The sequence below is a fragment of the Gymnoscopelus microlampas genome, assembly GCF_963454915.1.
Source record: "Gymnoscopelus microlampas genome assembly, chromosome: 18".
Taxonomy (NCBI): Eukaryota; Metazoa; Chordata; class Actinopteri; order Myctophiformes; family Myctophidae; genus Gymnoscopelus; species Gymnoscopelus microlampas.
The window spans coordinates 19,351,321-19,495,499 of record NC_139955.1 but is presented as its reverse complement, the minus strand read 5'-3'; the positions used below and the strand labels follow the sequence as shown (position 1 = coordinate 19,495,499).

The window sequence follows — 144,179 nt, the reverse complement described above, 5'->3', positions numbered from 1 at the left end:
TACGTTGAATGTCTTTATTATTATTTTATTTTGTGTAGCCTACAGTATGTCTCGGACAAATATAACGTCTCTAAAGTTTTGCAGAGAGATTTCAAAGATACTTCAAAAATGCATTGGAGTCCCATGGAAACGTGTGTTGATCGGCGCAATTCAGCATTGCCATGTTTAAAACATGTTTAATCCATATTTGAATTTTTAGTTTTCCTATCTTATAGGGCCCTATGTGTATGTTTTGAATTCCCCCTCCTGGGCAGTTATGCGCATATGTTTGAAGTCCAGGGCCAGCTCTAAGCCTTGGGATTGGCTCTTGTGAAAACACAGACAAAGCTGAGTCAAGGTTGAGGATTCGCTCCGTAGCAAGTGTGGCTTTAAAGGTTAGCTAGCGAGGTTATTCCACTCTAGAATCCAAGGATTAGGAGCTGTTTTAGAGTCAAATGATCTTCGTTTCTGTTGTGCAGTGAATGCTTTGGCACAGGCACCGTTAAGCTCACTCATTGCCTGTCATCAAAAACACTTCTGGGCTAATAAGCCTTTGCATTCGTTTTCTGGCCGACAGGCTTGTTTCCCCGTCTTAGTCTGTGCTCTGATAAAGCAGTGATAAAAGGCTGTAAGTGGTGCGGAGCACTCTACTGACCTTGATAAGGCAGCCAGCCTCCTGCCATGATGAGGGGCTAGTGCGGGAATTTAAACAGAATCTTATCTAAACAGCAGACTGACTGAGAGAGAGAGAGAGAGAGAGAGAGAGAGAGAGAGAGAGAGAGAGAGAGAGAGAGAGAGAGAGAGAGAGAGAGAGAGAGAGAGAGAGCACTTCAGCTGCTAAACCCATATCTTCAAAAGAGGTTTTTCCCTCCCTGGGATTATACAGTATTTATCTGAGGAGAGGGTTTTCACGGATCCATGTTGAGAGAGAATGCATAACAGGGTGGCTGCTACCGATGCACAGGGAGGAACAATGTTTTCCTCTGGATGACAATGCATTGCCTCTCAACCTATAGTCACTGGAAGAAATATATTCTTAGTTGGAGTGAAACAGACAGAAAGTAAAAATATCTGTGAATTCAAATGTAGAATAGACTGACTACCAATGAGGGAATTAATTAATCAGATTTTATCTATATGGTAAATTCCATAGATACAATACGGTGCAATGCACTTGCTGTGCTCATATTAAAGAAACAGATAGCTAAAAGATTAAATGAAATGATATTTATAGTCAAAGAAATGACTTTAAATAAATGATAAATAAAAGTTGCACATAGTTTCGGGTATCAGTGGACAAGATTCTCTGCGTCTGACATGACACTCTATCTTTGACTATTTTGTCTGAATGGGTGTGGCTTGCAGGAACTAACTGTGAATGAAGCTTTGGTGAGCTCCATGCCCGCGTGCCTGGCTGCTCGTGCACTGCGCAGTGCATGAGTTTTACACAGACGCACGTGGCTCATGTTCATACAAGATAGAAAGTGAGTTACATTTTTTGTTTGTTTAAAGGGCGGACATGGATTTTTTAAAGTGGGGGGGGAACAAACTCAGACCAACGACCACCCACAGTCCAGATGCCCATGCTATTGATCAGAACTATGTAGCATTGCAAGGGTATCTTGTGCATACTTTAGCAGCGGTCTGCTATCGAGAAATAACAGACCGCAGAATGCCGTGATTGACCTATAATAATAATAATAATATTAATAATTAGGTTTATTTATATAGCACCTTTCAAAACAATGTTAGAAAGTGCTTCACAGAAGAATCAATACACATAAAATAAGGCAATAAAACAACACAACAGGTGAAATAACTTCAAATAAGATCAATGAAATAATATGAATCATTATAGAACATTCAACCAAGCGGTGTAATAATAAAGATAGTAATGACTAATAAACAAATAAACAAATAAACTGAAAACATAACTAAAAAAAAAATGAAGGTGTGTTCAGTGTAAAAATCACTACAGGTGTGTTTACTCATGAGTGATCCAAAAATGTCAAAAAGTGCTAAGATATTGGACCTTTCGTAAAATAAGATTATCACCCTGGCTTTCGTCTTTGAACAAGGCAATAATGTGGTCTTGTGCCCAAACTCTGAAGTACAATAAGAATCATTTACTTTGCCAAGTATATTAACATGTGAGGAATTTGCGCTCACAAAAAAAAAATGTATCAGATAAGATTTTAAAAAATGATGTGACTGGTCTGTGGTATTACAGCACTAGCAGAAAATAGTGCGATCATTGCCATTAGGAATTACATTTTGTAATCCTGGTGTGTGTTGGGCTCATTGCTCTCTGTCATCTAACAAATGATTCAGCAGCGTATGCATAATTCATTGGATGATGGGGGGAGGGTGTCTCCAGCTAGAAGGGCTGTAGAGATTGGAAACAGATACAATCTGTGTGTTTGTTTACCCACAAATACCAAGGATCCTCTTCACCTCTGTGGAGACAGATGCCTTACTTTACTCTCCATATTCCTTTGATGTGGAAGTTGCCCCATTATTTCCTTCCAAATCAGGAGGAAGGGTGGATGGGTAAGAATTCAGTTCAGAGAATGAAGCAAATTGAAAATGTCGACATGGGGTCACCACATCTGGAATGTGGTGCTTCATTAGTGCCTCCACAGTCAAAGTTTAATTTCCCCCAACCTCCAACTGTTGTATTAGTGGAGCGGCTAAATGCTTTTTATTGGCAGAATCTTTCAGTTGATGATAAAAGCGTGAAAATTGGCATGAGCAGTCTCCATGGGTCACTTGACAAGAAAATTGTCCGAGGCAGTTGTAATTTCAAGATGGCGGCCATTTTTCAAGATGGCCGATACCTTAGTGGGCAGTTAAGTGATATGATGGTTTATTTGGTGATACAAGCATGAAAATTGGCATGAATAGTCTCTGTGGGTCACTTGACAATAGGCCACCCACAGCTACTTGACATTTCAACATGGCGGCCATTTTTCAAGATGGCCAACACTTTAGTGGAGCATTTAAATTATATAATGGTTAATTTGGTGATACAAGCATGAACATTGGCATAAGCAGTCTCTGTGGGTCACTTGACAATAAGCCACCCACAGCTACTTGGCGGCCATTTTTCAAGATGGCCACCACCTTAGTGGAGCAGTTAAGCTTAAGAAATCATTTAGTTGGTGATGCAAGCATGAAAATTGCCATGAGCCGTCTCAAAAGGTCATTTGACAAGAAACCCCACAACCACCACTTGAAATTTCAAGATGACTGCCGCCCGCCATGTGGATCTTTAAATGATACCTTTTCTCATAGAAATGTATTGGGTTCCTCAAAAAGCTCTGTCAAGAGAGGTTATTTGACTGTGTTTTGTCTGACTCCTCGCCCACGACCTGTCCAGTTTGGTAAAACCTGTCAGGAGTTGCCTCCCACCGGCATAGCTCTCAGGGTTCACTGAGGTACACAAGCTCCCTTACCACGACAAGGTAACAGTCACAAGGGCGGATTTATTTTTTATGTTTTAACTAACAGCCATTACATGTGTCAAATAAATACTAAGAAATGGGGAAACAAAAAATATGACTAATAAATGAGCACAGTTGTGGTGCTGATTAGCACAGTTGTGGTGCTGAACGGACAGTGCTCCAAAATTATAATTGAGCAATGGCTAATACTGAATGGCAGTAGCCACGGAACCATGACAAACTATACTAAGGAACTAAACTGAAAATGTGCTTCACTGTTACGTATGGCAGTGGAAGGCAGTGGAAGCAATGTTACAAAGTAACAACTGAAAATTACACACTAATAGACTGGTGACAAAGTAAAACATGATGCACTGATGTGGCGAGGGGAAGCCGGGCCATAGGCCTACACTTGAAAACACAGAGGACAACGGGGAATAACTCTGGCAAAATAAACATGCAAATAGGTTCTAGCCGGGGCAACTATATAGGCATGTGCAACTGAGTCCATATCTGAAGCACTTACTGTACACCTTCCAGTACATGCCTTGGTGCACCCACATTTGGTCAACTCCCAACAACTCTCCGCAATAGGTGGAAGTGGAGTCCAGAACACTTTCCACTTCTCGTCCTGTTCCACCCATCCCCAGTCAGATGGCTCGGCATTTGTGGATGTCGCTTCAATGCCTGTCCCCACACGTATCCAGCCTCATAAGAAGCACGTTTGGCATGCTCTTTGAGTGCTGCTTGAGTTGGTGGGATCAAGTCATAATGTCTTTGCTTTCTGGCAAAGAGATCAAGATGTAGATGCTCTCTTTTGGGCCCTTTCCAGCTCTGTGATGTTGAACCTAAGTTTACAGCTTAAATTATATTTTGCTCTGTTTCTTGTCAATGTGCTTTCTATGCCATCACCTTCATCTAGTCGGGTTAGACTAAGTAAGATAGGTAGAGCATTGATCTTATGAAATAATGGAACATTTCTTGCAATGGTATCATAACCAGTACGATCGTGCTCTCTGTTGAATAAACTCGTCTGAATGAGTTTTTCCTTGGTGACCTGCTGACAAATGAAACATCTGTCCCAGTTAGTTTTCTCAACCGTTATGATGGCTTCTGCCATGTCTGCAGCATAGGCAGAGGCCGAGGGTTTATCCTTTTACCACCTTTTACAAAGCACTTTGATGTATGGGATACAACTAAGTTCGTGCCTTAACCCTACACTTAGTCCGATCGTTCATCCAATGCCATTTAAATCCTGTGCGATCTGTACACCATCCGGTTAACTAAAACCCCATTAACCTTGGCTCGGCTCTCCCGCGCTGGCACAACCTGTCAATTCAGGTGCGGCTATCTAATTGTTTTGGGGTAAATTAGACAGCATTTGGGGTACTAACTTTCAATTAGCTGACATTGAACCCCACTCTGAGTTTAACAGCAGTGATATATCACCAGTGTGCCCTGGTAGTGCGGATATTCACTCTTATCTAATCTATCTATGATCAACAAATCAACACAACTGTATTGTGATGTGTTAAAAGTTGTTCTTTAGCATAATAACAATAATCGTATAATTGTCCTTAATGAAAAAAAACATACATTTCTATGAGAAAATGTATCTTTTGAGGATCCAGGGGGCGGCCATCTTGAAAATAGAAATTTCAAGTGGATGTGAGTGTTTTCTTGTCAAGCAACCCTTAGAGACTGCTCATGCCAATTGTAATGCCTGTATCAACAAATAAACCATTATATAACTTAATTGCTCCACTAAAGTGTTGGCCATCTTGACAAATGGCCGCCATCTTGAAATTTCAAGTAGCTGTGGGTGGCCTATTGTCAAGTGACCCACAGAGACTGCTCATGCCAATTTTCATGCTTGTATCACCAAATAAACCATTATATAACTTAATTGCTCCACTAAAGTGTTGGCCATCTTGAAAAATGGCCGCCATCTTGGAATTTCAAGTAGCTGTGGGTGGCCTATTGTCAAGTGACCCACAGAGACTGCTCATGCCAATTTTCATGCTTGTATCACCAAATAAACCATCATATCACTTAACTGCCCACTAAGGTGTCGGCCATCTTGAAAAATGGCCGCCATCTTGAAATTACAACTGCCTCGGACAATTTTCTTGTCAAGTGACCCGTGGAGACTGCTCATGCCAATTTTCACGCTTTTATCATAAATTGAAAGATCGTAGCACTTAGCTGCTCCGCTATATTCAATAAATGAAATATATGCTTTGTTTTTCTGTAGATTTTGTTCTCGATCTTCCCTGCAAATTGCCCCCCACCTATGGGAGCTTTGCACCCCACTAGGTGTAGGTGCATTAATTGGAAAATAATTACTTCAGGGCTTCGGAGGGGGTGGGGGTGGGGTATTATGATTAAACCCAGATTCCATCTACGTGAAAAACACAGCAAGGTTGCAAGCAAGGAAATGGGAGCCGATAACGAACATGAAACATTTGATGTTCACACAATAAAATGTGAAGAAACAAACACTGAAAAGCAATCTGAAGTGAAACATTCTATTCTTTGCTGCTCCCAAAAGGTTTGCAGTGTTCCACGCTCTGCATCCTCTCTGCACACCCAGTGAGTGAGCATGCATCTTTCACGTTTATTTTCACCTCCTTTCCTTCCTAAGGGCAGGAGGGGGATTTCCAGCACCAGAGGGGGCTTGATGGAGAGGAGACATTTTGGGCCATAACAATAAAAGCCTGTGGTAGCGGTAAGTGCATAAAAGAATGAGCTTGCGGTGAGGAGATAGCAGTGGGATCCATCCCAACCGCTACCAACCCTCTATTATGAACAGCTCCTTTCCGTTATCACAGGATGCACAGTGCTGCAGTGACTGCTTTGTGTTGCTGAATTAATTGTGTCAAGATAACGCCGCAGAAACATCACTCCATACCAGCAACCTGAATGAATATTATTATTCATTTATTTATTCAATAGTTTTCAATAGTTTTGCTATAACAACTGTTTGTGCGCATTTGCATGTACACACTTCCCTGTGTGAATGCGTTGCATTGACTGTAGTGATAGAGATATGCATTTATCTCTCTCTCTCTCTCTCTCTCTCTCTCTCTCTCTCTCTCTCTCTCTCTCTCTCTCTCTCTCTCTCTCTCTATCTCTCTCTCTCTCTCTCTCTCTCTCTCTCTCTCTCTCTCTCTCTCTCTCTCTCTCTCTCTCTGTGTATGCTGTATGTTGGCTGCTGGTGATGCCACCTCCTCAGGGGCCCAACCAGCTCATTCCACTGTAGTTAACAGTGTTCATGAGAGCCGCGGCGATGGCAGAGACCGACCCTCCCGTGGGGAAACAACGTGAAAACACCCCCAACCCCACCACCATCACCACCAATACTACCCTCCATAGCTTCAAAGAGAGCTGCAGTTTCCATAGGAACAGATATAAAAGCTATTAGGTATGACGTGCAAAATCACCCTGAATGGGCCTCGAAAAATTCCACCTTTTTGTCTGACTTGTCTCCCCCTTGTAGCAGGACTCCTCTCTCTCTCTCTCTCTCTCTCTCTCTCTCTCTCTCTCTCTCTCTCTCTCTCTCTCTCTCTCTCTCTCTCTCTCTGTGCGCACACACACACACATTTTCCCCCCTTTCTGTAGCCGACTCATCAGACATATTTTTTTAATGCACAATTCTGCATTACATTTCATATCTCACCGGAACACTATTCATCTTCCAATCATCTGACACTTTTGAGGTGTTGATGGATGACCCGAGCTGACTCTCTGAGAGGATGGAGCGGAGGGGATTAGAAAATAGGCAAAGACAAAACACAAGAGGATAAAGAGATTGGCGATAAGATAAAACACAGATTAAGACAAAAATAAGTAAAGACAGGGTGATAATGATAATAAACTGTATTTGTTTAGCACCTTCCATTCAAATTGAAATGAACAGGGGAGATTAAAGGGAAGACAAACAAGAAAAACAAAGTGCTTTGCATTAAAAGAAGAAAACAAGAACTTTGGGTAAGATGAGGACACAGGTGTTTTAGATGGAGGTGTGTGTGTGTGTGGGAAGGAGGGAAAGAGAGATGTAGTGATTGGTGACCGGTATAGAGGCAGCGGTCCATGGGCCATTAGCACTCATCTGCATAATGGTACTCCTAGCCTCATTAAAGACAAGCTGAGGTGCTGGTAACACTCCACCAGATAGCACTGTGGTATCCTCTCCTCTCCTCTCCTCTCCTGCCCCCTCTTGCTTATTCCTTCTTTGGACAATTTTTTCACACGTATAATGCTACAAAATAACCATATAAGCTCCAAAGGGGGGAGCTTAGCTTAGAGTGAAACCCAGAAGACCATAACCAAGCACAGTTATCTATCGATTTTTATCTCACTATAGTAGACCTTACAACAAGCACAGTTTCTGATAACATTTTGATTCTGATTTGTATTTACATCACTTGAAAACAAGGCACACACGCGGACAGAAGTGGCCTTGATCCCTGTGCACATGACCTGTTGGCGAGTGGTGCTATGGCCACGCTGTGTAGCCTACTCAGTGCCATCTAGATGTGTTCGATATAACAATATTGTTGTCAAGGGACGATAATGAGTTGCGGATGATATCTAATGATTATGTTACGCTATAATGTATATATTAGTTTTATCCCGGTGCGTTTGGATAACCACCTCCTGACTGTGGCTGTGAGGCACTGTGTTGCTGTGAACTAGCTTGTGTTGAGCCAGGCATTCAGGGCTCTGCTTACCAGTGTTACATCAACATTCATGACCTATCTTACATACTGTACATACTGTACTGTATGTACTCGAGAGGTTGCTTATAGTTTTTGCATAGACTGGTTTTCTAGGTGTTTCTCTTAAAACATCGATGGTACACTACAGCAGACATTTCAGAGTTGTGGAATGTCCTTTGCGAAAATGTATACAGTATATGAGAGAGAGAGAGAGAGAGAGAGAGAGAGAGAGAGAGAGAGAGAGAAAGAGAGTGTGAGAGATAGATGGATGGATGGATAGATAGAATGATGAACTGTTTTCAGACCTATATCTGCTTGTGCTCCAGGTCTGCAATTTCCCTCTTCTCGACTAGCCTGCAGCATAATACAGTAGGTCATGTGATCACAGCCTCCTGGCTCACGATTACGTGGGTTACACAAATTATAGTGCTTTCGTTTTTTTTGCAGGTACAAGAGGGAACACTGAGTGAGAACAGCTTCCCCAAGAGGTAAGGAAAGCATCCAACAGTTTTCATCTTTCGCCTCCTGTCATCCATCAAAGACGTGTGACTTCCCACATGTGTTCTCCTTTACGCCCCTATCTCTCCCCTGTTCTTGGAAGCAACACCAGGTTTGGTGATGGTGTCAAAAGGCTGCACTATGAATGGAAAAACTCTTGGAATCATTTATCAATCTCTGTCTCATCCATTAAATTTCCCATCAATGAGAAGCAGATGGCATCCTCCCAGAGGCAGAGATCTCACCTTCTCATCTCATCCACCTTCTTGATTTCCTCTCCTCTCCTCTCCTCTCCTCTCCTCTCCTCTCCTCTCCTCTCCTCTCCTCTCCTCTCCTCTCCTCTCCTTCTCTTCTCTTCTGCACAGCCACTTTTTCAGAGCAGTGTGGAGGACTGCTCATTTTCTTTCACGCTCTCACATTTGTTTCTCCATCTGCACGTCTTTCATGCATCCCGTTTTCTCTCTTTTCTCTCCTCCTACTCAGTTCCCATCTCTCTGTCTGCCCCCCCCCCCTCCCCCTCTGACAGCTACAGTTGCTTTCCTGCATGTTCTGCAGCCCACGTCTTATCTAGGCATGAATTAATTTTGCTGCCATTAGATATCTCTCCATAGACCTTGCCCAGAGCTCCTCAAAAACAGGGAATCCATTTAAAAACAGCATAATTTATGACGCGGCGTGCAACGATATATGGAGGAGTAATGTGTTGTAATGCTGTCGACTGTGACCAGACAAAAAGTGCCATCATTAACATTCATATTGATGTGTAGGGAAGATTGGAGTGTTGTAGAATTTACATAGAAAACATGATATGTGGAAAGTGGGCTTTTAGACATGAAAGGTTTCCCTGGTAAAATATTCAGTGGGATTTGCGTCTAAATGAAGTGTGGTGGGATGTGTCTGCTGCCCTTACATTATGCAAATTATATTTTTGTCAACTTTTATCTAGTTTTATCATTTCTTCCCTTCTTCCTTAGGTGTCACATCATTCCTGGCTCTCAGTACATTTCATGTACATGTGCTCAGTGTATTCAGGTATGGGCCTGTCCAGTCTTGTCTATCGTATGGGTTCCCAAACTTTTCAGCCCGCGACCCCAAAATAATGTGGAAATTGACTTGCGCGACCCCACCTAAACCTGGAGGTCATTTATGCACATAAACTTGCATGTTCGGTGCGCATTTGTAATGTATTAAAATGGTAAAATGTACTATTTGTAATCATTTTTAGATTGTATTTCATCCATACATTTAAAAAAAAAAAAACGTTTTATTTTTATTTTTTTTAATTACCCAAAATAAATTCGCGACCCCACCGTCAGTCTCGCGACCCCAACTTTGGGAACCCCTGGTCTATCGTATCAACCATTCCTTTCTTCCTCATGCCTTTCTTCCTCATGCCTTTCTGTCCATCCATCCATCCATCCATCCATCCATCCATCCATCCATCCATCCATCTGGTCTTATCACAGATTATTTTTAATTGTGTGTTTATTTTTGCTTTCTATTCAGACTTCTCAGATATATTTTTTTCAGAAGATAGTATAGTCTGTCAGTATCCCTGAAACTCGAGAAACAACATTTGACATGCGATTCAACATTGCCCCGTGATGTTGCATATTGACAAAACTCTGCCTAACCCTTAACTTAAACCTCACAAAAAAAATATGCCTAAACGGCTGCAGTAACCAAAAACATCCATTTGTCGTAACATGTTTTGGATAGAAAAAGAAAAGTTGGATTTTAATCCACTTGTTTCAATTGAGAACAAAGACCTATCATCTTAGCACAGTGAGCTACCAAGCTCACTGTTCCACCCATAATTTTAGATGTATAATTTGGGTCAATCCGATGATCACTTACTTGGCAACGCCCACTCCCAACGTGTCATTTATCATGTGTCACTATACTATTTGTGAGAATGTGTATAACATTTGTTTATATAATTGTATTATTTGAGTAATGCATTTAATCATGAAACAAGTGAAAGCTATCTGTAAGTAAGATAATTTTACTAGAATATCTTGCAAGAAATAATTACTTTTCACACTTTTCATTTTATGGAATTACCTTCCTTCCTGCTTGCCTTGCTCTCTATCTTAACTTCCCTTTCATTCATTCACCTCTCTCCTCCTCACATCAGCGCTGAGGCCATTTATAGTACAGTCACTTCAGGTGGAAGGCAGGTCATCAGGGAGAACTGTGATAATATGTCTGTTCATGCATATATGAATAGGGAATCAAACTGCGGAAGTGGATCTGTCTCTCTTTCATGTATAATGGAAAGCCGTTAACCTCTTAACCTAGGGCACATTCTGAGGGTCAGTTAGCTCTTATTACACGTGCATTTATTTCATTTGTTTGTTTTGCAAAGCTTAGAATGCGGATGAATTCTAGGGTTGTTGTTTTTTCATTCCCTTATAAACATTTAATTTCTCACTTGCTTTCACGTGTACGAATGCATTTGACAGCATTACCACACATTACTCCTTCATCTGTAATGGCCGGGTGGAGGTTGGGGTAGATCGTTTTCCAGGGAAATTGTTCCATAGTTGCTGTGTTGTCATAATTTCAGACCCATTACCGCACCACAAGCCTCTTGGCTTAATCTATTTTGACTTAACGCTAATGACTGACTCTGTGTCTTCCCCTGCAGGGAAGAGGGAAGGAGAGAGAGAGAGAGAGAGAGAGAGAGAGAGAGAGAGAGAGTCATGCTAACTCTTATTAGCGAAAGGCAACAATTTTGATTTCATCCAACATTTTTATGTTTTGACCAGGCGTTACATAGAAGTCCTGTTATGTAGTAAAGGAGAGCAGACGAGAGGAGAGGAGATAAGCAACACATTCTTACTCCAAACTTGTCACAAATGCTTTATCAGGACCTTGGCATTACCTTTTTTATGCACTGGGTACCCCTTCTGTATCATTTTTCAGTGTGCAGGATAGTCTAATGATAGAATGCAGACGTGATTAAGAACAAGGCAAAGAAAACAGGTGTGCCATCTCAGCACTGTCCAATTTGCATTCCGATAGGGTGGAAATAAGTTATGACCCGCCACCGTCAACATTATGTGAAAAAGGACATCCAACAGTAATGGGTGTGAAAGGTACCTGACCAAGCATCGAAAGATTAGTGGGAGTGAGAAAGTGTTGAAAGGAGACTTAAGTGCCCTCCACTCCTCTCTCTCTCTCTCTCTCTCTCACTCCCTCTCTTTCTCCCCTCCTTTCCTCTCCTCTCTCTCTCTTTTTCTCCCAGTCCCTGTACTGTGTTGGATGCTCCATGCATATTTAACACACCAGCATCTTCAAAGCTGTAAACTTGTTCATTAGCATTTGGAGTGCTAATGAAAGCACACAGAGCTATAGCACCATCCCTGCTCCCTATACACTCTGTTTCTGAGTTTGTATAGAAGTTGCTTATATATTTTTAGCCACGTTAGCGATGTCCGTCCGTCCGTCCGTCCGTCCCAAGACATCTCAAGTACTAAATAAGGGCAAAGATAGAGCAAAGAAAATGCCACTGTAAATCTCCTTGAAGGCCATTTTTGAGGGAGAAAAATACTTGACATATATATATTTTTTGACAGAGAGTGTTCTCTCTGTCCAGTATCTCCTCCTCCAAGTTATTTCAAAAATGTTGGCTTAGCTCCGCCCACCTATAAAACATTTTGCCGAGTGCACGCCCACAATTCAACGTCAGACATTCCACAGACAGAGAATCGGCATTTGAGTTGCAGCCAGGGACAGAAGCAGAGGTCTGTGAGCGAGAGCTCTCTCTCTCTCTCTGTGTGTGTGTGTGTGTGTGTGTGTGTGTGTGTGTGTGTGTGTGTGTGTGTGTGTGTGTGTGTGTCTTTGAGTGCAGCATGCGTGTGACAAACGCTGTGTCTGAACAGCGTTGCCAGATGTTGCGAGAGAAATAAGCAACCAGGTCTATGAAAACAAGCCCAAGAAAAGGCCACTTGAGCCACTTTAAACCTATTTACAAATACATTGGATATTTTAAAATAGCCGATCTACAAGCTCAATTGCAGCTATTTTCAAAGAAAAATCTTGAGAAAATGGTGGAATATTTGCCAAATCCACACAGATCTTGTATGGGGGTCTATGGCACAACATATTTTCAGAAGGGGGATGTCTGCGCCTCGGCGGACAATTAATTATTATTATTAATTTGGGGGTCCTTGCCAAATGTTTGAGAACAACTGGTTCAAACAACATTAGGAAACAAGGCCAAAAAAAGCAACTACACTTTCAAGCAACTTCACAGAAAAACAATCCCAAAGTCGCTTATAATAAGCGGACATGGCAACTCTGTCAAAGCGGAATGGGCGCACTTGCCGTGCGAGAGAGAGACAGAGAGGGGGCGAGAGGCATATCACAGGATACGTCGATTAAAATGAATTGGAATAAACACAAATGTATGTATTGGGTCTGACTCTGGAGCTAGCATCCTAGTGAACTATCCTACAGTGTGTCAGCCCTTGTCGGGGATCAATCGTGTTGTGAAGACCACAACAGCCGATTTCAAGAAATAAACTCCTGCAGTGTGTTATGCTTAACGATCAGATGACCCCCCGACCACTTTAAGGTCCTGCAGTGTGTACCTGCCCTTAGTTGGATTAAACCCAAACAAGTGGCTCAATATTAGCCACATATTCCTGCTAGTCAAAATGATCTCCAAACTACAAAGCATCCATCCATAGTGATCTATCATCAAGATCAGCTGTAGAATGCGGCTTCACGACCCGCTGAATGTAACCAGACACCCGAGTGTTGGCCTCATCTATACTAGTTGTTGTGTGTCGGTGTCGTGCACAATAAATAGCAGATCTACAAGCTCACAACGCGTCACGAATAGGACGCGTTGTGAGCGTGTAGATCTGCTATTTATGGCACGCAACACCACTGTCTGGTCTCGGGCAAATAGCTCGTCGCTTAGAAGTTGCAGAGATTTCTCAAATTACCCAGAAATGCAGTAGAAACGCGCAGAAAGCTGCATTGATCCGCGCGCATCGGCGTTGCCGTTTAACATGTTTAATAAATAAGTAAAACTTAAACTCCTCTCTCACACTCTTCTCCACTGCCCATGTCCAGCCTCACCGCGTTGTAACTGTCATGCAAGCATGTAGGAGCTCAGCTAATCAGAGGCAGTAACGTAGGACGCGCAGCTTGTCAGTCACAACCCCCCCAGTTCGCCCTGAAATGTCATCAGTAAAGCCCGTATTTCTCCAAACATGTACAAATGCAAAATATAAGGTGCTTACCCGCTTGCCTTAAATGTTAACTAGGTGTCCGGAGTATTTGTGCAATATATTAGTCCATATTTTTCAATTAATAAGTAGGGATGTCCGATATTATCGGCCTCCCGATATTATCGGCCGATATTAGCATAAAAATTGATATCGGGAAAATATCGGTATCGGTTTTTGAAAAAAAATTTTTTTTTTTTTTTTGTTTTTTTTGTTTTGCTTTATAAATAAGTTACAGGAGTTCTTACTGTATATGGTGTGTGTGATATGAAATTTGTGCTTACCCTAATCACAATAATCCCTGCATATATCGGTATCGGTTGATATCGGTATCGGTAATTAAGAGTTGGACAATATCGGTATATCGGTTATCGGTAAAAAAGCCAATATCGGACAACCCTATTAATAAGTGTTTAAGTCGAAAGTTCCCAATGGGCGGTAGTGACGGGGCGCATCCGGTGAAAGCCGGAATTACACTCAATGTAAACAGGAATTAAACGAGGGGGGGGGTGGCGTTCGTCCACAGACGGGATTAAAACACTTCTTCATTGAAAAATATGGACTAATACATTGCACAAATACTCCGGACACCTAGTTAACATTTGAGGCAAGCGGGTAAGCACCTTATATTGTGCATTTGTACATGTTTGGAGAAAAACAAATGTAAAAAACGGCCGATTACTCGATTTAAAAAAAAAAGTTTCAACCGTTGAGTTCTTGAAAGCAGAGATGTAGTTTGTTTAGGAATTTCTTCACTGCTTCTCTCAGTGGGAGATAGAAAATGCCCTGCCTAATGTCTGTGCACCACTCAAAGCCTACTGTAGGTGCAAATGATCTCACACACACACACACACACACACACACACACACACACACACACACACACACACACACACACACACACACACACACACAATAACGTTTCTGGGTGTAGGCTACTGCTTGCGTTTAAAACAAAGTCTGCCTCACAACTTTTCACTGTTGATGCAGCTTTGTCTGCTGCCGACAGAAGGGGTACAGCTTACTTTATTCCTAAAATAGCAGACCTACAAGCTGACAACGCGTCGTGTGGATGCGACGCATTGTGAGCTTGTAGGTCTGCTATGTTTTTAAAACATAATAAATAAAAAATAGCATACTGGATTAAATGTATATATAATATAATGACACAATCCAGGTCCAGGGTCTTCAACGTTTTTCAGGTCAAGGACCCTTTAGCTGAGAGAGAGATCAAGCAGGTACCCCCAGTACGCTACATACTGTATAGGCTTGTATAAAACTGTGTTGCAGACTTTCTTTCGTTTAGGCTGTTTCTGTAACCTCAAGAGGACACATATGGAACCAAATGGGCCCCGACGTGAAATAGGGCAAATTTGCCTATAATAAACGTCAGAAAAGATCAGCATTCATTTAATGTTCTACTCCTAGTGTTGGTGTCACTAAATAACAAACAGTCCCTAACAGCATACATTTCCATTACAAATGAGGGGCTAAATACATATAGTACCCCCCCCCCCCCCAATTACAGTACATGTAGGGCATACAGAATATTTGAATACATTTAGGAGTAAACGACAGATTTCTTTGATCTAGACCAGTGGTTTTCAACCTTTTTCATGCCAAGGACCCCTAAATTGATATACATTTGGCCGCGGACCCCCATTTGAAAATGTTTCGTACCAGGGACCCACCAGAAGCAAAGACATCAGTTAATTTTCGCTTTAAAAAACATAAATGATCAAAGATATGCACAGTTTTTCAAGGTTTTTCAAAAATAGCAGATCTACTAGCTCAGCTTGTATATCTGCTATTTTTGAATAGCCTAAGCTAAGTGGTTAAAAATGATTGTGATGCTATGAACTCATTTTGCTGGGGACCCCCTGGTACTCTCTCAAGGACCACTGGTGGTCCCCGGACCACTGGTTGAAAACCACTGATCTAGACCTCTCCCATGCTCAGTGTTGCCATGTCCTGTACTTATAAGCGACATGCCCTTGTTTTTCTGTGAAGGTACTTGTAAACACTGGTGGACGTGGTTGGGCTTTGCCCCTGTTTCTAAAACGTTGTTGATATTTGGCATATCATTTATGGCTCATTTTATATTTATGTTGATAGCTTGTAGATCTGCTATTTTCTACTACCACCACCACCACCACTAGTAATAATATTAATAACTAGAAAAAGTGCTCCTCGCAGCACAGGTCTCCACCAGGTCAGGTAGGTTATTATGGCCTCCTGTGGTGCTATAATAGGCCAATGTGAAAAGGGTGGCATTTCTTTTTAGGCCTTTTTACGGCAAACGGACACTTCATTCATGATTTGGGTTGGGTGATGTGTATTGCTAAGTTGTATGGATTTAAACTTGTAACAGAGTATTTCTATATTGCAATATTGGTACTTAACTTAAGTAACCACTTTGAGTACTTTTTCCACCACTGCCAAAATATATCGCCTATACATAGTAAACTATAATAGCTGTTCAAACGGCTTTTCAGGGAATAATGGTGCTTCAAGGTCATGCTTTCCTGTGCTATTGAAGTGGTGCTAATCACAGCATATGGAAGTTTTGAAGTACTTCACACGTCTGTTTACCAATAGATATGTTACACTTAATCAGTATTCACATTCCACGTACATCACCAGTAGAGATGGGATGTATGGCTCTTTTAAGGGATTCGTTCCTTTCACAGAGCCGTTCAAAAGACTTGCTCATTTATGGCTCATTTGTATATTTATATATTTAAAAAAACATATATAAATGTATATTTATATCTCATAACATTATTTTATTTATATTATATGAATATAATGTAATTGATGTTATATCACATATATATACAACAACATATAACATTATAATAATATATTATTATATTTAAAAATATATAATAATATAATAGATTACATCATTAATACAATATTTATTACATTATAATACATCATATACATTATAATACATATTATTATAATATATACAATTATAATCTAACATTTTATTACAATAATTAATTTAATATATCTCTGCTGTCCAGCAGGAACCAGCTACTTCCAAAACACTCATCTTTTTAGTTAGCTGGTTCCTGCTGGACAGCGACAATATAATAAATGTATATATCCTACTATAATTCTAGTAACCTCACGGGTGGTAGCTGTCTTGTTTCTTGGGTGGACTCTTGATCAAACTGTGCATGCGTCGTTGCCAAGTTTCGCGAGAGAAACAAGCAGCAAGGTCTATGAAAACAAGGCCAAACGAAACGAACCCTACCAGCAACGAGGTCTATGAAAAGAAGGCCAAACGAAGCGCCTTCACACATATACATTGCCTCTTGGAAAACAGCCGATCTACAAGCTCACAACGCGTCCCCACACCCACCTCCACTTTCACAACCAACGCCACAACACAATACCACCAATATTGCCCCTAAACCGCTTACAGTCGGCCGACATGGCAACACCACGCTGCACCATAGACCCCGCCCACTCTTTGAGTGCACTCTTACGGCCGATATATCTACACCAGTGTTTATCAACCGCGGTAGATGGTACACTTTTGTACCGCGGATACTTGCGAGGTGTACCGTGAGCTTTGAAGAAAGTGTGAAACCACCCCCTCGAGAACAGTAGCGCGTCCGTCAATCGATACGGCCATCATCCGTTTCACACACAGCCACGGCCGAGTCCATTCAGTGTAGGGACCATCACCCATAGGAATGCAAATATGTTGTCCTGTGCAGCCACTGCCAGGGCTCCCTGCAGCCTGCAGCCTGTGAGAGTGTGTGTGTGTGTGTGTGTGTGTGTGTGTGTGTGTGTGTGTGTGTGTGTGTGTGTGTGCGCGCACGCAAGCTCGTTGTCGTTGCTCGTTGCCTCGTTAAAAAAAAAGAATCCAGTAAACAGCCCAAATAAAGTAGTCCATTGAAGTAGATAGGGACAACACTTATTGTCGAGGTAAGCACAACATTTTAGATCCATTTTAGAGAGTTTAAAACTATCAATTCCAGCAGAGTTTGATGCTAGCAGTTAGCGCATAGCAATGACATATGGTACTTTTTTTGCCTTGAATATTCATGAAAGGCAGAGTGACATATTGTTTTTTTTCCTTGAAAGCAATGAAAGGCATACAATGTTGCGAGGAGGCGGCAGAGAGGAAGAAAACCAAATACCAACAACTTGTCCAAGACTGCCGGGACAAGGGGTGGACAGCATGGCTGATGACGGTGGAGGTTGGATGTCGAGGATTCCCAGCACAATCAGTGTGGAATCTGATGACAAAGGTCGGTCTGAGAGGCCACTTGAGGAAAACAGCCGTTCGTAGGTTGGGAGAAGCGGCAGAGAGAGCCTCCTGTTGGCTCTGGCATAAGAGAGAGGAACATAGCTGGAAGCCTGGGTGAGAGGGGTAGTGATTTGGCCAATCACTGCTGACCCGCCAACTGGAGAGTGTTGTGGTTAAGGGTCGAAACACTTTAAGAAGGTTGGGTACCACCTGATGACCTCTCATCCAGGCCAAGGCTTTATCCATTAAAAATGGATTATTATCGCATCTTTGATGTATTTATAAACTGAACTCCCTGGGTAACCAGTGACTTCCAGGAAAGTCTGGATGGCAACCGAAGAAGGTCGGTGACGCTGGAGAGACAGCTGACCTCCAGGAAAGACTGGCGGGGTAACAGGGGCCAGCAACCCTTGTTGCAGCACTCGCAAGAGGGCACCAAGCAAGCTACAGAAAGTACAAATGAGCAATACCCCCAGAGTCTCCCGAGAGGGGGGGAGGATGAGAGACTCGCTAGGACTGATTCAACGGCTACGACAAGTACAGTGACACAGACGCAGAGAAGGCTAAAACAAACCACCTTGACTGGGGAGGCATGGGAAGTGAAGTGCAATTGCGGAAAGATCTGCAAAGGTGCACGAGGGCTCAAAATACATCAGAGTAAGACCAAGGATAAAGCCAAGTGTGGACAAGGACGGACGCATGCACACCGCACAGATGAACAGTCTGGTGAGACGCAGGAGAACCCTAGGCAGGAAGCAAACCATAGCCCTAGAGATCTCTCAGTGCTTGCAATCCCCCAAGAACACACAAGGGCAACCCCAAATGCCATTCCAGAAAGCCCACCTCAGCCAACGAAGGAAAGAATCAAGTGGCCTAAGATGAGTGAGACCAAGGAGTGGTCAATGCTAGATGAAGATCTGGACATGGTGCTTGAAGCGGTTCAAGCAGGATCAGCAGAAAGGAAGGTGGATTCACTTACAGCCATCACCTATAACTTGGCAAAAGAGCGGTTTGGAACAGTGCGAAGGAGAGAGAACAAAGCCAGACCAGATAAGCAGGACAACAGAAGAGAAAGAAAGATCAAGCAACTTCGGAAGGAGATTAAGACCCTGAGAAAGCAGTTCAAAGTGGCAAGCACGGACGAAAAGGAGGGAATAAAAGAACTGACAGCCAGCCTCCGCGAACAGCTCATCAGGCTAAGAAGAGCTGAAGGGCTAAGACAAAGGCGGAAAAGGCAGGAAGCTGCACGAGCCCAGTTTATAAAAGACCCCTACCGCTTCACCAAATCACTTTTGGGAGAAGCGAGGTCTGGGACTCTAACAAGTTCCAAGGAGGAGGTGGAGGAGTTCGTTGAAGAGTCATTCAGTGACCCTTCAAGAGACAAGGCCCTACCAGAAAATCACGGGCTTGGCACCATCAATCCACCAACATCCTCCCTCAGCACAGAAGTTCCATCATGGAGAGAGGTTCAAGAGGTCGTCAAGCACGCTAGATCAGCTTCTGCCCCAGGTCCCAGCGGTATACCCTACAAAGTATACAAGAAATGCCCCAAGCTCCTACAAAGGCTGTGGAAGCTTATGCGGGTAATATGGTCCAAAGGTACCGTCCCAACAAGCTGGAGAAGGGCAGAAGGGTGCTTTGTGCCAAAGGAACAGGGATCAACGCAGATCAACCAATTCCGAACCATTTCCTTGCTCAGTGTGGAGGGAAAAATCTTCTTTTCCGTGCTCGCCAAAAGATTGAGCTCTTACATGACCCGGAATGGATATGTTGATACCTCTATTCAGAAGGGCGGTATCGAAGGGTTCTCCGGGTGTCTGGAACATACGGGGGTCATCAGCCAACACATTCAAGAAGCGAAGGAGAAAAAAGGCAACCTAACAGTAGTCTGGCTTGATTTTGCTAATGCATATGGGTCAATTCCCCATAACTTGATTCAAGTGGCAATGAACTATTACCACATCCCACATCACATCCAGGGCATGATCACCAATTACTTGGGAGACATCAAGCTGCGGTTCCAGTCAGCCATGTTTACAACAAAGTGGCAGCCAGTGGAGAAGGGTATAGTAACGGGGTGTACCATCTCTCCCATCTTGTTCGTCATGGGAATGAACCTGATTATCTCTGCAGCCATTATAAAGTCAAGAGGACCAAAGACTGCAGCAGGAAGCCAACAGCCAGCAATCAGGGCATTCATGGACGATCTAACCGTGATAACACCAACTCACGTGCAGGCAAGATGGGTCCTGGCGGAACTGGATCGTATGGCTACTTGGGCAAAAATGATCTTCAAGCCCAAGAAATCAAGGAGTTTGGTGATCCAAAAGGGCAAAACAACTGGAAAGTTCAAGCTGCTTGTTCAAGGGGAAGAAATCCCTAACATCAAGGGGAACCCAATAAAATGCCTTGGAAAGTGGTATGATGATTCCCTGACAGATAAAAACAGCATCTCCAGCACCGAAAAACAAGTTGAAGAATGGTTGAAGAAGATTGACAAGTCTGGCCTGCCTGGGAAATATAAGTGCTGGATCTACCAGCATGGCCTACTCCAAAGACTTATGTGGCTTCTCACCGTCTACGAAGTGCCCATAACAGCAGTTGAAGCGATGGAGAGGAAGTTCAACAAGCACCTTCGGAGATGGTTGGGAGTACCCCCAAGCTTTACATCTATGGGGCTCTACATAAGGTCGGGTCAACTCCAGCTCCCCCTGTCCTCAGTTGTGGAGGAGTTTAAAGTCGCCAAATGCAGACTTTCCCTGACATATAGGGACTCCCAAGATCAACTCATCAGGGAAGCAGGAATAAGAACAAGATCCGGCAGGAAGTGGGCCGCCAGCACTGCAGTTAACCAGGCAGAATCTTCTCTCAGGACCAAAGACACCATCGGAAGTCCCTGCACTGGAAGACAGGGTCTGGGAACATCACATGTCCAGCAGTGGTCGAAGTCCACTCCTAGGGAAAAGAGGACCATGATCCAGGACGAGGTTCGCAACCTTGAGGAAGAAGGAAGAAGAGCGAAATCCGTCGAGCTCGCAACCCAAGGTGCCTGGACAAGGTGGGAACTTCCCAAAAGGACCATCACATGGAGTGAACTGTGGAGGCTGGAGCCTTTTCGAATCTCGTTTCTGCTCCGAGCAGTGTACGACACCTTACCGACCCCAGTCAATTTGCATAGGTGGGGAATGAGGGAGGACCCGCTGTGCAGGTTGTGTGGCGGTAAAGGAACCATGGCGCACATTCTTTCAGGGTGCAAGACAGCGTTGACCCAGGGAAGATATAGGTGGCGCCATGACAAGGTGTTGGCACTGCTCGCAGAGATCTTGGAGCAAGAGCGGAGAAAGAAACATCCAGCCAAAACCAGACCACTGCCGAGCACAATCACCTTCGTGAAAGAGGGTCATAGACCAGTCGTCCAAGGCCAAGCCAAGCAAAACCTCTTGCAGTCGGCCCAGGGTTGGGAGATGGAGGTTGACCTGGGGAGGAAGCTCCATTTCCCAGAGGCGGTACTGTCCACCAAGCTGAGACCAGACATAATTATGTGGTCTCCAGAGGGAAAGAAAATCATGCTGGTGGAACTAACTGTCCCGTGGGAGGAGGGCTGCGAGGAGGCGGCAGAGAGGAAGAAAACCAAATACCAACAACTTGTCCAAGACTGCCGGGACAAGGGGTGGACAGCATGGCTGATGACGGTGGAGGTTGGATGTCGAGGATTCCCAGCACAATCAGTGTGGAATCTGATGACAAAGGTCGGTCTGAGAGGCCACTTGAGGAAAACAGCCGTTCGTAGGTTGGGAGAAGCGGCAGAGAGAGCCTCCTGTTGGCTCTGGCATAAGAGAGAGGAACATAGCTGGAAGCCTGGGTGAGAGGGGTAGTGATTTGGCCAATCACTGCTGACCCGCCAACTGGAGAGTGTTGTGGTTAAGGGTCGAAACACTTTAAGAAGGTTGGGTACCACCTGATGACCTCTCATCCAGGCCAAGGCTTTATCCATTAAAAATGGATTATTATCGCATCTTTGATGTATTTATAAACAAAACAAAACTTGCTATACTCAGTGTGCCAAAATATTATGGCTTTCATTCAGACAGTATATATTTGTAGGCCAAAGATGTATATATTTGTAATGGTCAAGGTTTCTTTATACCTGCCCAATAATCTGTGTGTATATATATATATATATATATATATATATATATATATATATATATATATATATATATATATATATATATATATATATATATATATATATATATATATATATATATATATATATATATATATATACACAGATGTGCCATTTCAAAACTTCACATGTCCTGCCATCGGCAAGACAGTAAACTTTCAGGGGATTCCCAGGGCAATAAGAGGGACAAAGAAGGGCATTTAAAATGCTTAATTATTTTGATGATCACTGCTTTTATGATGCTAATTAATTTGAGCAACTGGTCAAGGACCTCTTCAAATCACCTTTCGCCTCACAATGAGTCTGACACCTAATTCAACACACATTCTTTTGTTCTCATGTATATGGATGTCTGTTGAAGGGAAAAACGGGGGTGTGTAGTGACAACTTCTTTTCAGGGGCAAAACAGTGCGTTTTTAAGGGCAGAACAGGGAGGAAAACATGCCTTTTCAGGGCAAATTCAGGGAAAGAACAGTAACGTGTGAAGTTTTGAAGTGGCACATCTGTATACGCACCATATATATATATACGCACCATATATCTAGGTGTACCCTGGGATATTTTGGCTAAGCCAGGTGTACCTTGGCACCAAAAAGGTTGATAAACACTGATCTACACAGTACACACCAGACTTTTCAAAGCGAGCGTATGCGTTGTGCGTACCGTTTGTTTAGATCCAATTGATTATCAATGCTACCGGCTACACCAGGCGCGCGGATACGCGAGTCCCCCATACGCAGACTTTTAAAATAGGCCTGGATCTAAAAGTGAGCGTGTGTGCGTCGTGTGTGCGAAAAAAGTCTGCTGTGTTTCCACAGTCACGGATCTCTCTCTGTGTGTGTGTGTGTGTGTGTGTGTGTGTGTGTGTGCGTGTGTGTGTGTGTGTGTGTGTGTGTGTGTGTGTGTGTGTGTTTGCGACGGGACCCGGTGGGGGGGGGGGGGGGGACAAGTAGCATCGTGCCTCCGTGGTGTGTGTGTGTGGGTGGGGGGGAGATGATCGCCCGTGTGTGTTCGCGACGGGCCACGGGCCGCATGGATGTACCGTGGTGTGTGTGTGTGTGTGTGTGTGTGTGTGTGTGTGTGTGTGTGTGTGTGTGTTTGTGCACGTGTGTGTGTGTTGGCGACGGCCGACGGGGTGTCTGTGTGTGTTCTGTGCCTCCACGACGGGATGTGCGTGTGTGTATGTGTACACACTACTACACAGTACAAACTCACTTTCGATCCCTGATAAACTGTCTGTTCTCAGCGCATAAGCCAAACTGCACACTTTGGGTGCTCATATCCCCCTACGGTTATGGTCTAGTAATATATAACATATGCAAACTCTCTGTCACCATGACATTCTTGATGTCATTCTTTCTTGTTTTAACATAGATGATTTTTCTGAGGATTTAAACCACACAATGGGATGTGTGGAATGTGTCTTTAATGTAACTCAGAGAGTGTACAAATGAAACCACATGGAACCATGAGGGTCCATTTGTTCCATCTGTAAAGTCTCTGCGTTAAATGAATGCTAAGGATTTTACTGACGAGGTGTGGGGACGTCCCTGTGGTCATAAAAGGCATGGAGGTGCTGGTCTCTCCTTCACATCCTCTCATTGTTCTTTTGTCTCTCCCACTCTCAGCCTCTGCACAGAAAGCACACACACAAACACGCGCGCGCACACACATACACACAAACACACACAGGCAGGACTGAGACAGGAGGCAGCTGTATGCTGGGCTAATTGGACAGGAAACAATGCCTGCTTCCTCTCCTTCTCGGTTCAATTGTAATAACGCTGCTGCCCAGGAACTGACACAGAGAGACAAATTAAATGAGAGGTTCCTTACTCAGGGTGACAGGGTCAAACAACACACATGCATGCACGTCGTGCGTACAGGCACACATGCATGCACACGTACAGCAGTGCACACCGCTGTCTTTTTTGGGGGTGACCTGTCGCCTTTGACTGCTCCTGTCTATCTTTCGTCTCCCCATTTCTCCCACTTCCTCTCTCTCCATCTCTCTCCCTCTGCCTCAATGTGTATAATATATATATATATATATATATCATTTTTTTTACACACACACACACACACACACACACACACACACACACACACACACACACACACACACACACACACACACACACACACACACACACACACAGAGAGAGAGAAGAAGCAAGGATGCTGTATATGGAGGAGGGAGAAGGAGGACAGAGGAAGAGAGAGAGAGAGAGAGAGAGAGAGAGAGAGAGAGAGAGAGAGAGAGAGAGGAGATAGTGGGTGTTCCTGAGGAATGAGGTGGCTGGAATGAGAGAGTTAATCTGCAGAGAAACAGATTGACTTCCTGTCTGTACACCCCCCGATCCTTCAAAGTGCCTCAAATGCATCTACTATAGCACTTACACACACACGCATACACTCCCGTGCATGCACACACACACACGGTTGTCACACATGCACATACACACACGCACGCACGCACACTAAGATCCTCAAATACATCTGCTACAGCACTCACAGTCTTCACACACACACAGACACACACACACACACACACACACACACACACACACACACACACACACACACACGCATGCATGCATTCCCGCACAGGCACACACACAGGATTCACACGCACGCACACACACACACACACGTCCAGACAAGTGCACCTAATACAGTGCCGGCATGCATGCATAAACCATACCACACACAGTTAAAGAATACTATGTGAATCCAGGTCCTGGCAAAAATGGCAAGGTCTGTGCATTCATGTTCAGTCGCATGTATGCAGGCATGCACTCACACACAGATGCGCGCGCACACGTACAACCCAGACATCAATGGTGTCTCAATCAACAGCACCTTGCTGCTCTCCATTTAAAATCTCAGAGAAAGAGGTTGGTGACTTTTAGGTCAATACCCAATGTGTTGAGCTGAAAAGGAAATTGATTTCTCTGCAGGCACTGCACAGTGTGACCTTCACAAGCTCTATGACTCCTTTATGGTGACTTCATGAAGGGCAACGCGCCCTTTGCACCCTCACGTTTGTTCCAAACGAAACACAGAGGAAGCACTCGCCAACCTCGTCTCTCCATATTTTTGTGCAGTTCTCCGTATTGGGGAAAGAGCACATCATGGCATGAAAGAACGCCTACCGTTAATCTCACAGTTTAAAGATTTGATGTCTGAGTGGGCACAGTTTATTCTAGGCTCTATCTTGTCGTGAAAATCTGTTTTCGTAACCTCAGATACAACGACTCAGAAACAAGGACACGTGAAAACATATCTTAAAACATGAATAAATTGTATTATATTGTTGCCACAAGAGGCAGACTTACATGTATGATGCAATGCAATGGAGCGTCCTGTCAGACCCATGCACATCAGGTCTGACCACAGTTTATATACTGAGCCGTATGCTAGCACTGATCCGTATTGACAACAACACATGTTAGTAACTCTTGGTCCCTAGGTTACAGGTCAACGTTATAGATCATTTAAGAATACATTTACCAACCATTTACAAGGACTTCAGCATACATACTTTAGAGTTCTCTCAAATGAATAAAATAACTTATTTCAAAACTCCTCGACAATCTCCTCACATTTGCCTAGATTAGAATTCCATTTCACAGTTAGCTACTTTGTTTTTCTTTCTTTCCACCTGATTGGACTCGGTGCGACTGGACTGTTTATTCTGAGACCCTGATAACCTGATCTTCAGCGCTTAAGCTTAAAGCTGCAGTCCTGCAGATTTAAGCTTTTGGCACTTGCAGAGACAACCCAGCATAGCACGCAACAGGACATTAGAACACTGACATCAAATTTGACATGGTAAAGCAAACTTTCTGAGTGCAATACTCATGAATTAAATGTTGGTTCCCTATTTAATTAGAGAGTGACTGTTTTTCAAATGAAAACAAGTGCCACATAGGCACCATTTCAAGGTCATAGCAGGGTCTTTCCTCCGTATCCATGGTTCTGAAACGGGGTGCTCTTGTAATTTGCTGTCCATGGTGCTGTAACAGGAGGCTTTGTTGCTGTCCATGGTACGGAAAAGGGTGATATGTTGCTGTCCATGGTGCTGACACAGAGGATCCTTAGGTGTTGCTGTCCATGGTGGACAGCAACTAGCAAATAGCAGATCTACAAGCTCATAGCGCAGCACTTGGTAGAATTAAAAAGATTAGCATTTTACATTACTAATATGGAAGAGAAACAGTACAGTCCATCTGATGAATAACATAATGATTCATTTATTTCTTGAACTGAACTGGTGTTGCATGCACATTCTGCATTCACAGTGGTGTCATGTTGAGCAAAAATGATGTAGCTCCTGCTCTATTTCCAAAATAATTGTAATGATATTTTTTCCAATATTGTTCAGCCCTAAACTTGTATGAAATGAAGAGAGAGAGAGAGAGAGAGAGAGAGAGAGAGAGAGAGAGAGAGAGAGAGAGAGAGAGAGAGAGAGAAATTGCAACACTTGTGCTGTGTATTGAACGCGCTCACTGTCATCCCTCCTGCACTCTCTCTCACCTGCCCTTTCCACCTCTCCTGTCCTTCTCTCCTCTCCTCGTGCTATTCTCCTTGTATTGAGTTGGCCATCAGGCAGCGACTGAGATCATTAGAGCTTCCGTTCCAGCGAGTAGGAAGCACCCTGTGCAGCTGTGGCAGGCATGGTGTATGCAAGCAGACACACACACACACACACACACACACACACACACACACACACACACACACACACACACACACACACACACACACACACACACACACACACACACAGACACACACAGACACGCGCACACACACACACACACACACACACACACACACACACACACACACACACACACACACACACACACACACACACACACACACACAGTCAAATTGACTGGGCTGGCAATGATTTCCCTGGGTAAATGTGTGACGGGTGGAAGCAGTCAAAAACACTGTAAATTCTGCTGCAACACATGAGCCATGACATTGGATTGTGTGCGTGTGCTTGTGTGTGTGTGCGATGAGCATGCGGTGTGTATTCATAACGGTCTTAAAGGTTTTTGTGTATATTTTATGATTAATGACAGTGCATCTATACCAGTTTTTCTTTACTCTTAATTAACATTTGCAGGGTTAAAGTGGACATCCCCCCCTCCCTCTCTCTCTCGCTCTCTCTCTCTCTCTCTCTCTCTCTCTCTCTCTCTCTCTCTCTCTCTCTCTCTCTCTCTCTCTCTCTCTCTCTCTCTCTCTCTCTCACACACACACACACACCCTCTGGCTACTGAAACCCACAGTGAGTAATAAACTTCTGGTTCATAGTTAATAGTTCCCTCACACTGCGCGTGTTATCACACTGTAAACTTGTCCTCTTACTCCACAAGGCTGGTAATACCCAGTCACAAAACATGTATTATATTGCTATATTATTATGAATGTATTACATTTGATCATATATGATATGGTGTATATCTATCTATCTATCTATCTATCTATATACGTATACATATACGTAAACATTATACGTATATATACATATATACGTATATATACATTTATTATTTATTCTCCCCTGACTTGATCACACTGTGTCTGATCTCATTGGGCAGACCCTATTAGCACTGTGAAATACTAATTTGTCGTGATTGATTCTTAACGCTCGTTAACAGAGGCAGGGAACCACCAGGCAGGAAAGATATTCAAAATGACTGGGGGGAGATCAGTAACAATAATTCAACTCCAGCGCAAATAGGAGCCACATCCCTGATTTCCAAATCACATCTTGTAAACTGGAATGCAATTTCAAGATCAGTGAACTCTTTGTTTGCCTTTTGCTGGAAGTGTTCTACACAGCAACCTGCCTTATTCTTTCCTCAATGTCACCACGCATGTGTGAGACAGTGGATTGCAGAGCACACACAGTCTGTTGCATGTCTCCGTGTCCTCCACGAGTTCATAGGTATTCACAATATTTCCATTCCCCCAGAGGGGATTAATCATGGGGCCAGCTATTAGAATGTGTCCCCTGAAATTTGTCATGTCTTTGTGCGGCGATGCTCAATGTTCTGGAACCACACAAGCATCGACTCCATCAATCAGTATTACCACGGTAACGTTGAGAGAGCTCCACTTCCCCCCGCGGCCACTGGAGAGGAAAGGCAATTATGCAGCTAGTATATGAGAAAGAGGCAACGACAGATAAAGAAATGGCGAGAGAGAGAGATAGGCAAAGAGGGAGTATTATAATGCAATAAAAGGACAGAAGACGTGAAAGGAGTTGACCCCACACCAATTTCTTTGTCCTTTTGTATGTGTACTGTATTTATGATTGATAACTGCCTCTACTAGACTCTACTGTATGTGCTCTCTCTCTCTCTCTCTCTGTACATAAATGATCATATACTTCCAGTATATGATCCTAAATGATAAAAAAAAAAAGATGAAATAAGAGCATTCGTAATGCTTTTCCCAATAATTCACTTAGTATAAATTGCCTTAAGGAATAGAGTGCCCCTGTGCACAAACCAAACCTCATGTGAATCCCAACTCTAATTATATTACCATTATCTGTATTCTGAGAGTAAGTCAAGCTCTTCCTCTGAGGCACACATGGACTACGGACAGAGCCACACAATCAATTACAGAGGCAACTAATTAAACCTCACGTCAATAACTCATCCCAATTAAGACACACGGCCGACAGTAGGCATGCATTTCGGTGCACTCCAGTCAACCTCCCATTGATTCTGCACTTTTGCCAGGCTTTTGTCCAAGCCTAGTCTATTTCCTGACTGTATGGTAAGTCAGCAAGTGCTATAATCAAATCTACATACAAAGCAGAAACATCACAAACCATAAATGATTCATGTGCGTTACAGGAGTCAGTTTCATGAACTCCTTCACCGAGGGAACATAGACACACTCCCCACTAAAGCATTCTACATCGCTTTAACAGGTCTACCTACTGTATACTATACAGCACACTGGAGAGCATTTTACAGATCTACAGACACTACAGCACTACCAGTGATCATCCCTAATTTAGCTTTATCCTTAATTGTCACCATTTTATCTACAGTTCCTGTATTGTCACTATGTTGTCTGTAGTTCCTGTATTGTCACCATGTTGTCTGTAGTTCCTGCAACTCACAGTTTGTTCCTGTCACATCTTGTCTGTAGTTCTTGTATTGTCACCATGGTGTATGTAGTTCCTCTATTGTTAACATGTTGTATCAATCGCCAAAATCAAACCATTTATTTCTGTACACGACATGACTCGAGATAGTCATTCACGCCCTCATACCGTTTAGACCATCGCAACTCTCTCTGCACTGGGATTAGCCGGTCATCCCTGTCTCCAACCGGTCAAAAATGCTGCGGCCAGACTCTTGACTGGTACCAGGTAGAGAGACTGGCTACCAGTATGGTTCAATCAACTTCAAGATTCTCCTTTTTGTCTACAAAGCTTCAAATGGGCTGGCCCCTAACTACATCGCTGACCTCCAATCGTTTCCCCCCACCAATAGGACCTTCAGGTCAGCAGACAGGGAGACATTGTCACCATGTTGTCTGTATCTCCTTTATTGTCACCATGTTGTTTGTAGCTCCTTTATTGTCACCATGTTGTCTGTAGCTCCTTTATTGTCACCATGTTGTCTGTAGCTCCTTTATTGTCACCATGTTGTCTGTAGCTCCTTTATTGTCACCATGTTGTCTGTAGCTCCTTTATTGTCACCTTGTTGTCTGTAGTTCCTGAATTGTCACCATAGTGACTGCAGTTCTTGTATTGATGTCATCTTGTGTGTTGTCATTCGGATAGGATTTGGTTCAGTTTGTCTGTGCTCATTTGTGTAACAGAAATCGCAATACATTCTACTTGAGCTTAAGCTTGAACTGTGGTGAAACAGCTGTCAGATGTGGGTGCAGAGAATCAGGAAGATGTTTACTCCGTCACTTTTTTGGTTTGTTTCACTGTGTTTCAGCTCTGCTGTGTAACATAAATCAATTTGTCTTTAAATGCTTTGCTATGAAGGGAAATGGGAAACAACAGTGCGGTCAAATGATCTATTCCCTTTCCTTTTATATTCCATTCAGTATGGTAAATGAAGTGTAAACTAAGAGCTTGGTGATACGCTGTGCCTTAAAGATATGGTCTTGAATCTATTTGAGCATCTTATCTTTGGGTGTATTTATATAGTTTTGCAAGCTATTTTAGAAAGTACACTTTTACATTGTATAATAAGAGGTTCGGGCCGCTACGAGGCCCTCCCATCGAGTAGCACATCGGAGACAGAGACAGTAGAGCGTGTACTCATTCATTGCAACAGCAGTGCTTGTTTCTCGCACATGATTTGGATCCCATGATGGTCCGCTTGTTTTTCATGTGGCAACACCCGGAGGTGAAAACGAAACCGAAACTTAACTTTGTATTGACAGAGAGAGCATGGTCGAGTGACCATAAGTTTGTATTGAGAGAGAGAGCATGAGGACCCGTATGAGAGTAAACGGTAGACGGCCGACCGACCGTACACGACCGACCGTCGCGCATGCACGGGACTCTCAATTGTATATTAGGATAATTGTTTATAACGTGGCGATAGGACATGCTTTCTAATACATGATTTGTTTTTCTGTCAGTCTGTCTGTTTGTATACACGTGTCTGTCTATCCCCTCAAAAGTAGACCAATCACAACTCATGCTGCTACATGCATCAAGACAGAACCACAGAAAAGGAACCAACCAACCAATGTTTATAAACACAGCCTATGCAATGAGCCTGCAGTAGTTTTACGAAAGGGAAATGTATTTCAGGTAAAATCACGCATTTCATATATTTTTGCCAAAGCATCTACCATATCTGTATAGAGAATACACACACTTTCTCATTCTCTTTCTTTTATAGGCCATTCTATGAAAGGAAAACAATTTAAGATGTAAGTAATCTGTTGCAGCTGTGATGATGTGTAGACATATCATATGTCCTGCACTGGTGTGTACCTCTATTCTTAGGTCTGGAGAGGGAAACTCAGGGAGCTAACTCTGTAAGTTTTGGTTATAAAAATGAACAGTATACTTTGGGATTTTCTCCTTCTGTCAACATATCCAAATGGGAAATGTATTCTCGTACAATCTATTCCTGCGCAAAGTGGAGTTTACTGCACCTAAACAGGGGACTGTTATGGGGTGTATACACATACAATTTATGCTGTGCAAACATGTATGAAAGAAAAGTAAGTGGTATAAGACACACTGTGCCTCTCCACATATTCTGCAGGTGGTGTATGCATATTTTAGGGAGTGTTTTGGCAAGAGTAGAGAAAGGGTGTGTATACATAAAAATTATGCTGAGCAAAAATGCTGTCTTCATGGAAGGTGTGACGATGCCATTAACAGCTGTTTGTCCCAGGATATCAGCCACACATGGTCCTGTGGAGAGAGCACTACAGTCTCATCTCCTCCTCCAGTGGCTGACACTTGCCGTGTACAGGCACTGTTGCACTTTTTGGCCTCCCTTTAGAAGTCCCTCCGCTTTTTTAAATTTCATCCTCAAAGCATTGCTCTGAACCAAACCAACGCTATAGTGTAAATATATTTACTGCACAAGACACTTTTTCCCACTCCCTTTTTATTTGTGTTTGATATGCCACTAGAAAGGCTGCCAAATAATAACATTGTTTATAATTTGCTACCTCCACAACTAATGTTTTGATTTCAGTCACACTGTTTTCTTTTTACTGTTTTCACAGCCATGGTTGTTGATGTTTGGTCTACATTAATATGAAGTTAGACATAGAAAGGTTTTATTAACTGGTTAATTATGGGAGTACTGGTGCATTCATATGCAAACAATTTCACACTGATTACTCTGCCATGCCGTGATTTATTATGTAAAACCTCCATACAGAGAAAAGCAGAATAACGTGGAAGCCGCAAAAATTTTCATATATATTGTATGGCCCCTGGATGATTCCAAACAAAGGTTTTTACTAGCTTTTTATTGTATAATTCTTCCAATAAACATAATGCAGCTCTTTAGGTTTACAGCTATTTGCCAATTTTATAGATTTTCACAGAAGTACGCTCTGGAGAGTAAACTGAGTTTGAAAAATTAGCATGTGTGTGCGTCTGTAAGGTAGGACTGCACATGCATGCATGTGTGTATTGTGACTAGAAGTACCCCGACTGGGGTTTTATCAGAAACAATTTCTGCCAAATTGCAAGCACTGGAAATCAACTTGAGCATAAGCCTCTAATCTCCTAAATTTCATTGTCTGTCTGAAGAAAAATGCTAATGCCCTCTTGGAAATAATAAGTGGATGGACTTGATTTTACCATTAACTAGAGGAAGTAGGCTGCCTCAGTCCGATAAATGAGCTCATCCTTAATCCTAGTAATTGTTTGAAAGGGCGGATTTTCCACTTAGTTTTTCAAACAAGCGCAGAGGCATCACACTGTGACATGACTCTCAATCTATCCAGAGAGGATTATAAAAGGTGTCACTTCACTCTGTTCAGAATGCCATGATGAGTACATGCTCAACAGGAAGTGACGGGAGCTTGTTGGCCATAAATGCTTCCATAATAGTTCAAATAATAACCCTGTCTCATCCGTCAGGTGTGCCGTGTGTGCGTGCGTGCGTGCATGCGTGCGTGCATGCGTGCGTGCGATGGAGGGAGGGAGGGGAGGGCATAGGGTATGGTGTGTGTGTGTGAGGCAGTATAGGCTACTGGCATGCACTGTCTTGAGTGACGCACTCGGTTCATATCAAAAATACCACAAGTGTTATTAAATGAAGGTAAATTTAAGAGATAGAATAATGAGATCATTATAATGTCATTGTATTTCAGTGTTTGGAAGATTTCCAGTTTCGGTGCATTAACTTCTAGCGATATTTCAGTTATTTACACTCTAATGGCCCCGTTGGTCAGCTTCTTAAAAGAAAAGCATTAATCAGGAACCCAAAATTACAACATAAATTACACATTAATGCCTCTTTTTTTCATAGAGTCAGCAAAGCCTGAATTCTCATGTGAAATCCCTTCAAGCTGTAACGGTTCCTTAAAAAAAGGAAAAGACAAATTAATTGGTGTTAAAATACAGAATGCCAGCTTTAATTCAAGGGATTTACAGCTCTGGCTGATAAACACTTTATTACAATACATTTGATCACTCATTTCAGATAGTAGGTTTATCCTAATTATGTATGCAGCTATAAGCCTATAACCAAATACCTATAGCCTATAATAACTAGTATAGTCTAGTGGTTTTCAAAGTGGTGTCTAGAGAGCCCCAGCCCCCAGGGTGTCCTTGAGGGCTTTCAGGAGTCCCCAGCGAAATTAGGTGTACTTTTATATTTCACTTCAATTCAGTTCACTTGATAGTATTTCAATATAATTGTATGAGTGACTATTCTAACATAGGATTCAATGCTACTATGAATGTATTTATCTTGTAGGCATACAATACGAACCAAAACATTTGTTGTTGTTGTTGTTGTTGTTTCCATATCAGGGTGGCTTTGACAGAATAGTTTATAATGGGGTCCATGGCCTAATGGAAATCAATTTGAAAAAGTTTGAAAACTGTGTTTTGCAACTTTAAGATTGTGATGACCCCCAACCTCCCTCCCCCTCTCTCTCTCTCTCTCTCTCTCTCTCTCTCTCTCTCTCTCTCTCTCTCTCTCTCTCTCTCTCTCTCTCTCTCACACACACACACACACACACACACACACACACACACACACACACACACACACACACACACACACACACACACACACACACACACACACACACACACACACAAACTCTCTCTCTCTCTCTCTCTCTCTCTCTCTCTCTCTCTCTCTCTCTTGCTCTCTCTCTGTTAAAGAAACAACTGCATTGTATTTTATAAACAGGAGGATGGAGGAAACAAAAGGATGCCCGCTATAGGCCTAATCATACAATTATGAAAGCTCAATATACACAACATGTCAATCCCATTGTTGAACTGTCTGAAGGGGGAGTAACGCACGTTTTGTCCTTAATTGGTTAATTATCGGTTCTTCACATTAGCATATATATGCTCCACAAACTCAACACAATAAATAGGCAAAATAAAGTAGCCTCTTAATTTGTTCGTGAGTGCCCAGCCAAGAAATACTAATCAGTGGTATAAAGTGACGAAGTACATTTTACTCAAGTAGAATGTAGGCCTACTTAAGTACAATTTTGAGGTACTTTTACTTTATTGGAGTATTTCCAATTTTCAGTGCTTTTGCTTCCACTCATTCTGCATAATGAGTACTTTTCTACCTCTCTTTCTATGCGTTTTGATACCAATACTTTTTTACTTTTACTCAAGTAAATGTAGAATTCCGGACTTTTACTTGTTACAGAGTAGCCTAGGCTATTTCTACCACTGACTAGGGACGTTCAAATGAGACCGTCACTATGCGTCTCCAGCACAACTTGTTGTGGTGCGCTCTGTGCGCGTTCTACTGAAGTCACCACTCAGTGTCACAACACAATCCAAGGACACGCAGCATCGTTAGCATCATTAGCTCGAGACCCAAAAGAGAAATTAGATGTTTGCCCAGTACCCAAAACTAGTGAAAATAGCAGATCTACAAGCTCACAATGTGTTGCTTCGGGCCACATTGTGAGTTTGTAGATCGGCTATTTTCACTAATTCTTCAAAATGTGTTTAAAATGTTTTGGAATTTCTTATATCTTCTTTGATGTATTCATGAAATTCTTTTGACAAAAAAAAATCTTTGAGTTTGTTTTTAATTCACGAAAGATGTATTTTTGTTTTTTTATATTTTGAAATAAAAATAATAATTAAAAACAAAATGTAGGAAACAAAACGTTTTTAGGGATATTTACTGGTGGTGACCCACAACAACTTGTCCACATTGTAAAAAAAAAAAAAGAAATGTGTACGCGACCCACAAATGTGTCCCGACCCACTGTTTGGGAAACGGCGAATTAGACCGTCACTGTCCGTCTCCAGCAGTACAACTTGTGGGTGCTCTGTGCGCGTTCTACTGAAGTCACCGCTCACTGTCTAAACACAATCCAAGGACACGCAGCACAGCATCCACATCAGCAGCAGCAAAAGAGAAACAGAGAAGAGAATAGAAGAAGAGAAGACTGACTGTCGATCGGGTGTATTTATTAAACGAAATTTTGCTTCATTCTTACCGTGGAATCGATGGGGATGTGAATGCAGCTCTAAAGCTGTGGAGGCGAACGGAGCGGAGATCAGGGGAGAGGAATTAACTTAAAAAACCACCGCGGATAGACCTTATATATATGCTTGGATTTTGGCTCGTTCTCCTCAAGCCCAATGCAAAAGGAAACATGCAGGGAAGCTTCGCCATCCTCTGCATCGTCAGTTTACTGGGGATGTGCTTGGGTTCGAGCTCAAGTTTTCCAAGTAACATCAATATAGGTAAGAATGTGCGGTGCACGTTGTGTCACGATTTGTTTGCGCTGCCCGCTGTTTGGAGCACACGATTATAGACTAGTCGTCGCCTACAGAAACATAGACTCATCGTCGCCTACACAATTGTTCATAATAAGTTTGATCTCGCATGATCACATCTTGTTTCATCATTTGAGTGATTCTCAAGTATGCTAACCCGATTATCATCAAAGTGAGAGTCTATTGGGTTCAAATATCCCAATAATATTAACACCACTGATATTCCTTGTCCTCTTACAGGAGGGTTATTCCCAACCGGATCGCACGAATATGAGGTGTTTCGGTTCGCGCTCTCCCATCACCAGGACATCCCCAAACTGGTGCCGCAGGTGGATATGGTCAAGATGGGGAACAGCTTCTCCATGACATATGCCTGTGAGTACAATATAATATATAAACCATGACTTCACTGCATAAATACTGTGGAATGCATTTCACACTGCTGGAATGTTTCCTCAATCTGTTGCTTGACTCCGTTTTTTCTTTTTCTTTTTTCTTTTTTAAATATACTGAAATCAAGCTATACAGGCAGGCCATAAGTATTTCTGATAGTACGGAAAACAAATAGCTGTATGGGTTATAATCTCATTAATAACATTGTGCCTAGGAATTGTTTTGTGTTTTGAGTGAGGAGAGCCTTGGGTATAAGCTAGCCTACTATGGGGCTCAGACTCACAGCTGATTGGATAAAGCTCTCCATGGAAACCATAGAGTTACACATCATCGGCAGAGGCGGATTTTAGCTGTTTCATCCGTTTTAAATGCAGTGGGTCACAAACCACCAGGGGGCCCCCACGGGCAGTTTTTTTTGACCCCCCCCCTCTGTGCATCAATTATATCATGGTTTCATTATGTCATCATACAAACCCGGTAAGACTTTATTGTAAAGATAGGCTGATCCATGCAGAATTTTGTTTTACACACGTCATCGTTTTTTTAGCATGAATTTTTAAAAACGATCCCGTGCCTTTACCCTGAGGTAAATAACAGCATGCGCTGCACAGAGCGAGAAACATCTTTCAGTGCAATTCCTAATAAGCCACGGATTGCTACACATGCACACACGCATGCACGCACGCACACACGCATGCACGTATACATACGCACAAACACACACACGCACGCACGCACGCACACACACACACACACACACACACACACACACACACACACACACACACACACACACACACACACACACACACACACACACACACACACACGCACACACACACACACATACAAAATGCATGCAAAGTTTTAAGCCATTGTTTATTGGCTTATCACAACATCTGCAAATGAACCAGGTCTGGATTTTAAAGGCCTTATTTTATTCACTCTCCACCTGCTTGTCTGTGCACTTTGTCAAGGAAAGGGGGAGACAGATGAAGCTATGAAAAGAAAAGGATATTCTAATTCAGATGTAATACGGTTGCAGACAAATTCAATTATGAGCGCTGGAATTGGAAATAAAGTGGATTTCCAACAGCACGAAGCAGATTATTTTAGATTAGACAATCAATGTTCAGCTCTGCTAACAGGCTGCCGTTGAACACAGTTTGTTAAATGGGTGATTGCCTAACGCTCTAGCCTATGTAAGACTTGAGGCTTGATCTGTACCTTTAGTGTTGTGTCACATAATCCTATTACAGTACATGTGAAGTCGATAAAGCCACCTCCTTTTTATCTCTAAATGGTTTTCAGTTGTTCACATCAGACGTGATAGGGAGGGGTTGGGGGAGAGGAGGATCTAAACAAGGATCTGCCATCAGCTCCGCCCCACCCACTGAGGGGACTCGGGGAAGGGCTGTCTTACCGAATGTAAACAGTACCACGTCTGTCTCATTAATGTGACAGTGCTCTTTTCAGTGTGAATGTGATGTATATGAGGGTCAGGCTGGAGGATGAGCGTCCAGTATTTCCAGGGATGGAGCTAGTGGGCTCACACAGTCTGTAGCAGCAGGGGAGATGGACAGAAAGGCTTCATTACGGACTGAGTCACAGCATGCAGCCAGCTCCGAGACGGCTACACATGCAGGATGCGTAGGCGCGATATATGGCCATGTATAAACACTATCTCCATAGTGATGAAACCATAGAGGCGGAATGCGGTGTCTGAATTATACTGTGGCACTTGGAGGAGCCCCCATTTTTATTTTCAACTTAATTTATGAATTTATGGATTTTTGGGGGGGGAGGAATACTGTAAACATGCACACATATGAATGTGCCGCCACAGGGGGCCTGTGTTCTGCAGCAAATTCAATATACCCAGAATATATTTTCATTATCTGACTTCACTGAACCTGGCAGTCACAATCACACTAAGCAGTCACAACCACATGAAGGTTTTTATCAACTCGTTGGCAACCCAGGACTTTCTAATCTAGCTGTGTGTGCATAAAAGGGGCAGTGTTGGAAGCATATGGCCAATCGAAAACATGGACAAACTCACTGGCATCAGAAAAGCATATATTTCTGTGACACTGGGTCAATAGGTTCTACTAAACCTTGACCTCTGACCTCAGTCGTTCATTGTCACCATTGTCGTCCTATCTACATGTTGTCCTTTGTTTGTGTTTCTGTTATGAACTCACCTCTCTCACTCAACAAGATGGCGTCATAGGTTGACATGTTTGCCTTGTGGCGACAGCATGTCAGAGGAGGCCATGAATATCCTGGTTGGCAGTCCATGTGACCATTTCTCGAATATCGGCCAGAAAGGGAACAAATGTCTGACACATCTTCCTGCTGTTCATCACTTGTTCTGTAATAGCTTTGCTATGCTAGCTGTGATGCTAGCTGTGATGCTTGCTGTGGTGGATCTGCCTCTACATGTGTGAAAAGAGGCTCAAGGGCCTGTTAATAATGAGTTGAATAAGGTGTGTGTGTGTGTGTGTGTGTGTGTGTGTGTGTGTGTGTGTGTGTGTGTGTGTGTGTGTGTGTGTGTGTGTGTGTGTGTGTGTGTGTGTGTGTGTGTGTGTGTGTGTGTGTGTGTGTGCGCGCGCGCGCGCAAGTGTGACTGTGTGTGTGGGAATCTACCCATGGCTCCCAGGGGTCTGTGAATGTCGACTCGACGGGTTCACACTCGACGTGGGAGCTCTGTGATGTGCAGGGCGTGCCAGCCAGTTTCCTTTTGGGGACCATGCTAACCAATTGGACCATTCACACCTTCTGTGTGTTCAGCAGGAGTGTAGTGATAGTTTTGGCATCTGTTCTTTTTCTTCTTCTATTTTAGCACCGGGCAGCAAAAAGAAATACATAAGAATTTGATAAACAAAGATGTTAATAATGGTGTTGTAAGTCATATTTTTTGGGTTTAAACAAAACCTTTTTTGTTAAAAGGTTAAAGCTCTATTCTGATAGCAATCATTGCAGTGTTTGTTCGGTAACAGGGGTCTCCCTGCCTCTCCACTCCTGCACTAGAAAACACATTTTTAGGTGGGTCATCAATTTCACCCAATCAGAAGAGAGATCAGCTTCAATTGAATAGTGTTCCAGTTCCAATTCTGTCTGCAACCCCCCCCCCCCCCCCCCCCATCCCAACTTGAAATTGGATTTTCTGTTTACTATTGCAATGATTACTAGGGGAATATAGAGCTATCTCTCACGTACACCACCCTTAAGGTTTAAATATGTCAATTATTATCAATACTTTCCAGACAGAATGACGGCAAAGATAATCCTGGTATTGACCAAACAGAAACAAGAAAAAAGCTGTAGGCTGTATCATTACAATAATACTTTATAAATTTGTGTTAGTATTCCTCTGTTGTAAAGAGAGGAAAAGTGAGAGGAATACATTTTACTCGCATTTAAAGAGGAGGAATACAGGGAGATGTACTACAGTCAGAGCATGTTTCACTAATACAACACCCATAAAGATAAATGTTAGGATGCTGTTGCAACAGCTGTTGGAGCAACACGCTCCAACATAAGAAATGTGCTGAACAGCCAGGCTCCTGTTTGGGCCATAACATCACTTTGAAGCAATTCGCAGCGCTTCCGCGTCCAGTGTGAACCTGCCGTGTGAAAAGCCAAGAGGTGAATGGACCCTTGTCCCTGGGGATGAATGAGGCTCCGGATGAGGCTGATACCCATCAGCTGGCTCCTATGAACAGTCAGACACACACACACACACACACACACACACACACACACACACACACACACACACACACACACACACACACACACACACACACACACACAAAACGCACACACACAAAACGCACATCCACATACAAAATGCATGCACACACCAACACACAATTTAAATGCAGGGTCACATACAAACACATGCACAGTCATACACACACACACACACACACGCACGCACGCACGCACGCACGCACGCACGCACGCACGCACGCACGCACGCACGCACACACACACACACACACACACACACACACACACACACACACACACACACACACACACACACACACACACACACACACACACACACACACCACTGGCACCTGTCTAGGGAAGCAGAGAGGAGAATGTATGTGTGGTTAGATTAAGAGAGAGAGGGGGCAGAGAGGAAGAGAGGGATGATAGGAGAAAAGGGAGGGAGAGAGAGAGAGAGAGAGAGAGAGAGAGAGAGAGAGAAAGAGATGAGAAGGGGTGTATAGTGTGCAAGCAAATGGTAGATGACTGTCTTATTTGCTTGTTGGTTCATTAGAAGTAAATTAATGACAGTGACAGCATTGTACTGTAGGTGTGATGTGACAGCGCTATGGTTCAGTCTAACAGATCAGTGCACTTCTATTCTGTGTATCACGTGATACGTGATCTTTTATGCAACACCCCTGTTAGTAGTGGCTGTTGTTAATGTATGTATGTGCAGGTGTGTACCTCTGTGTGCTTGTACTGTACACACATAATGACAGGAAGAGCTTCCTGGATTTGCCCGTTTTACTTACTGCAGCTAAAAATACTGCATCCTACAGTATACAATGTTCACACAACATATTAGTCACTGTTCTCTCTTATATCACATTACCATAATCTGCTATTGACTTGGTTCATAATAAGGACGTCACTGAATCGCTAGAGCTTCATTCACAATCCCCTGAAGGCCTCCATCTGTGACTTGATATCAAACGTGTGTGGTGGCTAAGCTTTGGCTATCACATCCATAGAAGAAATGAAATTGTCCTCAAAACAGAGAAGGCTCCAATACGAAACACTGTAGTGACTAGTTTGGAAGTTAGAATTAGATTCATTTAGATTAATGAGCAACCAGCTTTGCATTTAATGTTATGCCCAAACCAACCAAGCATCCCAAAAGAAAGCCTTTTATTAAGCCTAATTAGGATCCATCGAAAAGGCAATTTGTGTTGTCACTCCAATCTGGGCGGTCAGTATTTCCCCAACTCTCAGAGGATCCTCCAAACAGGAGTGTGAGAGGATCTGATCTCTGTGCGAGCCCTGATCGATGAACTGAGCACCACGCAGACTTGCAGAGAGGCCCGTCGGCCCGATCAATACAGGATAGATGAGGACGGTGTAGAGAAAGAGAGAGTGTGTGTGTGTGATTCATCCTGGGCAGTCCTCGAGGACGGAAATGAATTATTAGCAGTTGATAGGATGTGTGTGTAGTTCCGCTCGGGCACATGGGACACCACATAGGTTATGCAGCGGTCAAGTCCAGGCACATTGAAAGACACATCTCATGTTCCTCCTTGCAGCAATAATGCACACACTGTACCGATACTGATATGACATTTTAATTGAGGGACTCCCTAAAACCCAGCAGTGTTTCACCTGGGGACTGCCCCTCACGTTCTTTACAGCTCACATGGGCTCATCTTGTCAAGCTATAATCAGTGGTGGTAAAAGTACTCCAATGTTTTACTTAAGTAAAAGTATCAATACTGCAATGTAGAAGACTACTCCGTTACAAGTAAAAGTCCGGAAATCAACATTTACTTGAGTAAAAGTACAAAAGTATTGGCATCAAAATATACCTAAAGTACAGCAAAATATACCTAAAGTACAGCTCACAACGCGTCGCGATGCGACGCGTTGTGAGCTTGTATATCGGCTATTCTCAAATAGCCTATGTATAAAATAGGGCTAAAGTGGTTAATGTATGTTTTATAATGTAATAATTTATAACTGCAAAGTAACTAGTAACTAGTAAAGTTTTCAAATAATTGTAGTGGAGTCAAAGTACTATATTTGCCTCTGTGATGTAGTGGAGTAGCAGTAAAAGTACTGACAATTGGAAATACTCCAGTAAAGTAAAAGTACCTCAAAAAGTACTTAAGTACAGTACTTGAGTAAATGAACTTAGTTACTTTCCACCACTGGCTATAATCAAAGCTAAGTTAGCTACATTGAAGATTAACAAGGTTGCTGAACCAAGTTTCATATCAATATTGATGAAGCCTACTAGAGTATGTGCAAATGCTATATAGATTTTAATAGATTATATTCCAACCCTATTGATATGCAAGTTGAGGCACGCTCACATGGCTCAAGACCTTGTTGTCGGCACACCTTGCCTTGTTGTCAAGTAATGTTGTACAGTAAATGCCATCTGAACTTAACTGTGAAGCCCGTTTTTCAATTTCATCAAATCTCAGCTTCTTATTAGCGCTTTTGTGTCAAAGAATGTCGCCATGGTTACGGGGCTGCCCAGCTATGGGACGAACTGCCTCCCGGGTTGCCAGATCATGTGCGCATATCCCCCCACGGATGCGTCGACCGGGTATGGTCTAGTTTGTTATAAAAAACATTAATTATTTCAATACATTCAAACATTATCCTAGCTAACATCACACTATCTAGCTACAGTACATAATGTAAACAGAAGAGAGTGTGCCTACCTTGTTGTTCAGAAGCGTGCACTGCTACATCCTGCTAAACCACACCCATCTTGGTGAAACACCGCTCTTTTAGTTATTCCCTTTTATTGGAGGCTCTAGGACCTTTCGAGTTGTTCATTATACATGATATCCTACTTTTATATAGTTCTATATTGTTGCTGTACCTGTTTTGGTTGCTACTGTACAACCAAATTCCCCCTCTGGGGTTACAGTAATAAAGTTTTATCCTTATGTTACTGAAATATGCTGATGTGAATTCCAAGTCATTGCATTGTTGAAAGCTTAATGTCAGTATGTGGCAATATTTACTGCAGATAGGGAGAAATGATGGGTTATATTTTATGCCTCTGAATGCCTCTGAACATTTTTGAAGCGGTTATCCATAATGTGATATACATTCCTTCATTCTGTCTATTTACTGTGTGTGTGTGTGTGTGTGTGTGTGTGTGTGTGTGTGTGTGTGTGTGTGTGTGTGTGTGTGTGTGTGTGTGTGTGTGTGTGTGTGTGTGTGTGTGTGTGTGTGTGTGTGCTTTGTTCCTAAGAGAGAGAGAGTTTTTGTCTGCGTGTGTGTTTGAGATTGCATTGGGAAATTATGTCTCACCTCATGCGGTACGTGCACAAGGACATGCACACACACACACACACACACACACACACACACACACACACACACACACACACACACACACACAGCGTGTGTGCATGCGCACACGCATATACAGTATAACAAGAGAAAGAGCTTCATCAGATGCATTTAATGTATTATTCATTGCAGCACATGCAAAGCTACAGTATCACTCCATGGGCATAAATAGGTACGTATTAATAATCCAATGAAATGAAAAACTGTGCTATTCTGTTGTGCTTACGGCCACGATGAGGATTTAGCCCTGGAGGATTAGCTTGCATGGGGAAACTGGACGAAGAAACGTTTGTTTCCTGGAGACTTTCTTTTCGGCCCTCTCCATCTATTTTTCACACATGCACACGTGCACACATCACACCACAACACATTGCCATGTCTGCCAGAAAGAACGCCCCAAAAACATAGTCTCATCTGGGATGTGAGAGTGAGGAGGCATGGGCTGGTTGGGGATTGGAGGTCAAACTGTCATTACAGACCTGGTGGCTCGTGTCAATCAGACTCATGGGAGTTGTGTTTTTATTGTGTAGCTGCCGTGTCAGCTGTCTGTTCACAGCTGTGCTGACCGGTTTTGTCCTCGGGGTTCACGGGACATAAAAATAGTCAGCTGAACAGCGTGTCAATTCTCCCTTTGGACGTTTGGGGACAGGACAGATATTTGTTAAGAAGAAAACAATGATAGCAGAGAAAACCCACTGAGCGGCAGTGGTGGAAGAAGTAGTTTTGTTTTTACTTAAGTAAAAGTAACAATACCACAATATAAAAAGTCCTGTATTAAGTAAAAGTCCTGTATTAAAAAAATGACTTGAGTAAAAGTACAAAAGTATTAGCATGAAGATGTATTTAAAGTACCAAAGTAAAAGTACTCAAATTTGTCACTTAGCTCACTTAGCTTGTAGCTTGTAGATCGGCTATGTTCGATTAGCCATAGTATGAAATGGGGCGTAAGTGGTTAATGCATGTTTCACTCAGCAGCATTCCTCCTGGATCGCTGCCTGCCAGCCACTGGTTTGATGAATTTGGAGGTCTGCCTTCTCAGCAGGAGTTCCGGGGAAGTAGAACTGCCCACAGCAATCTGGTCCCAGATCAGTGCTGCATATCGTTGCTGTCGGGCAGAAACCTCTTATCTCCATATTTAACTTTTTTTGTAAATGAATGCCCTAGTAAAAGTATTTTTGAATTTGAATCCTGAAAAGTAACAGTTTTGGACATATACACTGTATGAGGTTTCCAACCGGCAGCAACAATATGTACTTTTACCATTGTGCATTTTAGTTTAAATTTACTCTCACTCAATATCTCGTTTTTATTTGCGTGGAGCTGACCTGTAAAATTTGACTATGTTTTTGGAAGTACTTTTATGAACTGCATATTGACTGATTGATTAATTGATTGATAGAGACCAGAACAGTGGGATACGGAGTCGTACTGACTGTCAGTGAGTGTGTTTGTAACTGTCTGTTTGTGTTTGTGTACATGTGAGGCATGTGGTCTCTTCACCCTCGGATCTGAGGATTACAGTTAAATCTCTCAGTGTCTTTTAGACCTGAGTGTACAAATGGTCCATTTGGGTCCATATTTTAGTGTTTAGCATTCACACCTATAGCTCTTTTGACCGTGAGGTATACACCAAGGCCCACGCACACACAAGCGCACACACGCATACACGCCTGTGTTAGCCTCATTGTCTTTCAGCTGCTGTTCTGAGTCCTGCTTTGAATTCACAGACTTACTGCACATTTAAAATAATTCTTCATTCTCAGGAGGCTCTGGCAGCTGGGTCCAACTTAAGATGTGTGGGTTTGACAGTTATGACTTGTGTTAGAATATGACTTGCCTGGTGGGGACGAGGGACAAGCTTGGTGCGGTGGAGGAGGAGAGAGGGACAGTCCCTGGGTTGTGTGTCAGCTGTCATGTTTTTTGTTGCGGAAACAGATGTTTGGTCTTCACTTTGTCATGAATCTCAGCAGCTATACTGTGTGCTGTAATGAGGAACAAAGCTTGTTAAACTGCGTTGTGTTGTGTAACTCAGCCCTGCTAACCCTCACGTTGACGGCACAAGACAGCTCCTTGTCATCCACACAGCCGTGCATGTGGGCGTTGTGCGATGCTAAATGACTCTTCTGGTGTAACAGCAGAGCTGGTATCTCTAGCAGAATGAGGAAGAGAGACCTACTACCTGTGTACTGTCCTGTCAGCTCTCGTTGAGATGTGGAAAATAGTGTAATTGCTGCTGTACATCTCTGGCTATCCTGACAGTCTAGTTCAGTGGTTCTCAACCAGTGGTCCAGGGACCACCAGTGGTCCTTGAGGAGGTTCCAGGTGATGGAGAGTTGGTAAACAAAATTAATCCCTTACTCTTAAGTCTTGAGATGGTTTTCATTTGGTTTAAATCTATTGTTAAACATCTGCATTACAGGGGTGCCTGCTGGCCTAGCGGTCCAGGCGCTAACCACATAGATTGGTAAACCAGTCTTACAGTGAGTCGTGGTTTCGACTCCCGATCCCGGCGGCCTCTCCCCATTTCCTGTCAGCCTACTTTCCTCTCAAATAAAGACAGATAAAGCCCAAAAAATATCTTAAAAAAAAACATCTGCATTACTTAACCACTTAAACCCCAGCATCCGTATTGTGGGGAAAGCTTTCGCTGAAAATAGCATTGTGAGCTTGTCGATCGGCTATTTTCAGCGAAAGCTTTCCCCACCATAACAGTAAACAGAAAATACTCTAGTATTGAGCCCTGAGGGACTCCGGTTACCCATATGGGGTTCAAGTGGTTAATTAAATAATTGTTATTTTGATTTGACAACGTTTGCCTGTTATCTCTCCTATTGGTACCACATAATGGCATGGAATTGTGGACAAAATTGTATCGAACGATAACAAAATATTCAAAGTCTTGGGTCTGAGAGGCTAAATCTCATCAAATGGTGGTCCGTGGCTCAAATGCCGAATAAATAATGGACCTTCGTATGAAAAGCACTGGTCTAGTTTATAGAATGGCATCTATCAGTTCCTAATGTATGCCTGCATGTCTAGTCTCCCCTCTCCTCTTCCTCCCTCCTCTGTCAGAGTAGTGAGTGATGGAGGGATCGGGCCTTCCCTCTGCACCTGCTAGCGCTGATGCGCAGATGGAGGGATATTTGCAGAGAGGGATGATTGTAGAGGCTTATTGGAAATCCTCTACCCCCTGCCTGGACCGTTTTGGTCTGGGCCAGGCTCTGAACTGCTGCCCAGGTAAAGTGTTTATTCAGCAGGCTGTGGGGGCTCCGCTAGGAACCAGATTGGAGGTGTAGAGAGAAACGACCGGAGACAATAGCCTAGAGCAGTGGTTTTCAACCCTTTTCATATCAAGGTCCATTATTTATTCTGCATTTGAGCCACGGACCACTATTAAATGATGAGATTTAGCCTCTCAGACCCAAAACGTTTAATATTTTGTTATCGTTGGATAAGATTTTGTCCACAATTCCATGCTGTATTGATGTGGGTGCCATAGGAGAAAATAACAATTATTCTACATTCTCTAATTGTGTAGACTTATTGCAAATTAAGTAATGCAGATGTTTAACAATAATTTAACTCTCAAGAGCTATAGATCTACAGGGTCAATTTGGTAACTTTCCATCGTTTAGCTGGGGACCACCTGGAACCTCCTCAAGGACCACTGGTGGTCCCCGGACCACTGGTTGAGAACCACTGGCCCAGAGTGAGTATCAGGAGCAGTGGGCAGCTACAGGGGCAGCACCTCAGGGAGCAGTTAGGAGTTAAGTGTCTTGCTCAAGGATGCAAATCGAGGACCTTCTGCGACCCAGGCGGGAAACAGAAGTAGCTGTGATAGCTGTTCTCCGGGATGGAGGGAGAGCCCTTATGTGTGTGTCCTTGTTGTCTCCGCCAGGCCGAAGGCATGGCGAGAGAGTATGTTTTACCCTCCGTCCGTCCGTCCGTGTGTGTGTCCGTCCGTCCTTCTGTCTGTTACCAGCTAATCTCCGCCACCGTTGCCCCAGTCGCTGTGAAACTGCACACACACACTCCCTCGATGCCACAGCAGAACCTCTGCCCCAAATTTTTCACATGGGCCTGTTATAGCGCCACCAGGAGGCCGATTTGTGCAAAACACATTTTTGGATATTACTCCTACAGATTTTATCCAAATATCACGCAAACCGGTACACAGTATCTCTATAGTCATGTGATCAAGACGGATCTGTCCGATATTTCATATTACATCCTGATTGGCTAAGGTTGGCTTCCAAAGTTGGCAGGATTGGTCCGTTTTGAACAAAATGTCTCAAATCATGAACGCAGCGTGTGATTTCCGTGAAAATTTGCACACACATTCCCACTAGGCCAAGGACGCAATGACCCCCTTTTCACATTGCCCTGTTATAGCGCCACCAGCAGGTCTAATTTAGCAAAACACATTTTTGCAACAAAATGCCTCAAATCATGAATGCACGCTCATTCCCACTAGGCAGAGGAAGAAATGCCACCCTTTTCACATTGTCCTATTATAGCGCCACCAGGAGGCCACAATAACGACGTGACCTGGCGGAGACCTGTGCTCCGAGGAGCACTTTTTCTAGTTGATGATACTATTTTGATTGTTTTGTGCTGCTGTTGTTTTTGTGTTTGTTTAAAAGTTTGTTAACTCCACGAGGGCTCCCTTGACAATGAGATCTCTCAAGCATCTCAAGGGGTTTGTCCAACGTCAAATTTGAAACAAAATAAATTACCCACCTAATGAGGCAACAAAATGCCATTGTTTATTTATTTTTGTATTTAGTTTTTAACTGAGAGTTAAATGGATGGAATAGTTAACAATGTGGTCCCTTTCCCTCTCCCTCTAATGGAGCCTAATGCCTTAGCCGTTCTTCTCTAAGCAAATAGACAAGCATCTCCTCTAATGTGATGTCTTTTGAGGATCCTCAGCCAATAGTTGAACCCCAGACATTGAACTAAATTGTTTGTGATGGGTCTCTCTATTCCTTTTTTTCTTTTTCTTAACCTTGTTACCTTTTCCTACAGTATACTACTTTGTCTCTCTCTCTCTCTCTCTCTCTCTCTCTCTCTCTCTCTCTCTCTCTCTCTCTCTCTCTCTCTCTCTCTCTCTCCCTCTCTCCCTCTCCCTCTCTCCCTCTCTCTCTCTCTCTCTCTCTCTCTCTCTCTCTCTCTCTCTCTCTCTCTCTCTCTCTCTCTCTCTCTCTCTCTCTCTCTCTCATTCGCAGTAGCATAAATACTGCTCAATTTCACAGGCACTAAATCTCCCACGAGCTGTGTACATCCCTGGAGTGCATCAAGGGACATATGGGTGTGTGGGAGAAAGGCAGACAGAGAGACTGGCAGGCCAAGAAATAGAGATAGAATGACAGGCAGGCAGACAGACAGAAAGAAAGACAGACAGACAGGTAGAGAGATAGAGAGACAGGCAGGTTATGAGACAGAGAGACAGGCAGGCAGAGAGACAGAGAGACAAGCAAGCACTGAGACAGAGACACATGCAGACAGAGAGATGCTGTAGAGCTCCCGTCCTTCTCCCATACTGAGAAAAACACTCCTCCACACCCTGAGGAACCATTGTACATTTCTCAGTTGTTGTTGTTGAGGCCACGCTGACATATGATATTTTGTTTTAGCACAATGCTCATTAGTTTCCTCTGGAACAGATTTCAGATCCCAGTTTGGAGGGGAACTCCCACAGTAAAGTGTACACTCACACCCTCCTCCCACTCAGTGGTGTCTGGAGGTCCGTAGTGGTGCTGCTCTCAACCACCCAGGGCCCCCTGTATCTCTGTGCAGACGGAGATTGATTGCAGCGTGTGAGTCATGCATTGTTGGAGGGCTCGCTGAGCAGACCCCCCCCCACACACACACACACACACACACACACACACACACACACACACACACACACACGTTTGTATTACTATACTTGTGAGGACATCAACGCTTTAGGACAGGCATTTTATGAATGCCATTTAAAATATATATATTTTGCCAATAGCCGAAAAACAGCAGATCTACAAGCCCACAACGCGACGCGTTGTGAGCTTATAGATCAGCTATTTTTCGGTGCATGACACTGGAGCATAAATCAAGTATAAATCATGTTTAACTCTAATTCTAACCCCTTAACCTGACCTCTAAATGTCTAATCCTAACCTGAATGCTTTTCTAATTGTAAACGTAAAATATATATTTTTTTTAACTATAAAACAACCATTTGTCTTGTGAGGATCAGGAAAACGGTCCTCACAAGTCACAGTGTATATTTCTTCAAATTCTACTATACTTGGTCCTCGCAAGTATAGTAATACAAACACACACACACACACACACACACACACACACACACACACACACACACACACACACACACACACACACACACACACACACACACACACACACACACACACACACACACACACACACACACACACACACACCGCCCCCATCACCACCACCTTAGGGATTCTTCAAAAGCAAAATTCAAGCACACAGTACAGTGCAAAACGAGTGAGACAGACGAGCTGAGTTCTCTACGAGGAGACTGGATTTGTTGGGTGCATGCAGGGACATACATACTAATTGAAGAGAAGTGGTGAGTGTGTGCGTGTGTGTGCATGTATGTGTGTGTCTGTGTTTTTGCACGTGTGTGAGTGAAGATGCATGTCTACTGCTGCATTGACCTTTGCTGTCATTAACATAGCTGATTAGCTATGTGGAAGATGGATTGGACCGGAGGGACAAATAACATGCTCACCGTTTTTATTACACACATCCTCTGACAGTTATTAGCCATGCATGGCTGAGTGGAGGGGGATTTGTGTCAGACAAGTTTATATCCCCTCTAAGTGTTGTGAGTCTCTTTGAGTGACCTTCTAACCCACTGCTGATGAATGAATCCTGCAGACATGAATATAGCCTCCATCAATCCTGTCGTCTCTCGGGACAGACGCTCAGAAAGAAGTGGGAACACATAATCTAGCTAGCAATGATGATAGCGTGCTGTCACCCTTCAACAACTTAAAGGGATAGTTCATGGATATGTTTTTGTTTTTGTCGCATTCCTAAGCCAATAATTTGATGACCGGCAGCGGTCACAAAGAGTCTCCTTTCTTTCTCCTACTGGAACCACTGCCTCCCGGTCCGCTGGTCATCAAAGAATAATATAAAAACAAAAAATAATTCAACCTTGGGGTGACTAACATAATAAAATATGTTTTTGGGTGAACTATCCCTTTAAACCCCAGGATCCATATTCTGAGGGAAAACCTTCGCAGAAAATAACAGATCTACAAGCTTGTAGGTCTGCTATTTTCTGCGAAGATATTTAATGTAGAGCGAAAACAAAACAACACACTATTATAGAGCCCCGGGGGACTCCGGTCAACCATGGAGTTGCAAAATGCATGGTATTAACTGCATGTCAGTCTAATTGAAAGCTTGTCTTCACCCTCACATGTTCACCCTTAAAGATCACCAATGTATGGGTTACTTTGCATCAAAGGGTCTTTTTAAGGTGGAAATGGCTATTTTGCCCGACACTTTTTGACAGCTGTGACCTTGCCGTTGAAAAGGTGGCATTTGCTGGGTGTCATAAACCCAGCGTTGTGACTCTGACTCTCAGAACCAATCTGTTGGGAATGGGATCTGCTGAGGATGGAAAGACCTGGGCTGACGTTGCTACTCACCATTTCAATTTCATGTCATATACTGTGTGTGTGTGTGTGTGTGTGTGTGTGTGTGTGTGTGTGTGTGTGTGTGTGTGTGTGTGTGTGTGTGAGAGAGAGAGAGAGAGAGAGTTTTTGTCTGTGTGTGTGTGTGTGTGTGTGTGTGTGTGTGTGTGTGTGTGTGTGTTTGAGATTGCATTGTGAAATTATATCTCACCTCATACGGTATGTGCACAAGGACATACGCACGCACGGACGCACGCACGGACGCACGCACGCACGGACGCACGCACGCACGCACGCACACACACACACACACACACACACACACACACACACACACACACACACACACACACACACACACACACACACACACACACACACACACACACACACACACACACACACACACGCACGCGCACACACACACTGGATATAGCTTTTTACAAGGTGACTTGGAGTGCTTGTTGTTCATCAATAGATAATTGTTATTGGTTAAATTCGGAGCAACTTCAGCAGACATGGTTGGAGACCCAGACATGACCTTAAAATGTGTGGCTGGATTTCAGTAGGGCTCTCCAATTAGTACAGTATATGCCCCAAATGTCTGTTCAATCCCCTCAGTACAGCCAGCCTTAATGATGATTTGTGGGATGTCTCAGGGCAGAGGAGCAATCCTGTGTGTGTGTGCGTCTGTGCGTGCTTGCGTACAGTACATGTGTGAATTTCAACTTCAAGTTGAATCCACACGGTGGATGTGGGTTTCATAGTTAGGAGTTAAGAAGTCTTTGGCCTGAGGATTGAAACTGTCCCTGTCCCTACTAGATTGGTCCAGACTACCGTTTTCCAGATGGTAACAGAGTGAACAGTCCATTACTGGGGTGACTGGGATATGTTGATCCTCTGGGGCCAGTTGCACCACCTCACACAAAATTCAAACTTAGCCTAGTTATAGCTTAATAATCCAGTCAATCTGGGGACGCATCTCTGTAATTTTAGATTTCTTTGGCTATTCAAAAATAGCAGATATACAAGCTCATAGCGAGCTTGCAGATCTGCTATTTTTTTTTAAATCGTGAAAATGTGTGAAAATCTTTAAATATATATATTTAAAGATTTGCACAAAATGTTCACATTTAAAAAAAAATAGCAGATCTACAAGCTCATAGCGCGGCACTCGGTGCCGCGCTATGAGCTTGTATATCTGCTATTTTTGAATAGCCAAAGAAATCTAAAATGACACAGATACTTTCCCGGCTAAATGGGTCTTTTAAAAGCCATTTAAGCTATAACTAGGCTAAGTTTGAACTTAGTGTGAGGTGGTGCAACTGGCCCCTGGGCCTTACTCTGGGTGTAGAGAGGTCCTGCATGATGTGCTGCTTCCTCTGTAGAGTCTTGTGGTCGCGGGTGCAGGAGCATCTTCCGTACCAGGCAGTGATGCAGCCAGTCAAAATACTCTCTATGGCAAGGGTCTTCAACGTTTTTCAGGCCACGGACCCCCTAGCTGAGAGAGAGATGAATTTTGATGATTTTTTTTTGTTGGTCTGCTCTTTTTTCCAGGGGTGGGCAACTTTGATGATGGAGAGGGCCATTCCACACTCACTCCAGAGGGCCACATTGCATATACTGTCGGGCAGACACCTCTTATCTCCATCATTTTTTTAAATGAATGCCATACTTTGCCATTCTATGTCACACAAAAGTAGCAAAAATAGCCGATCTACAAGCTCAAAACGCGTCGCAGTACTACGCGTTATGAGCTTGTAGATCTGCTATTTTTGCTATTTTTTAATTGGAATCCTGATTTTTTTGGATGCTATTTTTGAATTGGAATCCTGAAAAGTAATTTCAAATACATTTAGTTATACTTATGTTAATGTTATGAGCTTAAATACAAATACATTGGACATAAAAAAGACAATAGAATTTGAATTCTAGTCATTAAGCTACTAATATAGACTGAAGTAATTAAAGCGGGTCATGTTTGGAATTGTAACAGCTGAAATCAATAATATATCAGTATTCTGATATTAACCTGCAGGCCGCGCATTAAGTGAAGGTGGGGGCCGCATGTGGCCCCCCGGCCGCTAGTTGCCCATGTATACTCTGTCTACAACACCTATACCTCTTTGCCAAAAATAGCCAATCTACAAGCTCACAACGCCTCGCAGTGAGAGGCATTGTAGATCTGCTATTTTTGGCTAAAGTTCTCCTCAGAAAAGGGATGCTAGGGTTCAAGAGGGTTAACGCAAAAAAATACATCATATCACACAAAGATTAGACGGCCCCCCTGTAGTAACTCTGAGGACCCCCTAGGGTTCCCAGACCCCCTGTTGAAGACCCCTGCTCTATGGTGCACCTGTAGAAGATGTGTGTCCTGGAGTCGATGCCGAACCTCCTCAGTCTGTGGAGGAAGAAGAACTGTTGACTTGCCACCATGACGACGGTGCACATGTGCTGTGACCAGCCGGTGCTGGTACCAGTCTGCATGACCTGGGGTCTTTCTGTCAGTTCAGGATCTAGTTGCACAGGGCGGTGATGCGTCCTGAAGCTTAGAGGGCACAATCGTGCTGAATGCTGAAATGTATAGTCAATGAGCAGCATTCTCACATACTGTTCCTATTAGGTAAAAATTGTATGCATGCTGCTACAGTACTTGCATACAGTAAACCATACAGCTCAGCTCACACTAGGGTTGGGATCCTTTAGGATTTTTACGATTCCGGTTCCTTAACGGTTCCCTTACGGGGCATTTGGTTCCATTTGTACACTCTCAGAGCTACGGTGGTCCTTGAAATTAAAAAGTCTGAGAATCACTGGTATTGCAATTGTATAGCAGACTGATTCCGGTTCCTCAATGTTGGATCCGGTTCCTGTAGTTCCTCCGGTTCCGGATCCTAACTCTACTGTAGCTCTGCTATGTCAATCACAGCTCAGCCCATATTGCATGCTTGCAGTAAACCACACAGTTCAGCTCACGCGGCTACTGTACTGTACGTGCATACAGTACAGTGAAGGGAAGGCTAGTATATGTAGGGGGATTCAAGACAGTTAGTCAGATACTGTAACTGCACATTTTGTTAACTGTTTGGAAGCCTTTTCAATTGCACGGGGAAGCCGTGCCATTGCTAGACTCTGTCTTTTTGTTAAGGTAAGGGACATGTTTTCACATAATGTCGGTCCTTGCTGGAACTTCAACCTCAGATTGTACTGTACATTTCACAGTGAAATTATATTTTCAGACAGATAACATTTCAGCAGTGTTGGCTCCATACTGTGCTCATGGAATGGAGCTTTAAATATGAATGACTATCTTGTAGTACACATGCACACACACACACACACACACACACACACACACACACACACACACACACACACACACACACACACACACACACACACACACACACACACACACACACACACACACACACACACACACACACACACACACACACACACACACACACACACACACACACACACACACAATTCAATTCAATTCAAAGGGCTTTATTGGCATGAGAAAACATATACACACACACACACACACACACACACACACACACACACACACACACACACACACACACACACACACACACACACACACACACACACACACACACACACACACACACACAGGATAAGCCATGCCTACAATTACCCCTCACAGCCCTTTCATTCTCTTCTTCAGATGCTGCAGTGCTTGTCACAAATACAGCCTCTCTCTGTGTGTGCAGCCGGCAATGACGTGTCCGTCATTTGATATCTGGCTCATGCTAAGCAAAGGACTCTGGAGGGTCCTCTGCTTAGTATGAGCTGTTGAGTTCCACTCTTACCAAAAACGCTGCAAACTCGACTAGTTTTCAGATCATTTATTTAGAAATCTTATATGTTTAGCTGTTCAGATGTCGGCAGTTGAAGAGATAGTCATCTCCATGAATTATTTCTTCAGCTCAACTTCCATCAAAGTGTATTCCTTTCCCAAATAACGTCGCTCGGCAGTGGGCTACATATTTGGGGAAAGCTCCCGATGTCTGGGGGATACAGTAGGCCCCCCTACTGTATCTGGTAATTCGCACACACAAATTCATGCACGCTCCATTTTCATATCTGTTCTAGACAAAAACTGGATCAGCAACCTGCAAATTGACTTGATCCCAGTCTAAGATCGTATTAATTTCACTCACGCAGGTAGTGAAGTCATAATATTACTATTGAAAAGAGTAGGGGTAACGAGTAATATATTCCTTTTGTTTTGTAGCGAGCGTAACAATGATACCTACTGACCCCTAAGCTAAAAGTGCTTTAATTGCTCTGAGCGCTGCTAGAAGTGCCGGTTGTCTCAGCAACCTCAGCCCTGTCGCCGTGGCAGCCGTAACCATGGTGAGGGTAGACAGACTGCCAAGTGTACAGGTGTTGCTGTGGTCTGTAGGAACACTGTTGTACTATGGGCCCAACGTCCTTATTCACATATAGTGTTGTTTGCGCGTATACTGTATATGACACACAAACACATCAACATGCAAATGCTTGAGCACGCACCCACACACACACACACACACACACACACACACACACACACACACACACACACACACACACACACACACAAACACACACACACACACACACACACACACACACACACACACACACACACACACACACACACGCACACACACATGCACACTTATCTGCTGCCATACACTTCCACACACATGCAATATACGCCACGGCCCCTATACAAATGAGAGTTCTCTTAACCAGACCCACGGCCATATACAAGCGAGAGTTCTAAGAGCAGACCTGTGACCGCTGAGTTACACCAGCATTCTGTCACACTCATGTAAGCTCAGACAAGTACGTGGTGCTCCTGCTGTCTCCCACCTGCAGGTTGGCACCACATGGCTGCGTGCCTTCCGTCAAACAGGTCCAGCATTTGCATGAAAAAAATGTGTCGCATTCGTCTGAGCCATTGGACACATGAGAACGAAAAGAACGCAAGCTCTCGTGAGGTTTGACTCTGGAACATACAGGGCACCTTAGTTAGGTTTGACCCTGGAACATATGAGGGCACCTTAGAAATCGGTCTCAGGAAATCGTACGGGAGGATGTGGCAGTGAGTGAAAGCGTGGGGCGGCAGTGGCTCAGGGGTAGAGTGGCAGGTAGAGCGGCCGGATGGAAGGCATGAGGTTTCCAGTTTGATCCCGGGCTCCCCCAGAAGAGTTAGTGTCGAAGTGTCCTTGAGCAAGACGCTGAACCTCTAATTGCTCCCGATGAGCAGGTGCCTTGCATGGTTTCCTCCGCCCTCGGTGTATGAATGTATGGGTGAATGTAATGCACAATCTATGTAAAGCTCTTTGGATAAAAGCGCTATATAAATGCACCATTTTACCATTTACCATGAACACAGAATAAAGACCCCTGGGGTACCCTGAACAACAGAGTACAGTATATAGGGTTTAAGTGGTTAAGAGTAAGTACGTCAATTCGCTACCATGAACAGACCACGTGAGAGAGATCGGCCCATTACAAGTGTCTATTTCAGGGCTTGCTTTAAGTAGGGTGACTCACCAGGCTTTTGGAGCGCTCCAAGCTATGTGAGTGTGTGTGTGTGTGTGTGTGTGTGTGTGTGTGTGTGTGTGTGTGTGTGTGTCTGTGGAGGTGTGTGTGTGTGTGTGTGTGTGTGTGTGTGTGTGTGTGTGTGTGTGTGTGTGTGTGTGTGTGTGTGTGTGTGTGTGTGTGTGTGTGTGTGTGTGTGTGTGGGCGGCTTGAATATCTGTGGAGGTGTGCAGGGCTGTGATGGGCATAGGCTTTTTGGGTCCATTCCATCCTCATGGTCTTTCCTACTGTATAGTGAGCTGGGCGATTGCATACACTTCAATTTGTCTATTGAATACTGACAAACATACTGCCCACTCACAGCGAGGGGAGAAGCAGTACAGTATATAACATACCAGGATGAAAAGAACAGCATCGGAACAGAGGGAGGCCAAGATATGGATTTTCTTTCTTTTTACACTTTCAACCTGGTGCGCCTATTTTGGGCAGGTCATTACAGGCAAACTGTGTAGGCCTATAGCATAATAGCAAAAATAGCAGGTCTACAACTCACAACGCATTCTGAGCTTGAAGATCGGTCACTTACATGACATCTTTAAAGAACACAAAATAAAGCTGATAAGCCATAAAGAAAAACTGATGCTTTAGAAATATAACAGATAGAATACCATAGGGACAGAAATCACATTGTCTGAGAAAAGAGGGTGTGAACGGGAGAACAACAGAGAGAGAGAGAGAGAGAGAGAGAGAGAGAGAGACCAAATGAGGGATGAAAACAGTCCCCTGTTGTGAGGGAAATGTCAGTAAGACCCCGGGGATGCATTGATTAACCTCTCTATCTGCCTCCACTCTTCACTGCAGGCAGATGGACAGACAGGCCAGTGTTAACAGACAGGGTATAGGGCGTTGGTCGAGGGGTAATACATTAGACAAGTCGTTATAGTTGTGTGTGACTACAGTGATAACATGGTCACAGAAAATACTTGTTTTTACCCTGGGTATTATTACATATACGGTATGTAGTGTATTCTGTTTGTTTGTTAGTAAAACATCTTCCTTACAATATGTTCTGCCCCTTTCAATGTAAGTGCAATTTGGTGCCACCTAGTGGCCATCTAATTTAGCATTTAAAGAACAGGTGTATGTGGGCTCCTGATTATTGTTGAGATTCAGACAGGTGTATGGTGTGTTCCTGATTAATGCACTGAAATCTTGCTTTGTTGTTCCTCTGACAGCTTTCCTAGTATGTTGGCAATTCTCCTTTTGTTACTATTTCATTTAACTAGTGTCCATGGTTATTTCACATTTGCTACAGTAGCATGGTACTACAGGATTGTCATGTAAAGCCTGTGTAAATTAGAGTGTTCACCTGCTGAAGTTTGTTAGCATTATGCTCGTTTGTTTGTGTTTCAGCACTAAATAAGTTTAAGTCCACCCACCCACTCAAACCCACACAACCACACAGTAAAACACACAGTCGTTTGTGGATTGGACTAACACTTTGTAAAAATAGCAGAGTCATAACCTGAATGGAATCCAGCCATTTATTAAAATAATAGACTTGGCAGAGGGAGCACCAAGACCATTATTTTCCTATATCGGGACATCGCACCCTGCATTATCACTGACATGATGCAATCCTCTTGTCCTCATAGAGAGCATTCACACAGGTGTGTTAATATGTTTGTTACAGGTGGACATGTTTAACTCTGTTTGAAATGTGCTGTTTAAAGTCACTTTCCCTTGTGTTGATTTTTGCCTGGTAACATCAGCCTCTTCTATAATGCAAGGAAAAAGCAATGCAAAGCAGCACCGAGCCTTTTGATCTGTGTGAGTATTCTCCGTGACAGGTGCACGGTGAAAGCAGAAGATCACAGAACACAGCATAACAAGACGACTCCCACGCGACGGCAACTGCAAGGCATCCGTGCGTTGGCGTCCTCTTGTTCTGAATCATGGAAAAATCCCAACATCCACAAACAACTCAAAGATGTAGCTTCAAGCCATAACATTGTCATCATCTCCCTCTCTTTTTTCCCCCCACATCTTCCCCTCCCTCCTCTCTGTTTCTCCCCCTGGCAGTCTGCTCGCAGTTCTCCAAAGGTGTCTACGCCATCATTGGGCTGTATGACAGGAAGACGGTGAACATGCTCATGTCCTTTTGTGGGGCGCTGCACGTGTGCTTTGTCACGCCGTCCTTCCCCATCGAGACGGCCAACCAGTTCGTCATCCAGCTGAGGCCCGAGCTCCAGGACGCCCTGGTGGGGGTGATCGACCACTACAGATGGAACAAATTCGTCTACATGTACAGCTCTGACTCAGGTAGGCTGGCAGTGGTACAGGGCTGGAGATGATGTTTTCGCCCATCTATGTGTCTGTTTGTCTGGCTGGTTGGCTTTCTGTGCGTGCGTACGTGCGTGCGCGTGCGTGCGTGTGTGTGTGTGTGTGTGTGCGTGTGTGTCCGTGTGTGTGTGTGTGTGTGTGTGTGTGTGTGTGTGTGTGTGTGTGTGTGTGTGTGTGTGTGTGTGTGTGTGTGTGTGTGTGTGTGTGTGTGTGTGTGTGTGAGTTTGTGTTTGTGTGTGAATCTGGGGCTAATCTCACAAACTACTACACAGATAATTGTCAAACTTTTTGTGCATGCTGCCAGCAGGACTCCCCCGGATACTGTTCTAATGCTTCAACGACAACTATATTATTTTATATTTCTGTGAATTCATAACCTCATACCTACAATGCTGATACATGTCAGCAAGACTATGGAGTGGAACTAGCTTATCGGGCAAGCAGTCCGTTTAGCATATGGGATTACACACAAGCGTGTCATTTGACACCAGTTTTACAATACCTCAGAGAGACACAGACATGCACACAGACGCAGGCAAAAACACATGCATATGCACCACACACAGAGACAGAGAGTGACACACATGAGTGCCCCACAACACAAAGCAAGCAGATGCATTTATTCCGCCATACCGTTACTCATACAACGCCGCTATCATAGGCTGATATATGTATTCCCCAATATTATACGACACCTAATCTAAAACCACGTTGTCAACACACACTGTATACTCCTAGGCCTGCTGATCCTAATCATCATTTTACACACACAATGTTTACTACATGCAAGTGCATGTATGCAACAGCATGCACACATTTTTGGTGCAATGCCACACATCCCTGCCAATGTCACATTCTGCATCTTACAAGGTGCTTTGGCCTAATGGTAAATACAAATGGAGGGTAGAGCCAATACTATAGATACTATGCAGTGGAAAAGCAACTTTACACAGCCCTGCGATAGGCCACTTGCCTTGCGGAGGTAGTTTATTTCTTTGATTACTTTTAAAGCTACATTCTATGTATGTTTTATGTCCACTGTGGTAATTGCAACTACAATAAAGATGCTGGTGCGTGTAATTTTCAATCCAGTTCTGCTTCAAATTGTCAACCAGTAAAGGTGTCCTACCTACTGTAACAATAGGGTCTAACATTTCTCAATGGAAGAGTAGTCAGACCACTTCCAACCACTGCCGACGTGCTGATTATAATTTGTATTAACATATTCTATATATTGTATTAACATTAACATACTCTATATAATACAGATTGTAGATTTATTATGCCTGAGAGAGAGGGAGAGATGCAAGCTAGTCTCATCTGCTCTTCTAGATTATTGTTTCGGCCTGGCGAGAGAGTATGTTTTGCACCCTGTCTGTCCGTCCGTCCGTCTGTCCGTCCGTCCGTCCGTCCGTGTGTCCGTGTGTGTGTCTGTCTGTGAACAGCTAATCTCCAACATCGTTGGCTTGATCGCAGCGAAACTGTGCACACACACTACCTGGATGCCAATTCAGAACCTTTGCCCCAAATTTTTCACATGGGCCTGTTATAGCGCCACCAGGAGGCCGCTTTTTCCAAAACACCTTTTTTGACAGTACTCCTACAGATTTTGTCCAAACATCACGCAAATCGGTACACAGTATCTCTATAGTCATTAAACAAAACGGGTCTTTCAAATTTTTCATATTCCATCCTGATTGGCTAAAAATGGCTTCCAAAGTTTGCAGGACTGCTCCGTTTTGAACAAAATGCCTCAAATTATGAACACAGCATGCAATTTCCGTGTAACTTTGCACGCACATTCCCACTAGGCCGAGGAAGAAATGCCACTTGAACATTTTCTAATCAGCCTCATGATGGCGCTATAACATGCCGATTCGTGTTTTTACCTATAACTGCACCGATCTGTGTAAAATTTGGTATGTGCACTCCCTAGAGGTCAAGGAAAAACCTTTGCCCTGCATTTTTTACATCTGCCTTTTATAGCGCCACCAGGAGGCCGACTTATGTAAAACATATTTCTTTATATTACTCCTTCCGATTTTATCCAAATTTCACGCAAATCGGTACACATGATCTCTATAGTCATTAGATCAAGCCAGATCTGTTTCATTTTTCATATTCCATCCTGATTGGCTAAGATTCACATCTAAAGTTTGCAGTAGTGGCTTCTTTTGAACAAAATGACGCAAATCGTGAACGCAGTCTCAGATTGCGGTCAAACTTTGCACGCACATTCACACTATGTTGAGGAACAAATGCTACCCTTTTAACATTGGCCTGTTATAGCGCCACCAGCAGGTCACATTTAGCTTAACACATTTTTTGAACAAAATGCCTCAAATCATGAATGCAGTGTCCTATTGCCATGCAAGGCCTAAGAAGAAATGGCACCCTTTTCACATTGGCCTATTATAGCGCCACCAGGAGGCCACAATAACCTACCTGACCTGGCGGATACCTGTGCTCCGATGAGCACTTTTTTAGTTTTTATTTTTTTGCTTCAGTGGATTTCTTCCCTATATCATTGGTTTACTGATAGCTTTCTGCTGTATCCAGTGTTGCTGAGAGGTAACCACACACAGAAGAAAAACGCGGTCCCGCCATGCACCCAAACTTAGTTACCCCCTGAATGGGGTCGAATGTTGCACCCAAACTGCAGTTAGTCACCCTCTGAACAGGGTCATATGTAGCCATTGTGCGGCACAGACACATTTATTCTTGTCCAGTTGTGTCTCTGTACAGGCTGAGGACCCAGAAAAGAAATATTGACCTGGCACCGGCCAACAGATAAATCACACAATGGGAATGAAAGATTAAGCCATTCAGGGTACAGTTTTCACAGCCGCTCACGTAAGCAGTGTGGCGAGGAGCAGTTCTTTTGTCAGCAGTATGTGGGGGTTGAATAAGAAAATGTACAATCGTACAATTCAAGTGTGTTCTTTAAATCGTACAATTAGAGCATGTTCTTTAAATCGTGCAATTAGAGCATGTTCTTTAAATCGTACAATTAGAGCATATTCTGTAAATCGTACAATTAGAGCATGTATTTTAAATCGTACAATTAGAGCATGTTCTGTAAATCGTACAGTTAGCGCATGTTCTTTAAATCGTACAATTAGAGCATGTTCTTTAAATCGTACAATTACCAAGTTCTTTAAATGTTCCTGAACAAACAGGGAGACAATGGACCTGTTAGCACCAGGTGTATACCCCCCCGTCCCCCCGTCCGATCTCCATCCAATCAGCTGTAACCTTCCCATAATGCCGTGCCATCTGTCCCAGGTGTTGTATGTGTTGTAGCATGACCACGAGGTGTGTGAGTGTGTGTGTGTGAGAGTGAGAGCGAGAACGAGAGAAAGAGAGGAATAGTTTGAATACATTGTTTGAGTGCATACAAACGCATATTGTATGAGAGAAACTTCATGTGCAAGATTGTGTGCGTCTATCTTTGTTTGTGTACCTGTGATCAGTGATGCATGTAGATTTGTGTGACTTCATCTTAACACGGTTTTGTCTGCCACTGTGGGCTTAAAAACGGTCTCAATCCAGAACACACTTGACATAGAGCTTAGGTGGTTCTTCTCTCTAATAAAAAGTAAAGTACAGATTCTCAAATAATTTACTTCAGTAACGGTACTCAAGTAAGGGTACTTGGTTAGTGTCCACCACTGCACACACCATGGATGATGTATGATCACCATGGAAACAGTTGTTTAACCACTTTGATCCACTCATACTCACTAGTGAGACACTCAAAGGCTATTACTCTCGCTATTACACGCGCGTGTGCGTGTGTCTACCAGCAGCCCTTTGTTGACTGGATAATAGGCTAAATCAAGCTGTAGTGTGTGTGTGTGTGTGTGTGTGTGTGTGTGTGTGTGTGTGTGTGTGTGTGTGTGTGTGTGTGTGTGTGTGTGTGTGTGTGTGTGTGTGTGTGTGTGTGTGTGTGTGTGTGTGTGTGTGTGTGTGTTAGTTACAGCCTTTTCTTATTTTTTTGATGACCGGTGGAGTCGACTCAATGGAACCCCCTCAATGAACCCTGAGGGTCCCCAGACCCCACATTGAGAACCAGTGCTATATATATATATTGAGGGGAAATGGTTGCCTAGCCAGGGCTATGTAAGTTGCAGGTTGCGACCATTAGGGCGCGAGGAAGCTGAGGAATAGCATTTCTACAACATGAGGCATGTTTTGTAAGAAATAGGCCCTTCCCATAGATTTTTTGACAGTATGGATTATTATCACATGACTCACAAGATCATTTGTATCAGAATTTGGTCTTCTACAAATAGTTGACAAGTGTAGCATTTGTGGCGCTCCCCTATGGTTGCAAGTGAAATAGCTTTTCGGGTCTGTGTTGTTTGGAGTCCTTAAATTTTGGGTAGATTGGACACTGCAGGTGTATGTTTGTGCGTGTGTGTGTGCGCGCGCGCGCGCGTGTGTGTGTGTGTGTTTGTGAGTGTGTGTGCTTACGCACGCATGCATTTCCTCTATACACTACTAAAAGCATTTTGCTTTATTGACCACACTATCGAGTTATCTTACATTGGCCAAAACACTTTCATAATTCAATCCAGATGCATTACTTTTCTTTCTATAAATATTACATTTTAAGCGCATTACCCAGATTGAAAAAGGACAGAGCAATAAATCTAAGTGAATGTTGCTGTTGTTTTCCTGCAATCTCAGGAACTCTATATTTTTTTTTTTTGCCCAGATAACATTTGTCTTTATGTGTTGCAGTACAGGAGCTCTTAATGTAAAGTGTCTCTCTTTTATTTTCAAAGGCTTGAAGGGGGGGAGGGGATAGTGGGGGGGAGTGGCATTAAACAATAACAATGAAATAATAAACACAATTCAGAAAATAGTTTCTCAAAGTATGTATTTTCCTTGCTCTTGATTACCTGGTGCTCAGGTCTGCATGTGTTGCCGCTGGCCAGAAGGGTACTTATGGTGGCCAGATTCCATTATGATATTATTCTCCTCCAGGAGCCCTTAGGGGCACAATGTATACCTTGACTAGCCTCCACCAGACTGGCTCTGATTTATAGGGCTGCATCAGCCTACTAGCCACACTTTAAAAGGCAAAGAAGTATTCAATAGTGTTGCTGTGTAAATACTGTGACGAAAAAATACGAAAGAAAGAAAGAAAGAAGAATTAAAGTAAACAAACAAGCATGTATTCCATGATAATCTGCCACCAGCTCTTGGTTTGTGATTGAAATTTGTGGCTCCATTAAAATTTCTCTCTACATACGGTAAGTCAGAGATGTCTATAATGAAACGCAAAATTCAATTCCATTCACCTATCATAATTCTCACTTGTCTTCTCACTAAAACTCCTGTGCACATCTAAGCTTTTAGACGTTAAAAATACGAATGCCAAAATCCCCAAAAGTATCATGGTAGAGTTCTCAGTTGCAATGGACGTGGAGCTCTCTGTGGTGCTGAAACAAGAACCACAGACGCTGCTTGATGCTAAGGCAATGTTCAGCTCTCTGTCTCTCCTGGGCCAACTGGCCTTTCGCATGGCTATGATTGACTGCCCACAGTGTTCCCATGCCTATCATCAATTTCATGGCTCCTATTTAAATCTGTCAGTGCCAAGGACTACAATTATTCACCAATGAGAAGCACTGAATGAGAGGGGCAACATGAAATTGCACATTGGTTGGTGCAAAGCATTTCACTACTATATTTATTTTAACTGCTAAATATGCACCCCTATAATTTTCCTCCCACTCCGCTCCAATCTTCCTGTGGTTGCCGATAAAGCTTTAGTGTCGGTGTGTACATCTACTACACACGGTGGCCAAAGCCCATCCATCTTTGCATTTCTTTAATGGCTTGGTGTCACAGACAGACGGGGACCTTGAATTGCCTGGAGAGCAGCTGTCTGTACATTACAATAGACCCAAAGAAACATCTGTCAGAGGCTGTGAGTGCATGTGTTGCAGACTCTTGGCATGCCCTGTGTTATGCTCCCCCATTCTTTAATGACACCATTTTTGGCACGTTGTGTTCATCTATTTCCATAAAAAGCTTGGGACTTCTTAGAGTTCTGTGGCTATAAGCCCTGCGAATGTCCAATCATTCGCAGGGCTGAATATAAAAATCCAATATATACTGTGGCTAATATAGTAGGCTAATATAAAACATTCGCAGGCCACATCCGGCAGTGGTGGAAAGTAACTGTAGTACATGTACTTAAGTACAATTTTGAGGTATTTGTACTTTACTTGAGTATTTCCAATTTCCACTACTTTTACTTTTACTCCACTACAATGATTTGAAAACTTTAGTTACTAATTGCTTTTCAGATATAAATGATGATATAATGAAACATACATTAACCACTTTAGCCCTATTTTATAGGCTATTTTAAAATAGCCGATCTACAAGCTCACAACGCGTCGCATCGCGACGCATTGTGAGCTTGTAGATCTGCTATTTTCAAATATGTTGTACTTTTACTTTTGGTACTTTAAGTACATTTTGATGCCAATACTTTTGTACTTTTACTCAAGTAAAGTTTGAATTCTGGACTTTTACTTGTAACGGAGTACTTCTACATTGCAGTATTGATACTTTTGCTTAAGTAAAGAATTTGAGTACTTTTTCCACCTCATCCGGCCCGCGGGCTGCCAGTTTGACACCCCTGTGTAAATCAAGAGCCAAGATCGATGTGTTCTCTAATTGCCTCTTATTTCCTGCCTCAGCATGACCCCCTCAGCCCATTAGCTGCACCGCCGTCTTCCCCAAAATGCTACAGCGCATTAGCAGCCTATCAGTGACAGCTTAAGGGAGTGGGGCTGCATGTAATTTGCACTGGGATGATGTAAATCTGATCGTGCCATCCGCCAGCCAGCACACTCAAACTGATTGTTTGTTAGTGAGATGGTGAGGATTGTTCAGCCTATTGCTGTAAGAGCAGTGATAACTCACCTGCACACACCTGTGTGCCTAATGAAGTGTCCACTCCTTGCACTTGGATTATCATTCTGATGGATTTGTTTATCGGGAACAGGAGGGAAGCTGTTCGGAATGAGCTGTGTTCATTTGTATTGTAACACGTAATAGAAATACTGCACGCTATGAAATTAGATGGCACATCATTTGTTCATGTCCCATGTTGTAGTGAAAAAATAATCATTTTCAAATGGATTGCCTTATGTAAAGCCATATAGACCAGTCGTCCATTACTTCTAATTCCTTGGGGGGTACCAGGGGGTCCTCAGCTAAATTAGTTAATATAGCGTCACAATCATTATCACAAACAGTATATTTTATACTTTGGCTAATCAAAAATAGCAGATATACAAGCTTGTAGATCTGCTATTTTTGAAAAATCCCTGGCACAAAATATTTTTGAGATCGGGGGGGGGGTCCCCGGCCAAATACATATCATTCTTTTTTATTTTTTACATGAAACAGTTTGTTTACATCCAGACCCCTTTCACCAGCAGGCCACACTGATCTGTAGTTCCTATACAGTTCCCAGGGTTCTTAGTTCCACCTGACCTCTGAGTCCCCCCCTCCATTCTCACCAGGACTGTCTGTACTACAGAAGGTTCTGGACACGGCGGCGGAGAGGAACTGGCTGGTGACCTCAGTCAACGTGGAGACGATGACGGAGGCCTCCTTCCAGAAGGTGTTCCAGGACCTGGACAAGAGGAAGGAGGGACAGATCATCATTGACTGTGAGACCGAGAGGCTCACCGGCATCCTCAAAAAGGTAAAGGAAAGCTTTTCACTGTCTGCTGTTGCCACGGTGATATGTATTTACCTATGTGGCACTCCAACTATGCATTTATACTGTATGTGTTCAGGTGGTCTCTGAATTTTTACTTTGACTGTCACTGTGGTTTGCATATTTTAGAAGTAAGTCCACATACCCTACCTTGAAGCATTTATTGTTTAAGTCGTATTTATTATTTTCCAGACATGACATCACGCCTCCAGTCAATTTTTTTTATAGCACATTTATTCTTTCACAAAGGCACAGTGCCAGGGTTATGCAGGTGCTTATCAGATGAACAAAGGAGGGAGGATAGAATGAAGAAAAGATGGATAAAAAAGAGAAAGCAGTGGGTCGGCCAGGCCGTCCGGTTTGGTGTTTTGTCTCCTGGAGCATCAAAGGACAGGAGAGATAAATAACATGGCGCTGACATTCAGAGAAGGCGTTTCGCCAGTCACAGGATCTGCACTTACTCACCACTGTACTGCCTTAGGAACCTTGCACACACACACACACACACACACACACACACACACACACACACACACACACACACACACACACACACGCACACGCATGCACGCACGCACGCACCCACACACACTTGGTGGAACAACATGATGGAACTGGTTCGTGCTGGTTCATACCCGCACACAAGAGCAATCGTCTCATCATCAATGTATGTATCGCTATACGACACACATGAATCATCACACTAACCCATTCACGCATACTGTGACACACACAAACACATACTGTACACACAAATTCACCCACACATATATACACACCACCCACACATCCAGACGTGTGCATGCTGGCACAGGGTGAGTGTTATTGATGGCCTGGTGTCCACAGTTAAGGTTATTGCATCAGTTCTCACCAGTTTACAGGAGCTGAGCCTGAGAAGTTCTGCTTCCAGACAGCAACCATCCATCACACACATGTTCTCCCTGCCTGCGCGCACACACACACAAACACACAGATATTGTACACACACACACATACACACACACACACAGACACACCATCACACACATGTGTACGTGTGTCTGTCTGTCTGTGTCTGCGGCTAATCTCGGAAAACCACTATTCCCGCTTATGGGCAAACTCATATATGGGTATGCCCATATATGGATATATACTGATGGTTCATGAACCGTCTGAACGACCGACTTCAAACTCGGTGTGCATGTCTCCAAGGACCCGAGGGAGTGCGTTGCCCAGCATAGATGCTTGCCGATATAGATCTTCAGAGATTGTGTGCCCATTTCTCACATTCACTCATCAATATTACGTCACTGCCCCGAATGGGTGCTTGCCCGTCGCCCATGAATGACAGACAGTGAAGGTGTCAGCTGTCCCAGATATGGAGTTCCACATGGCTCCAGACTGCCCTCCTACTGTGATAACGTGTGCTGCAGTATGCATAATATACACCGGCCTCCTCTGCCCTCTAAACTGGCTCCAGTGTTCATCTGGTACCAGAACACAGATTTTCTTCAGATAACGCCACTGACAGCATCCTGAGGGCATCTGTTCTACTCTCTCCTTAGATTCAGAGCATCCACAGAATACATAAGTACGCCCCTGGATAATTTATTTATTTTTCTGACTCGATTTTATCGCAGATACATGAACAGACTGCACTTTAAAATCCTGCGTGTTCATTTCACTCAGAGTGAACAAATGGCTCCATTTGCTTACTTGCAGACTTAAATGAACGCACAAGATTTTCCTGTGTTGTTCTTCCAAGCTCCAGGCTGAGCTGCAGGGTCTGCTGTGTGTTGGAGTCACCATTAATAACAAATGTCACCGTCTGCCATCCCCCCGAGCATCATTAAACACACACACACACACACACACACACACACACACACACACACACACACACACACACACACACACACACACACACACACACACACACACACACACACACACACACACACACACACACACACACACACACACACACACACACACACACAATAAGCACATGCCCAAGCACACACACATGCTACCTAGACATGTAATTGCACACGCAAATAGACACTGGGCGTGCGCACATGCATACTCATACACATCATACTGTACGTGCACACATGGTAAGGTATGTGAAAAATGTGGTCATTGCACAACACGAAAATAAAGATGAGATGGGAGGAGATGAGAGGATAGGAGAGGGGGTAGGTGAGAGAGAGAGGAGAGGAGAGAATGTAGGGCTTGAGTACAGAGGAGCCGAGAAAAGGAGACATCAAAGGGAATAAGGAAGGTCAAATCAGTCTCTAATTGACCCCTACATTTTCTTCAAGTCACTTTTGTAATTTTACGGGTCAACCGTTATTCTGCACTTTGTCTGTTTGTTAGAAGACTTCTCATATGAGGATTGAATGTGATCTCCGTTCTGCTAGTATCCTCATTATTCACACTGTGAGATCACAGGAAAAGCATGTAAAATGAATATTCAACATTGTGTTTGTCTGTCTCATTGCCCCAATTACTGTCTGTCCTGAAATTTACAAGGTCCCCACCAGATATTCTGAAATAATGAAAGTGTCTCTCCTCCTCCTTCTCTTCTTCTCCTCCTCACTCAGTTGTCTTTATCAGTCCGTCTCTCAATTCAAATACATTAAATTCTAGTATTTCTTATTCTTTTTCTCATTAACACTTCATCTCTGCCTGTCTCTCTGTCTGTCTATCTATCTGTCTGTCTGTCTGTCTGTCTCTCTTACACTCTCTCACACACACACACACACACACACACACACACACACACACACACACACACACACACGCACATACACACACTTATCAACTGCCTCTGTCTTTTTGTTCCAGATTGTTGAACAAGGCAAGAATGCGAAGAGTTATCATTACATCCTGGCTAATCTGGTAAGGACTCTGTCACATCAATAACACTCTGTTTGCATTCATTGATTCCCTGCTGACGGAGACATTTCTCTTCACGACTCACTTCACCTTCTACAGTCCCTTTTACGCTGCTACAAAAACATGGACTCCAGACGCTAAATGCTTCATTACCTTTATAGCGCACTTACCAAATCACCTGTCCTGCATGTATTAATGTTGTCCCAAGCTGCTTAGTTTTATCTCTTAAATACCCTCCCCAATACACCCTCACGCACACATGCACGCACACACACACACACACACACACACACACACACACACACACACACACACACACACACACACACACACACACACACACACACACACACACACACACACACACACACACACACACACACACACACACACACACACACACTGTGAACAGAACAGGTGAGTCTGATTATATGTGAGAGGAGACAGAAGCTTGTCTATAGAAAGGAGTCCAGAGCTGCAGTGAGGCAGACAGACACATAAAGGTCAGACACTAATATGCAATAGCTCTCTTTGTTCGCTGCCATTTTCCCATCATGTCACGTGGTATTTTGGCAGCTCTAGCAGCATTTAGCCTCACTAAAATAGCCAAATGAAGGGTAAATTGATATGAAGAAAAGCCACAATAATAGTAGCATTAATATGCAGCTGTCAGTCCCGACGATTTTTCACTGCTGCAGATTTTAGATCACCCTCTTGTCTGCCCAGTTTTCTTGATTACATTTTAAATGATGAAGCTTGGACAGCAATAAAGGCTAATAACCAAAACAGCCACAATAATGTGTAATGGCTCCATTAAACATTAAAAGGCCTGTGCGACAATGACTTTTCCCCGATTGATTTTCTCTTTTTGTAAACCTCGTGTGTGTGTGTGTGTGTGTGTGTGTGTGTGTGTGCGTGTGCGTGTGCGTGCATCCATGCGTGTGAGTGAGAGATCGAGGGAGATCAGAGACATAAGCGAATCAGGGCTTCATGGAATGTTTCCTTTACTTCTGAGAATCAGGAAGGACCGGTTTCTATAGTAACCTGTCCAGCTCACTGCACTGCATTAACTGGCACATGGAGCAGAGACAAAAAAAGACTCAGCTGAGAAATACAGACACCTGGCAGCACACGCACTGGTACAATAGACAGACTGAGGAGAGGGGGGTGAATGAAGGTTGGGGGCAGGGGAGGTAAGGGAGGTAAGGATGCGCGTGGTTTAATTTGTGTCCTTTGGTTGTTGTTTTTTCTGTTTTCCCCGACATCCGCCTGCCTCTATATGTCATAGTACAATGATTGATATAAGATTGTGGAAAGTGAAGTCTGTTAACTCGCCACTCAGAACCTTTGTGCACTGTATTGGTCCGTATTTTATGTGTTTTAATCCCGTCTGTGCCTGAGCGCCATTTTATTCCTCCGTTTAGATCCTGTTCATACCAAGTGTAATACCGGCTTTCACCTGATGTGCCCCACATATTTATTGAAAACGATGGACTAATACTGTGCACACAGGTTTGGAATGGAGTTTTAACACCCATGGCTTAAAATGTTATGTGCCTCTCAAATTGTATTAGAGAGAGTAGGAAACTGTATGGAGGGGCTGGTCTATATACTTTGGTGTATGGAACCTGAATACATGGTGATTGTGTTTCAACACTTCTCAAACCTCTTCTTTTTTGATGGAATTCAGATACTTTATGCTAGTTCTCAGATATCCCTAATAGTATGTACAGAGAAGTACAGGCTTTGCGGGCAGATGTCCAGTGACTATATGGACCAAGAGACCAACACTATCATAGATACATACGCAAATGTCTGACTCGATAAAATACATCTATGATAGTTTTGATCCAAGGCTATTCACCATACAATTTGTCAACCAACGTCGTGGCTACAAGGCTGATTGACGTTGTGTTTTAATGTGGAAATATTATATGGGAACTGTGCAAGTAAGTGAGAGTAGCAGTGGCTCTAGAGGTAGAGCAGTTGTTTGGAAATTAAGAAGGTTCCGGTTTGCTCCCTGGCCCCTCCCACTGAACCCTTAAGTGCTCCCGATGAGCGGTCGGTTGGTGTCTTGAATGGTTGCCTCTGCTGTCTCTGTGTGTGAACGGATCAATGTAACGCACATTGTAAAGCACTTTGGATAAATTACAAGCCCTACTGATAGATGTTGTATCAACAAACGTTGTTCAGACGGCTAACTGATTTCAGGATGTTTGAAGGGAGGACGTAATTTAATGTTTACATTTCTCTCTCTCTCTCTCTCTCTCTCTCTCTTTCTCTCTCTCTCTCTGACAGTTTTCTCCTAAACATCTTTTGACTTCCCCTCCCTTCCTCTCTCCTTCCTTCTCTATCATTCTTCTCCCCATGCTGAAAGACGACCTCCCTCTCTCTCTCTCTCTCTCTCTCTCTCTCTCTCTCTCTCTCTCTTCCTCTCTCTTCCACCCCCCCCCTCAAAGTCACTCTTTTAGCACGTAAACGAATGTAAACAAAGTCGATTCAGACAATATAGAGCATCACCAAACCCAGTACTATTTTTTTTTTAAATAAAAATGTCAACTTCCTGTTGATTTAGCTATTTTTATTAGAAAGAAAACCTGGACTGGAACGGCGGATCCGGATCCGGATCTTCAAATAGTAAAATCAACAGGAAGTTGACATTTTTATTAAAAAAACAAACAGTACTGGGTTTGGTGATGTTCTATATTGTATGAATCAGCTATGTTTGGGTTCATTTATGGGTTAAAATAGTGACTTTGAGAGCTGTTTTACTGTACAATGTAAGTCAATGAGGAGCATATTTTGAATTATCAATTTCTAATCAATGGAGCAATTATTTTTGATTTCTTGTCCACCTTTGGAGTTACATCATGGCAAGGTAACTACACAACCCAAACCTCTACCAAAGTGGTCTTACCCTTTAACAGTAAATCACTCGATTCTCCTTCCAGGACCTTCCACCAGCCCTCCATTGTTCCTGGTGAACAGAGTAAAATAACTGAAGTCTATGAGGTTCAGATCGAATATTTCCATCCATTCTCACCCCTCTCTCCCTCAGGGAAATGAGACTCTAGAATAACGTGAAATGTAGTTCTCATTCTCACCCCTCTCGCTCTCAAGAAAGATGGAAGTGACACCTCTGTAGAATAACCCCCCTTAGCCAAGGAGAGGGATACGTCGTTTTCATTATATGTTTGACCCTACACTCTTACGGTCACAGCTAAAAGGTTTTAGAATGTAATGTAGCAGACAGTATGGAACACTGCTGTTACAATACACAAATCACTATGCTTTTTTGCCATGAATGTATCAAGACAATATTGCCAAAGTAACAGAATAATCGGATTAATAAAGAAAATACAGGAAGGAAAACATAGGTAATATCCTACTATAATTCTACTATGCTGCTACTATACAATTAGGAAACCTCTGTCAGTTTTGTGAACTCTCACTCAATTAAGACTGCTGTAGTGAAAGGCCCTCATCCATTTTTCTCCTGAGTGGGATGACAAATAGATTTAAAATTGCACACAGGCATTGACTGTGGGCATATGCAGGGAGTGAGAAAGCTGATTCTTCACTTTTCCCACTTATAAGCTGTTCATTAGCACTCAATTAAGACTGCTGTGGGTGTACTCGTATCATGGGGGAGTGACTCATGGAAGCAGTGCCAGGGTTAATTGATCGGCAGGTGTTTCCAGTGGACCGTTCGCTAAATCCCACTAGTTCAGCAATCATCGTTAACGACCATAGACTAGGACAAAGTCCCATTCATATCATATAATCAATATGAACTACATGAAATCAGCAACATTCAATAACATTATAACACTATGGTCAAACGCTGCTGCTGTGGGATTCCAGGATGGAGGGTGCATTGTTTACAATGCAGGCTATGGCTGTGGTTTCAAACATACACACAAATACACAGCTTAACATCGGGAACATTTTTGCCAGACCCAGGGGGTCGGCCTACAGGAGGCTTTGTCGGTCGGTCGGTCTGTCCCTCTTTTCCTCTGCACAGACGTCATGCGAAGTCCGGCCATTCAGATTTCAACCACTAGGGGTCTGGCAGTGCTCCGAGGAGCACTTTTTCTAGTTCTCGGTAGTTATGCCCCTCTCCGCATGCGTAGAAATACATTTTATATAGGGTGACCAGACGTCCCGGTTTGACCGGGATTGGCGAGAACAGACATGCACAAACCTGATGATTTTTTTTGGCAAAAATAGCCGCGCAAAAAAAAGTGGTGGGTTGAAGTGGTTAAAAAAAAACGTCCTATCACACAAAGATTTGACGGTCCCCCTGTGGTAACTCTGAGGATCCCCTAGGGGTCACGGAACCCATGTTGAAGACCCCTGGTCTACAGCATATGGAGGTCAGAAAACAGCCTTTACAGAATGGTTGCTCACATTGTGTATCTATCTCTTCATAATATCTTGTCTGTGTGCTTCAGGGTTTCCTGGATATTGATTTGACAGACCTAAGGAAAGGCGGAGCAAACATAACAGGCTTCCAGCTGGTCAACAACTCGGCGCCAGAGGTCAGCCGTGTGGTCCAGCAGTGGATGGACTTTGACCACAAAGATGCCAAAGTGCCCAAGAGAAGCCTGAAGGTATTTAATCCCCCTATCTGTGTCAGGTTTACATCTTTCTACTGCTTAATTCATACTCCATAGCAGGAGGTGTCACTTGCCAAAAATAACAGATCTACAAGCAAGCATGCTTTGATGGACACCCTTGACAATTTAAAATGCTAGAATGACATGTCTAAACAAAAATGTACAAGTAATTGAATACAGACAATTGAATATGGCAGAGTATTAACAATGGTGAATGCAGTAATACCACCAGCTGCCCAGTTTCAAAATGGTGAACACATGAACTGAATAGTAGCAAACTAGTTTTACAGTGTGTTAATCAGCTTGATTACAAGCACTCAAGAATTAACTCATTCACTGCCAATGACGTCTTTTGACGGCTGTAAATCGAAAGCCCTCACTGCCAATGACATATTTTGACATTTTGCACACAGAACCAGGAGATAACGTGATCCAAAGATTTTACTGCTCCATTCACTTCCTGGTTAAAGTATTTGGGAAATATTCTGTATCTCGCTCCTGTGTTTTACTATGTATTTTTGGCAAGACATGCTATTTTCAACGGCGTATGACAAGCGAGCGGGAGCTGGCGCTGAATTTTTTGTGAAACCCTCCGTGATTAGCAACCATCAGGGGATCTAGATATTCTGTGACTACTTGAAAAGCTAAGAAAATCGCAAAATCGCTGGCAGTCCGGGCTTTTTGAGCTATTTAGTGAATGGCAGTGCATTAGTTAACGTGCATATGGAAAATATAGATTGTGTATGGGACCTGAGATAATTGTATCTGATATAAAGTGTTATTAGCTGTTGTGTCTCTGCAGTACACAGGTGCTCTGACCTACGACGGGGTGAAAGTCATGTCGACGGCGTTCCAGAACCTGAGGAGACAGAGAATAGATATCTCCCGTAGGGGCAACGCCGGAGAATGTCTGGCCAACCCACCCGCTCCCTGGGGACAAGGCATCGACATCCAGAGAGCACTACAGCAGGTCACCACACACACACACACACACACACACACACACACACACACACACACACACACACACACACACACACACACACACACACACACACACACACACACACACACACACACACACACACACACACACACACGCACACACACGACTACATGCAGACACTGCGAAACAAAGTGTCACATGCACACAGACATAGATACATGCACACACCGTGTACAGTGCATAGACACCAAGTGGCCACCACATGCACAGAAGCACACACACAACAACATGTCTATGTGTGCATGTTGACACATACAGGCTAAATCACACACAAACACACACACACATGTGCACGCACACACATACGCAAGCACGCACACACACACACGCAAGCACGCACACATACACACATAAACACATGCAAATACATAAATCCATGCGTGCATTCATGCAAGTGTTTGAGTGGCACATTGACTAACAGTTCCTGAACCAGGGCTGGCTGAACAAATGAGGTCTCGTTCTGTCGCATAAAGTTCACATTAAGTCCCTGCAGACCAGTATCGAATGTGACATCACTGCTAGTAAACACACCCCTGAGCATCATGGGATATGGCATCAACAATTGAGTTCACTAATGTAATGGTTGTACCAGCCACACTACTCAATGGAATAGCGAGGCACTCTCCCCAACATTTCACATGCATATGGAAACGTACTTGCGCACAGCACACACCTAACGTTTTCACACTGTATAGAGTAGAGTTTCACTTGTTGTTCGGAATGCATCAGTGCATCCCAAAGAGTGTGCAGCGTGCGCGTGTGTGTGCGCGTGCGTGCGTGTGTGTGTGGCCTGAGGCTCTGTCTGTGGAATGGCTGTGCAAAGGTCTGGTCAATGTAACCATCTGCCTGAGGGTGGACTGGAGATTGAGGCTGCTCTTGCTCAATTAACTCCCTCACACAGCCAAGAAAAATACTGCAGTGTGTGTACACACACACACACACACACACACACACACACACACACACACACACACACACACACACACACACACACACTGTGTGTATGTCATTAACCTCCGTAGGCACACATGTACTGTAGCACATTCACAAATAAATGAACACTATGCAAACGCATTCAACCCAAGCTAAACACGCAATGGCAATGTAAACAGTTGACACATAAATGTTCTGCTGCTGGTTGATGGAACATTAATCTCATGCATGATGAGATGAGTTCCTCCTCTTTCCGCTCTGATGCCATGTGTTTGACCTTCACAGGTCCGCATCGACGGGCTGACGGGTCACATCCAGTTCAATGAGAAAGGCCGCAGAATCAACTACACTGTCAGCGTTATGGAACTGGCCCCCTCTGGACCCAAGAAGGTGAGTCTGCTGTCTGGGCTGTGAGGTGACAGAAACAGACTTGGGGTCACAAGAAGGTCACCGTATCAATTCCTTGAATTGGCTTGGATCATCTGGGTGGGGAAAGTGTCCAATCTTAAAGAGTTGGAGATGAATCATTGTTGTACTATGTATATGTTTGTTTGTTTGTTTGTTTGTTTGTTTGTTTATTGTTCCCCCTACTTTAACGTGTCCTGTTTGTTGTAGGTGGGCTACTGGAATGAAGATGAGAAGTATGTGAGCACAGCGGCCTTCGTGAGAGGCAGCAATGAAACATCTGGCCTCCAGAACAAGACCTACATTGTCACCACTATCCTGGTGAGTCTCTGCGTGTGCATGTGCGTGTGTGTGTGCGTGTGCGTGTGCGTGTGCGTGTGCCTGCCAAGGACGTAAACGTACGTCTTTTCTTCTTTTTTTATTCCACAAGAGGGCGCTCTAACAAAACTTAGGAATGATCCTTTGGTGCTGTGAGAAGGAATGTTGTTTTGCTGCGTTTTAATCTCAGGCAGTCAATGTGTAAAGACTATTCTGATTCCTTTTTTTTTACCCAGGGGAGGTTCACTGAGAACGAATTATGTTTTTCAGGAACACCCTGCTTCACACTCACACAGACACACACACATTAAAACCTGGGAGCTGCCCGGTACAATCACAGTCTTATGCTGTTGGCCACTGAGCAGCTCCACTGGAGCAGTTGGGGGTTCAGTGCCTTGCAATCGTGAAGTTCTGAGTTCTTGTGTACTGTAGGGTAATGATGATTACGGTATCTGGTCATGTGCTAGTAGGTGGTTGCAGGTGGAAGGCAACACTCAGCATCCACGTTAAGCTATCTCAGATTCATGTCATTAGATGGAAGAATACAGTACCACATGTATGGTATGCAGTCAGGTGTAAGTTTGGCTCAGGGACAACCCTGTCATGCAGAGTCCTTGGGAACTTTGGATGTTAATACTTATAAACCCTATATATTTTTTTTGACCGGGGTCCCCCCGGGGTATAGCCTTGTTCCCCTAATTTTCTCCCCTCCACCAAATCTCTTTGCTGAAAATAGCCAAGCTACATGCTCACAATACGCCTCATTGCATCACGTGAGCTTGTAGATCTACTATTTTTGCCGAATGTTTGCTTAATTTTTTCAGAATGTTTGCCATGCCCAGAATATGGTTCAATGGTTAAAATCACGTCGTGTTTTTGAAAACATTACTAGGCTGACACTGATGCGATGCACTGCAATATCTTTTAGGCTTGCATCACAACTGCAGTGTTATTATAGAACAGCCACATACAGTAGCTGTGTACGGCTTGGCAGTAGATGGGCAGCAGACCTCCACTGCGCAGGTTAATGGGGTAAGGGATTTCTATGGCGTGCCTCTTTGCAAACCCTGCTGTTCTGGCTGGCGGACACAGCTAAGACTGGGTTAGGAGGCGATATGGAGGAGCATGGTTGAATGAGCTCAGTCTAGCACCCAGCACCACCAAGGAATTTCACTAAAACCAGGCCATGGAGCAGAGCTACAGTATAAGGTTGAGTTTTCTTGGAATGTGTCATTAGGCAGACATTGTAAGATCACCCAATGTGTACATTACAATAAGATCATGTTTCAGTATTTGTTTTTTGCGGGTGAGTCAAGTCATGTTCAGATTGATCTTCTGACATTTTCCACAAATCAAAAAAGTTGTTGAATGAGTTAACAGCCACGTTATGGGAGGGGTGGGTAGCATTTGTTTTGGTTCACTTTCGCTTTTAACTTTAGTTGCTGGTGGTTTTAGGAGTTCAAGAGAGAGGAGTAACGTTGCACCTCAATTCCCCTTTCCCCATTGTGGAGCACAATGGAAACAAGCTACAGCTTTTTTGTGTATAGTCCACGTTGGTGTTTTCCTAATGAATGACATTGTTGGGATTTATTTAAACTGCCAGTAAAGTACCCTATCTATCTATCTACCCCTAGGCTGGGACCGTAACAGAACAGAACACTCAAATTCATCATGTTAAATTACATTTTTAAGAGACTCAGCAATGAGGTTGAAAAAAGTATGAATTAATCTGAGTCTTATTATCCATATATTGCATAGGGCGAGTGTCCATTGCCATCAGCCAATTTGCCATGCCACAAAAAAACTAATGTTGTGTGTCTCCAAAGACACAAGATAGCTTAGCTGAGTGCATGGTGAAGAGAGAGAGAGGGAGAGAAAAAGAGATGCATTTATGTCTAGTACCCCTGCCTACAGTACACTTTATTGCTAATATCTATTAAGATATGATCAAATACCTCTCATCACGTAAGAATGTTGTTCATAGGCTCCTGGCTTTCTTTACATGTGTCTGTAGCTACAGTAAAGTCATCATCAATTGGGGCTCTGAGGGCGCACATAATGTGCTGTCTCTGTTATGCTTTAATATGCAAGTTAAAAACGAATCTAAGAGAATGAGCATGTGATTGTTAAGTTGATATGTCAAGATATCACAGAGATATTAGGCTACAATGATTCTGCCTCACAGCTAGAAGGTCCTGGGTTCGATTCCCGCCGGGGACGCTGTGGGCGCTGGGGGCGTGTTCTCTCCTCCGCGTCATCAGTGCCCATACCCTAGGTGGGGTTGGCGAAAGGGCCTTTCTGTGTGGAGTTTGCATGTTCTCCCCGCGTCCCCTAGGGTAGTACTAGGTGCGTTATTATGAATCCCACGCCAGGTCCTGGCAAACCTGCTGTGATTGGTCAGTAGTCGCTGTGATTGACAGTTCTCGTTTTTGCTACTATGCCTATACCTAACCTTAACCCTAACCCTAACCTCAGTAAAACTATGCCTAAACCTAACCCTAACCCTAACCCTAACCTCAGTAAGACTATGCCTAAACCTAACCTTAACCCTAACCCTAACCTCAGTAAAACTATGCCTGCCAGGGAGCCAATCAGACAGGTAAGGCGGGTCTAAATCCTGGAGCGTTGGTGGGATCCATAATCAGGCGTACTAGGTACCCTCACAAAAAACATGCAGTAATCCTTGTCTCTGCTGCCTCCCCCTGGTCAGCCGGGGCGTCTGATGGAGGGGAAAGGAACTGGTTGGAATAACGTGTTCCTTCCACTCGCTATGTCCTCCCGGGGAAACTCCCCCCTGTCAGGCGATAAGAAGCGGGCTGCTCACTCCTCATGCGTTGTAGGGAAGCTTGAGCTCAGTTCGGGGCTCTCCCCAGGCTGGCAAAGGGAGAGTAGTGCCCAGGATTACAAGCTTAGGCATTAGCACTGGGTGAAAAATGGGTTACAAAATTATGGGATAAAAAAAATAAAAAGGCTACAATGATTCTGTAAGTGTCAATAATGCCTCTGCATTTGGTCCATCTCGTTTCCATGTGATGTATTGGTGAGCAGAGAGCTTTTGTTTCCCCCACGTCTCCTGACATCATTATATCACTGTGTGTGTGTGTGTGTGTGTGTGTGTGTGTGTGTGTGTGTGTGTGTGTGTGTGTGTGTGTGTGTGTGTGTGTGTGTGTGTGTGTGTGTGTGTGTGTGTGTGTGTGTGTGTGTGTGTGTGTGTGTGTGTGTGTGTGTGTGTGACCTTTCTCTCCGCTGTGTACCTGGGGTCATTTTCTCTGCCAGCAGGTGACCCATAGCAGCTGTGTGTAACCATGATTACCTTCCTCTCAACCGTAACCCACAGGAGGGCTGCTCATCTTAACACCATCATGAAATATGGAAGTAGGATTTGCTGTGCTCACTGTAGTCTTAGCTTTATGTAACTCTGCCAATTGTAACGACCTGAGGGAACTGGGGCCTCCGTGGTTCGATGGTGGACAATTCAAAACTGACCTGCTTCAATCCCACTTCCAATGCACTATTCACTTCTTGGCTGCTTGCCTTTGATTTATCTGTTGACTGTTGGAACATCGAAATATTCTGAGAGAGAGAGAGAGAGGGAGAGAGAGAGAGGGAGAGAGAGAGGGGGAGAGAGGGAGAGAGGGAGAGGAAAAGGCCCCAGGTGTCATGTCAGCTGTGATCTTCTCAGGATGTCCAATCAATTTGCATGTACGTGTGTGTGTGTGTGTGTGTGTGTGTGTGTGTGTGTGTGTGTGTGTGTGTGTGTGTGTGTGTGTGTGTGTGTGTGTGTGTGTGTGCGTGTGCGCGCGCGCGCGTTGGTGTGTCTTTGTGTGTGCACATGCATGTGTGTATTGAATATCATCACTCTTTCTTCCTTTTTTCTTGTTTTGTGAAAAGCTTCAGCTGCTTAAATAGGGGATAAACGCAAGTCGTGATCTTTGTGCCTTGGTGAAATTATGCATCAAACAAATGTATAATGCCGTATTAAGTTCATGCTTAGTTAAGTTCATGCAACCTAACTATGTAATTACACTTTATCTGTCTCTGAATTTATTACATCAGAACTTTGCCCTGCTGCTGCTCACACTGGTTACTCCTATATTATGTCCAAGGCTAATACCTTTCAAGAGATATAGCATATTAATGTATCAGCTCAAGTACTGTGCAGTAATGTTATGTATATGGAGGGGAAAACAATGTGTTACACAGGACAGATAGTAATATCCTGAGTGTAAAATTTAGAGTGTTGTGTCCATGTACACTCTGTACAGTAACTAATGAACTCTCTGGATTTTAGCCAACATAAAATGCTTTTTCGAAGCTCAGAGTAGCTATGGTTTCTGAGTTTGATTGCATTCATGAGTCCGCATTCAAACGCAAGTCCGTGTTCATCCGCAAGTCCGCGTTCATCGGTTCTGACCGCGGCCTGACCACTTTCATGGATACCAGGCTGTCTACCACCGACAAGAAGTCAGATTTAAAACAAGACCAGGCCTCTTAGGCCGATGCGCAATTAAGTACATTGGACAATTGCAATCTCTCCAGGGCTGTTAAAAGAGCTTCACTAGAGTAGTGTTTCAATGATCTGAATCTGATTGAAATGCTACTTATGCAAGATACACAAGACTGTGCTAAAAGCAACACAACATCAGCAATAATACTGGATATGCCATGAAAAAAAGAAAGAAGAATAAGATAATGTAAGGCAATTAAAAAAATAAGGAATAAGATGAAGCCTCATGGGAAATGTCTTTAGCTGTAGTGGGGGGAGGGGGGGGGTTAGTTTACTGTCTGGATTTATAGAATGTACTTGTATCCAGATGTATTTGTGTGTACTGTGCAGTATTGATTTGATTGATTGTATTCCTTTTTTGCTCTTATTCTTTTGTATATTGTATATGTCCTTGTTCAGGGCTCTGACAGCCGCCGGGGGAAAAAACTCTTCTTGAGCCTTCAGTCCCGGGGATTGAGACAATTCAAAGGCTTCCCAGTCCACATAATTCTTTTAGCTCTACTCAAGCATCTACTGACGTAAATGTCCTTCAGTGGTACACTCAGCTGAATCCTTCAACTTATGTAGAACTTGCATATCTCGGGAATGGCTATTTCCATACCATACATTGATGCCCCCCCGTCAGGATACTCTGGCTGGTAGCAGAGTAGAAAGACTTCAGGACTTTCTGTGACACCTTGAATTTCGTTTACTGCCTGAGGCAGTTTCCTCGCCTTCTTTGCCACAGACTGCGTATGCATTCTCCAGGTCAGCTGCTCAGTGATGTGCACAAAAGCTTGGCGATATAGGAGATAATTCACACCTATTCTCATCCCTCCCTGTTGTAGGAGTCCCCATATGTGATGTTGAAGAAAAACCATGAGCAGATGGGGGGGAACGATAAGTACGAGGGCTACATTGTGGAGCTGGCCGCAGAGATAGCCAAGCATGTGGGCTACCACTACAAACTGAAGGTTGTCTCTGATGGCAAGTACGGAGCCAGAGACGCAGAAACCAAGATGTGGAACGGCATGGTGGGAGAACTGGTGTATGGGGTGAGTGAGCCCACTTACCCACCTACTGTAGCTGTGCATAATAATATTTAAAACCTTTGTTTTAGATGCACTTTCTATTACCTCACATTTCATTTCATGTTCCCTCGCTCTCATCCATCCTCCCAGGACAGAGACAGCCATGATGAAAAGATGACGGTCTTTCATTGTTAACACATTGTTCTTTCTCTTCTTCGTGTGTGTGTGTGTGTGTGTGTGTGTGTGTGTGTGTGTGTGTGTGTGTGTGTGTGTGTGTGTGTGTGTGTGTGTGTGTGTGTGTGTGTGTGTGTGTGTGTGTGTGTGTGTGTGTGTGTGTGTGTGTGTGTGTGTGTGTGTGTGTGTGTGTGTGTGCGGGGACTGTGCATGCATGTGTGCGTTCATATGTACATGCACATGTCCCTTCCTCAGAAAGCTGATGTGGCTGTGGCTCCTCTGACCATCACTCTGGTTCGGGAAGAAGTGATCGACTTCTCCAAACCCTTCATGTCTTTGGGGATCTCCATCATGATTAAGAAACCCACCAAGTCCAAACCGGGGGTGTTCTCCTTCCTGGACCCACTGGCCTATGAGATCTGGATGTGCATTGTGTTCGCCTACATCGGCGTCAGCGTGGTTCTGTTCCTGGTCAGCCGTTTTAGTCCGTACGAGTGGCACGCAGACGACTATGATGATGGGGCCGATCCACAGTCGCCCACCCAGCCCTCGGCCTCAAATGGGGTCCAGCCAGGCCAACCGGGTGGCCAGGCAAACCCCAACCAGCAGAGCCCGGAGCAGACAAATGAGTTTGGCATCTTCAACTCCCTGTGGTTCTCCCTGGGAGCATTCATGCAGCAGGGCTGTGACATCTCCCCAAGGTAAGCAGATGACAAGGACACAAGGCTTGTTTATCATTACATACAGCACAGAACTGCTTTTTCTCTGCTGCTTACTGCACTGCCAAGAGTTCAATATGTTGTTTTCTTGTTCCAGTCAGGCTGTGCTTTGCTTGTGGGGAGATTTACGTCTACATTGGTTAGTTATCGCACAGAATTGAGATGAAAGTTAAGTGTATAGTGTTGTTCAAATTTTCCCTATATGGCCATTACTCGTCCTAAACTTTTAGACCAATTGAAAGTATGTTGTTCTTTCTGTAGTTAGTTACGTTTTAAACGTTTTAAATCCCATCAGAACATCCACCTTGTGGGGGCGGGAGCATGTTGATGCATAGTGGCTACAGTATATGAACAGTTGTTATTGTAATAATTTAGCGCGTTGATGAGGTCTATCTATCTTCTTTTTTATTATTTTCAAAACTTTTTGGGGAACACCTAGGTGATACAAGTCAGACTCTTGAAGGACTCTTGTTGAGTATCCCAGTGTGGGGATGGATCAGTGTCTTATCACTCCCCTGGAGCGCTCTCCTGAGCGCTGCTATAGAACCACCCTCAAAAAGATCACCAATTAAAAATCTCATTAATGTGTCTGAAATTAGAGACACTGAGGGGTTGACTTTCTGAGCTTTCCGGAGGGACTTGAATGTAGAGGAGAGGAGAATATCAACATTAGCAGCCTCAGATCTAAACCAACAGAGACTGGTGGTGATTGGGTTATTATGGATAGAGAGAGAGATTTTGTCATGTGTCTGTCTATGCATCCTAGAATTTACATTAGACAGTTAATATGCATCCTAGAATTTACATTAGACAGTTAATTAAATTACAATTTTCCTCATACTGAGACTGACTGATGAGGATTTCCTTTTAGATTGTATTATTATTTATCTTGTGATAAACTTTTGCTATAGTCTGAATATCTACAGTGAAAATGTTTGGTGAGCATTCAGAGGAAGAATGAAGACTAGTGTACTGTAAGAGGTTAATGTCACTCTCCTCTTCGCTGTCAAGACATTTAACAGCTGAGTCCATCTTTCTAGCCATGTGCTTCCAGGTACAAATCTGTGCCACTGTAATCAGTTTTATCTGGGCTGGAACGGAAGTGACTCAGGAAGAGGTAGTGGTTGCCTGGTAATTGTAAGGATTGTACTTTTTTTTTTCTTCTTTTTTTTTCTTAAAGTGTATGTATACAGATATTATCTGTCTTACACAACTATCAGAAGGTAGGACATCTCTGTATGTTTTTTCTGTGTTCAGTACAGTAGTACAGGATCAGGATTGTAGTGACTGTCGCCTTGTTCATAGTGGCCTTCAACTGACATTTGCCATCTTCTGCCTGGAGACAGCAGCACTGCATGCCTTTCCTGGGAAGATAAGGACTATTGTACTCAAGTACTGTTTTCTCCAGGACAGAACATGCATGTGCAATAATTATTGATTTCCTGGTACACCTTCCCTTCCCTAGGTGATCCCGTGTGTGTGTGTGTGTGTGTGTGTGTGTGTGTGTGTGTGTGTGTGTGTGTGTGTGTGTGTGTGTGTGTGTGTGTGTGTGTGTGTGTGTGTGTGTGTGTGTGTGTGTGTGTGTGTGTGTGTGTGTGTGCGCGCCTTGCTGGGTAGGATACACAGGGTTACATAAATATAGGGCCATGTTTAAAGAAGACATGTCACATTGTAGGTTGTTGGCACTGCAAGCCATTATAGCTGTGGCTGTAGGACACACATACAGGAGATGGTGCAATTTGTGCATATTTCTTCAGCTGCAGCATGCTGAATATTTACCCTATGGCATGCTGTAGGAATATTCCCTCCCTAGGAAATTTGGGTGACCTAAATGTTGTGGTTTTCACAGTAAGAATTAACGTGTGCGTGTGTGATTGTGTGCGTGCCCTTACGTACTAGAGCACTGCTGGTTTTCTATTCTAGCAGACAGATTGACAGACTAATTTAGACATGCAAGGACGTTGAATGGGAGAAGAATATTCCTTTCCTAGGAAATTTGGGTGACCTAAATGTTGTGGTTTTCACAGTAAGAATTGACACAGGTGTATATTACCAGCATACTACTTAGTATCGACCTAAAGTACATAACAAATAGAATAGAAAACTAGGAGTATTCTGGGCCGTCAGTGCCAGAACTGAGAACAAATGATATGGTAGAGTTTCGTATTTGTGTATCAACACAGTTAAAAGGGTTAGGGCTAGGGATGAACAGAAACGATTAAAAACACAGCTGAAATGTGCCAGAGGAGCAGTGTTTTCTGTAGGAAGCCGTGTGCTTGTTTGAGATGTTTGAGCTTGAGAGGCATGGTGTGTGATCAAAGCTTCACTCAGACAGACCTTGGATGAACAAACATTAATGATGTTTTAAATGTTGCTCATATATTGCTGAATCATACTGTATATTCTTTGGGTTGTAAGATGATGAGCTGTGTGGGGTGATACTGTGTGTATACAGCAAACAGATCAGATGAGTTGATGATGAGGGAGAACATGAGGAAGGTTATGTTCTCTGAGAACGATTAGAAGTGCCACACAAGTCAGCCACATGGTCCCCATAGATTCACAATGCATGAAATACAACATATACATTCAGTAAACACACACACATGTTGCATGCACATGTTATCGGTAAATACATGCATTAATTACCATAAATATACAGAAAATGTATGTGTATTGTAACACACATGTTTTGTCTTGTGATAATATTGGATTAATAAATTGGATTGGATTAATACATGAATTCATTTGCTTTATGTCAGTTCATGACCACATGATGGTCATAATTGGTATGCAAATAGGCAAGTGAGAACAAATTTAACCCAATCTGTTATAATTACAGTAAAACAGATTTACTGGAATCTACATGGTAACCGTGACATACTGCACACATCAACAACCTCACATTAAAGAAAAGAAAAAGTTTAGTTGAATGTTGTGTGGTTTTGTCTTTTGTGACTTTGTGAGAACAGAATGTAGTAGAGAGGTGTATTTGGTCGTTTGTCAGCATTTCCATTTAGTCACCAACAAAAGACCAAGGTGCAAATTTAAATTAAAGGTGCTGCGATTATTCATTCATTTTGAGGATGAATAAGAAGAAGGTGAATAAGAAGAAGGATCAAGGGGAGGAAGGTGAAAAACAGGAATAGGGGGAAGACAAATGAGAAATACTGGAGGGTCAATTAGCAGAACTGTCTGGATCTAAATATTAATTAAAACTTGGAAGTCTCTAATAGCACAATGCCCGAGGAGGACTTAACATGTTTATTCTGCATCACTCAAACTCACAACATTAGACACCAAGGGCAATGGTTTATCTCATGAGCTACTGCCACCCTAATGTGACTGTGAGTGAGAGAAGTCCATGTCATCAAGCAAATGACTTTTGGAACCGTTACATTGGGTAGAATGCTGAGGGATTGTGGGTATTGTACTTTGACTCTTTGTTACAATACATTGCATGTAAAGGCAGATTTCAAACTAGTGCCAAAAATGGCGTTATCAAGACGACATTTTCACTTTCTATTTCACTTTATTTCGTGATTAGATTAGAAGAAATACAACAGGGACTTGTCCCTGATTAATGCAGGTTAATCGAGGACAAAGTGGTTGTTTTGGGCCGGGCAGCAGAGCTGAAATGTCTAATTTCCTTGTGCATGCGTGCGTGAACCAGTGTGTACATACTGTAACTGTACATGGTTGTTTGTATTAGTTTTTGGGAGTGTTTGTGCCGTTCTCCTTCTGATGTCAGCAGCAACACTCGGGTCCTCTCATAAGCCATTCTGTCTGTCTTACCATCACTCCATCTGTCCTCCTTTACCTCTCTCTCTCTCTCTCTCTCTCTCTCTCTCTCTCTCTCTCTCTCTCTCTTTCTCTCTCTTTCTCTCTCTCTCCCCCTCTCCCTCTCTCCCTCTCTCCCTCTCTCCCCTCCTCTCTCTGGATGAATTTAGGGATGAATTGTTCGGTTGCCATTTCCCCTCTCATCTCATTGCTGATGGGATGTGTCCTTCATTTCCCCTCTCGCACCCACACACACACACAAACAAAAATAGGAGTGATATGGCTGAAATAAATGGAAAGTGGAGCATCATATGGAGTAGGTCAGAGAACATAAATATGAGTGAAACGGTTACAATTTACTACAACTACTCCTCCTCCTCCGACTGATACTACAAATAACAATAATAATGATGATGATTATGATAATATTACAATAAATGCTTGTCTGTGTGTCTGTCCCACCATCTGTAGTTCACGTATCTCGAGAACCGTCCGACAAACTGACTTCAAACTTGTGTGCGTCAGCGACGGGTACAGCGGCTACTCTGACAACGGGTACCACTGGTATTGCATAACCGGATGGGGCATGCATTTCCAACTTAGTAACAATACAGATAATAACAGATTAAATATATTACCCAAAGTGGAAAAATATTATCCATGTGACATTATGCGAGCATTGAGAAATGCCATGGGTGGCTCACCTCAGGTTGCCATATTACAGCAGATACATTATTCATTATTGAATGATTCTGACCGTCAGGCTGAGAAATTGCTGTTGGGTATGTAGACTGTAAATGACACACTTGATTTATTTCAGCCCAGCAGCATGGAACTGAAGACACGCACGCACGCACGCACGCACGCTCGCACGCACGCACGCACGCACGCACGCACGCGCGTGTATAGTACAGTACACTCATGTGAACCTGGGAATTAGATGCTAAACAGCAGGCTAAATGAATACATGCCTTTCCCAGAATGTAAGCATTTTGAGGCCGCTAAAGCACATACTGAATTCTTATGTGCTTAATATTGTGTTAAGTGGTCAGATGGGTGGGCCCTGATCCAGAAAAGGTTGAGAATCACATGTATTAGAGGAACATGCCTACACAATAGAATATGACCATTTAGGGCAGCTTACTAACGCGAGAATAGCAATCCTACTTGTAATGTGTGTGAAGACTATAAAATGTCAAGATGGGGGCTTTTGGGCTTTGTGGAACTTAGTTCTTAGGACTATAGGATATACAGTAGGATTTAGGATTGTGGGGGAGAATGGAGGGCAACTCTGGAGAGAGACGGGGTTATAGAACACACACACACACACACACACACACACACACACACACACACACACACACACACACACACACACACACACACACACACACACACACACACACACTTTGTAGTGTGTAGTGCAGCTGTTTGATTTAGTTAAACCAGCTGAGTTTTGTACTGTTTATTTTCTTAATATAAAACTGTTTCCCAGAGGGACTTGTTATAACCTTGCCTGCTTCACTCAAAACTAATTGGAATCTGCTGTTTCTCAAGGAAGTTTCCTCTGTGTGAGAGAGGTGTGATGATCTAATGATCGCCCCCAGAATAAACTTTATTGTCACATCACAGGTTTACAGGTGTAAAACAGTGGGTGAAATTAGTTGTTGTTTTCTTTGCTAATTCCATCGTTTTATTGCTATTTCCATAAAAAAGAAAGGGAAGAAGAAGAGGGGGGGCAGGAGGAGCATCAGTCACTGTATTATTACAGTGTGGATAAATGACAAAAACACATTCAATTTGCTCATATAACGCTCATCATGTGTGACTGGGTGAGATACTGTACAGTAGTCTTCCCTCACAAAATTATTTATTCATTATTGACCCACAGGTCAGCAGTTTGTTATCTTGATGCCTCTGAAAATTGTTGGAAAACTGGTTTTGATCAGATGAACACTACACAGACAGAAAGAGACAAACAAACACACACGCACGCGCGCACGCACGCACGCACGCACGCACGCACGCACGCACGCACGCACGCACGCACACACACACACACACACACACACACACACACACACACACACACACACACACACACACACACACACACACACACACACACACACACACACACACACACACACACACACACACACACACACACACACACACACACACACTCTCCTCAGAGGCTCAAAGAGTCTCAAATCTGCATGTAAAACATAGACATGAATACACCAGTAGAGTGTGATGGCATATGAATGTAACTCTGGTGGATATGAATTACGTAACAGCCAGGGGACTACAAGACCAGAGTAAACATTGCCAATAGGATGAGTAGATATTGGGCCCTATTCTACATCCACTCAGCTGTGTCATCAGAAAGCTTAGAATAGATTTCATAGTTATGATGATGCCGCCAAAGACCTGTGAAGGAAGTAAGGAAGAGGCCCAATTTCTTTCCAATATGGCTGCTGTGCATAGAGCCTATTGTGTAGGTGATGTGGTGATGAGTGGCTTGAGTGGTGTCTGAAATTTGGTGAGTGGCTAAACTGAACTGGACTCTGCTGATGATTGTGGACTACAAAGCTGGCTGTCTCCGTTAGTTATGTACCCATTTGCCATGGGTTTAAGTTCTGTTATGTTAGCCTGTGGTGTAGGGGTGTGTGGCCATATTTTTGTTTTCAGTTTGTTCCCTGTTTTTCTTAAGTTTTAAGTTTTAGGTCAGATACCTGTATTTCTGTAGTTGTAGTAGGTAAAAGCAAGAATAGGATTTTGTTTTTGTTTTTAGGAGAAGCTATTGCCCAACTGTTTTAAGTAAACCACTGCCTTTTAGATTTTAAACTGGTGTTGGTGGGCTGTGTTTGGAGACTGGGAAGGAGGGAGTCCATATGTTTGTGTTACACCCGGTGACCCTTAGGCTGGGTTGTAACAGTCAGTTGCCATGCTAGAGACTCACGGTAGAGCATCTAAGGAGAGCCTTGCCAATACTCTGTGGCAACACTTTATTTCCACTGAGGAGAGCTGCTGGCGTTTGACCTGGAAAGAGACATAGACGAACAGACTGGGAGACGGGGGGAGAGAGAGAGAGAGAGAGAGAGAGAGAGAGAGAGAGAGAGAGAGAGAGAGAGAGAGAGAGAGAGAGAGAGAGAGAGAGAGAGAGAGAGAGAGAGAGAGAGAGAGAGAGAGAGAGAGAGAGAGAGAGAGAGAGAGAGAGAGAGAGAGAGAGAGAGAGAGAGAGAGAGAGAGAGAGAGAGAGAGAGAGAGAGAGAGAGAGAGAGAGAGAGGTGACCAATCTCCTCCTCTCAGCTCGTCTGAAGTGTTTGTCATGCCAAGTGCTGCCATGGCAACCTGAAGTGATCTTTTCACATGGTGCTGCAGCTCTCAGCTTGAGTTAAATGCTCTTGTTGTTATATACACACTCACACAATTAATTGTGCGCCGGTGTTGCGGACTCTAAATAGCTGATCTGTGACGCGTTGTGAGCTTGTAGATCGGCTATTTTGGGTGTGCGACAACCAAGTATAAATCCAACCTAAATCTAAAAAAAAAAAAAGTAACCATAAATGACTAGGAAAAAATGACATTTCTTCTATACTTCTGGGGACATTTGACCCTCACAAGTATGGTAATACAAGTACTCACACACTGACCTCTCTCCACATAGTGTTGACACTTATCTCCTTACAACCTAAAAAGCCATTAACACCAGCCATCTCAATGTGTCCATGGCTTGTGCATCCCTCAATATAGTGACGTGTGTGTGTGTGCGTGCGTGTGTTCGCAGACAGCGAGTGCTCCCATTCCACCCTGTGGATCAGTGAGGTATTGCTAGGGTTTATCATGGGGTTACATAAGGGCAAGACAGCCTCTCTCATCATTCAACCAGTGGCTTGTTAGATATATACTGTGCGTGCGTGTGCGTGTGTGTATATATATATATATATATATATATATATATATATATATATATATATATATATATATATATATATATATATATATCCCAACGCTTTAGTTTACTGCTGAGTGTAATTGCCAGCCTTTGCTATTATACTGTAGGCTGGAAGCAGTATTATCATAATATTCTCATTTTCGCTGTATCGCATGGTAATACTAACCTTTCATGGGGGAGGGGGGATGGGGGGAGTGAGTGAGAGAAATGGAGACTTGGTGTAAACCTCGACAATCTATTGTTGTGTTCTAAAGAAAAAAGCACTCAGCTGCATGCACTGTGTTACTGTGGCCTTGAAGATGAAAGACCTCACAATATGGTTCCCTAACAATCAGTCAACCAACAAAACAAACAAACAAAAGGAGGACAAATAAATGTTCTGTACTAATATACAGAGAGCAGAGATAGAGCGAGATAGAGCGAGAGAGAGAGAGAGAGAGGCAGAGAGTGACAGACAGTGGGGGAGAGATACTGATAGATAGGAGGAAGACTGAATGTAGATGGAAGAGACATAATGCATAAATACAGCCTCCCTTTCACTGCAGACCACAGACTCCAGTCAGAAATGGTTCGATAGAATAGCCCTAGTCTCCTGAACTTGATAACTGTTTTATTATCAAGAACGGTAATTATTAACAGTTTCACACGTACATATAAGACGTACATAAATGATAGTATATATACATCATAAAGCACTTATAATGCTTCATAACACTCATAAATGATTTTAATTATAACAAAGACACTTCATAACTAAATCATTTTTGGTAGTTATAATATGCTCTTGCACTGAGCTTATAATGCATTATGACCAGCACTTATAATATGTCATAAAGTCATTATATGTTGTCATACATGATTATAAACATGTATAACGAGTGTTATAATGCCTTATAAGTAATGCATTATAAACATGATTATAATGCATTTGAGACCCGACCTTTAAGTAAAGTTTTTTTTTCAAAATGCAATTGAAGTGATGAAGTGATCTGACCATCAGTGGCATAGCCAGAACGCTAGCCTAGGCTAGGCCTAGGCAGGAGCGGGTGGGCACGACTAGCAGAGCATCGGCCGGTCAGCGCGGGCACTCGCGCCTCCTCGGCCTCAAGCTCTGCTGAGTCGGCGCGCCTCCGTCATGGACGATAACTATTATCACGTGTGCGTGTGAACGCGTGTGAACGCGTTCCCCTAGCGTAGCTTCCTGGTTGCTACGTGGGGGGGAACAACAAAAGACAGGTCCGCGTCGCATCAAAGCCCCGCCTCACCCTGAAGCCCCATGCCTAAAAACAAGCGCTCCCCTTCCAATTTACCTGGAATGCCAATTTACCTGTGACATATTTTTTTTTTTTTTGGGGGGGTGGGCACAAAAACGAAAAGGGTGGGCCCAGGCCTACCTATGCCCACCCGTGGCTACGCCCCTGCTGACCATGCAGAGGAGTAATATATTAACTTATCTTCTTTTTTTAACTGACTCACAAAACCAAAGCCTCTCCCATTATGTCTCACCAGGATAGGCTGCATGCCTGTATCCATCCATTTATTAAGAACTCATCTCCCAAATAAGTCAGTTAGCATAGAAGAAGCCTATTGACCTGTCCCCGATTTGTCTTTAAAATCGCTCTATAATTAGCCATTTTTCTCCCGTTTAAACCTCTGTAATTCCTAATCCATTGTAATGTGTCTGTCTCATCTTTTACACTTGCTAAAGCCATTAGTCGTGCCAATTAGCATATCGAATAAAGGAGGCCGACCAGGGGAATTCTAATGAGAGTTAAATGCTACACCCGAACCGGTCCTCAAGGAGAGGAGGGTCGAGGTGGTCTGACTCTGACACTGAGATGTACAATAATGTGTGGATAATGTACAGTAATGTATTAGAAGACCGAACCCCACACGCACGCACGCACGCACGCACGCACGCACGCACGCACGCACGCACGCACGCACGCACGCACGCACGCACACACACACACACACACACACACACACACACACACACACACACACACACACACACTATATGTACACACACACCTTCTGCTCCATAGGCCTACTTGTATGCACATACACGCACAACTCCCATGAGGGAGCATGCCTGTACACACACAGGCTGATTCACACATTTACTGTACACACTCTCTCTCACACACACACACACACACACACACACACACACACACACACACACACACACACACACACACACACACACACACACCTCATTATACGCGATCACATTTATGATAGCATTTACTGCTGCCGTTTCCATTGCTCTTAATTGTAATGCTCAACAATAATGAATTGGCACAGTGAGTAATGGATTAATCAGTGGCTCTTTACAAAGCTATGAAATTATACTGTCTTTGTTGTAACAAGGCAACCTGGTGAATGTTTCATTAAGGTGTGCTGTCTTCTTTCTATTAATGTATGAGGGGAGGAGAGGAGAGAGGAATGAAATTGTGATAGGAGTTTAAAGAGTTTAAATCTGGACAAAGTTTCAAACATTTATCTGCTTCTGCAAGATGTGTGTGCGTGCGTGCAATGCAGCACCATGAGATATATGGACAGAGAGGAGGGGATGAGGACAGAGGATAAGAGAGAGCGAGTAAGAGAGATTCGAGATTTTACTTCCAGCATCACAGGACTATAGCTAGCAGTCAGAGCTACACTACTGTATGTTTGTCAGTTTCTGTGATTACTGCCAAAGCTAGTCTTGTCTCCTTCTCTCTCTCTCTCTCTCTCTCTCGTCTTGCTGCCTGTATAACATCTCTTTCATCTCACCCTAACCAATGTGAATACAGACTCCCTTTCTACAGAGCAGCAAACTAAAGGCTCACTGGCTCACATGACCATGTCGCTTGACAAAACTGTTTACATGTATACTTTGTCACATAATTCACCGTCAGAGAATCATTCATTTTCTCACTTGTTGACGTTTTGCAGCAGCTCTAGATGTGATGTGGGGAATAAAGATTTGTTTTGAATCCCTCAGCCACAACATAACCTTTGCCCATCTCACAAGAACACAGATCTCCTCCCTCCCGTCCTCCTATATCCTGCAACATGGCTTTCATTTCACATCACCTACTTTCAAAGGCTCTACAACCACTCTCTGTTTGGTCTCCATTGACTCTGTTCTCTTTCTTTTCCTGGGCGCTTTCATCATCCACCTTCATCTCAAAGCCATTTTCAATGACTCTCGTTCTCTCTTATTTCATACATAATCATACCTTTATGTTCATGGTCCATTTATTTTGACAGCAAAAACTATGAACCACTGTTGCATCCTGAATTCATAATGTAAGCCTCTTCCATGATGTGTAATGTGATGAGTTTTCTGCTCTAAGCTGTCCAGGCTGTCTTCAGAGAGACTTGGAGAGGAAGAGGAGAGGAAATGATTGTTCCCGGGGGGAGTTTGCTCGCAAATCAACCATTTGTTTTTGAAAGTGCTTGTACAGTATAGTGGCTAAGTGTTCTCTCCTCCCCATTAATCTCCTGCAATTAATGGCCATTGTTCCATAGAACATATTGGTAACTTTCTTAAAGTGAGATTAATTTGGCAGGGTTGAGGCGAGTGGGTCTTTGTGGTGCTGGTTATCTTGTCTCAGCACATTGTGGGCTAAGCCCTCCAAGCCTGGTGGAATGAAGTGAGTGGATAGAATGTGATGGAATGTAGGTCACTGGTAGTGTAGTGGTGAAAGTCATTTTTAATGTTAAAAATGTTCATTTTATGTCACCTGCTGCAATTTTCCAAGGCTGGAGTTATGTATACATTTTGTTAATATTATTATTTTTATTTGTTTCATCACATGTACAGATATTGCAATCATGGAATCAGGGATTTAAAGCTACGATCCGGTAGTATGTTAATACAGTAAACTAGCACATCTGCAGTGGTTGGAGGTGATCTTCCTACACTTCCATTGGTAGATTTCTCAGCTGTTGTCGGGTAGGACTGTTTGACAATATCAATACAGTTATTCGAAGCAGACGGCGCAACGGATTGGACACTAGAGGTGCCGGCATCTTTATTGTAGTGCGGACAGTGAGGCAACGGACACAAAACGTACAGATTGTAGCTTTAAATTGTCTATCCTTATTAATGCATGTCCTTTGATAACCACATGAACTTGTCTCTCTACCTGTAGGTCTCTCTCTGGGCGTATCGTCGGTGGCGTGTGGTGGTTCTTCACCCTCATCATCATCTCATCCTACACGGCCAACCTGGCTGCCTTCCTGACAGTGGAGAGGATGGTGTCTCCCATAGAGAGCGCTGAGGACCTGGCCAAGCAGACAGAGATAGCATATGGAACGCTGGACGCTGGATCCACTAAAGAATTCTTCAGGGTGAGGACCTGATGGAGATCAGCTGGTGAAAAGAAATATGCATGCAGCATATGCACACTAGGGTTCAACTGGATCATTTGGCCAGATACCGACAAAAGTAAAAGGGAGGCCGGATATTTTACAATTTGACAGTAAACGTTAGCGTCCAAAATTACCAATTATCAATGCCCTGAAACAAAAAACTTCACTGTCATTTAATAATTATAAGCATATTTTTCTACATTATGTTCTGCAAAAAAGTTAGCATTTCGGTGCATACCGGACAACATGTGTTGACCAATTCCGATATATCTATGATAGCCATTATGTAACCCAATACACCCAATTACATCGGCCGACCGATATTTTTTATTTGACAGGGACAATACAAAAAAACAATGTATCAAGTTATAAAACATGAAACCGTTGCATTGTATATGGGGTTTATAGCCGAGGAGAATTTGCAACCCCAGCAAATTAGCAAATATCGGCCGGGCTCTAATTCACACACACATACACATACAAACAACACTAATTTCTGAAAACTAGTTTGGAGAAAGCAAATTTTCACTCACCTCTGTGATTTCTCTCTGTCTGTCTCTCTTTCATTCACTCTCACCCTGTCCCCCCGCTGTGCTGTGCATCCTTCCAGCGCTCCAAGATAGCTGTGTTTGAGAAGATGTGGTCCTATATGAAATCTGCGGACCCGTCCGTGTTTGTGAAGACCACGGACGAGGGAGTGATGAGGGTTAGGAAGTCCAAGGGGAAGTACGCGTACCTGCTGGAGTCCACCATGAACGAGTACATCGAGCAGCGGAAGCCCTGCGACACCATGAAGGTGGGAGGGAATCTGGACTCTAAAGGTTATGGCATCGCCACCCCCAAGGGCTCTGCCCTCAGGTAATCATCTGTCAGTGCAGCCTGCGGATGGATAAACGCCTTTTGCGTGCATGCTTTGATCAGCTCGTTGCATGATGATCACCACCATTTTTCACGCATTGTTGATTGGTCCATCTGGATCAATAAACATTCATTTCATTTTACCATGCATTCATTTCACGCTGTTTAGCGAGAGGCTGTTAACTGCAGCATGTGACACATTTTGCTTTACTCACATATCATTTTGTGGATGTATATCCTTGAGAAACGTCTCACACAAGCTTTTTCTTTTAACCTCATTGCAGGTTTGTCTCCACACTCACCTTTTCCATAATGTCATAACTATAGGTTACTCACGTAACCCCGGTTTTATGATAATATAAGCGAGATGTCTCGCTATGGGAGAGCGCCCTCCGGCGTGATCACACAGAAGTACACCTTCATACACTTCCAGACAATTCATTGGCTGGACTGACCTTCCTCTGACTGGAGGTCCCGCCCTCATCCTATATCAGTCAGTGGATGGGTCATTTTCCCTAATTCAAGATAACCTTTCTCTTCTCGTTCGTAAACAAGAAGGGTGTCTTTCGAGACATCTCGCTTATATTATCATAAAACCGGGGTTACGTGAGTAACCTATAGTTTTATTTCAAATATTTCACTCGATGTCTCGCTATGGGAGATATAGTACACTCCCTGATTGTTATCTCGAAGTCCAGAGTATCCAGCCTAGGGGCTTGATCCCCTTGTCTGGAGGCTACACTAAGGACCGTACTGTATGCGCCACAGGGGCTGCAGTTACGTCCAAACTGTAGAACCTGGCAAATGTCAAGGCCTAAACCCAACATGCCATACTGCAGACACCTCAGATGGAGACCCCCCCGAAGAGGGCCCATGATGTCTCCCTTTCCCTCGTAGAATGTGCCCTCAGTCTTACTGGGGCAGCATCCCACCACTGTAATAGGCTAACTGAATAGCCTCTAAATCCAGTGGGAAAGTGTCTGTTATGCAATGGGCCAGCCCATGATCCGTGGAGCCCATGTCACAAAGAGCTGATCTGACTTTCTCAAAGCCTTAGATCTGCCAATGCACATTTCCAAAGCCCGAACCGGACAAAGGCAATGTAACCTTTCATCCTCCTAAGAGGCGAAAATAGGCGGGTGCAACGTATCCAAGGTCACAAGGACACTTGGTACCAAGGGGTTCTCTGGCCCACACCCAGGTCTGGGTGTGACAACCACCCTTGTAGCCCCTTCCTTGCACTGCGTACACTCAGCGTGTTCTGACAGTGCATGAAGATTACTGAGCTCTACAGTAGTCACTGAAGCCATCAGTAACACAGTCTTGATTGACAGTTGTTCTGTCAATCTGACACAGAGGCTCGAAAAGTGTTGGACAGGAGTCCAACACCCGGCTCAAATCCCAGGGCGAGACCGGGGACTTTGACTCAGGAAGAGACGTTCTGTCCCTTCCATGAACCGACAAACCAGGCGGTGCTGACCCACCGTCTCGGCCCCAAGTAATATGGCAGGCTGAGATAGCCGCCAAGCAGACTTTATTGAGGAAAAAGCTCTGCCCTTATCCATTAGGTCCTGTAGAAGGACTTAATGGACATTGGCTTGGAACGGCACAGTGCGAGACTTCTCGCATCGTGTCTCAAACCATTCTGGGGTGACCCCACGGCACTCAGATTCATCCCCTCATGGGCTGAGCCCAGAGAGTCAGATGTACTGGTCAGGGACCAAATAACTCACCCCCTGCTAGCGTTAGCATGTTTTCTGCGTAACGGAAGCAGCCATGCGGTCGTACAGTAGAGGTTCGACTGACACCCAGTGACCCCTTCTGGGGCCACCAGTATCACCATCAGCCCCTGGTCCCTCACTCTCACGAGTGTGGGAGCTAACAGGGACAGGCGCAGAGACCAGTCGTCTGAGATGAATCACAGATTCCTCCAGCGACACAGCGCTGTCACACATTTCTCTGTGACCAACACACGACCACAACTGCCCAGCCGTCTTAGCGATACGGCTGAGGCCCTCATACCTGAGATTCTTATGCACATTTTGAAGGAGACCCTCCGGCCCGTGCAAAATTGTGCCAGGCAGGACAAAAAGGACCGATCCTTTTCAGTGGCGGGCTGACTTTGAACAATAGTAAGTTCAGAGTCCTGCCTATGAAATTCGCTGTTTGTGCAGGCACCAACACGCAGTTGATCCTGAAAACTTGATTTCAGTAGGTGAGACACCACTTTCCGAGTATGCTGCCTTGCCGCTGATTCTTGAGTCGGCTTGTAGCAGCCCATCATTTTATGTAAGACGCTATGCGAGTGCCTTCTCTCCTCAGAGGGCCAATCGCAACCTGCGTAAATTCGACAAATACTCTGGGGCTGAGGACGTCACAAACGGTAGCACCGTGTATTCGTAATTTTACCTCAGAACCCTAACAACAGAGATTTCTGTGTGGTGGGTAAAAAAGGAGCATAAAAATAGGCGTTTTTTTTTTTTTTTTTTTTAGGTCTATCGATGTGAACCAGTCTCTCTGACGCACCATGCGGAGAGAACAGATTTGATAACATCCTGAATTTGAACACCTTTAGATACTGATTGAGGGCTCTTAGGTCCAGTATCGGACGCAGCCCCCCCCCTTCTTTTTGACCAGGAATAGCACGAATAGAGCCCGCTGTTAGCTTGGTCTCTTGGTATTTCCTGTACAGTTCGTTTTCCTAACAGGGAGAATTATCTTCCTGTAGAAAGTCGCCCGCCTGTCCCCTGCTTAAGAGAAGATCGCTTCCACTAGCTCGGGGAGGTCTTGAGGCGAACTGTAGTATACATCCCTGGATATAGAGTGCAGCACCTACTGTGGTGTGTTGCACTTTATCCATTCCGGTATCATACAGTGGGGTCCCTACAACACTAGTTAGGCTCGATTGTGGTGCCATGGTGCCATATAGTGGTTGAACAGAGTCGACCGTGAGCCGTTCCCTTGGGGACAGGGCGTAATCGTCATCTCTTCATGGCGAGTGTTCGCCCCGCTACCCTGAAGTGTCTGTGAGACCCCTGCGGTAGCGAGCGCGTGTCCCCTATGTTCTGGTTTTTGTCCTGTTTCATTTCTTTTTGCCGTGCCCCTGAAATTCAGGCTGTAACGGTTTGAATTTTATTGGAGAAACAGGTAGAGAGGGTTCAATTTCCAATAACCACTCCGATGTCTTGCCAAGGAGACATCGTGGTCATAGTATCAGCGAACCGGGGTTACAGTCGTAACTCATGTTTATATGCACACAACATTATTCACATAATGTATAGTGTGTAAAGTCATTCTCCTTTCCATCGGGCGGTGGAGCGTGTTCGCCTCGCCCACCCGGCCATCAGAACTCCAGGACCACCAGAGAGAGAGGGGGAGGCGGTGTCCACCGTCTCCTCCTGACATAGTCCCAGCCATGTCCCTCTCCTTTCTGTATTTTACTCTTGTAGAGTAGCTACCCGAGGCCTGCCTCTGGCTGGCTAGGGTGCTCCTCCTGGCCTGTAAGCTGCAAGCGAGAACGCCTGCCATTTAGGCGACGCGTGCTTCGCAATGGATTTGGGCTCTCGTGTCAGAGCCGTGGCTTCTGACGTGAGGTGTGTGGCAACCCCTTCTTCCACGGGTAGCGGAAGAGTAGGGCTCAGCTCAGGACACGTCAACTGTTGTCCCAGTGCTGGTTGCCAACAGGAGTAGGCATTAAAACCATTCTCTCATATTGGCTGCGGCTCGCGGCTATAGGCTACGCCGCTGGCAACTCGAGGTCGAGTATGAGTCGTGGGGAGAGGCTCGTTTTACTGGCCAGTCGCCTGCTCAAATGACCTGGTTATAGGGGACATAATCTGTACCCCGGAGTAACTTTTTGGGCCTCGTCCGTGTCCTCTTCCGAACTTGGTGTAGAAGGGACTGGAAATGTTGGCCCGCTTTTCTGACGAACCTAGGTTCGGTTAGTCCGCATGCTTATGCGGAATGGACCTTCCTCACACGGCCCTCGGGCTGCGTGGGTTGGTCCCAGGCAAATAACACATGAGTTGTGTTCGTCGTGACCCGACATTCCATTACCGCAGACCCCGCACTCTGTCTAGGGACAGGGGTCCCTTCGTTGCTGGACTGCAGCGGTCATTGTTCACAACACGCGTGGAGCCTGTTTGTGGCAGGGTCTGTAAACAGGGGAGTCGTGTATGGGAGAAAAACCTTCTAAGCTTTTATTGTCCCAGAGAAAAACACGATGTCGGTGTTTAGCGTGTAGCTAACTGTAGCCTGCCCAGCTGGTAGTTTATGATGCTAGCTGGTGGCTTGCAGAGCTGAAAGAGAAACACTAGGAGCGTTTAACGCTAGTGTGTTTGCTCGGTTTTAGCTTGTGGCTACGAGGCCACTTTAGAGACGAAAACACGATGTGGAGCAGTGATGCTGTCATGTTTTTACTCAGTGATAGCACGTTGTGTGCAAAGCGTGTTGCTAGTGGGAGCTTTAAGCTTACCGATGGCAACGTGCTAAGCAAGCCGGTAGCATATTATGCCAGCTGGCGGCGTACAGGACTGTCTCTGAAGGAATACAGTAGGAGCGTTCTACGCTGGTGTTTGCCCGGTGTTTAACTCGTGGCTAAAAAACATTTCTGGGAGAAAACACGATGTGAAGCAGGTTATGCTGCCGTGTTTACTCTGTGTCAGCACGTAGTGTGTAACGTGTTGCTGGTAGGAGCTTGTTAAGCTTCACCGATGGCAACGCACTAAGCTAGCTGGTAGCGTATTAAGCTGGTCAGAGAAAAGACACATTTAAGAGTGTAAACGCTGGTGTATTTTTTCAGTGTTTTAGCTCATGGCTAAGAAAACACCTCGGAGAAAACCACGATGTAAAGCAGGGACGCTGTCGTGTTTGCTATAGCTTGCCAGACGTGTTGTTAGTGGGAGTTTATTAAGCTCACTGGTGACAATATGCTAAAAACTAGCTGGTGTCTTATGGCGCTAGCTGGTGGCGTGCAGAGCTGACCCGGAGAAAGCACACTAAGAGCGGACGACGCTGGTGTGTTTACTCGGTGTTAGCTTGTGGGTGAGAAGTCACCCCGGAGAAAAAACACGATGTTAAGATGTCGTGTTTACCCTGTGTTAGCATGGTAGCCTGCAAGAAGTGTCGCTAGTGGGAGCTTTAAGCTCTTGGTGACGACATGCTACGCTAGCCGGTAGTATTATGATACTACCCGGTGGCGTCCCGCACTCTTTTCTGCGGGACCGGGGCTCTCGGACCCGGTCCTGCTCCTCAGAGTTGTGGAGGCCATGTTCACGTTAAACGTTGTAAGCGTTAGGGAACAGAACAGGGAGGAGGGAAAAACGAAAAACAGAGGGGTTGAGCAGACTATGCTCGCATGTTTGTTTGTTTTTGTTTTTCCCTAGCTAGCTCGTGGCTAACTGTGGTTAGCAGTCTGTGGGGCTGAGGAGAGAGCTCAGGCTCTCCCTCTGGCGACCTGCTGCTAGGCTGGTTAGTAAATAACGTGAGGTTGGGGAGAGTGTATTAAACTCGTCCTTGAATCACGATTTACTATGTAAGCAGACCATGCTTTCTTTTTAGCTTATTAAGCTTGGCTATGGAACGTATCAAGTTCCTAGCAGGGCAACTTGTGATATTGTCACAGTTGTATTAGTCTATACCTTCAGTCGGCAGCGTCTCGCGGTCCGGGATATTATCCTGTCCTTTTGAGACTTTTCGCAGTGCTCGACTTGTTGAGGTAGACTGGGAAAAGAACCTTGCGATATTATCACAGGTTTTGTAAGAAAGTCAACACCTACCGTCAGTAGCGTCTCGCGGTCCGGGATATTATCCTGTCCTGTTGAGACGTTCGCCGTACTGACTCCATAAGGTGGACTGAGAAGGTGCTTCCTCGATCGCGAACGAGAAGAGAAACTGAATTAGGGAAAATGACCCATCCACTGACTGATATAGGATGAGGGCGGGACCTCCAGTCAGAGGAAGGTCAGTCCAGCCAATGAATTGTCTGGAAGTGTATGAAGGTGTACTTCTGTGTGATCACGCCGGAGGGCGCTCTCCCATAGCGAGACATCGAGTGAAATATTTGAAATAAAACCCCAAATTGACTTTGCTACTGTCACTTCTGTAGAGCATCTTGGGCTTACAGCCATGTGTCGTGTGTTGCGGCCACTCTGAACCTCTGCCAGCGTCCCGTATGTCTGTCAGAGGCTCAGGCTGGCTGTGTATGAGCGCTAGCATAAGAGGTGAGGGGCCACTACGAGACGATGGCTGCCTCCTTCAGCGATGCCCTTTCATTACATCCTGAGCTTTTGCCTTCCTCAAAGCCCCTCTGAGGGCTGCGATTTGATTTGATCTGCTATGAAGCTTCTGAAGGAGGCTCTCAAACTCACACCTTCATACAAGTGGGTTCAGACTTGTTGCGTAATGGTGGTATAAGTACATACAGAAGACACAAATGCCTACACACAAATGCCTACACACACACACACACACACACACACACACACACACACACACACACACACACACACACACACACACGCACACGCGCACACACACACACCCTGTCACAAGGTGCACATACTTACATGGAGCATCTTTCTCATCCATTATGAATGTAAAACACGTCTTCTTTCACACCAACAGGGCACTTAGAGCAAGATCACAGCTGAGGAGGTCACATCTCGTATGTCTGCTTTTCCACTTACGCCAGCGTTCATGTCTTGAATCTGAAACCAACAGACTTGCAGTGATTTCTACCTCCTGGTGTGATAATGAACCATATGAGCAGGGGTGCACATAACTTTTTAGGTCTGGTACGCAGAAGAGCACCTGGACATGTGACTTGGTGCGCATGGCGCCCGTCCCGTTTTGTCAACGGGGGGGGGGTTTCAGCCCGGACAGTTTTGTCAACGGGGGGGGGGGTTCAGCACGGTGCCCACCGGACATTTTTGTCAACGGGGGGGGGGGGGGGTTCAGCACGGTGCCCACCGGACATTTTTGTCAACGGGGGGGGGGGGGGGGGGGGAGAAAAAAGGACGCTCTGCTTCTAAATTCCGCCGATTTTTGCCGATTTTTTTTTTCTCACGCTGTTACATAAAGCCCCCAAGGTTGGTGCCCTGTGCTGCTGCGCTGATTTTATCCGCCAGATTGGGACGTTATTTTGCACCATTACGGTGCGTTCATCATCGGTGACGAGTGCCTCTAACAGCCGCTGCTGGCTGCGTGCACGCAGCGAGGCAATGCGAGGTGACGCGAGTCATATCTTACCCCTGTGCCTAATGGCTGTACATGGGGCCGACGAGTGATTGTGTGAGTGTGGCTTCAGGAAGTAAATTCCTAGCCTCGATCTCCAGGCTTTTATTTTTTAGTTTTGCTAAAAAATAAAAGCTTGGAAATTCCTGTCCCAGCTGTTGGTGCGCAAAAGCGCCTCGCGTCGCCTGATGTGGTGCGCATTTTTTATTTTGGGTGCGCATGCGCACCTGCGCACCAGTTATGTGCACCCCTGCATATGAGAATGCTAAACCACACTGTGTTTCTACCGCTGAAATCCGAGAGCAGCAGCTATCATCGCATCCACACTTTAACTAGCTTCCTATTTATAATTCTCTTCCCATCGCAGACAGAGTGTAGGGGGGGCATCTGAAGCATTTTAATCTGTTTCTGATAAGCCTCATTCATTTTAATGAAAGCAGCCATAAGAGGCGACTTCATTCAAATTCACTAAGGATTCATCTCGGGGTCCACATTGGTGGATAGACAGAGGTTGGAATGGACAGACTATAGGAGTTCAGCTTTGGCACCTAAAGCTTCACTCAGGGGCTTGATTTACATTTCACCACAAATTAGAGTCCATACAGCAACTCTACACTGTATTAGTCATAAGACAAGTGGTGAAATTAATCATATCCCCTGCAACATAGTCGTAGTGGGTTGGGGCCTACAGTGTAGCAGTGGACAAGTGCTGAAGATGGCCTCTTATTATCTGTCTGTTATGGTGTTAATTACTAGCAGAGCAGTGTGTGGTATTCACCCACTGTCACCCTGGGCATTCACACACATCTGATACTGTCAAGGAAGTTAGAGTTTCATTAGCAGATAATGGACATTTTTGAATGGATGCATTGTATTAAAATGAACCGAAATTTAGGGCTTTTGTATTTTTTCTTCTTTGTCAGAGGAATAGATTAACTGTTTCTGACATTCCACTCAGAATCAGGCGCTAGTGAATGTCCTTTGAATACAAAAGGCCAGGTTCAATCATACCTGCTGTGCCAAGCGGCGTTTTAAAGATCACGTAACGCCAGTCTAGATTGGATTTCACCGTTGATATTTCAGCGCTGGTCTAATTGAACCTGGCAGATTGGAAAGAAAACGTGCTCAGTTGATGTAAATGTAACCTTTTCAATTCACAGGCTGTATTAACAATGTTTTTGAAACACAGTTTCTCTCATGACTATACTGTTTGTATTATGTGTACAGTACAGTAATCCCATCTGTCCCATGCCTCCAACCCATCTACACCCCCCACCCGACATCCACTAGCTTCCAACCAACTGACCAACTATCATTTAACCATAGCAGGTCTCTGGACCATTCATGGCCACACTCCTACACACCACGATTTCTTTCTTTCTTTCTATTCTGAGTGTGAGAAAGAATTCCAAGGTTTTACCAGCTGTGTTCCCTAAAACAAATGTTTTCTACAGCTGTGACGTGGATAAAGGCTGTCTGCATCACCTGTAGAGGAAGGAAGAATATCCCCCAACCACTTATGAAATTATTATTGTACAACTGCTACAGCTGAAAAAAAGTACCAATTTTAAAATGACAATCAGTTTATTAGAATCTGTCCTTCTGGCGCTGTGTGTGGAGATAGCATTTCTCCATAGCTGGTCAGCTTTAGGAAATACATACACACACAATGGAGAGGGAGATAGAGAAAGAGACTGAGGGAGAGAGAGACAGAGAGCAAGAGAGAGAGGGGGAGGCAGATAGACAACCGTGATGAAGATGCATTGGATGTGTTGGTTCAGAATAGTTCTGTGTTTCCTTTCCTTTTAAGCTGCTCATTTGCTGAACGCACAGTTGGCACACAAGTGACCCTGACACCTTGAATACTGCTCCCCCTTTGGCGCCTGTCTGTCTCAGGACATTTTATGGATTTATTGCTGATAGGTTTGTGTAAATGAACATCACAAACCCCTGGGCAGTCGTACGATGTGAATATTGAACAGGGTGGTTGCCATAGCAACGTGAATGCTAGTGACAACTGAAAGGAGATTACCATCCACACAGACTGACTTCTGTATCTAAAGCATCTTCATGTGTCTGGTGTCTGCTCTGCCTCCCTCTGAGAGCCCTCTGCTTGGTAAAACCTGACTCCAATATGGCCACCCAGCATTCCAATCCATTACAGATATACAACTAACAAATATCAGACATGTACTGTTTACATCCAGAGCCCACGTCGCTGCTCCATGTCCGTAGCCATATAAGCAGTTGTCATGATCACCACCTCCGTAAAACCAATCTCACTATACATGTGTCCGACCGAGAGTGTTCTTTTCCCCCTAATGGCTATCGTTTTATTATCATTTTCAAGAAACCCTGTTAACCTGGCAGTGTTAAAACTGAACGAGCAGGGACTCTTGGACAAATTGAAAAACAAGTGGTGGTACGACAAGGGAGAGTGCGGCAGCGGGGGAGGGGATTCCAAGGTCAGAGCCAGTTTGACTAACCCAGCGGGTAACACCCACCACCACCCGCCACAGTGGGGAGGGTAACCGGCAGCCCACACTGCGCCACCTTTGTGCCAACCCACCTCCACTGTACCTCTATGGGGAGGAGAACAGCCACAAGGATGCCCCCATGGAGGAAGCATTCTGGTTTATATTGGCTCCACTTAAAAAGGGCAGAGGAAATAAATAATTCTATCTCCTCTGCTTAGACACAAATGACTCTGGTCTCAATTGAGCCAGAGTCTGGATTTGAAACAGTTGAGTCTCTTGTGTACAGGGATATTTGAGCGCTGCGTGCATCCATGCATATGTTTAGCGGCTTAGCGGTAATATTTAATCAGGCTTAGTTCATTTGGCTGTATACCTCGATTTGCGACGTAGTCAAACACTCTGGATAACGGAGGGTAAAGCAGTGTGCCGGTTACCCAAAGTGATATAGTAATACACATCTACTGCCTTAGGGAGCAAGATAATTAAGATAGATGGAGTATTAATGCATATCACTTTGACTGATGTCTCTAACATGTTAATGCTATGTACAGTCTGTGGGTGTATGAGTGTGTGTGTGAGTGTGAGCGTGTGTGAACGAGTGTCTGTTTTACAATATGCAAGATCAAGTATATGTGTTTGCTACTGTTTCTGAATGAATAACATAAAATAACATGCTATGATATGTTATTTATGTTATTTCCTTACGGTTGGAAGAATCCCAGTAAACCTAGCGGTGTTGAAACTCAATGAGCAAGCCATCTTAGACAAACTGAAAAACAAATGGTGGTACGATAAGGGGGAGTGTGGCAGCAAGGACGCCGCAAGAAAGGTCAGTCTCCAAACCAGTCCTGTCATCTCAGCACACACCCCCCCCCCCCCCCCCTTATCCCCAAAAGAACGTCCCTGATCTGACCCTATAGACCAGCACCAAATTCCAGCCCCAGTATCCCTGACATGCAGCGACACTGTATCACTCCCTGCAGCTCAATAAACAACAGCTCGGGTCTCTCTGTCTCTTCACACTGACGAGTGTTTAAGTGTTAGAAATTTGTCGGTCATTGCGATCAGGGCTGTGCATTGCCCATATAAATAGTGCATAATGATTTGGATAGCTTTATGGAATATGCAGTGATTCACTTGCACTAAAGTTATCAAACAAGTTGTCTAAATCCTTAATGCTAGTCTTGAAGCATAGCGCTGCTTCACATCAATGGCTCTATAAAGTAAATCGCTATAAAAAGGATTATACTTTATGAGCCGAGAGAGAGTTAAAGGTTTTGTCTGCAGACGCCTCAGGAGAGCTCAGTGTGGAGAGAAGCAGACAAAGCCTTATAGGAACATGTTGAGCCCTGACCCTTGCCCTTTGGCCTCTGTAATGTTCCTCTCCCAAGTCTATCAATGTAAATTGGAGTGTGTGCATGTCTGGATGCCAAACCCATGTCAGTCAGCCAGCAGGTTTTAAATCATGTCAAGTCCCCCAACCTGCTTGCATGCATTTGCAGTATTTGGTTTAAAGCAGTATTTCACTTTGGCAAAACATTGTTTAGATTTTTAGTTGGAGTTCCTCTGAAGCTGTGTGACATCTGAGAGCTGACCAAGGCAGCCTTTGTCACTATATGCATCAATTCTGTATTTAATTTGAATAATCTAGTCCAATAATAATCTAGTACCATAATAATATTACACATTGTTTAATATTACTGTATATGAGAATACTGTATGTCCGCTGATAATGTGATTTTATGGATCCAAGGTAAATATAATATCAGTTGGCAGTATTGGGTTGTTTCCATGTCATGAAGCTTGTTAAAAGTATTACTTTATATTTTCCAAATATCCAAAGCAAGCGGTTAATGAAGAAAATTGATGAATATAAAGTGTTTGAGAGCCAGTGACCAAGTCCTGGGGCTGACAAGCGTAATCTGTCAGTGACTAGTCTGTGAACACATCCTGTAGGCAAACAGAAATATGCTACCAATGTAAAATACTGTTTATAATGTGGCTTTAATCTCCCCAAGTGATAGAAAGAATATTCCCTGACAGTCACAAACTGACGAAAATGTTAAAATATGCCCGATGCCAACCTTCCACAGGACCCAGATAGGTTGAAGGATTTAAGTCTAATCTTTAACGGCCCCATTTCATTACAGAATGTAAATAGACAAAAAATGTAAGTAAATGTAGTTATGCAAGGATTATATCTCCAAGCCACTGAAATATAAACTAACTGATCTAAGGCTTTATGTACAGTATGCTATTGCCGCATGAATGCATGTGTCAAATGCATTTTGAGCTCAGTTTATTTTACCAGTACTGTACTGTACGACTCCCCCCACACACATTCTGTATAGCTTATGTACGAAAAAATGTTGGCAAATTGTGGCAATCTAAAAATGTTGTTTAAATGTTTAGATACATACATACATGTATTTAAACATGTATACATACATACTTACATATAGATACGTTTTAAATATTATTAGTTAGATTAACATAGATTGAAATTAGTAATATTGGAGTGTAAGCAAATTATAATGTTTGTTCATATATTTATTATTGGGGGTATGTCAACACATTGTCTAGTTTTAACACTTGGGATGTTTTTGTTTTTGTTTTGTGTGTGTTGTGTGTCCATTACTTAATTTACTGTCCTGTGGTCACCAATCAGTATGTGTTTGAGTTCTAGAACTTACAGTATTTCAAAAATCAGTATTTGTGTCTGTTTTTGAATGTCCTGTGTGTCCTTTGGTACAGTATATCACGGTAAAATGTGGGAAAACGGTAAATGTATAGTTTTACTGGTAAATGTGTACATTTATTTCCCTGTGAGGTAGGAAATCTATGATTGATTGATTGATTGATTGATAGATTTTTATTAAGAATTTAAACAACTCAAAACAAGTGCTCCCTGTCCCAGACGGACAGTATCATCGTGCTTATTTGCTTTTTATCCACATCTTCTGGGAAATCTATTTGTAAAGCTATTGTTACACGTCAATCCATAACCAGGTATACAGTACTACTTATTATATTTTAAAAAATCAACACGTATTTAATACATTGTCTAGGGGTCTTCTGGCATTGACAATGTAACCGGATTTATGGTGCAATCTTTTGCAGCATCCCTACTCTGGCATTCGGTTATAGACAAATCCACAGAGCGCTGTGGTATCAAACTCCTGCTGTGGTGTGCATTCTGACACCGCAGTTATGATTGCGCCAGGGGAGCGCTCTGTGGATTCATCTATACACAAACCCAATAGCTTATATTATATTTCCAATCACAGACATAATGCAAAGGTGATTCCCTTTAGTCCCTACCAACCTATGATGACTTTTGTTGGCTCAGGAGTCAGGACTGCTACACGACACCCCATTGTAGGTCAGCGTCTACCCTTTGACTCGGACAGCTCCGTTCTGTGTGCATCGCAAACTAAACTAAACTTAAACAATAACGTTTAGGAGAGAAAATGACCTTCACATTGTCTGTGTGCCCAGCGAGTATACTCACAGAAAGTACTGTATTCCCTCAACTCACTGGTACGCCAGAGCTATTGCTCTGCTGCAAACCTATTCCACTGTGTCTCTCTCACACATCGGTGTCTCACTGAATAATGTCCGTACTATACACAGTCCAACTCACGACATCATTGGTAATCAATTATCCTGTATTGGGAAAATGTCATAACACTAATCAGCCAGAGAGGAGTCTAATACACAGCAGTGAAAATAAGCCCTTAATCCTTAATAAGCATAGTTTAGGGGGCAAATCAAAGATAATGTATGGGTTTGAACAGCAGCAAATGTGTAGCTTTCCCACCGCATTGTAAAATCTACACATGTACCAGTAAATCTATACATTTCCCATTAGTCCGCATTTACCGAGACATGCAGTAGGCCTATGTACTGTATATCATGTCAATGGTGTGTTGGTGTGGACTAGTATCTGTGCCCTCAACTCCACGTTCCTCCTCTCTATACAGGACAAGACCAGTGCTCTGAGCCTGAGCAACGTGGCGGGGGTGTTCTACATCCTGATCGGAGGCCTGGGCCTGGCCATGCTGGTGGCGCTGGTGGAGTTCTGCTACAAGTCCAGAACCGAGTCCCGCCGAATGAAGGTGTCGACCGCGCGGGCCGCTGCCACCTCTGCCGCTCAGGCGTTTCACTGCTCAGCCTTAGACAGTGGCGATAGCGCCCCCTACACTGAGCTGCAGAGCTACGGCCTGTACGCCAACAACACGGTTAAGATATAAGGGCAGAGCACAGCCACGGGGTAGGAAACGCTGTGATGATGATGATGATAATGATGATGATGATGATGATGATCTTCCTCACCCCTGCCCATCTAACCGTGACCACAGTAGGGCCACTCACGCCTTCCACCGCAGTGCAAAAGCTCTCCTGTACCTCTCTCCCTCTGCAGCTCCGTGGCTTACTTTGATCAAATTATCCGTATCACTTGATTGTAAAATGGCCCTTTTGCCTGTTGTCCTTTTTACTATTCTGTGCTAAAGATTCAACATGCACACTTACAAATGCCTATAAATACACACATTTACAGATGAACTAATGCATAGAAATACATGCACACTTTACATTTGTACAACACAGGTAAAATTGCAATTGTACAACACAGGTAAAAAGGAAATTTGTATCAAAGTGGTACATATTTCTTTCCTCTGCTAATCTCTATCCTTCTCCCTCTGCTACTTTCGCTGACTGTCTTGCAAAGTAGGGCCCATTGTAGTTGCACATTGTATATATGTTTCCCATAAGGCAGGCCTGGTGCAGATCCCATGTGTTTCATCTCTGCTTTAGCCTCAACTACTTTTGAATATTACATGACATATTACGGCTGCTATTATTATTATTATTTAATACTTAACAGACAACATTTTAGAAACCAAACATCCTATAACAGATGACAAATAACAGTATTCTAATGCTGGACTACTTCCTAAATCAGAGACAGGATGAAATGCTCTTTATGGACTAAGCAAACATGAGACAAGGAGTGATCTTCTCTGGGAGTGTTCACGTTTTTAACGAGACACCTGATCCGTATGCTTATGAGATGGTACCTTATTAGTCCAGTCTGGCCTTTATTCTGTTTGGGTTTAAAGCAACAACAGAGCAGATCCAATAAGAGCGCTCAATAAATCTCCAGTCCCCCATGCAGTCTAAACATGTTGGACTGAATCAAGCTGTCTTTGCTGAAATCTAATCTGTTATAGAAATGAGATGTAGGCGGACGGGAAATACGCAGCAACACACATACGTGCGCACACACACTCACATACACACGAGAGACACAAATTGCATCATTAGCTCCAATTTCAGGCCCACTGGCTTCCATTGTAATAAACTGAAGAATGAAGCAATAAAAACGATGAGTGACGCACCCTTCCTGCGCCCACACTCCTGCTCTGCTCCGCCTGTTACCAAATGAGGATGTTGATGTATGTCGTCCCATGCCAGAGAGTGGCGCTCAGAGCTACATGAAGACAATGAAAGCCAATGTCCTGTGACTCTTAAGCTCAGTTTATACTCCATCGCACGACAGTGTCGCTTGCCAACAAGAACTGAACAGATCAGCTCTTTTTGGCAAGTGACACATTAGGCTTTCAACTCAGGCCAATTCCTAACAGCAACACGTTGAGGTGGTGTCATGAACAGCTGCTGGGGCTCATCTATTAATTTGATAAGAGGCTAAGACCGGAGGAGATGCCTGTTGCTGAAACCTACATTTGATGCTGTCGTCTTTGTTCTTGTACAAGAAAGAACCCCCTGGGGGATATACATCATACTCTGTTCACTGCTTGCGCTAATCGGTGCATTAGTCTCCCTTGCTCCTATGGGGATAAACACATGTCTGTGAGTCAGATCTAGCCGACAGTCAAAGCATAACATGAACCCTAACGTGATGCTGTGTGTGTTTTCCCCTCCGACAGCAATCCATCAACGACGCCCTGCGTTGCTCCACACTGACGAGGATGACGAGCGGCAACAGCAGCGTAGGCGGAGAGAATGGACGCATCCTCGCCCACGACTTCCCCAAGAGCGTCCAGACTCTGCCCTGTATGAGCCACACCACCACCAGCATGGGACTGGGCGCCTCCGGCATGTGATCATCACCAGACTCTGGAGTGTGTGGCTGGGCTGTGGTGGCGAGGGGCAGGTGGGCTGGAGGGGGAGGCTCTTTGACACTACAAACATGGCTGCCCGGTTTTACCCCCTCCAACGCTCTGCCCCATCGCATCTATTCCCCCTGGCTGTGGATCTCTGCCCCCAACCCGACCCGTACCTTACTGCCAAAATGCACTCTCGGACTCGCTGACTTATGTTAACTTTGAACCAACACAGACTCCCATGTTTTTGTTTCCGTTTAGGTTTTTTCACCAACAAGATGTTTAAAAAATAAATACATGAAATAAGGAGGAAAAAAGGAAAAGGAAGAGGTGCTGCAATAAGGAGGTTTTTGACTTTTTTACGATGTCCATTCATGTTGAGACAATAAAAAACTATGGACGAAAGGTAGAAGAACAGACGTGTGCGCTGTGCCGTTGTATACGGAATTGTCGATTTCACGCCTACGTGTGCAATATTCTCACCTCCACCGCTGATCTACTTTACTACCTACACGCTATCTGAGGGCTGCGTCATTGTGACCTGTTTCTTTGCACAGAGTCGGTGGAGGAAGTCAAAAGAAACGCTTTACGGCCGCTAACGAGGATTTTACTTTGTGTTGGGAGAGCCTCCTGTTTCGTTTCGCCCTTGCCGTGACTGGTTTCAGAGGACACCATGCTCTGAATCACTCATCCAGTTGTTATGGTGTTGTGTACAGTTTACATTGTGGTAATTTTGCGCAAAGAGCTTCATCAAAAATGTTGTTGATATCATTTGTCCTTGATACAGGGGTTAACCCTGTTTAAATCTGAGATTAACTAGCCTACGACATATATACATTGCTGCTACATCACCATTTTACACACCATGCCTTGTCTTGTAGTAGATGACATTTCACACTACGTGTGCGAACACACACACACACACACACACACACACACACACACACACACACACACACACACACACACACACACACACACACACACACACACACACACACACACACACAAGCCAAACACTAGCCATTTGGTTCAGTAGACAGCTTGAAATACTGACAGTTTACTGACAACGATCATTTCAGTCTGATCTTGAATATTGACCTTGACCTGTATTCAATATGAAGAGAGAAGAAACGTGAATGCTATACATTCATCTGTGGCTATGTGCAGTTCTGAGTGACCTAACACTGTATTTAGTTCTCTGACAGTCATAAATCCACTGTTTGCAACGCCCGCTCAAGGACAGTGATACAAGATCAGAACTTCCTAGAACTATTCTCACAGCACTTTTTGTATAAGTCTGTCCATCCTACTGTGATGTCTTTTCAGTATGTGGCTTTATGATGCATAATGCAGCATAGCTACTTTCTCTCAGTTCATTGCTAGTGGCATATCCCCTGCAGATTGTGTGTGACTTACCAATGGAAAGTAGGCCTCGTCTCCCTGTTGCTAGCTGGCTCAAGAAGGAGGTAGGATTTAAACACAAGTGTGAGCGACAAATTTACAACCACTCTGGGCTGGGCAATAGCAATAATTTACTGTCAATCATTGTAACGGTGTCATGAGATGTTTTAATAATGTGTCATGATAAATTAACACTACAAACAAAAGTCTGATTTCTGAAATACATGATGAGAATGCCATCTGAAACTGAGGGGTGGATTCGCAAAGAATTGATTGCAGCCGCTGAAAGCACCATGAATTGTGCATTACTTGTACCAGCTATCTTCCCTGTCTTAAGGTTCTATCACTGAAGGTGTTGCACAAATAATATGCCAGCATAACACACCCATAAAGTTTCGCTCTGCAAAAGCCACTCAATCCTTTTGCGAATTCACCCCTAAATGTTCTAGTTCCATACAGTATCTACAGTACAGTGCTGTAAACATATTGTTGGCCATATTTATCAATATCGGAAGACGATATCATGACCTCTGCTCCTATATTGCCCAGCCCTGAAGTCTCTTTGATCTGTGATTATTGGACACTATGTTCACAGTAATCATTGCATAATGCCTCATTTTCCCCAATAATTCTCTCTTTCAGCTTATGTCAGGTAAACAGATTCGGGTGACAGGCCCTGGAAGGGAGGAAGCAGTGAAATGTTACAAGATGCAATATGTTTTTTGTTTCGTTTTTTCCTAGGATGGCATGGGGAAGACTTATGTGAGTATTTGTGACCTCTTGTTCAGATTTATCCAATAATGTTTCTCTTCATTTGGACCTTGTGTTCAGAGTGATCCAGTCACCTTCCTGTTCATTTTGGTTTGCATGGCAGATAAAAATGTTGATATTTTACATTTAGTCAAAACAAGGATATGTTGAATGTCAGTGTTTCTGAACCATAAATGCGTTTCATATCAGCATTTCTCGATGCGGACCATGTCGACTTATTTTCAAGATCGCCTCGGGCTCAAGGCAGCTTCTGGCAGTGAGCGTGACTTGTTTGGAATGTGATTGGATGACTCCGAACACGAGGACACTTGGCTCATTTATTATTCCTAAATCTACCCCTGCCATAGGAAAAGAGAATTTTAAGCTTGATAGGTGAGTTTTTCCCCACTTGTTTGATGTTGCAGTCAATGTGGTGCGCTGTACAGCAGGCTTCTCATTGCCTGTACCGACAGATCAAACTGGGGTAAGGCTGTACCACTCAGACATCACTGCCACATCTAGCTGAGCGCTCTTACTGTGTCGGCCCAACACGCGATACACTTCACACTTAATGGAAGAAAAATAAGCTGTCCCTGTTAACTGAAATGATACATACAGTACTGTACTCCACCCCTATTATGTACATATAACAGGCTCCTCTCTCCTCCCCCGGTGGAATCGTATGTTCTTCCCATAATGCCTCACTGTACAGTACCTAAATTGGTTGGGGACACATCATCTTGTACTTTATTCCTTTGTTTCTGCGGTTGTGGTTTTCCTTTATCTGCAGTTGTATTAATGAAAGGCTCAGCACAATGCTCTTCAGCGGAGGGTTTACCTTTGGAAAAGTCTTTTATATGCCATATCTGATTTGTAAAGAAAAGACACTCCATGTTTGTATAATGGATGGATACGCAGCGTTGCAGAGTTTCACAACGTGTTACAGACTTTGAAGGGTGTAAAAAGGCAAAAAAAAACAACAAAAACATACTGTAATGATTTTGAATAATCTGCAGTAATGTATTTGAAACCCGTTCAAACCAGTCTTTAATTGGACATAAAACTTTGTTCTTAATTCTAGACAAAATCTTGTGGGTGTTTCATTTTAAAGATATTGAAATTTAACAGCATTTTGATTTATTTTTCTTTATTTGATTTAACTTTCTTTCTCTTTTATTATCAGACAAACTTTGTTCACCAGAGACCTCATTATAGGCATTATTTCTCTCTCTAAACATTACTGTTGAAACATGTTTCTGAACTTGGAAACAAACAACGACAAAAACCTGATGGGAAAAATAAAGGTTCATTGAAAAAAAATCCAAAAAAAAAACAAGATAGCTACTAAGAAACATACTTTTGTGAAAAAGAAAAAAGTTTTCTAGCCAAAGTGTCTCGGAAGGAAACCATGCTTTTGTAACTCAATAAAGAAATAAACTCTGTTCATTTGTTTGCCTTTTCGTCTCAGGGGAAGGATGTATCTCTCTCCATGATGCCTGCAGCAATGGGACACGCCGTTAGACATTTGTTTTAAAAAGTGTCGACTTGAGACTTGGTTTTCCATTAGCCTTGCTGACTGTATTATGTTCATTGTAGTGTGTGAATTATTCACGTACATGTAAAGTGGAAGTAAGTTCAAGTAACCCAGTTTCAGGGGAAAGCTTTGTGGTCGCCACCCCACCCCTTACACACACACACACACACACACACACACACACACACACACACACACAGAGACATACTGTAGCTCCATTCTTTTGCATAAATACTGGATGGGAAATCTCTACAGTACAGTATGTGAAAGAGAGAGAACTATCTGTAGTCGTTCTTAACTCTTGGCTGGAGAGAGAGAGATAGGGAAAAAAACATTTTAATGTCAGTGGAAGCTTCATCCACTATTGTATTACTGATTTGTAGAGGGTTATTATGTAAAGAGAAGTACATAATAGTGATAAGAGATTGATTGTAAAGTACAGTTGAATGTGTTTATTCTTTTTTTTCTCCTATCCCCTTTGTTTTCTGCTCTCTCTCAATTACAGGTCCAGTTCAGCCTCATTTAATCAGTCAATAATCAAATCGGTCAACTCCGCCTCTCACCGGTTGGTTATCCACTCATCGGTCCGCCAATCCTCTGCAGCCATCCCCTATTTAAATCAGCTGTGTACCTTTCCACTACTGCCACGCTACTACCAGTCTCTGAGACAGTGTTGAGACATCTCTTTTGTTTGATCCAGTCCTAATAATCCAGTTGAGTTTTGTAACATTGCTTGGTAAGCCATCCGTTATTACAGGGAAGGGTAGATTAGTTCTGGTGTACCCTTTACACACATAGGTGATTTTTCTGTTAACACTATGATAGAGGTGCATGCCACATGTTGTGATTTCTGTTTGTAGTTGGAGTAGGACGGTTTTTGTTTCTCTTTGCCTAGATAGTTCATCATTTTATTTAGATAGTGGGTTTTGTTTGTACTTTCCCTTTTGGCACCATCAGTCCCTTTCCCTGTTTTTAGCGGCGCTAGCCGCTCTATACCTGACTTTGTCCGTGTTCACCGTCAACGCTCTGATTGGTCAGACCCGTCAACGCTCTGATTGGTCAGACCCGTCAATGCTCTGATTGGTCAGACCCGTCAACGCTCTGATTGGTCAGACCCGTCAACGCTCTGATTGGTCAGACCCGTCAACAAAGTGATTGGTCAAGCTTCACGTGACACATGGCTATAAACACATTATAAACACATATCGATGACAAAATGTATCAAAGGTGCCGCTACCTTCACACAGGGTGTGATTTTTTTGTTTGTTATTGGTTTAAATGCCTTAATTGTTGGCGCCAAACACTTTTTAATAAAATTCACCATTCACCAATTCATTCATATGTTTTGTTCAATCTGTTACTGGGTAGATGTTACTGTCCCCTCCACCCTAGACCACCAGCGTGGACAAGTCTGACTATTTCAGGGATAACATATCCTAATTGGTGATAAAAAAAAAGAATGACCAGAGGGGGATATGAAAAGAGGCATGGGTTTTACCCCACCCCCCCCCCCCCCCCGTCAAACCCTGTGTAAGGGTGAGAGTTTTTGCGAGAAAAGTGAGAAACAGGATGTTGTGATATGTATGTTACAGTGACAGTCTATGATTACTGACATCCTCAACCGGAACAACCCTGCTGCTAAGACCTATATAATTACCATCTCTGTTCCAATATGTCCTTTCCTCCTTTCCTTACTCCCCTGCTCCCTCAATCTCTTTCTCCCTCTTGTCTTTCTCTGTCTGCATGTCGCCCTTTTTGTAGACTTTTGTTTTCTTCATGTCATGTTTTTCAGAATCGAAACGGTGGATTTCTAACCACATTAACCCTGGTGTTCCTATTTTGGGCATGCAATTATCCTTCTATAAATCCAAAAATCTCTGTGTGTGAGTATCTGTCCTTTGCACGTTTCAATAACCGCCCGACTGAACGACTTCAAACTCTGCGCACATATTGCCGAGGACCTGAGGGAGTGTGGTGCCCGCCGTGATTGCCTGAAATATCTGTTGTAGACTTAAATTAAAAAAAATAATGAATCATTCTCCAATGTTTTCAGTGGTTAAAATGACACGTGGTGAATCAATAATTGGATCAAGGAGCCTTGTGTCCCATCATGGTAAGTGGAGTTTCTTGGCAGATTTGCTCACATGAATGCAACCTCACGTGGCTCTCATTGTATTCACATCAGTTATTATTCCTGTGCCATCTTGTTCCATGATGACCCATGTCTATTAGTCAGCAATGCTCATGGGTTATTATTGAAATGTACCAAAACCTCTGGTAATTGAAATGTACCAACACCTCTGAACCATGGTAAACTATTCTGATTAATCACTTGCTGTAAGTTATATTATTTGGTTGAAATAAGTGTTAAATAGGTCTACCCATCCCTACGGCTCTTTGGTAAACAGAAAATAAAATGTCCAGGTCTGTATACCAATTTTTCATCCAATCAGGAGTGGGGGCTCATACAGAAGATAAACAAGTGCAATTGGAAGTGAAACAAATAAACGAGCAGACAAAATTGGAACTGGAACACTATAAAATTCAAGCTGATAAATGATCTTTGTGGGGTTCTCTCTAGTCACTCCTGATTGTAACCCACCTGAAAATGTATTTCTGTTTAATAATGTTTCTGTGCGTGTCAAAAATATATTTAAAATAGTCTGTGAAAAAGCATTTCTGGGGTGCCAAAAATGTATTTACATACTTCAATCAGAATCTGCAGTGAAAGAGACTTCATGTCCTCTGCTCCTTTGAGTCTTGCATGTTTGTCTGAATGCTGAAAATGTTGTCTCTTCATTGATCTTCAAGTGACTACCTAGCTGGCAAAGAAAAGGTTAGACCGTTGGAGAAATAAAGAAAACAGGCCACACACACACACACACACACACACACACACACACGGAGAGTGATGTAAAGACAGAGTGGCAACAACTCTGTTTAATGACTTATATTTATTCACAGCAATTTCCAGATCATGGAGCTTCTTTTGGGTTCCCAGTTAGCTGTATAGCAGCGTAGTAGAGTTGCAGCAGGAGACGTGATGCACTTTTAAAAGGTACGATGTTTAAAGCATCAGAAACTCGTTAACCAATGTAGCAAGGTAAACTTGGCTTAAAATTATGTCAACAAGACAGTGCTGGCAGGCAGGCTCGTCCGTGGACAACCTGGGGCCTGTTTGACGAAACCTAGATTGGGGATTAAGCCTGGATTTATCAACTATCCTGGATTAATTTATCCAGGATCAGCCATGAATCGGTTTCAAGAAAGCTGAGTTATCTCGGCTGATTAATTTAGCCAGTTAACCTGGATATGTTTATCCATGACTCGGTTTCATGAAAGCAATGCTACAAGTTACCATGGAAATTTAGCTGTGAAGTTAGCCTGGTCCCCTGGACCCCCGGCCGCCAAAAGGCACGTTTTTCACTTGTAGATCTTCGATTTTTGGCAGGAAACGGGCGACACCTCCGGAATGGTGGGTCGGCGAGGCGTACGCTGTGGTGCTGGGTCTGTGGTCAGGATGCTGCCCGGGACAACTGAGGTATCAGAGAGAGAAATTACGTCTTTTGACGTCTCTTAATTATTATTATTTATTTATTTTCGTTTTTCACAAAGAACCAGGAGATAACCCGATCCAAAGATTTACTGCTCCATTCACTTCCCTGTTAAAATATTAGGGAAATATTCTGAATCTCTGCTCCTGTGTTTTACTATGTATTTTTGAGCGAAACATGCTATTTTCAACTGGGTATAACAAGCGACCGGGAATCGCGATGACATTTTTTTCCCCCACGGAAGCAACAGTGAACCCCTCCGTGATTAGCAACCATCAGGGGATCGATCATACTAGAGTTAAGAATCGATACACAGTACAATACCACAAAGCAATATTGCGATACTCGCATTTCGTTATTGCTGTTAGGAAGATAGGTCACTGAATGTTATCACAGGGGCACCTCTGGTATGAGGCATGTTTTTTTTTTAATGGTGGAAGACAGTGGTGTAGCCAGAATGCTAGTATAGGCTGGGCCTTGGCAGGAGCGGGTGGGCAATCATGCACGCGCGCATGTGTCCCCGACCTGTGCGAGCGCGACAATTTGCGGTTATTGGGCGTTTTTTTGTTACTTTATTTCGGTTTTAGGGTTAGGGTTAGGTTAGGGTTATGTTATTTAATCTTTTTTTTTGCCTCATTTTACAGATTTTTTTATCAAAAATAATAATAATTATTATTATTTTTAATACATTTCCCAAACATTTTTTTTTGCTAAATCGATTGGGTGGGCCAGCTTTCTATGTGCTTTCTATGGCTGCGCCCCTGGTGGAAGAAAACAAATCAATAGGGTTGTAGATATCACTGCAAGCTAATGCTCGGAGTGACCTGAGTATAATGGTTATACTTTGGCCAGGAAAACGTTGCATTAAATGTCTCTCTCTCTCTCTCTCTCACACACACACACACACACACACACACACACACACACACACACACACACACACACACACACACACACACACACACACGTGATCACCACCAGGTGTACCCTATCATTATTACTGAGGAGCGTGTGTGCTTGGTTGCTTCGACCCTTCTGTCTTTGTTTATAAGCGTGATGTTCCCACTTGTCAGTACTAGATACCTGAGGAAGGTGTTTCTTTATTGAGCAAGTGAAGACGTGTGCGGATCTCTCCTTCTCCTTGCATTGCGACTGCATAGGGGGGGGGACATCCGCATTATTTTGACGTCTTTTTTTTTTACCACTTGCTGTCTGACAGGCAGATTTTGGGCTAGAGTAGCTTTGAATGCTACTGTGCACTTATCTGCAAGAGTGTGAATCTGCCACTCAAATGGTGGGAAGTTTTTTTAAGTTGACATTCATTTTTGCTGACTAAACAAAGTTATGGGGTCCATACTTACCAGCCAGGGCTTAGTGGAAGTCATTTTTAGTATTGTGCAAAGAAAAACAACCTTGTTTAAAGTCATACTGTGTAACCTTTTTCAATTAAACAAAACACATTTCTGATGTTATCCTTCATTTGTATATTTTTCACAACAACCTTTAAATAGGCCTAAACAAATGGTAATTATTTTGGACAATTTCTCTAACACATTTTTTTTTACAAATGTCTGCCTCTGACACTCCCGCCAAAATGCTGGAGCCATAAAAAATATACCACAAATATATTTATGTATTTTTGTCACGGCCCGCTCCTCAACGTGGACCAAGTAAGTCAACTTGGACATTTATTCCCTGTTTTGTTTAGGTCTTTATTTTATTTGCCTGATTTACCTTTACTCTGCAACTCTGTGTACGTTATGGTACGGTCAGACAATCACGGCAGAATGCTGCATCTGATCGCAAGCCGATGCGGCAGATGTGCCCATTTCAATCCGTTTCTTTGTTATCTTCTGGGGCTTTAAGCAACTGGTGGGCAGTGCCAACAAAGTGGCGGTTTCCGGATGTGAAGTTTGTTTAACTAGTGCTATTTGAAGAAGTGAAAACAGAGGAATGCACATGAAAACATGCATGTGTCGTGCAATATGAAATATGAATATTATCCATATTATCCTGCAATATGAAAACATATAACGCACCTTAACATGAATGAATAGCATTAACCACATGAACCCAGAAAAAAATGTTGTTACTGAGAATAGAGGGTTTAAGTGCATGTGAATTAACATCAATAATTATGAATGACAGATTCATATGATAGAAGGGTGCAATTTGTGACACTGAAGCACAGAGATTTTTGTAGCCTACTTTTGTATGTGAAACTGTAGAATTAATTGAAAAACACAATGCATCGGGACGTTTTTTCCGTTTTTTCCTATATGGGAGTGGATGGCACTTTCGACCACCAAAAGTAAATGTGTGACTGGACCAATAGTCTGTTAATACCCCAGGTGTTTCATGTGTATCTTAGTTTGTAGTAATATTCAAAATAAGATAATAAGTTATGTTTTGTAGTAATGTTCTTGTGCTTCCTGTGACAACACAGGAAGACAGGTGTTTGCCATCACCTGTCTTGTCTCTCCACCCTGATAATTTGTTAACCCTAGTCAGCTGTGTCCTGTTTGCCCCAGCCTATCCCTGTGTTGATTGTCAGTTTTTTCACTTGTGTCCTGTTAGTGCTGTGTCTATTTAAACTCCCCATGTACTCTTCTTTTTTCAATTTTGACTTTTAGTGTCAGTGTGAGTGAGTGTAGTGTTTAGGCTGTGAGCCTTCTGTATTACTAGGTTGGGTTTTTGGGTCCTATTATTCTACACTTATACCCTGACAATTTGAAAGTTAATACATACTATTTCTGAAAACTTAGTTGTTTGCTTTGGAGCGGTACATCCATGTTTTTGTTTCAAACTGAACTCTGGGAATCACAGTTCCAACAGACAATGTAGACACTACATTAACACACTTACCTATCATATCCTAACAAATTTTTTGGTGGACCAAAATGTATCACTCAAGGATGATTTGGATGGATTTAAGTGCTGATTTAAGAGCAAAATATTATTTGATTGTGTTCTAATATTATCATTATTATTATTATCATTATATTATGATGAATGATATATTCAATATGTTTATTCAAAATTGCAGTAGCCATTTTAGATTTGTGTATAAATGAACTCCTTTAGACAATATTTCTGCTTGGTAACATGTAGAAATCCATTCATTAGAATTCTGAAAACCCGAAATCCGAAAAAAAAAATATGTGGACCCATTTCCCCTGCTAGAATAGGAGTCTAAACTCACATCACAGCCTTGCAGTTGGTGGCTCTGCCATTCGTACTTCATCATATTTACGGCAGATTAATGGCCGTTAATGCCGTTGTAGCGCTACATAAATGAAAACGTATGACTTTACGATGAGTTATAGTACGGTATTTGCAGTATTGGCAATCTCACTGCGCTGCTGCCCGGAAGGGGCACCCAGAGAGCAGCCGAATGGGACAGTCGATCACAAGGAGATGGTGCTTACCCCTCTACTCTCAAGATTAACAATTTCTTTTTTCTCCTCAATGGGGGAACGAAAAAAAAGGGTCTGCCAGCATCGCTAGAGGAGAAAGGGAAAGCTGGCATCCTGTGTCCTCACTCCATCCCGCCCCACCACCCCCAACCGCTGTCCCCCATCTGTCCATCGAATTGGATGAGAACAGCGGGCCTGGAGAAGATGGATAGAGGTAGTAAATAGGCACTGTAGAGGGGAGCAGAGAGAGAGAGAGAGATGTATGGCGACCCACATTGCCTTAGACAGAATGACAGATGAGGGTCTTATGGAGAAGGGCTAGTCACCGCAGCGATCAAAGTTGGGGAGCCTCCCCGGACAAAGTGGGTGGCTCGGGGCCAATCGGCGTGTTGGATGAGGTCAAACTTAAAGGGACAAGGACATAACCTCCATTTCAATGTAATATTTTACCCAAAACACCAGAATACCATGCTTGTATTATAAAGCAGGGGTCTTCAACAAGGGGTCCAGGACCCCTAGTGGGTCCCCAGAGATACTGCAGGGGGGCCGCCAAATCTTTGTGTGAGGGGAATATTAGCCGAAAATAGCAGATCTACAAGCTCACAACGCATCTGCGACGCATTGTGAGCTTGTAGATAAGATATTTTCGGCGAAGAGGTTTAGCGTACAGGGAAAAAAGAGCAGACCTAGTACCGAGCCAGAGGTCAAGTTTACAAAGTATTGAGGGTTTAAGTCGTTAAATGTCTGAAAACACACATTTAACATTGAATCCAATATGTAGTAGGGGTCCCTGCTTCATCTCTCTCTCAGCTAAGGGGTCCCTGGCCTGAAAAACGTTGAAGACCCCTGTTATAAAGCATTCATTCTGCTGTTGTGTTCATTAGTTTTGGACAAAAACAATCTAGCAACCGTGTGAGTCATCATTCTCTGTGTCAGAGGGGTCTTAACAGACATTCACACCTCTATGGAATATCTTCCTCCACTCTCTGGTCTAATGGTAGGACATTACCTAAAATGTTGCAATTCAGTCTAATGTGTGTGTGTGTGTGTGTGTGTGTGTGTGTGTGTGTGTGTGTGTGTGTGTGTGTGTGTGTGTGTGTGTGTGTGTGTGTGTGTGTGTGTGTGTGTGTGTGTCCGTCCGCGCGCGGGCACGTGCATGTGTGACAGTGTGCCTGCTCGCATGGCTGTGTGTGCAATGCGTTGTGCGTGCGCCCTGTATGCGTAGATTGCGTACAAGTCTATAATGTATGCGGGTGTGTTTGTGATTTTGGTAAACACATAGCGTGAAGTAAATGGCTGAATAATGCATTCTGCCCCAGGAAGAGCAATCAGTGATCCCTGTGCTCTGCCTATAGAGGTTTAATAACGTTCTCAATGTTAGGACGCATGACAGCAGAAAAAACATAATCCTTTTTCTCCCCAGAGAGCCAGAGACTGCATGCACTCTCTCGGTCACGCAAGCTCCCCTCTCTATATCACTCTCCCTTGTTTGTGGACACACACACACACACACACACACACACACACACACACACACACACACACACACACACACACACACACACACACACACACACACACACACACACACACACACACACACACACACACACACACACACACACACACACACACACACACACACACACACAGAGAGAGAGAGAGACCAGCACTGTTAATGCTTTTCAGATTAGCTGGGGTGATTCAAACAGTTTAAAAGGAAGTAAATAAGAGAACTCAACTGAGTTCACATATTCCGTTCCCCTATCATCACCACTGCCAGCATGACAACCTCTCTCTTTTGATCACTGGAATGGAAGTTACATAACACCTGATACCTTTTATCGTGCGTGCGTGTGCGTGTGTGTGTGTGTGTGTGGTTTCCAAGCTCAAGTAGCAACATGGAAAAACTCCCACATGTGAAATCACACCTTGTTGCTAGGTGACACCTTGAAATCCTTCCAGCAGTCTTAAGCCAAGTTCACAAAGAATATATTTTTTATTCAAAGTTTAATTTATTCACTGAAATCTTTGATGGGTTTGGATGTCACACTCTCTGGCTCCTGCACGTACAGTACAGTAGCTTACATGCATAAAAACACATTAACGGGATTGTTACTGTAGATCTAACATACATCTTTTCACCCCCACACACACACCATGAAACATGCACCGATGCTTACAAGTGCTCATGAACACATCCTGCCCACTATTCACACTCTCAGTTCCACATGCTACCCAGAAGCCCTTGTGAGTTAATGTGAGATGGTGGTTCAGCTTCTCTGTGAGATCAACCCCGGCTCATCAATAATTGAACAGCAGCAAAGCGTGGTGTTTAATGCATTCCGTTTGAGCTACCACAGAGAGAGATGGAGCGAGTAGTGCTGTAGTACTGTACTTTGAAACACCAGCTCCATATCGTCACTGTCGGGCAGAGACCTTGTATCTCAATCTTTTATGTTTTTTCATACAATTCCTACTACTGTGTGTCACACAAAAGTATAGAAAAATAGCTTGTAGAAAAGCTAACAGAAAAGCAAATATAGCTGATCTACAGGCTGCTTCTTCTTCTTCTTCTTTGGGCTAATTCCCACCGCTACAGCGGATCATCGGTTTCCATTTGGTTCTGTTTTCGGCGTCTTCCCTGGTGACTCATGCCACCTGCATGTGGTCTCTCACTGCATCCATTTACCTCCTCTTTGGCCCTTCTCTTCTCCTCTTACCTGGCATTTACATTTTCAGCATCCTTCTCCCAATGTACCCCTCATCCCTTCTTTGCACATGTTCAAACCATCTCAACCTCACCTCTATTATCCCCAAACCGTCTAACCTAGGCTGACCCACTTATCAATTCTGATCATGTCCTTCCTTGTCACTCCTAATGAGAATCATTAGGGGGGTGTGTGTGTGTGTGTGTGTGTGTGTGTGTGTGTGTGTGTGTGTGTGTGTGTGTGTGTGTGTGTGTGTGTGTGTGTGTGTGTGTGTGTGTGTGTGTGTGTGTGTGTGTGTGTGTGTGTGTGTGTGTGTGTGTGTGTGTGTGTGTGTGTGTGTACTTCACCTATCTGGAGATAATGCCTGCAGTAAGAATTTGCAACAAACGGCCAATGATATAGTTTTAAGCTGTGAAAACTCTGTGAAAGAGAGACAAAATACTATAAAGAGAAAGTGATTTTGAATTCATTGTAATGGCTAAATGATAAAATGTTTTACTGTAATTGAATTCCTAATAATATTAGGATTTATTCAGTCACATTTTTCCTCTTGTCTGTCTGTCTGTCTCTCTGTCTGTCTCTCTGTGTGTCTCTCTGTGTGTGTCTCTCTCTCTCTCTCTCTCTCTCTCTCTCTCTCTCTCTCTCTCTCTCTCTCTCTCTCTCTCTCTCTCTCTCTCTCTCTCTCTCTCTCCATTTCTCAGCCCTGCTCTACTGAGCCCAATGTCACATTTCTTCTCCTCGCCATCCCTCTCTAATCTGTAGAATGGCATGATGACCAACCCACCAGAATGTGAATGAACAGACTGCCATTCGGGTGGAGAAATAGATGGAGCAGTGGAGTGCGTACCGGACGGCCCTGTCCCATTGTGTGTTTTTTAACGACATAGCATTTTTTTTTCTTTCTGATAATTATTCTAATCCCACCAAGGACCTCTCAGCCTGAACTGGCTGCCTTATCTCCCCTCCACAGTCATTCTCTCATTAAAACACAATCGTAGGCCACCAACTCTAATAAACCTTCAAGTTCCCCTTTAAAAATAGGAGAGGGGGAGGGGGGTGCACAGATTACAGCAGTCCCTCTGTACAGTACGTGACATGAGGAACAAAATGCTTTCTCTAATCACTTTTAGTGCAAAAAAAAGGGCATTTAAATATCAACTGGATTTGATGATTTCTATTGCATAAATCCATGTTAGAAAAGGTCACACTTTTAATGGAGGGTATGGGGATTATACAGAGGCTGTTGGGGACTTAGGTTGCATGCACACTGATTGTTTTGTGTTACCTTGGAGAAGTGATTACAAGTGAACTTCTTAAGTCTGTGTTTTCGAGAAGTAGTCGAAAAGTTGATCTCAGGCCAAATCCCTTGTAGCCAATCAGCAGCAAGCCACGCATTTGCATTCATTTTGACTACCGATATCACCTGCTCGCTCCCCTGCCTCCCGCTCATGCTCTCTCCTTCTTGCTACAGGTTTCTTGTGCTCCCTCCCTCTCTTTCTCTACCCTCCTCTCTTCCCTGCTCTCTCCCTCTCTTAGTCTCCCTCTTTTACACATCGTATTGCTCTCTGTTGCTCTCTCAGCACACCCGCCAGATAGTGCGGGCCACTAAGTCCATTTTTATGTTACAATAGTTCACTTTGTGATACAAGCGCCAAATTTGGCATGAACAATGCCTAGGACCTACTTTTGCAGAAAAGCCCGTTAGCCACGCAAAAAAACCCAATATGGCTGCCATTTTCCAAAATGGCTGCTGGCGAAAGACATTTTATGTGTATTTTGACCTGGATTGTGATTGGATTTTGATTATATTGGTATTAACATATAGTTTTGACTCCCCCCGCCCCCTCCCCCCGTTAGCTACGCGAAAAAAAAACAATATGGCTGCCATTTTCCAAAATGGCTTCAGGCAAAAGGCATTTTATGTGTATTTTGACCTGGATTGTGATTGGATTATCCAATTTTGATTATTTTGGCATCAGAATATAGTTTTGACTCCCCCCGCCCCCTCCCCCCGTTAGCCACGCAAAAAAAAAAACAATATGGCTGCCACTTTCCAAAATGGCTGCTGGGGAAAGACATTTTATGTGTATTTTGACCTGGATTGTGATTGGATTTTGATTATTTTGGTATCAACCTATGAGTCCCCCCCCCCCCCCCATGTCTGGATCACAAATTGTTCTAATCGTCACATTTGCAGGCACTCAGCTGTGTGCACTGAACGCCAAAGCGGTAGCACTTGCATCTACCACGACGTTCAGTCTTGCACCGGCTTTTGTCAGTTGTTCACAAATCTGGGCAATTGTAGAGTGTCATCCACGCTACTTGCCAAATGTCATCTTCTGCTCGCCATCCCCAGCTGGCAGGGCTCTCTGTATGCATTTGACTTACAGTTGCCTGGCTTCAGACACGGGCAACTTGATAAGTGGCATGCTTCACATGATGTGCAAGAGATGCCCTTGTAGGTGGAATGGCATCATAGGACCTCTGCTTCCATGCAAACAGGTAAAATCTTGCATCATCAACTCCATCAGTAGTGCTGTTCTTGTCATGCACTGTTACTGGTGGGTATTGACTGAGCTTCTGGAAGACATGAGACACTTCAGGCCACACTTGCCGGGTTTCTGTCTTTTTGCCTTTTCCCACGAAAGGCTGACACGACATCACATCCAGTGAAAGTGTGAAAGAAAGGATGCCAATGGATTTTTCAGGGCCAAGATTCTTCACTAAATCGTGAACTGGTAACCAACAACAATACAATACAGTACAGTACAGTGCTGTTCAATAACAATACAGTACAGTACAGTACAGTACAGTACAATACAGTACAGTACAGTACAGTACAGTACAGTACAGTGCTGTTCAATAACAGTACAGTACAGTACAGTACAGTACAGTACAGTGCTGTTCAATAACAGTACAGTACAGTACAGTACAGTACAGTACAGTACAGTACAGTGCTGTTCAATAACAGTACAGTACAGTACAGTACAGTACAGTGCTGTTCAATAACAGTACAGTACAGTACAGTACAGTACAGTACAGTACAGTACAGTACAGTACAGTACAGTGCTGTTCAATAACAATACAGTACAGTACAGTACAGTACAGTACAGTGCTGTTCAATAACAGTACAGTACAGTACAGTACAGTACAGTACAGTACAGTACAGTGCTGTTCAATAACAGTACAGTACAGTACAGTACAGTACAGTACAGTACAGTACAGTGCTGTTCAATAACAGTACAGTACAGTACAGTACAGTACAGTACAGTACAGTGCTGTTCAATAACAGTACAGTACAGTACAGTACAGTACAGTACAGTACAGTACAGTACAGTGGTGTTCAATAACAGTACAGTACAGTACAGTACAGTACAGTACAGTAGAGTGAAGTACAGTGCTGTACAATAACAGTACAGTACTGTTTTGTGTTAGTTTGTCCTGTTTTAAGCGGTTACTTAGTTTTTACTTTACTGTTGTGTTCGTTTTATTTTGTTGTAACGTTTCCTGTCTTGTCTCATTACCTTGTGATTAGTTTTATTTCTCCACCTGTGTCCCGTTAGTCCCTTAGCTCAATGGTGCGCATTCTGCGCCTTTTTACACCAAGTACACCCTCAGAAAACATTTGGATTATCCAAAACGGGGCGAGGGGGTGGGGGGGAGTCAAAACTATGTTCTGATGCCAAAATAATCAAAATTGGATTATCCAATCACAATCCAGGTCAAAAACCACATAGCATGTCTTTCGCCGGCAGCCATTTTGGAAAATGGCAGCCATATTGTTTTTTTTTGGGTGGCTAACGGGCTTTTGTGAACAAGTAGGTCCAGAAGAAACTTTGTGGAAAATTTGGCGCTTGTATCACAAAGTGAAGTATCGTGTCACTAACAGCCCCTACTAAGACTCTGTATTAAACCCTCTTTAATCATGAGCCGAAGAAGTGCATACAGTATCAACCCCTGCAGCTTGGCTTTAACTAAAATACAGCACAGTGAAGCTGGCGTCTTGAAGCCAATCTGGCAAAAAACTTCAAACATCTGAGTTTCCAATTCTAAGGCTGCAAACGCAACACCATAATTTGCAACATCAAGAGAAATTACAATGTTTGGGGGAAATCCAAGTGAGATAGCAACTCTCTAAGAGTTGTGTATTTTTGTATTTATTTTTTTGAGTGCTGCATTGCAGGTGAAGACTGTCTGTCTGTTAGCTGTTGCTACTTTTGAAAAACACAGCTATTCTCTCCACTGTGGTAATCAACCTGATAAGATAACTAACTCAGATAATCATTCTGACAATCTGACTGCTCTAATTTCGAGGCAGAAATTTGAAATCCTAATATAAAATTGGCCGGCCGACCATAGCCGGCCGGCTGCCTGTATGTCTGTGCGCATTCATTTTTCTGCTCAATGGGCTGGCTAATCAACCTAAAATTGCACATGGGCATTGAGCATAGGGTCTGAGCTGTTTCTTAGCATTGTTGGCAAGTCTGAGGGGACCTCAAATTGGCCTATCATGAGAGCAGATTACAGGAAAGGGGACTTGCATAGGGCCATGGACAGAGCTAACAATAGAGTTGAGAGCACACGAGTGAGTGTAACAGACTAAGAAATGAATATGAATAGTGAAAAAACTATTGCTATTGCTGGATTCCATAGTGGCTGTATGTTAATGCAAAGCACCACAATGTACATGGACTCATGTACAATGCTACTCCCAATGTTGACTTTCAATGGTGAATACCTGCTTAGCCACCGTAGCACCGTAGCAGCAGTAGTTTCACAGAAATGTCATGTTGATAGGAGCAACTCAACTCATATCTATTTTCCCTAGATCAACAATGCAACAAGGCAGAGGATCAGGGCTTGCATTGTATTAACACTTTCTAAGATGTTTTCTCTCAATACTCTAATGAATCTTGCCACAGAAGTTGGTTGAATTCATTATGAGCATCGTACATGCACAGAGCAAGTTCAGCTGGGAAACTCTTTGCAGTTGCTGGCGGTAGACCATTGGTCAGCCTGAACTCCATGGTACTATTCTCGACCAATCACACTTCACTAATAGAGCACCCCATTTAAACAGGGAAGTTTGCATTGCCCATTTGCTTGTTTGCTGTGTCGTCAATCCCCCAGAACCGAGAGGGAACGGTTAACCTTGAGTCTCCTGGTGGACGACTCTGGAAGTGCAGCTGGGGCCCTATACATGAACGAGCAAAAACGTTTTCGATCAATGGGCTCGACTCGTGAGTTGTGTGCACAAGCTTGCTTACAGGGTTGCGCACTGGGGTGACACTACTGCACATGCAAGACATAACTCTATGATGCGAAACGACTCGTTAGGGCCCCGGGACGTCATTGTCCCCAAACACAGAAGAAGGTGGTGAAAGGGAGTATGTGCTTGGCAAGCAACTCCACAGAAGTGAACGGGTGGGGATTCACGGTTACCAGGTTCTTGTATAACTCTATGGTGTCATAATGTCTCATGCTGCTGCTGCCCTTATAGGAACTGTTGCTAACCGAGAAATCCTGTGTAGCACTGACCTGTTCTTTACTTTACACTGATGGTTCTTGCGTAGCATTGTAGCTTGTCTGTCTCAGGCCGTAACCTTGCGCGAGAGTGCTGGAGATTCAACTGATTAATTAATGTGCCTTTTGTATCCTGACACAGCTTAGAGATGTAAAGGAGAAGGTGGGGGGTAGGGGGAAAGAATTTATGGAAATAATATGCATTAAAAAATATGAGAGAGGAGTCAAACTCAGAGCAGGCAACTGTCACTGGAAGTGATTCTGAGGTTTATGAGGCCTCTCACTTTGTTCCTAAATTATTCATGCAATCTGTCAATGCGGCTGTGTAGACAGGCCCCTCTCCCCATGCGCTCAATGATGACAGCTATCCTGTGCTGTGTTCATCGCTATCTTCTCCAAATCCCCCACAGGAGAGGCACACATGGCGCACTGACGGAGCTACAGCATAAGACTTTGTACAATAAATATGTGCATGCGTGCGCATGTAACAGGGCGGTAAGAATGAACTAACCATTATCACCACCACCGCCTTAAACATGTGATGTTGTTGTTAGAAGGAATAAACACAGAAGCACCCGGGAGGAAGTGGACTAAGAAAAACTTGACAGTGTATTGTCAGTGTAGCAGGGTGGTCAATAGCTATCTCCTATGCTACCTCTCCCCATATTATCTGCCCACTGTAGCAGGAAAGTCTGCCATCTCCATGGCATTAAGCATGTTTCCATGCTTTATGCCCAATTCCCACCAGCAACGTCAATGCTAGTCCACAATGCTGAATGTATTAAATTGGGTGTATCTGAGGTTATGATTGACAACCTGTCATCCTGTGTGTGTGTGTGTGTGTGTGTGTGTGTGTGTGTGTGTGTGTGTGTGTGTGTGTGTGTGTGTGTGTGTGTGTGTGTGTGTGTGTGTGTGTGTGTGTGTGTGTGTGTGTGTGTGTGTGTGTGCTATCTAGGTTGAATACCAACCAGTCAGGCTTCAAATCAGCCCACTGTACTGAAACTACATGCTGCCCAGGCTGCCTCCCACTCTGCAGTCCTGATTCTTCTATCTAGACCTATAAGCAGCATTTGACAACAGTGAACCACTGGGAGGCATTAAAGTGGTTCTACTCCTACCTGACTGGTCGGACCTACCAGGAAAGGTCTGGCGATGTCTTACTTGAAAAGGTTTGCTTTCATTATCTGCCTTTCAAAGTCTGGTAAGGAGATTAAGGCGTTCAAGTTTGAGTTTTGCCTGCAAATCGTTCCATGACTCTCCCAGATGACACCACTGTTTGTTTCTCTCTAATTTCCTTTGGTTGAGTTAACACACTCTACCACACCTCCCATTACATTCCACATCATTCCATACGGTTGCTGCAACAAGACCTGGAACTAATACAAGAATGAATTCACTTGTTCTAAAGAAAACAAAAGTAGGGATTCTACTTGGAAGAGGATCAAAATCAAAACATATTTGATTGTTGCAACCCATCACATAAGTATACAGGAGTAAAATAGCCTACTTCAATTTCAGTTCCTCGACATTGCAGCAACAAGACAAAATAGCAAAGAAATGCATAAAATAACAACAGTAGCAGATGGTGCTGTAATAGAGCAAATGGATGAGAGACTTGCTAATTGCCTGTGTTGGAAAGCACATCTATGGGCAACTGGTTACATTAATGGGTATGATAGGCAGGTTGGCAAACTACATTTTCCAAAGAAAACATTAACATTCGTGACCTAGGATTTAATTGGAAGCCAGATTAATTAATGTGCTGCCATTTTTGGCATAATACTGATGTTTATGAAATCCAAAGGCTCCACAGTTCACAAAATAAAGCTGTAAGGACCCTTCTCTCATGACAGTCCTGTTATAAGATATGTGGGTGGTCATATATTAATGAATATAACAAACAATGTTCCCTTTAGTTGTTGTTGGGGTATTGGCCAAGCACATTTGCACATACCTACAATTTGTCCTCTGAATGTTGTTCTACATGGTGCAGTTAGACTGTGGAATGGTCTCTCAGATTCTCTCTGTCAATTTAAGCAAAGCATGAAAAGTATGAAAAGTGTTATCAAAGGGCATTGGCAGTACATTTAAGTATAGTGCAATGTGTGATATAGTACTTATAAAGGTTGGGACTGGTGGAATAGTTTTGCACTGTGTAGAGTAGAGTATGTAGGCAGTTGTACACATTTTACCACTTTTGTTGTGCATGTATTCACATACATGTGAATGCATGTGTGTGAGTGCAAGCACGCACAAGCGTGTGCGCACACACACAAGCACGCACAAGCGCGCACACACACGCACAAACGCACGCTCGCGCGCGCGTACACACACACACACACACACACACACACACACACACACACACACACACATACTGTATGTACAGTATGCAGATGTTAAAGATTTCTCTGCAGTTACAGACATGCCATAGACAGGTGTACTGTGTAGACACACATACAGATGCATATACCAGTGTGTGTATGCATGCTCACACACACACACACACACACTCAGCCACACACACTAGACCAGACCCTCTCCCACTTGTCTTTGAACAAACATGATGTCTGCGTCCAACCGTGATGTAATTAGAATGCGCCCGGTGAGCAGATTACCAACGCAACAGTAACCACGGCCGACAGGTCTGCCTCCACGATGACACCGCAGCCAAATAATATTTGATCAAGCCCGGGTGTTCGGTGATGAGATGCCCGTTTTCATAGTACTACTCAGACTCACCAGGATGACAACGGCCCCTTTCCCGATCTCATACAGGGCTTGATTTTATGATTACAGCATTTTCCATGATGAGGACTTGTGAGCTCATTAACATCATTCTTGAAATCAAGAATATCAATCAGCTCATGAGAGTCGTAATCAGATTGTATATTCATCCCCTGTGGAATGATTTCAACTTTAAATCATTCCACAGGGGATGAAAATGTAAATTATAAAGTGTGTGTGTGTGTGTGTGTGTGTGTGTGTGTGTGTGTGTGTGTGTGTGTGTGTGTGTGTGTGTGTGTGTGTGTGTGTGTGTGTGTGTGTGTGTGTGTATAGCCCATACAGACAGACAGACAGACAGACAGACAGACAGACAGACAGACAGACATACCACAGACTGTGTTAAATAACTCCATATTCTGATAGTAATCATTGCTATAGAGTGGTGTTTGTTCTCTCCGTCTCTCCAGCTCTTTAATGAACATAAAATACATTTTCAGGTTGGGATAACAATTTCATCCAGTCCGTAGAGAGAATTCATACAGCATACGGGATAAAGTGAAATTGGAAGTGATGAAACAAAATTGTAATTGGAACATTGTAAAATTGATAAATGGGTTATCTTTCCTGACATACTGACTATATATTTGTATTTGTTGATGATATGTATTAATATGTTAATATTCTATGCTCTGTTGAGGAATTGTATTGTATTATCCTTTTGCCAAAATGTTTTACTGTACCTCCGTGCTGTTTAAATTTTTTGACTAATAAAGTATTCAATCAATCAATGTATTTTCTCTTTATCAAAGAGCTGGAGAGACGATGATACCCCTTTTACTGAGCAAACATTCTATAGTAATGAAGAATACATAACTTTTTAACTTTTATCACAGAAGTATCACTTACAGCACCTTTAAAGCGAGTGTTGTTTCAGACAGTGTATTGTCTCTGTATAACACTGTAAAGTTTTACCTCTAAAACTTGATTTTATAATGCAAGTTCTCCTTCTTTCTTTCTAACTTTCTTTGAGTTTTCTCCTTGATACAGTCCATTGTTCCCTTTCTCAGAGGACTTAGTGTGACTGACAGAACCAAAAGGCTTGACAATAAATATTATCTCCCTGACTTTAGTCGCTTTCAATTCAGACACCCCTTATCTACCAGACACACCTTTACCTCTGCAAACTGAAATCCCAAACCCATGCTGGGTGAGGTACATACGCTTCCTCGGGTCATGCTATGGCTTATTACTTGCACAACACTGGCTACCAAGTGATGAGATGAAATGAAATGATATGACAGTATTTACTGAAATGCACCATTATTTTTCTGGACATCTTTATTCTATTTATCTTTATTTTTCTAGGTATCCATCCGTCCGCCCGTCCGCCCGTCCGTCCGTCCGTCCGTCCGTCCGTCTATCCGTCCTTCCGTCCGCATTTGTGCACAGACACCAAACCTTTGGACCACCTTTGGAGTCTGGACCATGCTCGTCCACTTGGACATGAATTTCTCTGTTCGGCTTAGGTCTTTAGTTTTGTTTGTCTGATTTACGTTTACTTGTTTAGTTCTGTAACTCTGTATTTAGTATGTTATGTGTCTAGGTCTGAGTTCTCTTAGTCTGTTAATTCCCCAGGTGTTTCTCGTAGATCTTATTTTGTAGTAGCATTCTTGTGCTTCCTGTCTACCCTTGTTTGCCATTAGGCTACCTGTCTTGTCTCTCCACCCTGATTATTTGTTAGCTCACCTGTGTCCTGTTTGCCTGAGCCTGTCCCTGTGTTGATTGTCAGCTGATTCACCTGGGTCCTGTTAGTGCTATGTCTATTTAGACTCCCCCGTGTTGTGGCCATGGGTATAATTTAGTGTTTAGGCTGTGAGCCTTCTGTGTTACCAGTTGAAGTTAATGTTTTGTCAGCCCTGTTGGTTATTCATTTTTGTGTATTTTTATATCAAAAGACCCTAAAAGTCTATAAATAATACTATCTTAATATCATATCCTAATATATTCTATCCTACTATCATATCTCTGCTGTCGGCACAAACAAGCTAACTCCAAAATGTTCATTTTTCAGGAAATTACAAAAACAAAACAAAAAGTGGAAAAGAACAGCTGAATGGACCTCCAAGCTCACAATGGCGTTATAGGTCAAAAGGGGTGGAGCCTGGAGTCAGCAAAACCAGCTAACTCCACCCCCCTTTGGTGAAGTTAGCTGGTTTAGCAGAAAGTTTGAGGATCCAATGGAGTTAGCTGGTTTTGTCAGAAGCGCTTTTTAATACTTTTCATTGGTTCAATATTGTTTTTTACCAACACACAGATGTAAATGGTGTTCAATAGCACTGATTTATTGGGGGAAAAAATGCAAAAGCATCAAAATGGAGGATTAGAAAAATCGGACGCAACCTTGTTGATCACTTGACTATGGAAATAATGTGTACCGATTTGCATGATGTTTGGACCAAATTTGTAGTAGTAACATAAAATATCATCAGAGGGGTTATGGCTTAATTTGTTAATTAAAGGGACTTTGAGTGGGCTACTTAGAAAAGCCCTAAAATAATGTCAGGTATTATTATTATTATTATCAATTCAACAGTCACATAACTGCATCTGCATCAAGCTGTACCAGGTGATACGTGTGGCATTTACTCTCTCTGCCATCACTTTGTTCTGTCTTCATTGTCCCGTGTCAATTGGGTAGAATTAATGCCTTGAAAACACAACGTTCACTTACCACGTCTAAAATGGCGTTGAGCGCCACATCCAGCCACACCACGGTGGGTTTTGTGTGGTCTAGAACGGGCCGTGTTGCCATGTACATTCTGTTTCCTTCTTTCATTCAGGTGTATTAAAATGTCAACGTAACTGCACACCTGTTTAATACCTGAAACACAAGAGTGAACACAACTATGAATGAAAAAAAAAGTCAAATATGTACCACACACAAAATATCCATTAGCAAAGCAAAGCAAAAATAAGCCCAAAGTACGTTTGTTCTAAGCTGGTCCACCTGGCTCTCATTGGCCATTCTCAGTCAAAAATTGCAACCAACCACTCCAACCATTGCTCGACTGTTTACAAGACATAAAAATCTGGATGGCCACAAATTTCCTTCACCTGAATGATAGCAAAACCGAAGTTATCATCTTTGGCAATACCACTTCCTCCGCCTCCCTTTCCCTTGGTACCCTCTCCCCCAACATCCGCCCCTCTGTAAAAAGGGGCGGATGTTCTGCGAAGCGCGCGCGCGAAATTTTTACGCGGTTCTGGGCGGGTTCGGTTCGTTTTTTTCCCAGTTTTTGGTGTCTTTATTTCGGTTCTAGGATTAGGGTTAGGTTAGAGTTATGTTATTTAATTCATATTTTTGCCTGATTTTACCGATTTATTATCAAAAAAAAATAATCTTTTTTTTGATGGGGGGGCGGGTACCTGGGGGGAGGGGGGGGCGCCCCCCCCCCCCCCCCCCCCCCCGCACTCCTACTTCCCGCGGTACTGGTCATTGAGAGGCCCCATTTTGTGGTTCCACATATAGAAAGCCCATTCATTCAGCCCATAGACATATTTTTCGGAAACCTCTATGGCATAGAGGTTTCCGAAAAATATGTATTTATATACATTATTTTAAGCCTGGAACCAAGCCACCCAGACTCCTGGTGAATCATGACCATAAAACATTTGATTCTGTGTAAACACATATTTGAAAACCGCAAAAAAGGGTAGTTATTAAATATAGTATAGAATATAATAAAAAATGTAAATCATTTTTTAAACATTCTAACAACACAAATCTAGTACGGGGCTCCCTGGCACAAAACATTTTCAGATGGGGGTTAGGGGACAAATACATATTAATTTTGGGGTCCATGACAAATATTTGAGAACCACTGGTTAAAATAATTTAAATTTAAAATTGAGAAGCAAGCCCAAATGAGCAACTAAGCCCAAGAAACCACAACCCACACAACCAAATTTTACAAGCAAAAATAAGCCCAAAGTACGTTTGTTCTAAGCTGCTCCACCTGGCTCTCGTTGGCTCTCATTGACTCTCATGACGTAGATGTTCTACCTTCTTTTTATATACCTTGGTGTAATGCAGGTTATCAGTTGCCAGATTTTGCAAAAGAAACAAGCGGCTGTGTCGATAAAAACAAGCCCAAAAGAAGCAACTAGGCTAATTCTTTTCCACTTTTACATCGGCTGTTTGAAAATAGCAGATCAACAAGCTCACAACGTGTCACATCATGACACGTTGTGAGCTTGTAGATCTGCTATTTTCAAAAAATATTTGGAAAAAAAGTAAAATATTCAGTTTTTAAAAAAAAAACATATTATCAACACAAATCTTGTATGGGGGTCCCTGGCACCACATATTTTCAGATGTGGGTCTGCGACAAATACATATTAATCTGGGGGTCCTTGACATGAAAGAAATGTGGGAACCACTGGTTTAAAAAACATTAGAAAGCAAGCCCAATGAAGTGACTACAATTTAAAAAATAAATAAATAAAATGCTTATTTATAAGCAGACATGGCAACACGGGTATTAGGAGCTCCTTAGATCATCTTGCCGTTACTACTTGGTCCTTTGCGGTGACATCAAAGCGTGACGTTGCTGTTCTCCACTCTGATTTGAGTACTCCAATTGCCGCCCGAGCGCTCTCCTCCCCCCCCCCATATACACACACACACACACACACACACACACACACACACACACACACACCACCAACAAACACGACGACGTTTTGTTAACAAGCGCTGCTTGTTTGGAAGTAATAAAAGACTCTTATAGTGAAATAAACAACTAATAATATAACTTTACTCGACATAGACGTCGACGAGTGTCAGTGCTTACCAGGCTGGTGAAAAAAATCTGCTAAAACACACTATGTGAGCAGACTGTGGAAAGAGAAGTGAATTATCTCTCCATCCATCAAACAGGTGAGTTTTACTGCAGGTGTGTGTTAGCTTAGTGTCAACCTTTCCCATGTCAAGGACCCCCAAATTGACACTTATTAGCCCGCGGACACTCATTTGAAAAGATATGCCAGGACCCCCATAAGAGAAGATTGTTTACAGCTCTAGCAGTGATTCTCAACCATTTTAATTTCAAGGACCCACTAGTTTGACATGCATTTAGGCTACGGACCCCCGTTTAATGAAATTTCTATCTCTGGGACCGTAATTTATATTGTAAAGTCAATGTTAATTTGAGAGTGTACAAAATGGAACCAAATGGACCCGGTTCCATTTGTACACCCTCAGAGTTGCAGACCCATAAGAGTCCCATTTGGTAAACTATCCATCATGTAGCTGGGGACCCCCTAGAACTCCCTCAAGGACCCCTGGGGGTCAACGGACCCCACTATGAGAACCAATGGCTTAGCTCAGTGGTTCTGAAACTTTTTCATGTCTAGGACCCCAAAATTGACACATAATAGTGGAAAAAGTACTCAAAGTCTGGAATTCCAAATGTACTTAAGTAAAAGTACAAACGTATTTGGTATCAAAATGTACTTAAAGTACCACAAATAGAAGTACTAAAATGTTAGAAAATAGCAGATCTACAAGCTCACAACGCGTCGCAAGCTTGTAGATCTGCTATTTTCAAATAGCCTAGGTATAAAATGGGGCTAAAGTGGTTAATGCATGTTTTATAATGTAATGATGTATATCTACAAAGTTACAAGTAACTAAAGATTTCAAATAATTGTAGTACAATATTTGATGGTTTAAGTGGTTACACAGATGCGTTCCCGGTTTTAATGGGTTAAATAAAGGTGCAATAACACATAAAACCCCCTCTCTGCTCTCTCTAGATGGCGAGCAACAGGTCGTGGCACGCCCGCTACCCCGTGCTGACCTACGTGCAGATCATGGTGTTCTTCAACGCGTTCACACCCTCCTCAGTCTGTCCGCCGAAGTGCTGCCGCATCCGCACGCTGGTGATGCAACTACTGCTGGACAAGCAGCTGGAGGTACAGTAGCAGCACACACAGTAAAATCAGAAAGTTATAATGGGGCACTGATGGCCAGGTGGCAAGTACATATCATTGTGGGGGTCCTTTGACATGAGAAAAGTTTGAGAACCACTGATATTATAGCAGGATACGTTTTTAAAAAAAAATTAGGATTTAGAATACATTTGTAGGATCCCCCAGAAGCAAAAGATTTGAGTTAAAAATGTTCGGTTTAAAACATATATATATATATTAAAAGTTTGGGGTCTAAAAGATTAGGCTCCAAGAAAAGCTTAGGTTCGGGGCCCCAACACATGCTACAAGGGCCCAACTACAAGCTCACAACGCTTCGCACTGCAAGGTGTTGTGAGCTTGTAGATCGGCTATTTTAAAAAATGTTGCCTTTCTTGTAATATTTGACAATTTAGCCAATGTTTGACCATTTTTATAGTGTAGTTGGCTACTTCTGACGCAGTAATGGTTTATTAGTTTATTTTTATTTGTCATTTTAGAGGTATTAAAAAAGGTCTTAAAAGTCCTTAAATTGTAACTTTAGAAAATGTTCAAATATCCTGTATTCACTTATACTGTATGTTGGTTTGTTTACTGTTGAGTGAGAAAATAATGTTACACAATAAGCTAATCATCTGGGGACCCCCAAAATAATTTGGGTCCGACCCCCAGTTTGGGAACCATTGTTCTACTACTCAATGCTCAATCTAGGCATTATCATTGTATTGTGTAACTGCTGTTCTACTTTTATGGCAGTAGTATGGCATAATTTACAGTAATACAAACGTTTAAAGGTGGGGTAAGTGATTTTCTTTGGTTAAAATAAGTGTTAGATAGCTCTATATTCTGATAGTAATCATTGCTTTAGAGTGTTTGTTCAGTAACAGGAGTCTCCATGTCTCTCCAGCTCTACAGAAAATTTTATCCAATCAGGATAGAGAACTCAGACAGGATACAGATTAAACAAGTGAAATTGGAAGTGATGACACAAAGAAATGAGCAGACACAATTGGAACTGGAACACTATACAAATTAAATAAATGGGCACTATCTCCTGATTGGCTGAAACTTTGTCAACTACCTGAAATAAAATGTATGTTCTGTTTATTAAAGAGCTGGAGAGACTGGGAGACTCCTGTTACTGAACAAACACACTATCAGAATATAGTGCTTTAGCCTTTTAACAAAACACTTTTTCAACCCAAAAATATCACTTACCCTACCTTTAAGAAAATGTAAAAATGCAATGTTGAAAATATTTTGATGAATCTAAATGGCGTTTTTAGTCAATATCTCATCTGCTTTTAGAAGCAATTGAAAATACAAATGATGTTGCGTAGCCTGTACTTTGTTGATGCCCCCTAGGGGCACTGTGCTTGAATATCTGTCAGCTCTCCAAAATGATCAAAAGCTTAAGACTTAATGCCACTTTTGTTAAAGGACAACTTTGTTTTTTTACAACCAAGGTTTATATTTTAGCTTGTAATTAAAGTAAATAAAAGGTGAGTGTTATTTCTTTTTCATTTACTGCTTTCTATAGTTTTAGCAATTTCCGTGATATTTTTTACAGTGGGCGGGGGCATTCTGTCCGGTGGCTAAATATGCCTTTTTTTACACAATAAAAAAGGTCCTGTGGTCTTTGATGGCCAGATGTGAGTTATTGGGGGCTAGAAGAGCTACTGTAAATAATAATAAAGAAAACACTGGGTTATTGTGTAGAAAAAGGCATATTTAGCCACTGGACAGAATGCCCCTGCCCACTGTAAAAAAGATGGCGAAAATTGCTAAAACTATAGAAAGCAGTAAATGAAAAAAAAATAACACTCATCTTTTATTTACTTTAATTACAATCTAAAACATAAACCTTGGTTGTAAAAAAACAAAGTTGTCCTTTAACCACTTGAACCCCCAGCATCCCTATTCTGGGGGGAACGTTCAGCAAAAATAGCCGATCTACAAGCTCACAGCGCGTTGTGAGCTTGTAGATTTGCTATTTTTGGCGAATCGATTTGTGTAGAGTGAAAGAAGAGCATACCAAATGCGCTCTTTACAGGTCAGTTTTTATCAAGTATAGAGCATTTAAGTGGTCCTGAATTTGCATCCTAACAAAAGCTCATTCATCCTCGTGTATGACGGAGGACAATTTCACGATAAATTCAAATCTCTGCGATACGATTATTGTGACAGTTGTGACAGGATACAGTATACGTAAACATATTGCCTCAATTCACTGGCTCCCTGTACATTTCAGAATGATTTTTCAATGATATTTCAAGAAATAGCAGATCTACAAGCTCATGTGCCGAGCTTATAGATTTGCTCACTTTAATTAATGTTTGTTTGTCCTTCTTTCTTTCTTTCTTTCTTTCTTTCTTTCTTTAGAGTGGAGACAGACTGTGCCATTGAAAGGCTCAACCCGAGGATGCCCTTAGAGATGGAGATCTCTCTCTATCCATGGATTTGTTTGCATGGGGGATTCCTCCGCGCCAACGGCCCTGGTCTTCGGTGGTCTCCACCGTGGATTGATTGCTGATTGACGCAAAATTCCACAACAGTGTGTATGATGTGTCTTCATTGATGCAGAATTCCACGACAGTGTGTATGTGTCTTCGGTGGTCTCCGCCGTCGGCCTCCACCGAAGACCTCGGCCAGCCGGGGGTTTCCTCTGAAGACGACTCTAAGTAGGAACCTCTTTTCCTTTTCCTTTGCTGGATGCTGCAGCTGCTTCATGCTGCAGTTTGTTGGATGCTGCTCGTGGTGTTGGTGTTGGTGTTGGATGCTGATTGTGTCGTATGCGTGCTGATGTGGTTAAAGATGTTGCTCTGCTGCTTTTTTCCCAGGTATTTTTTTTCAGGTTGTGGAATCAAACGCCGACGTTGAATCTACGACTATATTGGTAGTGTAGTGTTGTGGCTGTTATTTTGTGGCTGTTAGTTAGTGTGTGTGAGAGAGATAATTTGCATTCAATATGTTTTTAGACATAGGCCTCTGTAAATCCGGGCATGAACCTGGTAATTTGGGGGGGGGGGGGGGGGGGGGGTGGCAGGCGGGCGTTCACACTAATCACATGACGCTGCTACATTTTAATCAATGACGAGCCACATTTTTCATTTAAAAGTTTAATTTCTTGCCCGAAGAAGATCAAGAACATGTCGATGTGTTCCAACATACCTGAAATGAGTCAACGAAAAGCACATTTTGAATGATTTCTTCAGTCTTCAGTGAGAAGATGATTGATTTGACAACGCTGGACATCACTTATCACAATGTCTGGGAAATAGTTTTAGGCCAAAAACAAAACACAGAACAAACTAGAAAAAGTGCTTTCCGCCAGGTCAGGTAGGTTATTGTGGCCTCCTAGTGGCGCTAAATGTGAAATGGGTGCCATTTCTTCTTAGGCCTTGCATGGCAATCGTACTCTGCATTAATGATTTGAGGCATTTTGTTCCAAAAATATGTTTTGCTAAATTAGACCTGCTGGTGGCACTATAACAGGTCAATGTTAAAAGGGTGGCATTTGTTCCTCAACATAGTGTGAATGTGCATGCAAAGTTTATCCTCAATCGGACGCTTTGTTCATGATTTGCGGCATTTTGTTCAAAACAAGCCACTACTGCAAACTTTGGATGTGAATCTCAGCCAATCAGGATGTAATCAGAAAAATCAAACAGATCCGTCTTGATCACATGACTTTAGAGATCATGTGTACCGATTTGCGTGAAATTTGGATAAAATCGGAGTCATATAAAAAAAAGAGTTTTACATAAGTCGGCCTCCTGGTGGCGCTATAAAAGGAAAAATGCAGGCCAATGACCTTTAGGGAGTGCGCATACAACGTTTTACACAGATCGTGCATTTATAGATAAAAACACGAATCGGCCTGTTTTAGCGCCACCATGAGGCTGATTTTAAAATTCAAATGGCATTTCTTCCTCGGCCTAGTGGGAATGTGCGTGCAAAATCTCATGGAAACTGCATGCTGTGTTCATGATTTGAGGCATTTTGTTCAAAACAGGACACTCCTGCAAACGCTGGAAGCCATTTTTAGCCAATCAGGATGGAATATGAAAAATCTGAAAGACACATTTCCGTTTAATGACAATAGATATACACAATAAGCGTTCTCAAAGTTAGTTTGTGCTCTTCAGTAATACCTGAGATGGCAAAATCCAAGTGCTTTGGTTGCAAAATGAAACAAGTCTCCGCCAGGTCAGGTAGATTATTGTGGCCTCCTGGTGGCGCTATAATAGGCCAATGTGAAAAGGGTGGCATTTCTTCTTAGGCCTTGCACGACAATCAGACACTGCATTCATGATTTGAGGCATTTTGTTCCAAAAATGTGGTTTGCTAAATTAGACCTGCTGGTGGCGCTATAACAGGCCAATGTAAAAAGGGTGGCATTTCTTCCTGGGCCAAGTGGGAATGTCTGTGGAAAATTTCATGGAAATCGCACACTGCGTTCATGATTTGAGGCATTTTGTTCAAAATGAACCAATGCTGCAAACTTTGGAAGCCAATTTTAGCCAATCAGGATGGAATATGGAAAATCAGACAGATCCGTGT

General features: G+C 43.3%; 1 protein-coding gene across 1 annotated transcript; it reads left to right on the top strand.

The window, feature by feature from the left end:
- Positions 1-35,696: 35,696 nt before the first annotated feature.
- On the top strand, positions 35,697-112,966 carry LOC311033532 (glutamate receptor 1-like; the record flags this gene model as incomplete). The annotated part of the gene is made up of 16 exons (XM_084041085.1): positions 35,697-35,787; positions 36,061-36,195; positions 58,638-58,877; positions 66,452-66,636; positions 69,481-69,534; positions 73,986-74,144; positions 74,953-75,120; positions 76,375-76,479; positions 76,705-76,815; positions 82,147-82,353; positions 82,759-83,204; positions 95,112-95,310; positions 95,942-96,189; positions 105,773-105,887; positions 109,883-110,017; positions 111,851-112,966. 16 exons carry the CDS (start codon positions 35,697-35,699, stop codon positions 112,025-112,027), a joined length of 2,775 nt encoding a protein of 924 aa, XP_083897211.1. The 3' UTR covers positions 112,028-112,966.
- Between the last annotated feature and the right edge of the window lie 31,213 nt (positions 112,967-144,179).